The sequence below is a fragment of the Besnoitia besnoiti genome, chromosome XI, assembly GCF_002563875.1.
Source record: "Besnoitia besnoiti strain Bb-Ger1 chromosome XI, whole genome shotgun sequence".
Lineage (NCBI taxonomy): Eukaryota > Apicomplexa > Conoidasida > Eucoccidiorida > Sarcocystidae > Besnoitia > Besnoitia besnoiti.
In genome coordinates this window covers 474240-593721 of record NC_042366.1, presented here as the reverse complement: position 1 = coordinate 593721, position 119482 = coordinate 474240, and the positions used below count along the sequence as shown (strand labels likewise).

The window sequence follows — 119482 nt, the reverse complement described above, 5'->3', positions numbered from 1 at the left end:
AGCCCATGTTTAAATCATGATTGTTCCACTGCGGTATCGCGGTCTCTGCTGTGGTAAAGGCTGTTTAGGGCGAAGTGCTCTTCTTGTCTTCCGTTCGTCTCATGTAGGTGGACTAAACAGGTTGGAGCGGTCTAGCATCCTCCGTCTTCATGTGGCGAGAAACGAGTAATGTGCGTGGCCTTGTTCGCGGTTGCCTCAACTCCTTGTTTAGCTTACTTTCGGCAGTAAGGCGCGCAGCCTGAGCGCGGGCAATCCCGAGCTCCTGTCGTTTCCCGATATAGTTGTTTCCCGCGTGCCTGCGCATGCGCGGCTGTCCACACGCCGTAGATCACTACGGCGTATGCGTGCTTAACGGTTTCCACCCTGCTTGAGGGCGCGAGTTAGAACTTTTTTTTGGGTCTCCGCTCGCCAGGAAGTGCCTCGTGGTGCGCAGACTGGGTGCTGGTGCAACTCCGCTGCGAAGGCGTCCTTCGACGAGCGGTTGCCCTGCCGCTGCTTGAGCGAGTGTATCTGACCCCGCGGTGCCCACCCTGTGGAGGGCTTCTACGCAGTTGCCGGCTGCGATATTCTTTTTGTGCCCGGTGTTGCGCGTGTCCGCCTCTCGTGAGCGCGGTGCTGAGCGATCTGTCGCGTGTATAGTTTTAGCTGTAGACGGCGCTCATGCATACCGGAGTCGTGCTGCAGGCGCGCGAGCTCTGTTCCCCAGCCATTTCAGAGGGAACGCAGACTCTGCCCTGTCAGCACCGCAGGAACTCGAGGTGTTCACCTACCCCTGACTTTTCTCTGCACGCAGCAGATCCTGTCGTGTCCGTCTCGAGGCCGCTCCGCGTGGTTATCTTCCCTTGTCTGATTTGCGCAGCAATATGGAGGGGGCGACTAGAGGGTCTGCCTGGCCGCGGCAGTGGCTGCGGCACCTGAGTAAGTTGCTGCCGCGCAGCGACCTCCCGGGCGCCAATCAGCCCACGCCGTTCAACTTGAACCGCTATGTGCTTCTTGTCTTTTACATTGTGTGCGGGTGCACGACCGGGGCGATCTACTTTGGGTGGCCGGCGATGGCGTCGCTGATCTTCCACAATGAGGGCTTCTCCACGCTGTGCAGCAGGGACCCCGTCACGGGTGAGTTTTCACCGGACTTGAGACAGCAAGGCGAAATCTTCATCTGCGATGCGCAAGACGCAGCGGTGCAGAGACTGTTCACGCTGGCGGGGTCGCTCTGCTGCGTCATGAGTGCGTGCGGAGGGGCGCTCATGGACTTTGTTGGGCCCAAGTGGGCAATGTGCCTGGGGCAGTCCCTGTCGCTCGCGGGTTGGCTGCTGCTCGCCTTTTCGCAGGCCTCGCCCGCGACGTACACTGCCGCCCTGGCGCTCATCGGCTTGGGAACGGACTCGGGGTTTCTGCCTGTGATGTGCGTCACGCGCCTCTTCCCCGGTTCCGCGGGGTTGATCATCACGATTCTCAGTTCGGCGTCGTCGGCGAGCTCTGCGGTCCCCGCAGTGCTCGCACCGTTTGTCGAGACCCAGGGGGCAAGTCTGCGAACGGTTGCGCTGTGCTACGTCGGCGTCGGACCGATTCTCAGCATCCTCGTTGCGCTGTTCCTTGTGCCTACGCACAACTACCTGGTCGACTGCGACGTGCCAGACGCTGCGACGCAGCACGCGAAGCGCGGCGGGCGCGCAGTCGACACTTTCTCGGAAAAAGCTACGCGTCGCCGCGACCTCGAGGCGGGCGGCGCGGATCTGTGTCTGTCGGGCGACACTCGACGGCAGTCGAGCTGCAAGTCGGCAGCGTCGCTGTCCGTCGTGACGAGTTTGGCCATCGGCGACAAGTCTGTCAGCGACGATGCGCGCGCGCTGGGAGGGCCTGCCACCGGAAAGCGCGCCGCTTGTGGAGCAGATACAGGCGCCTACGCAGAGATCCAGTCTGAGGTTGCGACGCCCCCCGCCGGGCCTGAAGGCGCAGAGGGCGACGAACTGGCCTGCGTGGCGACAGACGACTCTGAAACTGCAACAGAAGGCACGTGGTCTGTCGAGGGGGAACTGCGGAGCGAGGTCCCTGCGACCGCGGCACTCAAAGACAAGGTGCGCGAGAAGTTTTCCGATGCAGAGTACGTGGCGGCGATCGGCGCCGAAGAGGAGGCGGAGCTATGCGTCTGCGGCGCGCTGCGAGCGGCGGCGCCGTCGCCAAAACTTCAGGACGACAGGGGTGACACCTCAGGTCTGCGCCCGTTTCTGAAGCAGGTGTTTTCGGAGCGCTATCTGCTTGTAGTGGTGTATTTCATCGGCGTGGCGTGGGGCGGGACGTTCTATACACAGGCCCCGCGGCGCATGTTTCCTGACTCCGTCGTCGATTTCATGGAGATTATCCAGCCGTTGAGCTTCATTCCGTGCGTCATTCTCGGAAAGCTTGCAGACTGCTTCGGCATTGTAAAGATCATGGCTGTTGTGAACACCTGCGGGCTGCTGATGTATTTGACGTCGATGATTCGCGTGCACGATGCATTTGGGTACGTTTCTGTCACGTTCTACGCACTGTACATGTCACTTTTCGCGAGCCAAGCTTTCGTGTACATTGAAGCAACGTTTTCTGCGCAATTCTTTGGTAAACTCATCGGCCTGACAGTCATGTGCGGCGGCCTCCTGTCTTTGCTGACGAACTGCATGTACGAAGGCGTGGTGATTCGCATTGGCAAAGGCGACCCGTTCTTCATGCAGATCGCAATGACTATCCTTATGGCGATTCAGTACATATGGCTTGGCATTCTTTTGTGGCTCCACCAGAAAAATCCGCATCCGTACCGTCAGTTTGTTCGCCGCTCCTCAGTCGACCACACTTCCGAGGGAGAGGCCTCCGTGTGCATGGTGTCATCGAACGACGCCTGTAGGAAGCCCAGCGACAAAAGTTTTGGCAGTACCGTGTTCATGACGTCAACCACGTGAGGCAAAGACTGCCTCTGGCCGTACCCGTAGAAATCGCCACGGCGGACAGCACGCCGATGATGGCGGCGTGGAAATTTGCAGCTTCGCTGGCGGACGACGGGGCTGGCGGTGAAGCCAGGCCTTAGTTTCCCTTGTGAGATCCGGCGTCAGTCAAACTGAAGCCGTCATCTGAAATGCAGACTCGGCTTTGTTTCGTGTGCGTGGGGTTATCAATGTTGCGATGGCAATTGTTCTGAGCTGCATCTCGACACGGTTGTATAGAGAGGGAACAGCGAAGGCGGCCGCCACCAAGTGTGGCAGAGGCGCGTTCGTCTGCAACCTGTGTAAAATAGCTATGTGCAAATGGAGACATTTCCGTGTTTCCGTTTGCAGAGAGATGTCTTTCGCGTTCGGCGTGGCATGGTGTGCTCTAAAAATATTGCATGTCACATTACAGCAAATTCGACATGTTTGTATAGGTACCGAGAACTGACAGTGTGCGGAAGTACCGCTCTGCTTCTTCATAATCCGCGGGGGAGCGTCAACCGGAAACATCATTTTTTGTCGGGGTTCAGCGCGTTCTTGGAGAGAAACATCCTTCCTGGTGTACAGCCAAGTGATGTCTTCCTCGATTCAGGCCCGAACTGTACAGCCCCGCGCGAAGGAATACGATTAGTTGTCTATTGGCCTGTGGTGGAACAGCCGGTGTAAACAAAGTGCAGTGCGTTCAACGCCTGCTGGTTCACGGTGCCCAACGCATTCCCGCAATGCGCACAGAACCGCAATCTCGTCTGCGTGCGCTGGTGCCACTGCAGGGGACACCCGTGTGCGGGTTTGTCTGGTGTAGATGCCTGATTTCCCCAACGCAGACACATCATAGTATCGGTACATGTGTTCTGAACGTAGCTGCCAGCAACCCTCTAAGGGGGTCCACGGGAGAAAACGACCGCCGCATTCCGATCCAGGGTGCACAGGACGCAGCAACGGCAGAATTAGTTCATGTTAGAGATCCTGCCATGACTAGTCCACGCCTGGTACGTCCGCGTGCAAAGCAAGGCACGCATCTTCCGCCACACAGAAGCTCCAGGGGCCAGCGAAAGGCGCAGTGAAGACTGAGCACGGGAGCAGCCGCGAGCAGACGAACAGTTCCGAGTACCCTACCGCTCGGCGGACTTCTTTTGTTGTTGGGGGGGGTGTAGAGCGCATGGCGTAGCTGCGTGGCTGGGTCACTGATGGCACAAGGCCACATGACCAGCTTTCACGGTTCCGGAATACCAGCTACTGACGGCTGTGTGCGTGAACTAGAATCACATAGGACCCACTGTGGTGCTTGTACAGAGGCAACTTGAGCTGGACGATAGTGCTGTGTTGGGTTAGGTGAACGTAGCTGGCTGTGCCACGGTCCGGAGTTAGCCTCGATGGCCAGGTAGGCCAGCGGCGTTCGGATCCACCACTTCAAAGAAGAGGGGACTCCATTCGACACTTTGCTAATCAACACGAGCCAGGCGCAGACCATGCACTCGTGGCAGCGCCCCGCAGAAAAGCAGTACGACGTACCTCCTCAGCTTCCGCACGAATACACCATCTATGCAGACACGAAAAAAAGCCACACATCCTTCGATATAACGGTGTGTACACTTCCGTGTCGACTGGGAGTGGCGTTCCGCGTCTGGCGCCAACGTAGTCCGCTGTAGAGTCGGTGTAGATAACGGTGTGTGCGGGTTGGCAAGAGACCCCAGAGCGACGGACATACGTGTAGATGTAACCCGTGAATGAGCCTCTTACCGCATCTGTGCGACACTCGGTACCTCGAGGCACAGAATCCTGACGTAGAAGCCAATTTAGCCATGTCTCCACGGTTTCGTGATGGTTCATTTGTCGTCGCGGTAGATTCCGTCACCGGCGACGACAAACCGGAGAAGTGTGCCTCTGCAGTTGCAGTAGGGGCGTGGAGTTGCTGCGCCGGAGGTATCTGTGACCTCTGTTGCTGACTCCATGACTTTTGTCGTTTGGGATCAATGAAGCAGGAGTGAGCCGTGTCAGGAACCTGACATACAGCCAGTATACTAACGCCATCTCGAGAAACAGACATACCCTCGGGTCACAACACGCTGGCGGCTGCCGTCGTTCGCGAGCCGCACGCGCGGCCGCCCGTTCGTCCATTGGTAGTACGGCTCGCGGGCAGCGCGCAGCGCAGCGGGTCTGGTTGCCAGCATGCCTCATTATTTGAAGTTGCAATATCGATTTTTCCACGGGACTTGTTTCATTTGCCGAGGAGTGTCCGGCCGGCGTCGCCGAGCATTCCAGCTACTGACCGCGCTCGACGCGCGGGGCTGCATGGTCGCCACGAATTTCGCACGTGCAGCCCTGAGAACCGCCGATGACATTTCGACCAGACCTGTCCAACGGTCCTGCCATCGTTTTAGTTTCAGAAGAGTTCTCTTCTGCTGTGGAAAGAGCAGCAGAGGGTTGCAATTGACTTCTGCTCTCCCGCCGTTACTGTGGAAGGTCGATCTCGTACAGTGCTTGCAGAGCTGCGACTACCCCGTCCAGCCTCGGCCGCCAGCAGCATCCCTTGTCTCAGTCCCTGACGTCGTCTGGGCCCAAGACGCCAAGACCCACGTCGATGTGTGTGTGCCTCAAAAAGAGGGCTTTTCCCAGATGGACTTCGGATAGTGTGTGAGCTGACCCAAGGTGCTGGGTAGCAACGCAGCCTCTCGAACCACACGTGCGCCGGCCCTGTTTTTTCCGCTGTTTGTCTGCGCTGTATTCGAGATAAGACAGTTGGTGCCGACTCTTCCGCTCTCAGCTAGAGGTGCGAACCTTGCTCTCGTCGCCCGACTGGCTAGACTTTCCTCTTCGCCACCCGCTGTTCCTGTCCCAGGAGGAGGCTTCTCGCAGCCCTGCCAATCGTGTGCCGTCCTCGGTCTCGTCGGGGTCTCTCGCCTGCTGAGGCGACACCCACAGCTATATCTGTCTATATCCCGCAGTCCAGCGATTTGGAGCTGGAGCGTCTGTGTCGCCGGCATGGAGAAAGACACCGTACCCGAAGCGACGGGGTCGGCGTCGCCCGTGTTGCATTCGTCGTCGGATCAAGCGGACACCTGCTTTTTGGCTGCCACGCACCCGAGTCGTCGCCTCTTCCGGATAAATGAAAGCGTTTCGTACTTGCCTCCTACCAGAAAGCCTGCCGATGGCGACCAGGCTCAGGAAGAAGAGACAGGCGCAGTCTCGGCAACTGAGCCGACGGCCGTTCCGGACGTGACGTCGGATGGCGACCGACTCGAGAACGCACCTGAGGGGCCCGAGCCGCCCAGGGAGGACGGACTGGCCATTCCGAACTCTGCAGAGGATGGCCTTTTAGAGGGTAAGCGCCGGCAACGCCGCGCCTGGTGGTGCCTTCCTTGCAGCCTGTTTGAGAACGCGAAAAACGGCGCGCTGCGAGCCATCATGACTAGTTTCGAGCGGTACGCGGCCCTGGTGTACGACTATCCGTGGCTCTTCATCTTTCTGTCGCTGCTTGCGACAGCGGGCGTGGCGGTTGGCGTCTTCCTGCGGACGGCGGAATCGGACGTCTACACCTTATACAGTCTGAAAACGTCGCCGAGTCAAGTCGCTAAGGACCATCTCCTTGACGTGATGCCGCCCGACAGGCTGCTTTACATTTTGGTCACCGGAGAAAGCAATCTTTTAACCCCCGAGACCTTGGCTGCGGTTGACAATTTGAAACGGGGTGTCGAGAACCTCACACTACGCCGCGACGCCGTGACCACAGACGAATTCAACCACAAGCTGGTTGGCCACGACAAGTATGCCTTTCCTGAAACGGTCACGTTTCAAGATATCTGCGCGAAAGACGGCTCCGGCGAGTGCCAAGTGCAGAGCATCCTGGACGTGTATCCGTCCCGCGAGAGCTGGGGAGTGATGCCTGTCGTGTCGGTGACGTGGCCTGTCGCCATGAATCCTGTTACCAACAAAGTGTACCGCCTCGACGCGCTCTTAGGACGCATTCAGACCTCCGAGCGACCGCCAGATCCCGCCGCGGGCCTCCCGGCTGCGACAGTCGTCGACGCCGCGGAGGCGCTGCTGATTCGGATGGAACTCAGAGGTGACATGCTGTGGAGGCCGTACACCGCGGCCTTCGAGAAGCTGATTCTTGACCACCTGCTGGCCGTGAACCTCGGTCCGGGCCTCGTGGTGACCCCGAAGGCCGAGCGGTCGTCGTACGATGAACTGAAGCGAGTGTCGACTCTCGATGTGGCGGACTGGCTGCGGCTGTGCGCCGCCGTTCTCGTGGTGTTCATGTACACGTCGATCGTCAATAGCTCTAGGACGTACCGGACCAAGCTCGTGCCCTCGGCTATGGGGGCGCTCGCCAGTCTTTTGGGGTACGTTGGCGGCGCTGGGCTTGTGTATCTCTGCGGCGTGCGGCACACGACTCCGGCGGAGGCCACGCCGTTTCTGGCGATGGGCATCGGCGTCGACGATCTCTTCGTCATCATCAACGCGTATTCCCTCACCTACTTGCACCCGAATCCGAAGGAGCGCGTCGTCGACGCCGTCCGAGACGCAGGCCTGTCCATCACAATCACGACTTTAACCAACGTGATCACGTTCATCATCGGCGCCTTGTCCCCGTATTATAGTATCTCTATGTTCTGCATCATCACCGCGGGCGCGCTGACATGGGGCTACGTCCTCTGTCTCACCTTTTTCCTCGCGGGTCTCAGTCTCGACGCCAGACGCGAGGCGCGGAAAGACCCGCTCGCATACAGCCTTTTCTGGCGCTTTGTCCCGCGGGCTCTGTACCGAACCCGCTGCGAGCCTGAGCCAGTGCCGCCGACGACTGAAGAGTCCGCACCGCAAGACAGGGACGGTATCGAACGCGAAGAAGCCGTTACAGCTGACGCGGCGCCGCCCACGCACGGAGAAGACCTCCTGACAACGTATCAGCTCGCAGCACTGATGGTGCTGTACAAGAAACACGTACGAGGCGCCGAACTTCGAAGCAGACGGAGGCTCGGGGATGGAGAGACTGGTGCGGGCGCTGGAGACGGCGAGCCTGCCGCCGCGAAAGTCAGTAAGCCGCCAGCGGAGAGCTACGAGACAATGGCAACTGAAGACGACCGCGAAGGGCGGAAAGGCGAAGGAGCGGAGGCGGAGGCGCCCAGGAGACTGTCAAGTCACATTCGCGACATGAGCACTCAGGAATCCATGATGCTCATGAAGAACTTTGAACGAGAGCTGCGAAACAATCCTGACAAACTTCTCAAGTTGTACCATCCCGAGCCCCTCGGCAATCCGGGCAGAGGCTCCCGACGATTCTTTAGAGACTACTATGGCAGGCAAGTCGTGGGCGCAGTTTTGCCGCGGATTTGGCGTCATGTGCTCAAGTCTGAAATTGCCACCACCCTTACTGTTCGTGCTCCTGGTGGGGTGTCTGGTGGAGGGCATTTGTGCGGACGTGTAGGGTATTATTCTGTGATGTTTTCATTTTGAGGTGTGCGACCTGAACGTGCGAGAAGATACCTAGCCAGCTTCTGGAAGAAGCGTTTATGGGTGGGGTCCACAACAGTTGAGGGATTGTCCGCATCGGCATTTTCTCTTGCCCCGTTTTTTGTTTAGGTTGCTGGGGAACAACTTCGTCAAGGCCGCGGTTCTTCTGCTCTTTACGGGGCTCACTGCGGCCGCGATCTACGGAGTCACCACGCTAAAATTTGGATTGTCTTTGAGGAACGTGACGCCGCGGTCCTCGTACCTGCGCGATTTCTACGATTTGCACGAGGACATCTTTCCGCGATACGGCGACGAGGTCACGGTTTTTTTTCGCGCAGCAAGACAAGTGGGAAGACCGAGACGTTCAGACGCGTTATCTGGAGATGGTGAAAGAGCTGTCTGAGCAGAAATGGGCTGTTGTCGTGAACGATGGCATGTCGCTTTTTCTGCAAAAGGCCATGCCTCTCCTTGAAAGTGGAGATCGTGAGCAATTTTTGACCGCGTAAGTCGGGTTCTGTGGGAGAGCCCAGCACGACTAGAGTGTTCTTTCGCCGCTGAAAAGCTGCGCTGGTGACGCGGGCCGGTCTCACTTGGTGCGCCTGTCGCTCTGTGCGTCTGCGTGGTCTCCAGGTTGAGAACGTGGCTCGAGCGAGATCCCGTTGGGCAGAATTTTAGGACGCTTTTCAAGTTTTCTCCCGACAACAACTTAATCGTGTGGCAGTTCCGATACTGGATGCCGCACAAGGACAACACCACGACGCTCTACCGCTGGCTGAAGGAGGGAAAAGACATCGTGCGTACCGGAGCCCCGTACTTCCATGGCGAGGTCCACACAGCTTTGGCGGTCATATGGGAGTCAGACCCCAAGATCCTCAGGTTTACCCTGACGAACTTGTCGATTGCCCTCGTGTGCATCTTGGCGGTAAGCTCCGCTTTGGCGAGAAGACGAAGCAGGGAGGCAACCCGAACTCCGAGGCGCGAGGCGCTGCTAGTCGTTAAAGCTACGAGCTTTCAATACCGCCCGCCTGCCTCAGTTCTGCGCCTGGTATGTGTGTGTGTGTGTTTGTGTGTGTGTGCATCAGGTCTCCTTGTTGTTGATTCCGAATCTCTTATCGGCAATCATTGTCGTCGTGATCGTTTCCGTTGTTGACCTGTGGCTCTTCGGCTTCATGGCGCTGATTGACTTGCGCCTGAGCATGATTAGCATGGTTAATCTCCTCATCTCCATCGGTAAGCACGAGAGAGCGTTGGCAGGAGCCCTGCGGTATTGGGAGGCACTTTCTTCGCTTTTTTTGCGTGGCCATGCTGACGGGCATTTCACTCGCAACGCGTGCTTGTGTTGTCTGTGCGCAGGTTACAGCGTGGATTTCACGATTCACGTGGCTCACACCTTCACGCACTGTGTCGGCGTCAGCAGGCGAGATCGGATGGTCGAGACAATGATTGTCATGGGCGCGCCGGTGACGCATGGCATGCTATCCACGTTGTTGGCGGTTGTGGCCCTCGCCGGATCTCCAAAGTACATCCTCGAGGTCTTTTTCAAAATGATGTTCATGGTAAGTCGACGCATGTCGCCCATGATCACTGTGGGAGTTCTCGTCTAGGGTTTAGGGTAGTAGAAACAGATTCTGCGGCATGTTCTAGGCCGGGAGAAATCTGCCCAAACTAGAGGCCATCACTGAAGCGTGTGCAGGCTTGACCCCTTCCCCCTCCCCTGTCTCGCCTCTTTCGATTTTCTGCGTATTTTCTTCTCTATTTAGGTGCCCATTCCGCTTGCGTCTTTTCAGGTCATTATTTTCGCGTACTCGGCAGGCATGATTCTGTTACCGGTCGTCCTCAGTCTGATGGGTCCGCGCCGCAGTCACAAGAAAAACACTTTGAAGGACGGAAAAGCTCCGAGCCGAAGCACCACTCAGCTGATGGATAGAAACATGTCACATGCGCCTGTCGAGGGCTGGGCAGAGGGGGTCTAGCTCAAAATGTTTGACAATGGCCAATAGTTTTATTGTGGCGGCAGCGGGCACACTGGGCGTCTCTGTGTCGTGAGGCCTCGTACCAGTATTCATCTCAGATCGAAAATGTGTTGGGGCATGCAACATAGACTGCGGGAGACAAATATCGCTGACCCAAGTTAGTTTTTTACATGATGGCCAAAATGCGCGTGTTGCGCGCCGTTGTCTTAGCGTCGGCGTTCGACAGAGAGTTTCCGTGTGCGGCCCGCGCCGACAGTGATCCTGAATCGAGGATTCTGATATATTGTTCTTGATTCGCGTGCCATCACAACAAGGCGTAGTGTCTGAATACGCTTCGCTCTCCGCAAAGTGTGAGTTTCCGGACCGGAAAATCCCGCGACACACTTCATGCGTTGCGTCGCCCACGGCGAGAGTGGCGAAGCTTGATGTCCGCTTTTGAACGCCGCAAGGTTTCACAACCGCCGGGTTGCAGACAACGTTCTGTGATAGGAAGTCGCACGTCCGCGAGCCGCTCTGCAACGCAATACAATACAGTGCCACGATATTGAGCCTCGTATCGATCAGGCCACTGAATGGTTGCTGCCGAGGGCTTGCAGCCAGTTGCCCTCGCTTCACTACACCAGGGAAACGCCGACGGCGCACTGAAGTCCACTCTCTGTTTTGGCTCGAAGCAGCACGCTGTGCGCTCACGTCCTGATGAATCTTGCCGCCGGACCACGCTTGAAGCAGACAATACAACATAATACCGTAGAGCAACTTTGGATAATCATCTGCGTTCTTAGTGCGCCGTACGCAAGAGACTAGCACCTGTGACGTGGTAAGACGAATCTAGCATTTGTTGCTTTTCGGAGGGATTCAGAATTTCCCCAAGCAGCGGCAGCGCGCGCATCTGAAGAAACAAGCAGGCTTTCGAAGGTGACCGTCACCGTGGCGGTGAAAAAACTTCAAAAGGAATTTGGTGGCGTTCAGATGCGTTTCAAATAGTCGGATCTACGGATCTGTGGGATCTGTGTATCGCGCAGGTGTCCAGGCAAATATACCCACCCGCCTGTGCTGCAGCGGCCCCCCTTCCCGGTCCGCGCAGTTTTTGGCCCTGGACTCGAATTCGACACGAATAGTTGTGCAAACGAAGAAATGAAAGCGCGCGCGGCACTCCCCCCGGCCAGCGCTCAGTCGGGGCAACCTAACTGGTTTACAACAGGCATGACTGCGCCCTAGTCGCTAGGTCTACTACATTTGGCGACTAGGGAGCTGTTTGCACTCCTGCGTGTCGCCAGAAAACTGTGTCTTCGACTCTCCATCAACAGTGAGAGGCGGTGTACGTCGCGTGCGCTCCAACCTTGCCCCAGTGTTTCTTTTTTTTCCACTCTAAACTGTACAGAAAGGCCCCGTCTCGGTACACCCCGTAGACGCGCCCCCGGTCGCCGTAGGTCTTGAGCCTGCAGAAAAAAGACAAAAAAACGCGCGAGGCACCAGGCATCATACTCCCCCCGCGCGGCAGAACTCAGACTAGTACCGAATGAAATGCGCCAGCGCGCGACTCTAGATGCCTCACGCGGCGCCGAGACAGCACCACAAGACACGCACGCAGAAGACAGGCATGAGATCACCGGTCGTGGGAGGGAAAGCAGCCTCGCCAAACCCCGCCCCTGAGGAGACGGCAGCAGAGACACACGCAGAACAGGAGTCCAGCTTTCAGGGAACCACGCCTGAAAACACTGCAGCCAGGAGGCTACCCCTGCAGACACGGCGCGCCGCACGCGACAACGGCAGTCTCGTCTGCCAGTACAGCGAGCAGAAGCAATTTTCCTCTTTCCTGCAACCCAAGACTCAACGGTGTCATCCTCCTGTCGGCAAAAAAGGGACAGAAAACGCGAGCGGCATCATCGCCCGTTGTCTGATGTACGACGTCAACGAAGCGCTGCGGCAGCAGCTCTCCCTCGGAAGGAGTCAGAGCGCCGAAAGGCAAGCTATTCCGAGTTCTATATGAAGACGCCAACACACACACATGCAAGTGGGCACAGTTCAGGTCTGCCGCATGCAGAACGACTCCTCTTGACTAGGAGAGGTTCACCCGGTCTCTCACCAATCTCGAATTGGGGCCTCGTTGAGGAAGAGTACACCTTCGATTCGGTTGTCGTGGCCTTCTTTGTTGGAGTACGTCATTCGCGGTAGTGCTTGATGTTGCCCTTTTTTCCGCAATGCTGAAGCGAGTGTATAGACATCGACCTCCTTCAAGCCCCGGGCGCGTTGCTCGGCGCCGCGTCGATCCTGGTTTTTTCCGCCTCTTTCTGCATTGCCTCCGCACGGGGAGGCCCCCCGACCGCCTCGCGACGCCCAGGAGCGCGTTCGCTCTCGGTCTCCCCCTGCGCTAAGCTGAAAGTCTTCATCGTCTTGCTCGTCTTCGCTGTCGGCTCCGCCGCATCGGGCGCCCCAAAATGCTGCCCTGCCGGCGCCGCGTCCGCCGAAGTCTTCGTCTTCATCCCACTCCGAGCTCGAAGAGGGAGAGCCGCGACCGCAGCCTCGACAAAAGTCAGACTCAGGCTCGCCGTAGCGTCTGCTGAAGAATGTGTAAGCGGCGGCGTCGTCGCCCTCGCTGTCGCTATCGAAAAAATTTCTGGCTCCTCTGGCGGCGCGGCCGCCGCTGTAGACGTCGAAATGCTGAGCTTCCATTCGTCTGCCCTCCGCCGCTCCTTCTGTCTCCTTCTTTCCTGCTGGGCGCTCTGCCTTGCCCTCGGGTTTGCCTTGCCCTCTGGCGCCTCTGGTTTCAGCGTCAGCTTCGCCGCAGCTCGCCTCCGCCTCACTCCTTTCCGCCTGACTCTGTGCCTCCTCTCCTCCGCTTCTTCGGCGCGGCTTTCCCGCCCCCGGCCCCGTTTGAAAGACACAGCTGTCGCCCTCAAAGGTCTCCGCCGTCTCTTCGTCCAACGTGCGAGAGACAGCGCCGCGTCGAGGAGAGCCCACCCCGGCGTCAGCACATTCAGGGTCATCGAGTGCCTCGGAAGACGGTCGCGGCGTGCGCGACGAAGGCCCCTCGGAAGCTTCAGCGGCGTCTGCCGACAACCCGAACGAAGAGACCATGCGGCTGCACGAAATGTCGCTCTCGCCGTCCGCGCCCACGCGTCCCTCTGCGCGTCTTGCCTCCTCCACGCGCCCGTCGGCGCCTTCTCGCGCTTGCTTGTCTTTCGGCGCAGAGCTCGCACCCGCCTCCGCATGTTCGCTGAACTTCTTGGTTTCAGCCCACGAAGAACGCTCCTCGTTCCCCGCGCTCGGGGGGTCTGAGTGGCGCCGTGCGCAGGCACTCCCCTGCTTTTCTCCTTCTCCATCTTCGGGCTCGTCTCTGTTTTCTTCGTCGGTCTGGTCTTCGCCTCTGCGTCTGCCGCCTCCTCTTGCAGTCTTCGCGCGTCCCACGTCCCCCGCATCGCCGTCTTTCCGCGTGTCTCTCGTCGCCCGCGCGGTCCCCTGGCGCCTTCCTGCGGTTTCCTCCTCGCGCGGCTTTCGGCTCTTGGTGCGCGCGCGGGGCTCGACGTCGTCGTCCTCCTCCACCACGCAGACGTCGACTTCGCGCCACTGCCGCCAGCGTCCCAGCGCGCCTCCTTCTTTGGGCTTCCGCCGCGCGGCGCTGCGGTTCGCGTAGGCGTCGCCGCCGTCTTTAAGCCGGCCGTCTTGCGCGTGGTTCCGCGCGCGGTATTTCGTGTCCTCGAACCACTCTTCCTCGGGATCAAACCGATTTCTGCTCTCGGTGGCGAAGCACTCTTCCTCAAAAACCGACGATGAAGCGCCGCCACGCGCGTGTCGCGGACTGCCGCCTCCTCCGCGCGTCTCACTGGCCTCTCTCGAGCGGCGGCTCGCGGCTCCTTCGCCGCCACCTCTTCCTGCTCGGCGGCTCCCTTGGACCCCTCGCCGCTCGAAATCCCTCGCCGCATCATCCCCGTCGACCTTGCGCCTGCCTCGCTCGCGGCCTTCCGCTGCAGAAAACGATGCCTCTGCCTCGCGCCGCGGATGCGAGCGAAAGGCGCCTCCGCGGCGTTTCCATTCGGGCCTGAGAGAAATGTCAAAGCCAAGAGACAAAAACGGACTCCAGGCCTCCGCCGACGTCGCGGAGAGGCCGCGCCGCGCGTACCCACCCGCAGTCTCTCGAGAGAGACGGCGAACGCGAATCGCCACGTACGCGAACGGGGAAGAAGGGCAGCACACGGAAGAGAAGACTTGCTCACCAGTTTTCCCGCGAGGCACGCGCTTCCGGCCTAAGACATGCACCGTGCGGACGGGACGCCGGCGAAGAGAAAAAGACAGACATCTCCCGCTTGAACCTCACGCGCACGGGAGAGCGTGTGAGAGTGCGGCAGAGTGGACTTACTCGAAATGCGAAAAATCTTCTTCATCGTCGTCGAGCGAACGCCAGAATTTCGGTCCTCCTGGAGGCTGGCGGCCGGTCGCCCAGAAGGCCCCCTGCGCGTGCCGAAAGTTGCGCTGGCCGTAAAGAGCTTCCCTGGAGACACAAACACGCAAAAAGCCTTTTTTGCTTCCTCTCTCTTCACTCAGTCTGCCTCCTCTCCAGGCACGAGCCAAGAGGGAGCACGCAAACGGCGACCGCTTCGTTTGTCCTCGTCAGTCTTTTTCCTTTCGTCTTCAACACGTCATGGCTTTCGCTCTTCTGTTTTTCTTCTGTATGTATCCACGCACGCGCCGCCTTCCAGCGCCTCGCAGGCCTCCCTCACGCTCTATCTGCGCTTTGCTCCACTGTTGGGCTTCAGCTGACTGCAGCTGTGTCGGCGCTTCCTGCATACCACCTCCCCGTCACGGACTTCTCGCGTGTCTCTCGCAAAACACGTGAACGAAAACGCCACTCCCGACCTTCTGAGAAGAACTTCTCCTATCTGCTGCGTCTTGACGCGGCGCTCCACGGACACACGCGCGGCCTCCACTCACGCTTCCCGGGCCTTCACTCGTCTGAGCGCGAGACACGCATCAGGTCTGGCGATCCCAGTCCCCCCCACCCCTGGCACATCTGGCAGCCTATGTGAGCCCTCATTCGCCGGCAATTTCTGGAATTTTCTTTTACCAGAAGGCAGCGTCGTGGGCGAAGGGTTCGCTCTTCGCGAAGCCTCCTCCGGCGGAAAAGGAGCTGGCGTCTGGGCTTCGCTTTTTCCCCAAGAAGGACGAAAAGGTAGAAAATCCGTCTCTGCTGCCCACGTTCGCCTCGTAGAGCGCGTCGTACTCGCGGCGGTTCGCCGTGAGCTGCCTGTACGCCTCTGTGACGGCCTGAAACTTGTCTCGGCACTGTGACGCCGAGCCTGTGAGCCGACAGAGCAAGCAGGAAAAACGGTGAAGAATGGGAGGAACGAAGCGAATCAAGCCAAAAAACAACGCGTAAAGAAAAGGCTGAAAAAAAAGGAACGCGAAGGAGAGGCGAACGAAGACGAGGGAGAAGAGGCACGACCCTCGGGCGAGGGAGAGAGAGAGACGCATTCTTCTGCATGTTGTGAGAGAAAGTCCGGAGAAATCAGATCTGTGCCTGCAAAGCGACTTCCACAAAAGATTCCGCAACGAAACCCGAATCCGCTTCACAGCTGCGTGCGAGGCGAGCTTTGTGTGAGTGAACAGAACACACATGGATAAATTCCATGTTTTTGCCGAAAACGTGGTATCTCAGTGAACACACCACGCGAAAAAGGTATCAAGAGACGTACGCAGGCTGATGCGGATGTGCTTTTTTTAAAGTGAAGCCAGAAGAGGGCAGACACATGGGCACGTTTAAAACGGCTGCGATCGTAACTATTTTCCGGTTGCGACTTCTTCGGGACGGGGGTCGGCATATACACTCGTAGGTAAATCCACCAAAATAGACAACGCACAAGTACATATATGTATATATATATGAGGGCTGCTGGATGTCGTTCCTCTATAGTGGAATAAACGAGTGCGGTCAAGAGCCCTTTGTTCGACAGTGCGGTCGTGACTGTTCCCCTCACCACTGTCGGGGTGGAGCTGTTTGGCGAGTTCTGCGAACTTTTTTTTAATTTCTCCATCTGTGCATGTGGGCGGGAGACCGAGGACTTTGTAGCAGTCCACGAACTTCCGCGCCAGTCCTGCCATCCTCTGAGAAAGGAGGAAAACATTGAGCAGAGGCGAGGAGCCGGGAAGCACGCCTCAACGGCAGGCAACGGGAACCAAAAGCCAGGAGCTGACGAGAGAGGGAGTAAAGAAGAAGAAGAGACGAAAGGGATTTGAGGAGGCGCAAGCGTAGAAGCAAAGAATGCAGGGTGCCTGAGACGACGGAGCATGCAAGGAGCAACCGAAGAAGCAAATGGATCGCGCCGCTGGAGAGAGACAGGACGACAGAGGACAAGGGCCAACCGAGAGGCGAAGGCGCGACAGAAAAGAGAAGGAGAGACAGGGTGGTTTTGCGGTCGTTGTGGTTCTCCTTCCAACTCTTCGATGCGTTTCACTCAAGAAACCTCAGAGAAACGACCGAAAGCTCCTCCATGGTTCCCACCCGCCCGGTGTACGTACACCCGCTCGAGCAGCGCCCGCGGTGTACAGACACCTCTGTCCTGCGCATACAGATCGATCGAAATGTTTTTGAATGAAAATCTATGGCGTGTCTGACTCGAATAAATCCTCCGCGACGACTCTCTTGCTAGCTGCCTGCCCACGAGCACTGGGCGGCGCCTTCCAAGAGTGAAGGGCGACCTCCGTCTGCCCTCCTACGGACCAAGAGGCAAAAGAGAGACGGCAGATGAAGAGTCCGCGAAAAAAGGAAGAATCCGGGACCAAGACGACAGGCGTTCGAGACTGAATACGGGTTTAGTTGGATTCGCGCACCGCCGGAAAAAGTCCGTAAGAAAAGGGCTCTCGCCTCTGTGCAGGGACGGCACGATGGAGAGAAGAGTTAGAGCCGATGTACCGCGACAGGTGAACAGGAAAAGAGTCACGAAAGAACAGCTAAGGAGGGAAATAAACCGGCTGCGATTTCGTCAGTCGTTCTGTCTGGAAAAACGCAGCAACTTGAGCAAAAGTTGCACGCGCGCGACACTCCGGAGTGCTGCTAGTGTCACACGATTGAGAGGCATTGATTAAAATTCGGTCGCGCGACTACGCATACACCTGATACGATCTCACACGGATGAAGCATCGAACCAGCGAAATTGAGCCTCAGATGGCGCTTTTCACCCCTCCTGCTTGTTCCGTCAACGCCAGAAAGTTCTCGCGTGTCTCTCGGTCGCCCTCCGCAGAAACCATCGCCCGCAAGGTCTCGTGTCTCGGGGCCCGCAAGAGAGACGGGTTCGCCGAGGCCAGCGCCCAGCTGCGTGACCCTCCCACTACCTCTCTTTTAAACATGCTTCCCGCCGACCGAAGGGGGCATAATCCAGGTGGGAGTGCAAACAGCACACTTCTCCTACCGGCTGAAGCCTGTTGAAGGCAGCCTCTACATTCCTGGTGCCGCTAGCCACTGAGGCGCGCGCGGCGCCGCGAAGTTTTGACCTTTCGAGTCTCTCTCGACAGGCCAGTCCAACGCTTCGAGCTTCTTGCACCAGCAAATGTGGAGGCAGGCACGCAACACTCTCAGCGAAACCCGTCTTCGACTCACTAGCACGAGATGCTGCAGAACGCGCCGGAGGCGGGACTGCAGCACCGCAACCCTGGCTCTTGTGCGTAGACGGCTGCGCATCGATGCGACCGGTTGCTGCGGTCTCAGAAGGGAATATTGCGCGGACGAGAGCATAATGTATTCGAACGACAGGCTTCAAGTCGCGAAAGAGAGATCTGGATAGAGGAAAAGCCGGTGTTCCCGTCTGTGTCAGTGGAGAGTGTTGCGTACGTCCCGCTCCACAGCCTCGAGAGAGATCGCTCGCGCCGCTATCTATCTCAAGGTCAGTCGTTATTCGAAGGAAAACAGAATAGCCATGAGACTTTTCTCAATCCCGGTCTTTTACACTCAAACGCCGAAAGACATTTTTTGCAGAGAGCGCTCGTTCTGCTTAGATTACGAAGCGGAGCGAGAGCTCGATTACCCACCAAACTGAAAAACCAAGGTTGCGAACTCGAGCCGACGCAGAGAGGCCTGTGTGTCGCACCGAAGAGCGCGCACTGCTCGGGTGTTTCCACGCGTCTTTCGCTGTTGTAGCATCTTCGTAAAATAACGTATCGTCAGCCATGCTTGCGGCTTGTTCCTGAGGGCGGAAGCTGCGCGGCCTCCAGGGGAGGCGGGCATCTGGTGACTCTCGTTCTCGTTTGCTGCGAGGGAAAAAGAGAAAATCCCAGTAAAATGGACGCTTGATTCCTTCAGGTTTAAGTTTCCTCTAGCGGGAAGACGTCGCGTCAAAGGCGGGGTGCGCGGTCTCGAAGCGCGGCGAAGAACGGTTCCAGACAAAACGAGCTAAATCGATTTGAGCTGCTGCACAGCGTAGATGCACACCGCGAGTGCAACTTGTCTCGCCTTCTTCATCCATGAGGGTAGAGCGACTCAACCGCAACTCCAAAAACTGGAGGCTTCCTACGACGCAGAGCGCGCCCTTCGATTCAGTTCAACTCATATACACGTTTTCGACCGGGTGAGTGGGTGTTCGCTACTCTTTTCCCGCGTGACACCGTCGCATCACTGCGATCGCTTTGGCGGCAACCCCGCGTGTCGAATCCGTGAGTCGGTCAGGCAGAAGTTTTTTTTTGTTTCGAGATGGCTCTTTTCGAGTATTCTATCTCTGCCTTTTTCTTTCTGTCTTTGTTTCCGGATGTGACTCGATAGTTTCTTTTCAATTCACGCCGTGAAAAAACGTGGGTGTACCGATATATACGGTCGTGTATCGATCTTCAACGCTGCTCGTGCGTATGCAGCTGAAACTCGGGTATTTTTCGCTGCTTTCGAATCTTTTTTCTCGCACGATGGAGAAGAAGCGCGTTGCCCTGGTTACTGGCGGAAACAAGGGCATCGGCCTGTTTGTCGTGAAGAGGCTCTGCGAGCGTCTTCCGACAGACAAATGGGTTGTGGTCTTGGGAACGCGCCAAGTCGCCAATGGAGAGGTACGCTGCCATCTCAAAAACGGAAATGAAAACTGCGACACCGCGCACATACAGCTTCTTACTGGGGCAGTCTTCCGCCACGGAGTGCCGCCCCCGCGCCGGTCAAGACAGAACTAGTCAAATTCGTCTTTTTCGTGCGGAGGACTGTCCAAGTGCAGAAACCACTTCCGGTGTACGTACACCGCACACATACACGATTCACTGCTCACCTGCACATGCGACCGCCTGAGACTGAAACTCAACAGAGTTGAGTTTCGTGAACAATTATGTAACATGTATCGATGGTTTCATGTGGCGAAGCTCATGCAGGTTCTCGTATTGTTTTCTAAAAGTCGCTGATGTATTTGTGTGCGCCTTTTTTCTGTGCGTATGGTTCAGGAGGGCGTGGCGCAGCTGAAGCGCTACAGTTTGCCGCTGAGCCCTACAGTGCAGCAGCTGGACATCACTGACAAAGCGAGCTGCGAGAAAATGAAAACCTTTCTGCAAGAGAAGTTCGGCGGCCTCGACCTCCTCGTGAACAACGCGGGTAAGTTCGGAATCTCCTCTCAAGTCGCAGACGACAGCAGAGAAACACAACTAGATGCTGAACTACTCTCCAGCGTGAGCTTCGTGAGGTTTGAGAGGGAGCGAATCCCTTTTCAGCGGAAAGGTCTTTTTCCGGAATGCGCCTGCGCACATAGCCTGCAACATGCACGTATATGTATATATATGTATCTGTACGCGTGTGTATGATATGCGTATGTGTGTGCACGTGAAACCACCTGCTCGTCAGGGGTCTTGCATCCGTTTATTTACGGTTTCTTCTCGGCGGCGTCGCCATGACTCGTCTCTGTTCCCTGCGCAGCGTGCCTTCTTTTCGAAAACACCCATTTGTCCTCCCTCTTCTCTCGCGCCGAACGCGTCTCCCCGTCTTCATATAGAGATATAGATAGGTAGATGTAGATAGGTAGATACAGATAGATATATAGATAAAGATACAGGTACTTTATGTAGATGCATGGACTGGTGTATGTGCATGTGTATGCCACTTTCATTTGCGTTTGGTGTGTTATGGCGCGCTCTTTTCATGCACGCGTTTCTTTGCTGTCGCAGGCTTTGCTTTTAAGCGAGACGCGACGGAGTCCAAGTACGAACAGGCGAAGAAGACGATTGGCGTCAACTACTACGGCACGAAGCAGGTGCGGCTCTCCGCGCGCGGAAAGCGCCAAAACGCGGGTTTTTTTGAGTCGAGACGGTTTCGTTTGATGGCCGTTCAGTTCCGTGTCTCTCTGTCTGTCGTCTTGGTGCTTCCGGCAAACTGCGACGTGAGTGGACAGGCGCGCAAGATCTTTTTCGGGAGACTCGCGCAACCGCCCCCCCCCCCCCCCCCCGGCGATCGCAGGCGATTGATTATGTTTCCGATCCTGAGTTGCAATTCCCTTTTTGCGCAGGTGACAGACATTCTGCTTCCGCTGATGCGCGACGGCGGGAGAATCGTCTCAGTCGCTTCGATGTGCGGCAAATGGGGCCTGGACCGCATGACTGAGCAGCACCGGCGGCAAGTTCTTTCTCCCGAGTTGACTTTCGAGGTAATCTGAGAGAAGAAGCACGTCACATACGCTTCTCAGCTTTGAAGCAGATAGTTTAGAGGTTTCGTCTGTTTATGGAAAGCGTTCGTCGCGGAGAGTGGCGGTCACGCGCGCCCTCGAAGCGGAGTGAATCTTCGGTCGTTCATGGCTGTCGGCTACCCCATGCACACGCCTGCCTCGGCGTAGGCATCGATTTTCGCGAATGAATATCAGGAACCTTTCGGGGACATGGTTTCCGCCGTTAAGTCTTCGCTGTTCTCCCCGCGTAATAGCAGGGCTTTCGCTTGAAGCCTCAGAATGCGGCCTCGCGACTCCAAACGTGAAGCACGTCCAGCCGCGCGTGCTGCGGACCTCAACACAGGTGCCTCAGAGCATATACGCCTATACACATTACATTATTGCACGTATACATGTGTGCAAATATAATTAAGTATCTATGTATATATGCGTATAGCTTTATGTGTTTAGATGACGTGCCTGCATGCAGCTGTGCGTGAAAGGCACACCAGATGCCTCTGCGTGTTTCGCCCTTCGCTCTAGATGCGTATCTATTCTGTGTGTCTCCTCGTGTGTGTCTCTTCGCGGTCTATTTCTACAGAAACTCGACAGCATGATGGAGGCGTACATCACCGCCGCGAAGACTGGCAGCCTCTCGAGTCAAGGCTGGCCAGAGAGCACTTACGAAATGTCCAAGGTGCGCACGCGAGAGAGATCAAATATACCTTCACCCGCTCAAATGAATATATATGTATCTACATACGTGTATTTTTGTTTTTATTTGCGTGTGCATGTTGTGTTTCCCCGCGGTCTCCCACTGGCGGATACGCCCTACGAGTCTCGGCTGACGGAGGGCGAGGCTCAGGTGTGTCCGCCTGTTGCCTCCATTCGTGAGGGATGCACCGCCGATGGTAGTATTCGTTTGAATGGTCGGGAGGCTGAGGAGAGGCGAGGCGTGCGACAGGCAAGGCGGCGACGGCGTATCCTCAGCTTGTCCTGATCTTCTGCGTTTTCTGGGTTTTTTCTTCTCTTCCGCTTCAGACTGCAGTGATCGCTGCGACGCATCTGTGGGCGCTAGCTGCAGACAAGAACGAGCTGGGACCGAACGGCGCCAAGGGCATGTTCGTCGCCTGCTGCTGCCCTGGTAACTCTTTTTCGCGTGCGTTTTCTCTCCTTCGATTTCTCGAAAGCTCTGCGAAGCCAAGAGGGGAGGGAGGGGAGGGGGGGGGGGGGGGGGAGTGGCCGTCGCGCGCTGTCTGCGACTCTACACGTTGCCGCCTGCCATTAGAAGAGGCTTGCTGGGAAGGGCGGTGCCTTCGTGTCGCGTGAGGCGGGCGGAGGCCCTTTTTGTTTTACCAGCGATCGTTTTCATTTTCTTCTCGCGCGCCGCTCAGCGCCCAGGACGGCGTGCGCCTCTCTATTCTTTCGCGCTTCCGCTCGTTTCCAAAGATTGGATGGCTGTTTCTGCAATTCTGTCTCTCAGGGTGGTGCAAAACCGATATGGCAGGCTGGGAGCAGCCGCCGCTGAGCGCGGACGACGGCGCTGAACGCGTGGCTGACCTCGCACTCAGAGGCGGGGCGAACGAGCAGGGGCAGTTTTTGATGGAGAAGCGAGTCGTGCCTCTCGGCTTTTCGCAGCGATTCACCAGCCAGCCCATGCCCGTGCAAACCTGGCTCGCCGCGAGCGCCTAAAGAACGAGGAAACTAGAAGCGGGCAACAATGCGCGCGGTGTATGTACAGCGTAACAGTCCCGCAGTTGTGAGTCTGGTCGACTGAGCATTTTTTATCAGTTTTCCAGTCTGTTTTCCTCAGGGGGGGAGGGAGGGGTGGAGGGAAGGGACGTCTTTGTACTTTGCTGATGGAATAAATGGCGCGGCGCGGCAAACCGACACACGAAAAGAGACTTCGTTCCTCTCGTTCCCTGAAGAGCGGAGGCTGCCACCGGCGCGCTCTAGCGCAGCACTCCAATGGTGTGACGCAGGCAACGGAACTTTTTTCGCAGGAAGCGGTTGGCTGAAGCGCCTTTGGGCGCGAGAGGCTTAGCTGGATCTTCAGACAGTTCTCATGAAGAGACCATCGAACGCGCTGATTCATAAATTCGCTGCTTCATAAAATGGTGCTGGGGGTTTGAATTCTAGATGTCCGGACAGGGCCACGTAGGGCACCTACCTCAGAAAAAGCGACATAGCCGGTAGCGGCGGACAGAAGGCAACGGCTCACACAAAAATGAAAAACTCTTTTGCTTATCCTCACACGCACGCGTGCATCTCAGCGGCGCCACCTCCCCACGCACACATGCTCACGCGTACAGCCGTGGCTTTAAGAGGAATCGGATAGCGTGCCAGACACCGAGCGAGACGCATTGAATCCCGTATAAAGAGAGGTCGAGAAACAACAGGTACCTGCAGCATCGTGACGCCTTTCTCTAGATTTTCTCGTTCTTCCTGCTCGAGGCAAATTCACTTTCACGAAACCCTAAACCCTGCGCCGACTGGATTTCCCTCTGAAGGAAAAACACCGGCCCAGACAAATCAATCCTGACTTCTTTGCATTCACGATTCTGAGCCGTGTGGCGGTAGGTATATGTAGAAGCCTGTGCGGAGGCGTGGAGACTCGCGGGTCTCCGCCAGACTCTCCACTCGCGCACATTTCATAGAAAAAGATATGCACATGCACAGATAGAAATTTTCTCTACAGACAAACAGCAGGAAGAGCTCCAGATGGCGCGACAGGACATCCATTCCAGCACGTCGTGTCTCAAGACTCTCACGCAGAGACAGAAAAGACGGACAGATTTCCAACTCGCTCAAGGCACATCCCCCCGTCCGCGGCAGCAGATCTCGCGCGCCATACGCAATCGCCACGGCGCGAGAATAGAACAGCTTGGCGCTCTCCAACCCAAAGTTCAGCCTCTGTCTCCACTCTCTGCGTGCGCTCTCTCTCCCTCTCTCTTTCTTTATCTGAGAACTCGCGCCGCGGCTTTGCAAGCTGCTGCCGGCCTCGTCGCGGATGCCTCTCTCGCGCGCCGGCCGCCTGTCGCCCTGCGCCGCGGCTCCCTCTTCGGCTCTCTGTTTTCTCTTTGAAGAAGAAGCTTTCTACTCGATTTCCTTCAGCTCGCGGAGTTTATGCAGCGCGAGGAAGAGCATCATGCAGCCTGTGCTGGTCATGCGGCCGTGGAGGGCGATCCACACGGCCTCCTCCACGGAGATCCCGTGTACCGGGACGATAATCTCGTCGTCATCAAGCGGGCGCGGATCTGAGACCGGGGTCGCGTCCTTCACAATGTAAGGCAGAAAGCGCTGCGCGGTGTATTTGGCCCCCGGCATGCTGCCGTCCGCCGAAGACATGACTGGAATCAACGTCCCCCCGCGCTGCAGACAGCACACACCAAGCGACATCGCCGGGCTCGCTGCTCGCCTCTGGCGAGGTGGCTGGGAGGGGAGAGGCCGACTAAGAAAAAACCGATAGCAAGGCTCGTCAGCCAGGCGCCAGCGAAAGACAGGACTCGAGCAAAAAGAGGACGGAAGGGCAGGGAACAAGAAGACAGCGAGAAGAAGCAGCCGCGAGACTCAGCTGGCGAGCCAGGTGAGTCTCGCGTGAAGAGAGCCTGAGGCTAGAGAGAACGAAACCTGCTTTAGGGCGTCTTTGCTTCCAAAGATGCAGACGCGACGTGCAGAGTGAAGAGCAGAAACCACCGACAGCTCGACGCAAGAGACAGGGACAAGCGGCTGAGGCGGCGACCGCCAACAGAAAAAAAGGAAAAGGAGGGCGCGGAAAAAAGGCAGGCCACATGGCGCGGGCCCAATCAGACGCGAAAACGGTGGGGGGACGAAATCAACTCGATAAATAAATTGAAAAAAGGATTGTTTTGCTGTTCGCGCCCATCTTAACAGCGAGAGCAAACTGCTATTGAAATGCGCGTATGGGCAGTTGCATGTTTGAGTGATCATCTCTCTGACAACGGAAACCAGGATGCTAGCCGAACGAATCCGAGCCGCGGAAAGGAGAAGCAACCTACCAGCTGTGCTTCTTCTTCTGTCTCGCAGCGAACGCAGTCTTCAACGCTTGTGTGCTTTGCCTCATACAGCCCCGCGACAAGCGTGAACATGCCTTTCTCATTGACCCCGGGACAGTACTCCTGCAGAAAAAAGCAAAAAAAAGAAAAAAAGGATGAAGTACTCTGCAGCTTCAACGCCTCGGCGCCTTAACCGCGCTTCTCTCTCCGTCCCCCTTTGCATGTCGCAGAGAGCTCTTTCGCTTCGCCGTAGGTCAGCGTCCCCAGGAGTACCCTGATAGTGAAACCCGATACTTTTAGCTGTCTTGAGCAGTCCATGAAATGGTAGTGCACCAGAAGCATAAGGAACATGCCCAGCCGGGCGCTGGGGAAGAATTCGTGGCCCTGCGTTCCTTCTAAGCGGCGTATATCCTCCTCTGCATGCCTCGCGCGTCCCTCCACGATCGAGCGAGAAGGCAGTCGGCAATTCCGCAGAAGAGACATTTCCTCTCTGCGCGGAATTATGTCCTTTTCTCTCTCTCTACTCACCTTGAGAAGCGTCACGGTCTTCGTGCGGGAGCACCAGGGCAAAACGATGACTGCGGGCGGCGCGTCCGTCACGTCGAACGAGACGGGCTGCCCATTGGGGAACTGCACGGTGCGTTTAATCACTGAAAAAAGGGGAAAAAATCCCAAAAAAATAGAAAATCTGGGGGAGCAGATTGCGAGAGCGGAGGGCGAGCTGGAGAAGCGCCGAGGCCAAAACAGCGCAGAGAGAGAAAGCACGCCGACAGAGCGAACGAGGACGATCGGCGGCTGCAACAAACTCAAACAGACGGGAGGCGAGGAAACCCCTTCCTCCGACACCCGCGAAAACGCGACAGAAAAACAGATAAAGCATCTCCACTCGTTTAAAAAAAGTCTCTACGAATGTACGAAAGTAGTAGTGTGTGTATATCGAGGTGCGCATGCAGACGTGTGTGGCGGCCCCAGGAGAAAGCCGCGGATGCTCGACGCGAGGCCTTGAACCCGCCGCGCGAAGAAACGACATACAGACGCTGCCGCGCAGAGACTGGGCACAGGAAGAAGGGAGCACAGAGGCAACGCCGGAGGAAGCCAAACAAGCACCGAGACGAAGTCTGTATGATAAGACGCACCGTTGCGCCATCCGCGGTAGACAACTTTTTCAGAGAGAACGGGCAGGGACCCGCCGCCGGAGAGGAGCTCCGCGAGGCGGGCAGGAGCAATTTGAGGCAGCCGCATGAGCAGGGAAATGCGCAGCTGAGGAGGCGAAGTCGCCGAGCGCCTGCGTGGACGCGTGGGGAAAACGAGGCAAAGAGAAGAGAATACGTGCTGGCGCGTACAAGGGGGGGCGAAGACCACAGAGATCCAGACACCCGCAAGAAGGCAGAGCGGCGGCGGAAGTCGCGGGCGGTAGACGTGACGAGGATAATAGCGGATTCAAAATAGGAACAGCGATTCCCGAGAGGGGACGAAGAGAAAGGAAGGCGAGAGAAGAGTCGAAAGGCGCGCTGCGCGCCGGACACACGGCCGTCGTCCAGGGAGTTGGAGAGCGTCGGAATGAGAGAGATCCGGTGGCGCGAGTTGCGCCTACACCAGCCGCACAATGCGGAAAAGACTGGCAATGAAGAGAGATAGAAACAGTTAGCGAGTTAGCGCTCGAAAAGGCGGAGAGAGACGTAGGGGGAAGAGGAGAGTTGAGGAGGGCTTTAGGCGTCTGCGCTGCAGAAGGACTGAGAGGAGGAAACTGCGAAGAGGGCTCAGGCGGACAAGGCCTCTGCAGCTTTGTGAGCTCCGCGCAAGATTGGTCGCCAGCGAGGACGCGACACACCCCATGAATCGTCTCACGCAGAGTGCTCGAAGAGAAGCGCAGCTGCGGTAACGTCCGCCGAACCGCTTTCGTGACGCCACGAAAAGCAACGCAGGCGAAGAAGCAAAGCGCAGCGCAGCGCGCGCCCGCGGCGAAAGCTGCCACAGAGCCACGCGAAAAAAGAACAGAAGCCGCAGGGAGAAGCAGAAAAAAACCTCCACGCCTCAGGAGAGGGCGCGAAAAAGAGTAGGTCTCTTGTTCAAAGGCGCTTTAGTGCAGGAAGGCAGAAACGAGACTCGCATTTGACTGACGCATCTCGAACCAGTCGGGGAGACACGCTGCAACCAACTCACACACGCGTAGTTTGCATGCGAAAACCGTGTCTTGACACTCGGCATTTCCGAACCCCCAAACAAGTTGGAGGGAAGAAACAACCAGGGTTTTCTGAGTGAGCAAATCAATAAAAGTGGACGTGCGCCTCAGGCTCCACTCCCCAGGTGGTAAATAAGCGAACGTGTGCTGGAACATCAGCAAATGTGAATCGGTTGACGTGAGCCTAGTTCAGGTAGCTGCTGCACACCGCGGGAAAAGGCCAATGCTCGGCAAAGGTGAAAGGCCATCATCCCCCATTCTTCTGTTTTGCATCAGAGCCGGGGAATCTGACTTTGAGCCGATTTGTAACCGGGGGAAGAATGAAATGAGGAAGTCCGTTTGTATGCGCCTCCGCTGTTGATCCTACCACGCCAGTTGAATCTCCCGCTCACACGCGGAGACAGCTCAGCGCGGCTTTGCCTCTGGTTCCTCGATGAGTTTTCCTCGGAAAGAAGAAGAACACTCGTCACTTCTACTCGCGGGTGCCCGTCGCTAGATGCATCTTTTGTGTTTCGTGCTTCCGTGTGGTGTATGTACACCGCGTCGCTTAGCAGTGTGGTGCCCGCTTTCTGCAGGTTTGAATTAGCGGCATTCCTCTGGCGTCTTCTCACTCGAAGGGCGTTCGCGCGTCTTTCAGAGAAGATCCTCTGTGAGGTGTGAACGTCTCCCACCGACTCTTGTCTCCTCTTTCGCTCTCTTCGGCGTGGGCGCCGCCTTCCTCGATCAGGGAAATGCGGGCTTGGTGAGATGCGGCTCCGCACACAGCGTCGTTTCCCCTGAGGAACCTGCACGTGGGGAGCACAATGCCGAAGTCTTCGAGTGGTCCGTGGCCGCGGAATCCCTCTTTATATCGGCAGGAAGGTCACGGAGATGGCGCTGCTCATCTTGTTGGCGCAGACGCCAAACAGCAGTGGTGCGAAGGCGTGTCGGTTGGAGACCCCCATGGATCTTCATTAAGTGTACGTACACCCGACGACGCGGGTGAGGGAGCAGAAGCAGCCGGCGGTCCAGATCTCTCTGACGCGGAGGCGCACGCGGAGCGCCAGTGTCCGGCTGGCGCGTCCCTGTCCTCCGCCGAGCGCAACGCAAGAGTTTCAGATATTTCTTTTGATGAAGCAGGCGCTGGGCACCTGCATGGGGGGGAGGGCGCTGAGGCGCCACGGAGGAGAGTCGGAATCGAACGAGAAAGACGAGAAGAAAGGGCATGCAAGCTCGCGTCTTCTTTTCCGTTGCTCACCGCGAAAGACGACAGAGAAAGGAAGCTGGACATGCCTCTGGAGGAGCTTATTGAGGAGGACAGGCAGCTGAGGCTGCAGAGCGAGTTTGAGAGCGAGCGCCGGCGGCAGGGCGGAGACAGTTGGACGGGGGCAGGAGACCCGACGGCGTCTTCGCGAAGAGACATCGGGGCTTTCGCGCAGACGTCGGCCGAAAAAATAAACGCGCTCCTGAGTATGACTCTGGACGATGCCGCTGCGGTGCTTCAGAATGAAGCCCATTCATTTTCGACTTTCTCCTTCGCCTGCAGCAACTTCAAGCGAAGTGCCAGAGTGCGGCCGGCGCACCGCGCCGTTCGTGGGAACGGTCCCAGAAGGCGCGACGACGCGGAAATGGAAGAAGTCTTCGAGCAGGGCGAAGGCGACCAGGAGGGTGAAGACGAAGAAGCAGGGGATGACGATCTCGAAGTCGATCCGTGGCTAAGGGCCTTCCGTAAAACCGTCCTTCTGCCTCTCGCGACCGGCACGCGCGGCTGGAAATATCTCGCAAAAGTCGAGCGAGACGAACCTGTAAGCCAGACCTTGGGTTGTACTCCGATGTATGTGAAAAAAAGTATACATTTAAATACACATATACATGTTCATATATGTCTATATATATATGTTTATATTTATATATCTGATCATGCATGCAAGCGAGTGAATTTGTTTGTCAGTTTCTGCAGCCATATCTGTCTGGAAATGCGTTTACGCGCGTAGAACCAGAAGTAGGGCTGCGCAGAGTGTTGAAAACTTCCGTATCTTTTTCTTAAGCGGTGTGTCTGTGCACATCTCTGTTTGCGTGGGAGTGCTTCAACAGTGCGTCGCTGTGCTTTCGGTTCCTTCTCCTCGGCCGGTGAGTGCCACTTCAATTTGCAGATCTGTCTGCGTCTGCGCGCGTACCTTCTCGTGCTGTCTGTTTTTTTCTCGACATCCACCACATGCCCCTATGTCGCTCTCCTCTCTCTCTCTTTTTCAGCAGGTGTCGTTGGCGCTGATCGCCTACTCGGGCTCCGGGTTGCTCAGCGAAGTCGAAGTGGGGTATTTCTTCGAGCTCTACCGGCCGCTTGCGGTGCTGCAGCTCGTGTCTTCGTCCTTCTTCGTGGTGCTGTTCCCGTCGGCGGCCGCTGCGCAGGCTGCGCTCATACAGGGCAGCGAGAAAGTGACATTTCTGCTCGCAGCCGGCGCGCCGCAGCTGCGCGACCTGCAGGCGAGTGCTCGCGCGGCGTGGGCGGAGGCGCGGCGCCGGCGGGAGATCGCTAGAACGCAGGGAGCTGCAGTGGGCGATCGCCGGAGGGGCCCTGGCTCCAGTCGTGGCAAAGAGGACGGTGAGATAGAAGCAGTCGGCGAGATGGAAGAAGAAGTGGAAGAGGGGGAGATCGCGGAGGTGGGCGCGCGGAATGGGCGCAGCGACGAGTGCGCCGAGGCCGGGGGGGAGGAGAGTGAGGACGGGGGGATGCCTAAGGAGAGCAGCGAAGAACAGGAGAGAGAAGAAGGAGAAATCGACGACGGCGAGTTCGTAAGCGGCAGCGGCCACGCGACGCCGCGCGAAAACGACGCAGACCTGCCTGAGGTCTTCTGGCTTCTCGAAGACGTCGAACAACACATCGGCGCCCACGACGCAGAGATATTCATGAGCCAGGTGGAGTATTGGAGAAGGTGAGACGCCGCGCATGCGATCATGGTTCACCTGTGTGCAACGCAGCACCTGATGCATGTCAACGAAAACATACACATTTATACATACATGCATACATATGCATACATATGAATATAGATATATATATACATGCATATGTATGTATGTATATATGCATACACACATACGTACCTGCATACACACACACATACATACGTGCATACACACACACCCAACATAAATACCTGCATACATACATACATACATACACATGCATACATACAAACATACATACATGCATACATACATACATACATACATAAAGTGGACTCCCAGAGGGGTTTTATCGTGTACGTTTTCTCTGCGTCCTCCCGCTTCGTGGCTGTTTGTCTGATCGCTCTGCGACCCCGTGTCTCGCGGCTGTGCAGGACTTTGCCGGTCGCGTCGCGATCGAGTCCGCCGAGCGCCGGCCGTCTTCTGCTGCGCGTGGCGACTGCGAAGGAAATTACGCGCTGTGCGCGCGCGCTGCAGAGCTCGTCTCCGCCAATGGCGAAGCTGCTCTACGGAGCGGTTGGTCTGCCTGGCAGGGGGCTTTCTCGCGCGCGCGACTCGGATCTGGCCTGCAGAGAGCTGCTGCCGAGCGGCGCAGTCCTCTGTGAGGCAGAGGCGCTGTCCCCCGCCTTCGCCGCGCAGCTCAGAAGAGGCGCTGCGGGCGACGAAGGCAGCGCGAATCCCTCCGGCGACTTGCGGACGGAGGTGGCGCTTGACGAGATCCAGAGGAGACGAGAGCGCGACGAACGGCGCCGCAGACGAGACGAACCGGAGGCGCGGCAGATCGGAAAGCGCAGGCTGCACGCGGGCAGCCTCGAGGACGACGAGCTTGCGCGCGAACAAACGCTGCTGACGGTGAGGTAGATCTAGATGCTTCGCACGCGTGTCTCGCCCTCTGGGCGTGTGCGCAGAGTCGGGACGCGCGCAAGACGATGTGACTGCTCATTAAAGTTTTTTGTGTTTAGTATTCATTTATATATATATATATATATATATTTTGAAATTAAAACTATTAAAAACGTTCCATAAAACTGAAAAATATGGAATCAAATATTCAGCAACAAAAAGCAAAAATCATTCAAGAGACATAATTTAGGACCTATTACATGTAGAGCTAAAGGTGGTGGAGTTACAAACAATTTATATAAAGTTTAGGCGACACATGCGGATGTGCACACTCATGCAAGAATGAAAGGTGGCGCCGCGCAGATGATATCCTTCATGAGGGAGAGCGGTACCGGCTCGAGGGAGGCGTCCGGAGCCCTGCTGTTTTTTCAACGTCAAGCTCGCGCGGTGCTGTGAGTGGAGTGTTCCTGTGTGCGGTTTCGCCCGCAGAGTCTCGGCGGCGATTTCCGCTCGCGATTCGTTCGCGGGCGCACAGGCGCGCTAGACTTCCGCGAGGAGTCCGACGCCGACGGAAGTTCGCTGTGAGTCTGCTCATTCCTCCTCACTTCATCTTCTCCGTGGCGGGAGGATCTCGGCCGCCACCAGGTCTTCGTAAGGAGCAACTTTTCTTGTGTGGGAACTCGATGCAAGGCGCAGCCGAGGCTGCTTGGAAGGTGCGGAATCATAACTCTTCGGGGCGCGATCCATCTACTCTGGAGCTCTGGAGGCCGCTGCGTGTCTGAAGCGTATAGCGTCATTCGTGTGAAACGTATCTCTCCCCGCATCTCGCCCCTCCTCGCGTCGACGTGCTGGCGTGTTGGCTCCGGTCATAAAAATCAAAAGAGCTTCTGCGCTATCTATAGTGCCTGTCGAGTTGCTCAAGGAAGCAGTCGCATTTACAGTTGGGTGATTCGTGTGCTCTGCGTGGGTTCCTGCATGTGTACGATCTCACGTAGCTGCGACTCCTCTGTCGGGTCGCACACGTGAGTCATGTGGGAACCAACAGAGCTTCCCTATTCGGATTTGGTGAGCGTCTCACTTCGGCAGTGTATCGCCGCATCTTTGCAGCCAGTGTTCAATTTTTCGGTTATCTCTGCGGCGTGCTGCGCCGAGGGCTCCCCCAAGAGGTGCTTCGGTGGCTGCTGCGTGGCGGCCAGACCTCTCATCTTCAGGAACTAGCTCCGCTCCGAAGTGAATCTGCAGACATCTCGAGTTTCCACTGCTCATGCGGCCTTTCTTCGAGGCCTCCGCCTCGCAGTCGCCGTGATGTGCCAACCGAGGCCTCGGGGAGGAAACCCTCTGCGGCGGGGCGTGTCTCCCTCCTCCTGCGTTGAGAAGGACCACTGTCGTTTTTGCGTCGTGTTTTTCCTTTTAAACAGACCAGAACCTCGGTGGTGAATGGGCCCTTGAGGCCGCAGCAAGGCCGATTCCATGCCGTTCCCCGTTGTCGACTTCCGTCTGCCACTGCCTACGACGCCTGCCGGTTTCTAAAGGGGCCTTCTACGATAGCGGTGTGCGCTCTACGCTTGTTCACAAACGCCTCTCTCCTCCCTCTCTACTCGTATTGTGTGCCGCCGCTGTCTCGCCATCGATGTTGAAGTATCTATTCGTGAACCGGCTGTCGCACCAGTGTGTATGAGAGAGGCGGTCCTCGAGACGGCGCGAGGATTTGGCTAGTTCGCATGTGGCGCACGCCGTAGTTTTGCGGACATGTGGGGCATGCAGGACGCCGGAAGGCAGCAAAGCGCCAGCGGAAGCTGCTGGAAACGAAGAGACGCGTTCATGGAGTAAAAAGCTATCGGAGGCCGGCGGAAGGTCTCACGGCATGATAAGACGTTTCTCCGACCCGCATGAGGACAGGCCTTCGAAGACTGCCAGTCCGCCGCCCCCACAGCTGCGCCCGGTTTCGAAGCCGAGAGCCTTCAAACGACGCGAAGTCGAGTTCGGTCGGCGTCCGCCTCGCCCCCCGCCCGACAGTCCCCACGCGAGGAGAGGAGGTGGCCGCCGAGGCGCTTCTCCGCCCTCCGCACGCGAGCGGAGGAGAGCAGCCTATCGCATGCACAGCCGTGAACGCAAGGAAGGATCCCCCAGGTACGAAGTCGGCGACAAACACATCTCGGCTAGTGCAACTTCCTTGCTTTCTACCTAGACACCGAGGCGGTGATTGTGTGGAGGCCCGGGGGGCGCTGCGGGTTGCGCTGTCGCTTCGCTGGACGGAATGTGCCTGTGGGCAAGTGACTACGACTAGACTTGCCTCTGTGTAGTATTGTATAGCTCCACCGCTCATAAAGATGGGTGTGTGTACGAATCTGCTTGGGAAGGCGTGCGTGGTGTCGCTTGCTCAGGAGACTAAGTAAAAGCCCCGATGAAGGTGGGAGACGGCGCGCACGTCGCGGCGCCGTGTCGCTTAAACGAAACGCCTTCCGGGGTTCCTCGCAGGACAACGGCCCCATGTGGTCACACAGGCACGTGGACGACGAGGCCAGAGAACCCGCAGAAAAGAGACGAGAAGACAGAAATAGACGGCGTTCCTCCGACGCACTTCGCGGCGAGGAGGACGGTGGCAAAAGACGGAAAGGTCGAGGCTTCGCTTACGGCGTGATTCCCTTCTCCATGGTCGCGGAGAGAGAGTATTATCCTCCAGCGCTAAGCGGGGAACAATGAGACGCTCAGAGAAGCAACACTCGGAAGCTTCTGTGCTCAGTGCGGGACATCGAAATGCTTATCAGTCAGGGGGCTCTTTGACATGTGAGATTCCCGGACGGAAAAAAAGTTGTACCACCTAGGGTATCGTTAGCCTTCCTTGTCGTCTTGACTCCTATTCTGGCTCGGATGAGCTGCTTATTCCAGAATGGTGGATCTGCTCGTCTGCCGCACGGAAGTATGGATGTCTGCAACATGCATGTATGCACACTTACACGATGTCGCTACGCGCCGCACGAAGGCATCAGGACAGAATATGCCGTAGCATGCGCCAGATGGACGCATCAGCAATCCGTACCCGCCGCAACGCTTTTTGCTGACAAAAAACGATAGTCTGCCGAAAAGGATGTCACCAAGTTTCGGGTGGGTAGCCCTTCGGTGGCTCTGTGGGACTGCCACTTGCGCATCTCATTCACACCGGTTCCTCCGCTGACCGACGGACAATGAGCGTTGTTAGTGAAACCCTGGATTGCAAGATCCAGAAACGTGAGCACAGTGCTTGCAGAAGTGCACATCACTCGGCACAAGGCACCCGACGGGAGGGACGAAGACGCCAAAAAGCCGGAACATCAACTTAACGGCAAGTCTGGTTCGTGCACTGCTAGGATCGACGCCACCCCCCCCACCTGCAAATGTGGGAGAGGGCACGCGTAAGGGCTACACCGCACATACTTCGCGGCTGGTACGTGACATTTTCACCGTTTTGCGTCCCCCCCCACAGTATGGTAAAAGTTCCGAGCGTTTATTGGCTCGCGAGGCACGGTGCGGCAAAAGACAAGGCATCGCAACCCTTAACCCCGGGAGCATCAGGGACGCTCCCGCTGCAGCGCGATTTTAGAGCGATCTGCCACTGAAGACATGCCGACGGCACACCGGACTGGCAGCACCATGGTGCCGTTGCTTCTCTGGGAGAGTCTCGTGTAGAGTAGCCCATGCACTTGCGAAGAAGTGAAGAGTGCCGAGGCCTCAGCGGTGGGGGGGGCGGGGTGTGGAGCAGTATGCTTGTAGGGCACCGTAACTGACAGGCGCTACCCTATCTAGCGTTCCGAATTGGCATGTCGGCGTTCTCCAGTGAGGCTGTGTTTACCATCACCGTGGAAGGCGACCACAGCAAGAACGCTTTTTGCCCTTCGAATGGAAGCTAGGCACCGGTAGTCATACTCAACTCGCCGATCAATGTGCTCAGTTGGGGAGCACATGGCTATGGTGTAAGCGGTCGTGATGTGGTCTCAAGTGGGAGACGGCGCATACACTAGAGTGGGAGACGGATCATATACTAGCGTGTGAGACAATCATGGCGTGCAGCCTCCAGGATGCAGGGGATGGGGCGCAGTTACGCTCGTCGCTTTGGCCATTGGTTGCGATTGATAGCATGTGGATGGTACACGGCATTGATTGTGCTTGGGAGATATTCTCGCTGGCAGACTCAACTCTATTGAATGTGAGACGTCGCCGCTCTGTCCGTTCATGTATAACCCGTGGTGCACCCGTGTCCCTCAACGACGTTGGAACCGCCTTTTGTGAAGCGGCGCATCTTCGCATCAGAGGCAATAGTTGACGATACTCTAGAAACCAGTAAACACAGTGACGGAAGAAGCAAAACGGCCACACGCCACGTACAGAAGGCCCAACTCTAGCAGTCCATTGCTTCTCCGTCCACTGCTTCCCAGTCAGATGCCAACAGGTTTTGCCAGGCAGCAGAAGACTCCTGCGAAAGGGCGGTATCAGCCCTATTGCGCCAGGAAGCACCTATTCTATGAGGATGTGTCAGCAGAACGAGCGGCCTGGACATCGTGCCATTGCTGTGTGGGCGTTTGCCAGCTCCCATACCGGTACGTAACGCGAAAATGAAGTAGCAGCCGTGGGGTTGAATTGGTCTGTCTTTCACGCTGCAATTTCATCTGTGGGGAGATGCGGATACCGAGGAAATTGCAGCCGTTGTCTGCGGACGTTGTATATTTCACAAGTGCGGTAGCCGCCTGCTTCTATTGCTTCGGTGCTAGGGGAACTGAACGAGCGGAAGCAGTCTCTGCCATCCCGCGTCAAAGGCATGCGCGGGCGCATATGCATGTGCCCGGTAACGTAAAGGCTCAGTCCAACTCGCTTCTGGTCTACAACAGCGCGGAGTTCAAGACGAGCAGCCCATTGGTATTGTTCGGGAAACTGAATCATTTCGAATGCGAAAGAGCCCATTCTCCGGCGAAGTGCTGTTGACGACCCCTTGTGTGCGTGGCGACTCAAGTCAACACACGGTCATGCGGGTTCACGTGTCTCTTCTCTGTTTGCTCCGCCAGATGTTTTTTGCCGTTTTTGTATTGTTTCGCAGTTGTCTGCTTTTCTGTCTCAGAGATTGTCGTTGTGGGTGCGACACCGTCTACCGGCCGCTGCCCTTCTGCATTCCGCGAGTCTCCGGTGTGCCAACCCCGCATGCTTGAATGTGCACCGGGTTTTCTCCTGTCTCGAACCGAAAGGGTTTACCGGTCGTGGGCATTCCCCAGGAGTGAGTCAACAGCAGCACATTGTCAGAGTACCCGGCAATCGACTCAGTTGATTGCGCTGTACTGGTCTTGCCACTGCGTGTTTGTTCCCAGCACCCTCCGTGGTAGCGGTTTGAGTGTGTAGTTTCGCGCCGTAAAACACTGTTCCAATTCCTCTCAGATACTTTTAGTTGGCAAGCCTGTTCTTTTTGTGTGTTGTTCCCGACTCGGGTTGGCACTGCAAGCGCACGAGTTTATGGCTAGAAAGGGAAAGGATTGCCTCTTTGTGTGTGTCTGCTTGGTGAAAGGTCCCCCGATATTTCAAGTTTCCAAGCGCACCCGCCGCACACACAGCTGCTGTGCTGTTTACGGTTTCCCTCTGGTGTAGTGTTTCCCTCTGGTTCGTTATCTCGCCCTCTCCCCGTCGGTCTTCCACAGCTGAGACGGTTCACTGTTGCAGCGGTATCTCTGTCACCCCCCTCTTCGGCGCGTCGTCACCTTCGAGGAAAGAATGGAGTCCCCTGTCGTCGTTGGCGGGCCGCGGGCGGGGACGTTGCGCTACGGCAGCCAACTGCCTGCGTGTGCCACCGGGGGCAGGGGGTCGGACGGCGTTTCGTCGGTCGTGGTGTGCCCGCAAGGGGCCCTTCGGAGTGCTTCTCCAGTGTGTTCGTATGGCGCGGTTGTTTCTGCGTCCCCAGGTCGCCAAGTGGTTAGACGGCGCGTGGCTGCGACGATTTCTGCGCACGCGCAAGTCGATAGCTCGTCCAGAGTCGCCTATCGCTCGCCGGATCGGTATGCGGTCTCCGCAGGTGTCAACGGCCTACTACACCACGGGCAGGTTCTTTCCACCGCCTGGAGCCCGTCCGGAGAGGCTGCCGTTAGCGTGCCCGTCATTCCTCTCCGTGTGGCTTCTGTGCATGCGCATGAGACCAGGAAGGCGCAGGCGGTGCCGGGTTCCGGGGAACTGGCTTCCCCAGGCGGCGGGGGGTTCCTTCCTTCCTTGAAAGCTTTCTTCGGATTCGGATCTAAGGCGACAGAGGCCGCTTCGCTCGCGGAGAGCCAGGCGCCCGCAGAGGTGTCCAGCGGAATGGCCTCGCAAGTCCTGCGCGTGGGGGGCACTTACCAGATCATCGCCGCGCCGAGAACAACCCACCAGTTTGTGGTCGTTCGTCGCGCTTCTCAGAAACCCGCGCAACACGCCAATGTCCTGCCTGCGAGCCAGCGTCCGCTGCTCATATCCGGTCAGACAGGCAGAAGCGTCGAGAGAGAGGGACTCCCTGCATCTGCGCACAGGGCGGCGACCCCCGAGGCGCCGCGCTGGGTGGACGCCAGCGGACGGGTCTGGATGGGTGCGAACCCCCGACGTGAGACTCCGCGACAGCCCGTTCGAGTGCACGGAACCCCCGCCAAGAATGCGCAGATCTTCCACCGGAGGGTCGCGAGCTCTTCCCGCGGAAACGCAACTGCTTTTGTGCCTGTTGCGGCGCTCCCTTCGCTGGTGCCTTCGGGGGGCGTGTCCACGCCTGGAACTCCTCGGGATGGGGCTCGGGCAAGAGGCGTTGTCTCGGGCGTCAGGAGCCCTACGGCGAGCCCGTCGCCAGCCCCCTCCCTTCACGTCCAGCGCGCGAAGAAGGACGGTGTCGCCGCGGTCAGGAGACAGGCGACGAGCGCCGGAGTGGGGCCGCAACACGGGGCGGGCTACCACGCGCCGCGGCAAAACGCGCGGGCCGACGCAGCGCCCAGCGCAGGGACAACTGCCAAGGCTTCGAAGGCGGAGGGGCTCCCCGAGTCAGCGGAGGAGACAGGCAGCCGTCCGCCCAGCGGCGCCGAGGACAAAGTGCTGATGGAGTTTGGGCAGGCTCACCCTGACGGTGTGTTGAAGGGATGCAAAAAGATCGTGGAGACCACCGACGAGGGACAGGCTGTCGAGGAGCGACTCGTGCAGAAACTCATGATCCACGACAACCCAGATGTGTTTGTGATGCCCAACCTCGTCTCGCCCAACGCGTGCGAGAGGCTCATCGCCTACTGCGAGGGCCGCTGGGAACCCAGCAAAACGAGTCGGGGCAAGGCGGACGCGGTGCCGGTAAGCCTCTCGCACGACCGTGTGTGACCCCGTCGTTTGTTCTGGGCTGGCTGCACATCTGTGTTCGCGCGCTTCGCTGGAGCGCCCCGTGCGCCCGCCTCTCGCACCCGCACATCATTCAGGAGGTGCTTTGTTGCAGCCCAGCGATGCGCTGCAATGCATTCTGACTGCCGGCAGCTCAAATTTGGTGGAACGGGGACTGCCAGGATTTGTGTGTCACTCGCTGGAGAACCGCGCCATGCAAAATGTGTTGCAGTCTTGTGCATGCGCATCCAACGGCGTGTATCCGCGGCTGCGCGGCTCCGCTGCAGATGTAGCTGGGCGGCAGGTGACCAGGCACCCGCTGGCCACCGGTGCGGCAGGCATGCGCCGAGACGCAGCGGAGTTCCATCTTTGGCTGCGGGTCTTGTGCGGCATGCAGGACGCCTACTCAACAAGCACGAGCTTGACGCGGACGAGCATGTCCGTGCGGCTTCGCCCCGCGGAGACACCCGAGGTGCAGCGTCTCGAAAGCATCGTGGCAGCCTTCGCGGAGATGCCGGTCAGCCACCTCGAGCCGCTTGTCGTCGTCAAGTACGAGGAGGGCGAGTTCTTCAGCGAGCACCACGACGGCCAATTCCGACCAGTGACGATGTTGCTATATCTCAATGGTACGCTGAGGCGCTTTGCTGGCGGGGGGTGTCTATGGCGACAAGGGTTGGAGGGAGGGGGCGGAGTGTCGTCTGCCAACTTTCGCGGGGAGGCCTCGGAGTCGCAACGTGTGTCGCGCGGCCAGTTCTGTCTGGAGTTTTGTCTGCTAGGTTTGCGCGCTGATGCCGGGTGTTGTTCAGTGGCTGTGCCCGGCGGCTGCTTGCTGCGCGGTTGGGCTGCGCTGCGCTTGTCCTCGCTTTCTGGATGAAGGCGTTTTGTCTCTTTGCGCGGTGTGTGGTGGAGCAGACGTCGCTGAGGGAGGCGAGACGGAGTTTTCCAACATGGGCCTGAAGATCACCCCGACGCAGGGGTGCGGCCTGATGTGGCGGAATGTCTGCGGGCCGAACAACCAGATCGACCCGCGCGTCCTCCACGCAGCCCTGCCCCCGCTGAAGGGCCAGAAGTACGTGGTGAATTGCTTCTTCAACCAACGCCCCTTGAGAAACAGCATGCTGCCGAACCGAGCCGCGGCCGCAGGGGTCGGCGGCGCCCCGCTGGCGAACCGGTATGCGACGGCGACGGCGGCGACGCAGAGTCAGCCCACGTCGCCTCGCGCAGTGGGAGGGGCGGCGGCGTACAGGCCAACGCCTCCGCAGTTGCCCTCCTCGGTGGGCGGGTCTCGTACGCACGACGCTGTTGCGGAGCGAGGCGTCGCCGCCAGTCGTCCGCGAGCGGCCTCTCCTGGGCTGCCCTCCAGCGCCGCCAGGGCCAGCTTCCCAGTCTCCGCCATCTCGCAGGCAGCTGGCCTGCCGAGTGGCGGATGCCAGGGCGTATTCCTTCAGGGACGGGGCGCGCTGCCAGCGCCTGGGGCCGCAGTCCAGAGGGCGCCGGGCCGGGCGGCGACGTCGGTGCCCTTCCAGGGCTACGCGGGCCGACAGGGGGGAGCCATGGGGCAGACGGCCGCGCCGGCGCCCTTTGGGGCGGCGCCGGTGGCCGCTGCTGCCGCGCACACGCCTTTCCTGAACATGGCGGGGCTCTCCTTGCCTGCCGCGGGATTCGCGCAGACGGGCGGGAATCCAGGGGCGAACTTTTTCTCGAGTGCGCCGGCCTTCATGATGGTTTTCGGCCCCGACGGGGTCCCGCAACTCAAGCCCCTGACCCAGGATCAGGTAGATGATGGCGTGGGCAAGCACTTGATCATGGAGGCGATGCGAAATATGGCGCCTCCCGGTCAGCCGCGGGGACAGAGAAGAAGCACTTAATCCTCTGTGCGCAGCGGGACGCCGCGAACCCTCTGCAGCTGACGGTGTCTCGCCGAGACAACGAACGCTTTTCTGCAAGGCGCACGGTACGTTTTGATGGCGAGCCTTCACGAGTGTAGTGTTGCGTGTTTAGGGGAAAGGTGTGGAATAGGAAGGACTCTCAGCGGCAGGCTGCTGGGTGGTGTCTTGAGAGGAGCACGTGGGAACGCGTGCGCAGAAAATGGACAATGAGGGGAGTCCAGCGCTAGCGACGTTGGAATACAGAGTCGGCGTTGTTTTGTCAGAAAAGGCTGAAACTAGGATTTTGTGGGCGGTCCTCGTTTTCTCGCCTTCTTTGTGAGACAGCTGAGGTTTGATCTGCAGTGTTACTGTGTCCTTGTGGACGTGGCGCCATTCGCAAAAACGCCTTGTGTCACGATCTAGAAACAGGTGCTGCCCTTACGTCAGGCGCCAGTATGGCGACCCCGCGATCAGCCACACGATGGGGTTGTGTTAGGTGGCGAGCACTCCGTCCAGTTACAGAGGTTTTACGGTGTTTTTTTTTTTTTACAAACAGCGACTCACTGAGGCTTCAGCGGAGCGCTCACTGCGACGCATCCGGTCAGTCTAGCGATGACGCAGAATGCCACGAAAAAAGTAGACAGCACACGCCTGAAGGCAGTTTGAGCCGCCCGCGCTTCGGCGCTTTCACATCAAGCGTGGAGGGGGACGTCAGAACAAAGTAGCAGGGTACGCTAACTGGTGTTTCCTAGCTCCCTAGCGGCGGTTTTGCACAAGCTGGGGCTCGAATGAAACAACTCTATTTTCCGAGGACACAGCGCAGCTACACGGGAAATTCAATTAGCAGCACGAGTAGACGAACACCGAAAATGTCATGGTGTGAGGACCACAGCTCACACGCGCATGAACTAGAGTTCATATCACGCAGACACCTTGCACACTGGAAAACTGAGTCTCATTAGGGGCACGATGTTTGACGGCTCGAAGTGGCTTAGTGCAACCTCAGTTGTCACAGAAGAAGAAGCAGAAAGCGGCGTCCTAGTAAAGCTGGGGATGAACGAATCGTGGATAAGAAGTAGCAGGAACCGCGAGCATCCATCGGCCTCGCTTTGGCACCCACTGCTGTTCATTCCTCCCTGTGCTTCCTCCTTGGTAGCGATAACACGTATCAGCACAGCAGCAACTGCGGCGAAACAAGCAGCAACACCACAAGCCCTCCCGGCAGATGTTGGAAGGGTGCGTGACGTGACGACCAATACGAGAGCGATTGCGAGCACTGGGCGAATAACCAGAGTTAATTTAATATTGCTTTGGTCATTATCCAGGAAGCATATAAGTTTCCCGCCTGCTCGTGGGGAAGCTTGCAGGACACTTGCGTCAGAATTCACTCGGAGCACGCGCCGAAGACCGTCAGCCGTCACTCGCAGGCTACACGCTACAACGGAATCTGCATGCCGCCCCCGTACACGGGGATAAGCGCTAGAAAACTGGAGTGCCTTCCGCGTTCAATCTTTGAGTACGAGTCTGAACGCGGACTACGCTGTGAGAGGTCCTCTGACCCTTCACGGTGCCTAGTGTGAGACGCTGAAGTGTGACTTACTGAATTAACCAGGCGAGTGCTGCCGTACAAGGGCGATACAAAACAAAGACACCTGTACCCAAACGGTGTTGTCCCCCTAAAACACTAACTCGGGCCTGAGTCCAGACGCGGCATCTCATTGCTTTTGGAAAAAGAGGATGTCTCTATCGGCAGGATCCGCGTGCCCGTTTAGCCCTGGATTGGTACCAGGGTGAAAGAATGCAGGGGCATTCCTTGAATTTGCTGGTGCGCTCTTACTCTTTCCGCGACGTGCTCAAAGCCGCTGAGGTAGGGATCGTTGCGTCCTGGATCGCATACAATTCTGGATGGTCTTGTATGTGAGTCCACATCGGAGGAAGCCGAGTCTGAGCTGGATCTCGCAAGGGATATGCTGCAGCTGCAGTTCGCATAGCACTTTGCCTGCCGGTCTGGGAGGTTTTATACCAGATCGTTCGCTCTCCACGGCTAGAGCGATTCTCGCGGTGGCGACTGCGAGGAGCTTCAGAGCCGCCAAATGTCTTGCCTTCAACGCAGCGAGCATGGCAAGTAGCAGAGCGCAGTCGATCGAAGCGACAAGCCATTTCAGGGTCACTCACAGTAGACGGCCTTTCAGCCCGGGGGCTGGTCAAGATCACATTCGCCGGAATCTCGATTTTTTCATTGGCCAGGCAATGAGAGCATTCCCACAGTGCGCGACCGCACCCGCGTTTTTGAGCACTGTTAGGATGCGTGCGCGAGCCTCGTCTAACGAAGCTGCATCGCGGAGGCCTCCTGCAGGCGTTGATTCGCGGCGACCCAGTGGGACAGGTGGAGGCTGGCAAACGATCAGCAGGGTTGCCAAAGTATCCTTCTCCCGGGAAGCGGCATAACGGCGCAGCCGGCTCGATATCATCCAGGAGAGGCTCCACTGCTGCGTACGGTAACACCGAGAGCGGCGTGTGATTATCCGCGGCCCAGCAATAACTTGGACTGTTACTCGTTTGCGCCCTATCTGTATCTGTCTGTGTGCCCTTGTGGCGCGCCAAATCGGGCTGCGGCACATCCACACAGTGATTCCAAACTGATGCTGTGCCCGTCCTGTAGCCAGCTTCATTTGCCCGCAAACATATCATGAAAACTCCCGCTCCACGGAAAGCTTCCGCAGTGTCCCCCGGATGCCCCCGACAGCTTCGGACGAAGAGAAAACTCGAACGTATGCCGATATACGCGCAGTTACTTCGAGGAGTAGTTCCCGGGGCGGCATGGATATGCTTATATCTAGTCTATACTATGCAGTGGCTCCCTGTGGTGCCGTGGATTCCCGCCCAACGCATAGTCTCTCCTCGTCTTGGAGTGCATCTCGACACTTTTCGCCGTACCGGCGTCATTGTCGATGACTCCTTCAATCGAATGCCGCTCCAGTGGACAGGGGTGTAGAGCTGATACCCCCCTCCAACTCTCTGAACGAGGACATCGTTGGACTTTCTTCCGCACGAGCTCCGACTTCGAAGATATGGTCTTTTGTTTGTCACAGTCGCTCTGCTTCGCGCTAGTATGCTGTCCGATCCTCTGTCTGCCGAGCATGCCATGAATGAAGACAGAACAGGCACACTGGAGTTGAGTATAGAGGCTGCTCAGGGGTGCGCAAAACCAGGGGAATGGAGTTTGTGCGAGTGCTGAGATGTGCGACTAAAAGGGATCCTCGGCCAGAGTCGGAATGATGCCAGACACGATGGTTTCTTACCTCGGATCATTGGACCAACGCGGTGTTGTCCCCCAGGCTGTGGAGCACAAGACTCCACAGAACTGTCGGGCATTGAGGTCTGCGCTTTTGCCGTAAGCACCACGAAAGTGTCACTTGAACCTTCAGTGTCTTGTCCCTGTCTGAGACTGCCAACTGCGTCTCTGTCGGCCATCTCGCGGAACTCCGTCGTGACTTCTGAGCAGCAACCTACACACACACGCATAAAAGCCGAGGAATGAGAATCCAGCAGTTGCTGTATTGAATGTGACGGTTGCTGCGAACACTTGGAGCGGCCCACCGGTATTAGCGCTGCCCTCACCTCGGTAGTTGCCGCCTACAGGGTAATGAGGTTGGCCACCTGACTGCCGTTCAGTGGAGCCATCGCGGCACAAGCAGCCAAGAAAGCAGGGGCCTGGTCTTCGCTGCATTCCACCTGATGGCGTCGCCTGAGTAGACAGACCATTCGGAGTGCAAAATACAGTTCAGTTGTTATCTGATTCGTCGACCGGTTCGCCCCCTGCCACTGACAGGCTTCGTATTGTGCGCGTACACCAGTCCTTCGTGGCGCGATACCTGAGACGCGCATCTCACCCAGGGACTCTAAAGAACCTTTTACTCTCTGGTATATTCCTTGCCAGGACTATCGGTTGAGGGAAGCAGAGCGTCTGAGTGAGGCGGTGTGAAGCAAGTTGGTTGATAGGGTAACGTGGTCGTCGGCGGACTGCCTGCAGGGTACCTGGCACAGAGGTTGTTCTTTCATGCTCTCTTGTACAAAGAGATCGCAGTTGGATCCGCACCGGAATGTGGCAGCTGAGATCCCTCCCGCCACGTGCTCGCCGGTGAACCAATGTTCGTCGCACTTCTCTTTCGGTGAGCCCGACGATGAAGTGAGCTTTCCCGTCTGGTCGCTGCCATTATATGCCGAAGGGTTCCAGGCATATCCACGATACCGCTCGTGAGTCTCCGTTGTCCAGTTCGAGGGATACCCGCATGGTTCAAGGCACCTATCACAAATACCCACACATGCCACAACTGCGAAAAGTACGTAAGGAAAAGGAACGGTTAACCGCTATTTAAACACAACAGTTACTGTAGCTGTAGATGAATGCTAAATCTAGAGTATCTCTCCTAAGACACTGCATAACATATGAATTCAGTGCTATCAATGCCTTAGCGGTCTAATTTGGTCTCGTAGGCTGGTAAGTCTGCGCCGGTTGGAGGCGGCGAGGCCCCGATGCGGGGCCAATGACTCGTCAGTCATTGTCCCGGTTGGGGAGGTGACGCTCTTCCGCAAGGTCTTTACTGCATCAAGCACCATTGAAATGAGCTACTCACCACTGTATGGCATCTCTCATGTCGCTGCCTTTGGAAATCTGCTTGCCGGCAGAAGGGTTTGCTGCCAGCTGCGTGCAACTACGCCTCCTGGTTGGATACCTGTTGCGATCCATTGGTTCCCGTTCTGCGGAGCCTCAGAAATGCGGCCTCTCTTATCTAGAGTATACCCTGCCCTCTGGAAAGCCGATGACTGACCAGCTACGTCACAAAATAAAGGCCTTCCGCCACCCCTTTGTAGTAAGCGGCAACTTACTACAGCTTGCCGTTACGGAGGGAGCAGCCTCAGGGCGGATCTCCAGCTGGGCTAGTGGACTTGGAGGATCGATTCCGGGGCTGCTGATGAAACCAGCACATACACAGCCTCCAGATGATTTCAACAATCGAGTTCTATCTGGGATAGCGGCGTTACCCCACGGGACTGCATGCAATGACACCTTGGTCGTCGACCCAGTAAAAGCAGCTGTGCAAGGTGAAGTCATATGTGTCTCAATTAAATGAGGACAACACCTCAATCTGCCACTTGCACGCAGGGGAGAGATCAGGCGCTCGGGGTGCAGCTCGAGGAAGCCAACACCGTAGCCGTGACCAGGAAACGTGGTAGAGGGACTAAATCGGGCTCGGTCGAGCGCAACTTGACGCCCGATGCAGGACGGGGCTGACCGCGGGTGGAAGCGGCGGGCCACCAGCGAATTCCCCCCAAATCCGCTTCTCGAGCGATGCTCTGCGGGCGTATTTGTGAGGTAGCTTAGTAAGCTACGACGCCTGCACGACCGAACGCGAGCCCTTCCCTCACACGGCCCACCACCGCTTTGGCGGAGCGGAATCTCAGTTAGTGTGCACGAGCAGCACAACTCTTCCAAATATCTGGACCTTTAGATGTGCCACTTACGAAGCGATTCAGTCATAACCGTTACGGACGAGAGGATTTGCAACTTTTCAACGATCGAGAGTGAGCAAACCCCCTGATGCGCGCCACCACACCAGTGTGCTTAGGCCTTGTGACAGCACGGCTGTTTTTTCTCCCCCCTCGTGCTCGCCGCTCGGCAGAGTTTCTCGAAAAGACTTCACCTCATACCTCTCCTCCATCACACTGCGAACGAGGGTGGGACTGGTGCTCCGCATAACAAGCTCCTAACCGGCATCCGACTTGCGAGAGGCACAATCTATATTGCTGATTTTTGAAGGCTATTTGTGTTTCAATGGGAGCTATGCAGCAGAACGGTGGGATCGGGACCTACTCTGTAGCATCTGACTGTATTGTAGAACATAGTGGCAGTAGGAGAAGAGGTGTACGTACGGCACCCCACCACTTCGCATGTGAAGAGACACAGCTCCGCGACGACGACGAAGCCGGAAGCGGTTTTGCGTGCAAGCAAGCAACACCACGTCACCTATTATAAAACGAATTTCGCCAGTGCTGTGGAACTAGACCGCCCTGACGATGGCAAAGTCTAAGCAGACAGCAGAGGAGCGCATGCGTAAATTTCACGAGCTTGTCATCGACTCACAGTCCTTCTTCGGGTCTAAGGAACTTGAGAAACTCGCAGAAAAGGCAGGCTATAGATCGATACAGGCAAAAGGTACCCTCCCATAGGCGTATGCGTTCGTGCTTGGTCCTGAGTGTCGGCTGCAGATGCGATGAAAATGCTACTCGATGAAAATCTCATCCACACAGACAAAATCGGATCTTCATCTGTTTTTTGGTGAGGATCTACAATTATCGCCCTCGTGCCATGCACCCCATTATGCCGACTAAGGGCTCTGAAGAGCGAAGCGACAGCTCAAAGACTGTCGGCTCTGGAAAAGTTGAGGTGATCCTCGTGAACACACATGGCTGAGTCTAGTGACCAACATCCTCGACCAGGGCGCACAAATCAGAGCTCGAGTGCGCCTTGAACGCATTAAAACGCGAACTCTCTGAACGCAAGTGTGTTTCACCCGTAGGCCCGCACTGCTTTCCTCTGCATGCCTTAGCAGCACTCAAACCTCACCAGGAGGAAGTTCAAAGAGCTGAAGAGATGTCCCGACAGTTATCTGAGCTCAGAAAGCAGGTGGCTGAGGCCGCTTCCAACGATCCAATTAGAATCAATACCATGATCAAAGAAAACCAATACGCTCGGGATGCCGTGATCCGGTGGACCGATAATATCTGCTGTATTAGTAAGCAGTTTTTTTTTGCTATGGTCGTGAATGGTTGTGGCAGATTCTACGCCTCAACAGGACAGTTTATGAAGCAGCGCTTCGGTGTTTCAGAAGAGGAAGTGAACAGAAGATGCGGCATGTCAGTTCTTTTCTGTCACTGTGTTACGAGCTTCACGGACTGTCAACCACGTTGCTGCAGACCACCGGGCATCGACGACTTGCAGAAGCTCGGACTTTAACGGCAAACAAACGGTGCTTTTTTGCGTGCTTTAATAGTATTCATAAAAACAATTACTATGGCAGCCGTACGTCGATGATGGGAGACTCCGTGAAATTGTCTCTTTGCAGCATGGCGTCATGTGTCTTTGTGTTCGTCTAACTCCGCGGAATGGGTTTTTGTGTTCGAAATGCTGACGGCTAGTACTCAGTAAAGCCGGTGAAAATGAGGAGGAGACCGGGGAGTCGCTGTCTGCGTGGATCCGTTCTTCCGCGCTTTGTGCTTCATTTGTTCACTGAGGGGTGGCTTCTCGCGTGCCCGCAAGCGCTACACCGCAGTTGTGCCGCTCACACTGCAGTAAGGCTACGACGCTGTCCGTTATGCTCAGCGACAGGCAAGGAGCACTGAATGAGTGCTTAAACGTCATACAATTCACGCGCCGGCCTTCACCTGAACCGTGCGACTCGCAGTTGCGCTGGCGCCACATTCACGCATATACCAGGCTTTGCTCAGCACTACTTCATGCCGCCTGACCCGACCGGAACAGGTGGTGCGCCTGCGTAGCTGCTTTAAGGCGGATAAAGGGCGTACCCCATGGAACAATTGACTGAACTTGTCAATCAGACCGATGTTTCTGTCGTCACCCAGATGGCAGATGCTTTACAAAGTGAAGACTACTCGAACAAGCCGACGCGCTGACCCGAGGAAATGCCCACGGGGCGCTGCGCTCCCACCACTTGAAAGCTATACAGACACACCAGTGCTTCAGGCCACAACTACCCCAAAACGCTGCTCCATGCTGACTCCTTGTTAGCAGCAAGCGGTCAGTTCGCAGATACGTAGCGCCCTCGATTTCTCGTTATGCTGTAGAGACAGCGATTTTCCTCTGCAGAACAGCCGACCGCGGCAGACACTCGACGAGTACGCGTGCTCAGTCCACTTTGATGGAGCCGTAGATCTTCCGCAAGAAGAAGAAAGACGCGATAAAGCCGATGGCACCTACACACACAACACAGATGCGCATGCAGATCGATTATCATCGACGCAGATGCTGGTTTGGTGCGGATCTCTGGAGCTGACTGTCGACCGCGTCTCGTCTATTCCGGAGCACCTACCCGTGAGAATGAAGCAGGCGTACGCCATAATGAATGAGTAGCCGAAATAGATGAGTGCGCCAGTAGCATGAGTGAGCTTGAGTCGAGAGTGATAATAATAGACCGCGTAAAGCAGAACGTAGAACCCGCTCGATGCGCTACAGAAGAACGACCTCCACCACCAGAGATAATCTTCGCTGCGGACCAAAAAACAGAGAATCCATGGACACGAAAAGGTAACCTCGACGACTGGCTTGTTTCGTGACGCACGCGCTTGCGCTTGCGGAAGATCTCGCCCTGTCCAGCCTCTCAAGCAACCCCCCCACTCACCACACAAGCTGGAAGTATACAAAGGTTATGGAGATTTCGGCGCAGGTAACGCAGAGGATGACAAGCACCAGAAACAGGAAGCCTGCAGCAAAGCACACACAAGCAAACGAAGCACAGTATGCGTAACTGCGCTGTGTGTTGCAAAAGGAGCTTCAGGGACGCGGGAGAGTGGATCTCGCATTCGGTTGCTTACCGAAGAGATAGTAGAAACGATGCTGCCAGATTGAGGAAAAGAGGAAGAACAATTCCGTGAACATGGCGCTGCAGGAAAACACAGACCACGTGCAGAAACGACTGAAAAGATATCGAAACCGACCCAAAGTCGTTTCCAACCGAAATCCCTCATCAGTAAACAGCGGCGCGCCCGCATCCACTACAGCCGGACAGCAAGACTCACCCGAAAGGCAGCGCTCCACCCACAATGCAGCAAAGAGCTGGCTGCATAAACCAAGGCTGTTGAGGAATCTGTCGAGGAATCTTGTTGATGCGGACGGGCAGGGAGATGGGTTGTTGCTTGAAGCCAAAGTACGCTCCCTGTCAGACGCAGCGCACAGCATAAGTGCGAAGCGACGGCCCCTTGTGACGCACAAACTCCTCTAAGCTCAGCACGAGCTTTTCACCGATGACTACGCGCGCAGCGAACGTATTCGAGGCCGAGGAGGTGCCCCTCAGCAAGCCAACGGACATGTTTCAGGCGCCTAGTGGAACGAGGTCGCTACTCCAGTTTCCAGCGGAGCAGCCAGGACAGGGCGCTCCGTTTTCCTCGTGTCGCGTCGAAGTCTTCTGTCTGAGCCTGTCCCGCCGGCGTGTCACACGCGCGGCGAGGTGACGAAACGGAAAACTCACCAGGAAGACAAGCGGCGTGCTGATGCCGAACCAGAGCAAGAGCAGGAAGACAAGGGCCGAGAAACTCACGGCAGCGCTTGAGCGTTGCATCCACAGAACGAGGTTCAGCAAGAAGAAGACGGCGAAGACAACCCCAGGGAAGACGAGGGCTGTGCGAATGGTTGTCATTTTCCAGTTCGTGGACTGAAAACAAGTGCGACACGGTGCACACAAAAAGCACTCCTCTCCCAGCTGGTCCACTCGATACTCGAAAACGAGAAACGGCGGAGAGGGAATCAGAAGACAGAAACAAGAAATAGGCGAATTACGCCCAACGGCTGAACCCGTGGCTTCCTCACAGATGGAAACAAGGAGCGCCCGACTTGCGCGCACCTCGATAATAAACGACGATTTCGTGGAAAAAGCGAAAGATGCAGTGTCCCAAACAAAGTCCCTGAGACCGACAGACACACTGCACGAAGCATGGAGACCAGCACGTGTGTCTGCTAGCTTGCTTTCCCCGATGAAAACTGGCGCACCCTCGAAGACCTGTGACGCAGAGAAGCGAGCCTATGGGGCGTACCTTGAACATTTTGTACAGGCGCGCGGAAGTGTATCCCGCCGCTGCGCCCATGAAGGTCCACAGGAGAAGCATTGTCTGAAGGCAGGAGGGTACTCACAACACACCTCACGACCGTGAATCGTTTCAAAAATGCGTTCTGCTTCCCTCTTCCCACGGCGCCACGGAGAAGGCCAGAGCGAAGCGCAAAAACTTGCTGCTGCCAGCGCTCACCTGCAGAAGGCTGCCTCGGTAGGAGGGCGAGAAGACACCCAAGCCCGCGAAGATGACCGTGACGAAGGCCATGCCGACAAGCTGGATAGAAAACCCAGGAAAACACTCGACATTTGGTGCAGGCGCGGATGTGTGCTGAGCATGTGCGCAGTTTGAAAGACATACCAAGAAAAAAAATCGTCTTTGGAAGCGCCTTGTCCTTCACTGACTACGCGTGCAGCTGAACTGTCTCACATGGGCGCGCATACAGGAGAACAGAAGGGCGAGCAAGCCAGCGAACAAACACAACCTCTCTCCATCCCGCTGAGTCAAGAAAACTCTGCAGCAGCACCGCTCACATGCGTCCCGAAAAGCGAAACTCGCACACCAACGCGGGAAAAAGGTCTCTGGCCTCCTCTGCTGTGCTCAACTTTCTAAGAAGACCAAGACCACGAGCGTTGAATTCACTAAGGCGGCGCGATAAGTTGCGTGGGCATTTCCGGAGTCTTATATGGTTCAATGTCTCCGGAACCGGCTTAAAATTGGTATACATTCTCTCTCGGGGAAGCGTCTCTTCGATCCGCCCCCCTGCGGCCGTCTCTCACCTGGACGCCGGAGCCCGCGAGCGCAGCGAGCACCGTCGAGTGGGCGGGTTTCCGGAAGACGTCGCCGTGGAGGAGTTTCCAGCCTGTTTCTTCGGCCTCTTCTTCATCGACGAGGAGTTCATTGTATTTCGCGATGTCTCGATAGAGGACGCGAAGCAGGATCATGGCGACGATGCCCGTGAGAAGAAGGACGACGACGAGGCTGTTGACGATCGAAAACCAGTGGATAATCGGGTTGTCGCGCGCGTTCTTCAGGTACGCATCCCACCGGTGAGTCCAAGGCGTGTTGCTGTGCTGCCAGATAACGTCATAAGTGAAGGCGATCGAGTCGCCCTTGCCCAGAACGAACCCCTCCTCAGAGAGCGCATTGGGCACGACGCTCGCATCCGCCGTCCCGCTCGGCTCGCCCTCCTCAGCCTTCGCAGGCGACTCCGGCGCGCACAGGACGCGGCCGTCAGCAGTCGTCACGTGCTTGATGCTGTAGGGCACGATTTCGAAGCCGACAATGCAGTGAATCTGCAGAGAAAGAAAAAGAGAGAAGACGCGCCCTGGACGTGGAAAAGCAACTGGCGAAGGCGGGCGCAACCCGCAGCAGGCGTGACACATGGACGCCCGCACGCTGTGTCGGTACGGGGGGAGCGGCACGCAGTTCAATCCACCACAAGTGCATGCACGGTAACAACTACGGAGACAGATGGAGGCGGAGACCTGGGCTCGCTGTCGCCGTTCTCGCAGCGGCCTCCGACGGCTTGGTGGAACGGAGAGCGAGAGAGTCGGCTACCCACAAGGCAACGAAATACTGGGGGACAGCGCCAAACACTCTTATTTCGCAAGAACTGCAACCTCTACTCGTCCACACGCCTATACGATGCCTCTGTCTATCGGTACCAGCACCTATATGCACGATCTATAAAAGCATATAGCATATACATGTCCATATATATGTATGTATGCGCAGGTGTCTGGGCGGGAGGTGGAAGGCGAGATTCGTGTGAGGAAGAAGCGGGCTTGCCTCTTGTCCGTCGCTTCCCTTGTTTGAGTGATAGTAGAGAAGCATGCGGAAGTGGTTGTGGACGTAGATGTCGTCTCCCTTGCGGAAGCCGACGGGCGTCCCGAAGGTGAAGGCGCTGCTGCCGTCGGCACGGTAGTGCCTCAGGAGGGCGTACAGCTGGTCGACGATTCTGAAAAAACACATGCGAGGCCCGGAAGACGCATGCGCAGCAAACAGAAGATCGAAACCGAGAAAGACGCCACGAAGGGAGGTCTTCATGAAAAAGAGTGCGCGTTTCCATAGAGTCTGCGTCGTGCGCAGTGGATCTTCGCGGCCTCGCCTGGGCGCCGCCTGCGACTCTCGAAGCGGCGACGACACTCATCCGCGAATGTTTCTGCGTCTGCGGGAGCACGACCACGCATGCAGGAACAAAGCAAGATTTGGGAGAAGCTCTCGGTTTCTTAGGGGGGGTAGGGTCTGGAGGCTTACAGCTGGTACTGGTAGTTGTCTTTGATGAGGCGCTCGAGGAAGGATCGCTGCGACTCTCCGAGAACGCGGTCTTTGCACAAAAGCTTGCAGGACGCGTTCTGAAGGAAATTCAACTGCGTAAAAAGGACGCACCACGAGACAAGCAGAAACGTACGCGCATAAGCATTGCGCGCATCTCAGTTCACATATATATATGTCTGTCTGCATCTCAATGTATACGGCTATGCACACCTGAATGCATGCTTGTGTCTGTCGTCGGATTTAAGATGATTCGGGGGAGAAAATCGCGCAGCGAGCTTCCCCGCAGGTCACCCAAATATAGAGGCGCGAGAGTAGGGAGTGCAGCGGACTTGCCAAATACTCGCGTCTGGCAAGCGGTTCAGCGATCGGCGTGTCGAGTCGCAGACAAGCAGAGACAGACAGGGAGACTGTTACGGATGGATAGACTGAGTGCGGAGAATCGCGCGGGAAGAACGCCAGCAAACAACGCGCAGAAGCACGGAACTGAGCTGCAACTCGCAAAGGCAGGCGGAGAATCCGAGAGGCAATATCTGACTCACCTCGTAGGGGGTGTTTTTCACTCGATCTGCGAGCAAGATTTGCCCAAGATTGTGCTCTTCGACTTCGATTTTTTCAGGCCTGTCCGCAACGCAGAAAGAGACAGACTCGTGAGAGGGAAACACACGCAACAAAAGATCTCTGAACGCGGACGCAGCAAAAAGAGGCACAGCAAAAGAAGCACCGCAAGATGCGAGGCAAAACAGGCACGCCTTGAGAGGGAAATGGACGCGAGACCGCCGTCGCACACACCCGTCGCACGCCTGCAGAGAAGCGGAGTATGCACATGCGCCAGGTTTCTCCCAGCTATATGTGCAGAGGCCCGCGCAGCGACCTCCGTGCAGTAAAGCGTGTGGGAAATGCCTCAGATTTTGTGACGCTCCGACGCACCGGCAGAAGGGTGAGTTCGCTTGATAAGGATCCACGGGCAGCACACCCTGCACGGACTGGAAGGACGCGATCTGAACATCGACCTTCTGGCCGCTTGTGTAGTCCTGAAAACCAACACATACAGCCATATCTCCCACTAAAAACGACACGCAACGAACGAAGCGAAGCGGCCACGCGCGCAGACTGCAGGCCTAACACCCTACGTAAAGACATTCCTACTCATTTTCACGCCTTCATAGATATACATATCTGTAACACATGTAGATATAGAATATATATTGGTCGTGTTCATATAGAGAGTCATTCGGCTGCAGGTACACATGTATATGGATGTCTAAGCAGCGGAGGACGGTGATCGACCAGGCAGATGGATGCGTTCAATGGATACGCCGACGCGGTAAGGTGCGGGCATTGCCGCGGGCGGCGTTCAGCGTGCGACGTACCGTTGGGGCGATTCCAGGTACGTAGGCGTTTGCGGCGAGACGCGCGGAGGCGAGATGCAAGAGAAAGGCAGCAAAGAAAAATTTCAAACCTGGGAAAGAAGAAAGGCGCGAGGCGAGGGCCTCGACGCCGCCGGAAGGCCTGCGTGCCATGGCGTCGAGCCCTTTCAGCAGACGCCAGAAGAGAGGCGGCAGCGCAGGCGGAAAAAAAGTGATTCGGAGATGAAAAGGCCGGAAAGAAAGAAGAGAGAAGGACGGCAGCAGGACGGAAGGCGCTAGGAAGGAGAAGACAACAGCATGAGGCTGAGAAAGCTTTGGGAAGACAAGCGAGCAAAGAGAGGAGCTGGAGTGGTGCAGCGAGGCGAGGAAACAACGAACGAGAAAAAAAGAAAAACGCCACAGGGAGGCAGGAAAGAGTGAAAAAGGAGAGGACAGACAAAGCGGAAACACGTGAAGAAAATTTTCCGTTTGGTGTACACAAGTACGGCGCACGGAGGGAGAAGACAAACAACGCAAGAGAGGCGAGAGAGAACGGGAACGAGGTCCCTGAGTACGACCTCCTCTCGCCGCAGCAGGTGAGAAGAAGCTTGGAGTCTTTTGCTGCGCAGGTAGGAGGAAAAACTAGCGAGAGAGAGAACGGAAGACAAAAACAAGCCACGAGCGAAGGCGAAAAACGCGAGAGGTCACGTCAAGCAACGAGGCCCATGTGGAGGCCGCAAGTCTGCGTGGAACGGCGCGACTAAAACCAAGCCGTGAATCAGATTGTAACCGCTCTGAACGGGAGAAAGGAAGAGATTTAACAGCCGAAATGTTGAACAAGAAAAACTCTGCACAGAGAGCCCGGCGGACCGCCACGCGTGTTGTCACCGCGCATGTAAAAAGTGATGCAGCGTCCTCAGTGAGAAAATCGCAAGGCGCTTGACCGACCGTCCAATCAAAAACCGCCTCCACAGTGCCAAACCCTCCTCTTGTTGTGTTTTCCTGTGGTGTGTCTTCTTTCCACTTCGCTCTGTTTCAACACACAACTGCCTCGTCCCTTCCGGGGCGGCGCTGCACATCAGGCAGACATCGAGGCCGAACGGGAGGACCCCGATGACGCCGACGAGGCGTTTTTCTTGTTGTATAACGCCGCGGGAGACTGAAGAGCGCCACTGGCGTTCGCGGAACTCGCAAAAAAGCCTCGAAATGCCTGGAAAGGCCGGCGTGAAAATCTTCACGGGTGTCTACTCAGCTCTACGTAAAGCTACAAGCTTTTTCACCGCACTCTGGGGCTGAAGAGAGACCGGCACGCTAACAAGGAAGACATGTGCAGCCGTCAGCCGGCGTATTTTGCGAGGGAGAAATGAAATTATTTTCCGTGAATGTGAACGGCCGAGGCCTGCGTCCAGGCGAGAGGACGCAAGGGCCGAAGTCAGGGAGGGCGGTGTATCGAGTCTACAGACTTCAGGGAAAACAGGAGTGTCGGCTGCGTGTTTCCAGCTTCCACCTCCTCTGTATCGGCGAGGGAAGGCGCTTTGTGTTGAGCCGACATCTGCAAAGCCATACGTTTCCTTAATATGCTTTTCTAGTCAGCTGTCAACACGCCAGTCTCTCGAAGACCTCTAGAAATCGGTCTCTGAGCAGAGGACTCTTTCAGCTTTCCACTAACAGCGCAAACGCGCCTCAGGCAGACTGTAATTGCCACAGTGCAGTCGAAAGCTTTCTATAGATATGTATGAGCATGTATCTCTCTTGCATGCCTATCTAGGCGTGTGTCCGGTCATCTGCTTGGGATTTATACGGGTTTCTTCGTCATTTTCATGGGATACGCCATCTGACTGCAGTTCTGAGCTTCGAAGCTGCACACGGACAAAGCCCGCGGAGTCTCTGCGCGCTGAATGATTCTCGGATTACACTAATTTTCTGAGCCTGAGACTACAGCAACTACCTTTCGTGGGAGTATATACTCTCCAGAAAAAACTAGTTTCTACGCATGTAAGCATCCCGGTTTGAGGAACTAATCCAGACTCTAACGGTACTACTAGGCGCTGTTCATGGATGCACACGAAAAGCAAATGCTGCCCCCGTGTGGCTCTGGGAGAGTAAAAAATCTCTCTCTCGCTTCAAACGAGAAAGTGTAACGAGTCTGCGGCCGCGGCGATCGGCAGTTTCTTCGTAGTCGTATGTTCACTGGGAACGACCCGCGAGAGCGCGCGTTTGTCATGTTGGAAAAAAAGGAACGGCTGTTCAGAAAAGCAGAAGAAACGCAGACCCTCTCCCGTTTTTCCACTCACCTTTGCCCCCGCCACAGACTCGCACCCGCCATCCAGAAAGGCGGGCACTTCGCCCTCAGCACACGCAACACTCGAAAAGCGAAAAAGACAGAACGAAAACGAGAGAGAGCGTCGCGCCTGCGCGCTGCCGCGCCGCGCTGGGCTGAGAGTCAGCGCGTGGAGAACGGCACCGAGGAAGTATAGTGGACTCCGTGAAGAGAAGTAAAACGCGGCGCGGAGAGACTCATAGCGGTCGACCCGGCCTTTACATGCATTCAGACATCGCAAAGAAATGTGCGAGCCTCCGAAACGGCTTCGCACGCACACACTCAAACGGAAGAGCATCGCAAAGGGCGCCCGCCAGTCGCTCGCGGACGCCCTCCACATGCAACACGCAAGAAAAGGTCACTAAAGAAGACGGTTTCTGTGCGATTGCCGTAGCCGGCCGTCGCACTCTCAAAGACAGAAGGTAGGTGTCTGATCGGGTTTTAGTCGCCGAGACTTGCACTCTCGCCAGGAGCTCCGCAGCGAGACACGCCCTTCCCGACATACTCTCTGGTGCGCAGAGAAGTCGGACTTATCCCCTTTCTTCGCGATGTCACCTCAGAACGGGGCGAAGGGCTGACCAAGGCCGCTGGCAGGTGGCATGGAGCCCGGCGCCGCGACAGGCTGCGGGAACGCCGCGGGCTGCGCGGAGTACGAGGGTGGCATCAGCGCGAGGCCCCCCATGCCAGGCAGCAGACCGCCTGTCGCCGAGGACATGTTGTAGTCGGGCACGTAGTCGTTTGGCGCGCTCTTTTGCTTTTCCTCCTCTTTCTCGCGCGTCTCTTCCTTCTTGTCCAGCGCATCCACGCGAGAGGTCACTTCGCGGACGACCTGAAAAAAAAAAACGGCGCGTGAAACCGACGAAGCCGATCGTCGCGAGTCCACAGACAGGCCGTCGGCCTACCGCAGTTGACGGTTCCACGCTCCAAACCTATACATCTACGCGCCCGTGTGGCAAGAATACATCTCGAGTACAAAACGTATACACCTATATATATATATATATATATGTATATATGTATATGTAAGAATGTATGTAGAAGAGCAGCAGTGTAGAGGATGCGTGTGTTGGATGGCCACGCAACGTCTGAGTTTTTCCCAACACTATTTACCTGGATAAGGAACGGCATGCAGTAGTCCATGCATTTGTGTTTCCACGCAAGTTCGAGGGCGACGTCAGGCTTCACCAACGGGTAGCAGGCATACAAGCATGCCGCAAAGCCCGCAGGGTCATCCAACTCGGAGAGGAAAAACCTGGAAAAAAAGCGAGTACAGTCCAGGAGATGATAAACAGCTTTTCCACTTGGCGTGCAAATAATTAATCATATATATATCTATATGGATGGAGAGAGACATGGATATATAAAAGAGGCAAAGACATAGAGGGGTACATACAGAGAAACATATACATACATATATGGAAGTGCATACACGCGAAAACATGCATGCATCGACGCAGACAGATAGAAATATGTCTGTACACAGATTAGGAGAGATGAAATCTTGTTTGGCGCTTACCTCAGCAGGTCGCCGACGAGCTGCGAGTTTCCAGAGTCCCTGGCTGCGTCGATGGCGTCTTGGTACTGCCTGTCGCGTTTCGACAGTTCGATCGCCTGCTTGAATTTCTTGTTCCTCTTGAAGAGCAGCGCGGCGAGTCTGAAGGCGCAGACAAAAGCGGAGAGCCGACGACGGTGACGACGCAAGCCTCGCAAAGAGGCAACTCAAACGCCAAGCCCCGCGTCGGGAGTGGAGAAGAGAAGTCGAGGGACACGCAGCGCACGCCGACAAACAGGAGAAAAGAAAACGCTAGAACACATCCTGAACGTGAAGGAAGGCTCCTTTTTCGGCAGGTGCCCAACTTGCTCTCTCGGGGTCGTTTCTGTTCGGATTTTTGGCCTGCCGCCCCCTGCTCACCTTCTCATCTCGAGGCGGGCGTGCGCCTCCAGCGTCTGCGCGAGGGCGAGCTGGTCAAAGCTGTCGTATTCGAGGATGCTTTCGCGCAGCGCCTCGACGTCTTCGCTCTCCACGAGGAGTTCGTTGATCGCCTCGTTGACTGCTGAGATGTTTAGGTGCTGAACGTCGTGGAGATACTTCTCGATGACGGCGATGTGACCCGCTTTCCGCACGTGCTGCACCACGCGCGAGTGATCAAGCTTCTTCTCCAGAGACTTGAGCAGCAGGCACAGCTGCAGCGGATGATACTCCAGGTAGAAGCTAATCGCCCGGTAAAACAAGTCGCTGTTCGAGACCTTCTGCGTGATCTGAGGAGACGCGCAGGGAGAAACGAAAAAACAGTTGAAAAACTTCCAGTTTAAGCATGTGCGTCGCCTTACCCACGCTAAAAAAGTACAGAAGTATAGAATACATGTAGACTGATAACGACACGCCAGTGTGTCGCGCGGTCGCAGAGGCTTGGACACGCAACAGTCGTACCATAATACCACCACACATACAGATATATCCACATACATGCAAATACACATATATATATTTATATATATTGACTCTAACGCTTCACAAATTGATCGGCTGGCGCATCCCCCGCTTTGAGGGCTCAACACCTACATAAAAAGTCTGCAAGAGACGCCTCTGTTTCTGGCGTCTGCGTCTACCCGACGCCCAACTTCCTACGCGTGCACCAAACATAATATTTAAGAGGTATATATACTGGTATATCTGTAGTTGAGTCCTGGACGGTGCGGCCTCGAGCTGTCTAATGGTGAGGCATTTCGCCGCTTGCGACACAGCGCCCCTCGCGCGTGCGAGAAAGCGTGGGTTTCACCTTTTTGAGCGCCGTTCTCACCTGAACAAAAAGCTCGTGAGTCCACGCGGCGGGATGCATGATGAGGCAGTTCGCGGCTTGCTCAAATTCGTCGTAGTTCATGTGCAGATAGACCGCCTCCTTCCAGAGGTTTTGGCGCTCGCATGCGCGGATCAAACGCGGAATGTTCACTTTGCTGCTGTGCTGGCGGATGTAGTCCATCAGCTTGCCGCTCTCGTAGGTGGCGTAGAGAACACCCAACTCCGTATATAAGCCGACATGTGTGCGCTCGCCTTGCAGGCCTTGTTCCTGAGAAGACGCGCGCAGACTCGAACCCACGAGTAATCCAAGCCTCACTGCATCCACGGGCACAAGTAGACACACTTATGCACTAAACATATATATACATAATGTGAATAGTTATCATTATAAAAGGAACTACACCCGCATATATATATATATATTTGTATATAGGTGTGTACGGACGCGGCGGATGCCGCAGGAGCCGGCGCCCGGGAGGTGAGCAAGGTCGGCGCTTACCAGCAGCTCAATGAGTTGGTTAAATAAGCCGAGCTGCTCGTAGCGCTCAATGAGGCTGTCGAGGTGATCCGGGTGGACGATGAGGTTCAGCGCCGCGGTGTGCGCGAACTTGATCTCGCCCTTATTCAGCGCCGCGAACGCGACTTCCTTCCACGTCTTCGGGTTCTTCGACTTGCGCGCGGTCTCCACTGCAGCGGAAAAGTCCTCCAGACGCACGAAGCAACTCGCCAGCTTCGAGTAGTTCGGGAGCGACGCGTACAAGAGCTTCGCGGCCTGCAGAAGAAACCAAAAAACGCAAAATCGCTCGCGCGAGACACGTCATTTTCAATTGCGAAATGCGCCGCAAAAAGCCTTTCAAAAAACCGACGACTGCGTGCGATTCCCTATCGCCCGGCACTACAGTTGAAAAAAAAATTAATGAAAAAATGAGAATAAAATCGATAATCAATGTGCACATGCTTGTGTTTGTACGCGGCCAAGTGGGGACCCAGCCACTCATCCGACGCGACGGTCAGCTGTCCCAGCCAACGCTAGGCGCGGTAAGCGATAAGCATCTACCAGAATATATAGATATATTTCCCCAAATACATGAATCCTCCAAATAGAGACCAATATGTGTGCGTCTATCCACTTGAGGGAGTGCGGCATTTCTGGGCACAGTTCGTACTTTGTAGTGTTCCTCATCGAAGAGGCGGTCGCCGATCGCTTGCGCGTTTGCGGTGTTTGTGCCTGAGAGAAAGGCGTCCATTTCCTCGAGTCGATCGGTTTTCGCGTACGCGTAGAGGAGCTCGGAGTCGACGACTTGGTCTTTCACAGAGATTTTCTTGCGGGCCATGAGGAGGTAGTCGACGAGGGCGTCGTACGCCTCGGCGCCCGCCGCGGCCTCGACGACTTCGCGATGCATGTCGCCGTCGCCAGCCTTCAGGAAGCTCTCAATTGCGTCGCGGACTTTGCCGTTCTTCAGCTGCGCGCGCCCGAGCTTCTTCCAGACATCGGCCTCGTTGCAGCGCTGCGCGAACTCCACGGCGCGCTCGAGATCGGCTTCGCCGCCCTCCTCCGCAGACTTGAGCAGCGTGTCCGCCGCCTCGCCAAACAAACCAAACTTCTTGTAAATCGTGAACGCCTCCTCACGCAGTCCGTAGTCCAACGCCACCTGCAGGCACGCAGTGCGAAACACACGCACGCGCGGTCACAAAGAGGCACACGCAGACATGCACGCATGCGACGAGACAGAGTGAGACAGAAAGGCTTTTGTTTTCAAGAGCGAGGAGACGCAAAAGAGCAGACGGAGAACGATGAGAGAGGGATTGACGCGCGAAGGAAAATGTAGTTTAACGCACGTAGAGCGTCAGCGAACAAATAGACATGACGGGTGTGAAAATCAATATCTATATATACATATAAACACTGATTTTCACAGCGTTACACGCGAGTTCATAGTTTTAGAAAAATGGGTCCAGGAATCTGCGGGTCGTGTTGCGCGTCTTTCAATCTCATCTTTGCAGTCGCTGGCGCTTGTTTTTTTTCGCCTACCTGCGCAATGGCGGCTCCGTCGTAGTTCTGCAGGCGGTTGATGTAGTCCATGATGCGGCTGCTGTCGGCTTTGATGGCTGTGAGGATGAGCAGATTTTGCAGGTTTTTGTTGCTGCTGAAGTCGCTGTTGTGGAGGACGATCTTTTCAAGCAGCTCGATCAACTCGTGCGGCAGCTGCGCGTTGATGAACGCGTTCACTGCTGCAGAGACTTCGTCCGCCGAAGAGGACTCGGGCAGAGCCGAGGAGACAACCTGATCGATCGCCTGCCGGCGGTGCGGGTTTTCTTCGCGCAGGACGTACGCCCAGAGCTCCGGCGCCTGGCGCTCCACGAGGTACCTGCACAACCGCCACACAGAACGAAGTCAAAAATGAAGAAAAAAACGAAAAGTAAAAAGGAAACCAAGAGCTGGCGGTGCGGAAGCCGGCGCATAGGCGAGTCGCTGAAGAGAGAGAGGAACCCCCTGTCGCTGCGACACTCTCCTCTCTGTGTTTCATTCCAAAGTTCGAGTCTGATTTGAACCGCAAAGGCCTCGCTTCTCGTCACGACCATGGGTGCCTGCTTCCTCCAGCCTGCGCGCTTCTACTTCTCCGCCCCGCCCTCCTGCCGCAAGCAGACGCGATCTTTTTTCCGCTCTTCTGCTAAGCGTACCGAGCCTGGAGTCTGAAGAGGCCGTTTTTGTTCGTGAGTTCAACGAGCTGTTCGTCGCAGGCACCCCACGCGCGCTTGTACGCGGTGAACGCGAGGTGCGGGTCGCGCTCCTCGCAGTACTTCCCGACGACCTGCGAGTCGTAGTAGGCATTCGTCTTCAGGAAGTTCTCTGCGTCTCTGCAAAGAAACACGCGACAGAGACGATTCCACATGCGCCTTCCGCCGACTCCGTAAACGAACACACCTAACTCGCCTGCAGGACGCAAAATATTCGAAAAGACGGCGACAAGTCGACTGCCAATCAAAGTGGCCTTCCGCCACGACATGCGAGTCACAGAGCCCCCCCCCCCCCCCTCCCTCCTCCCAGTAAGTGCAGAATCTTCTCTCCCTATATAATTATATAGATACGTTGCTCTCTGCTGCTGCTTTGCCTCTCTCTCTCTTTCGCTCTGTTGGCCAGTACTTGTTTGTGTCGATGTAGATCTTTGCGAGGGCGTTGTGGACGGCAGGCTCCTGATTGCCTTCGGCGACACGGGCCTCCAGCCACTGGAGCAGGAGTCGGAGGCGGTTTCTGCGCTCAAACTCCTCAACGAGCTGCTGCGCCGCGCAGCCGCCGCGGACCGACTGCAGCAGAGTTTTGATGAAGTCTTCCGCCGCGTCGAGGTCAATCAGCGTACCAATCACCGCCGGTGCGTTCGCCGTGTTCACGCGTGAGACGTAGACCTCGATGTACTTCAGCAGCGAATTCTTGAACAAATACTCCGCCAACTCAGGCACGTACCCGTGCAAGTCGCACACGTAAATCAGCGGACGCGGATCTGCCAGCTTCGCTTGCTAAAGAAAACAAACACGCACCCCACGAGAATGCACATGAATATATATACCCACATATGTATGCATTCACATGCATGCACATACACACATACTTCATGCATACATCGCATACATACAAACAGGTGCATACATACACATATCTACATACATATGCATACAAAAGTGTACATACATGCATACGCATATATACATCACATACATGTAGTAGGGATGTGATGTCGGGAGCAGGTGCCTGTGCGGAGCAGTTTGTTTTCAGTCGGCATTGGCGATTCTGTCTGTCTGCGCTTCGCGAACACCTGGGCTCAGCGTGCCTGCCACATGCAGCACCGGCCCCACATGCTCACGCCTCTCTCTATCAACCCCAGTCTGCACGGACGCATGCGCGCATGAGATGTCTGGTGAGTTGTGTCGGTTTGACACATGCGGCGTGAGAAGGCTGTTTTTTGACGCACCTTGAGGAATTCCTTGACTTTTTGAGGTTCGTAGCACTTGCTTTCCCTGCAGACGCGTTCGACTTCCTGGGTGTGGTTGAGTTTCGCCGCGGCTTCGATGTACTTGAAGTGGACTTCGGGGTCGGTTGAGAAGGCGAGGATGGAGCCGAGAAAGTAGAAGATGCCTTCGTAGCTGCTGAATTTTTCAAACATCTCGATCAGCTTGCCGGTTCCAATCTGCGCGTGGAACTTGATCGCGACGGCCACGACAGCTTGCAGGTTTTGGGAGGACGAGCGCAGCATGTCGGTGAGGATTTCCAGCGAGGCCTCGGGCGCCATGTTGCCGAAGAACTGCTGGGTGAACTCCTGGCTGATCTTTCCCGCCGACTGCAGCATGACGCGCTTGATGTCCGCGATGTCGGTGTACAACTCGAGGGCCCGCTGGCAGAGCCCAGCCTTCTCGCAGAGAGCCGCGATCTTGGGGCGATCAAAGTGCGTGAGCATGTCCATTTGGAAGATCGTCTCGGCGACCTGCGGCGAGTGCATCAGGCTGACTTCCAGCAGTCGCGTCTGCAGCACGCCTTGCTCGGGTTTGTTGTCCTTCAGGTACTCCAGAAGCAGCGACGTGAGTTCCTGGTAGCGGTGCTGCTGCAGGAGCACTTCAACCACTTGATTGACGTCCAGCAGCGGCGGCTCGCAGGCGAGGAGTTGCTGAGCGAACTTAACGGCGTTCTCGGGGTTCACGTTGACTAAGTTCCGCAACAGAAACGAGTAGTCGGCCTGGAAGTGCGTCTCCTTCGCGAACGCGATGATCTCCTCGAACTTCCCCAACTCGGTCAGCGCCTGCAGCGCCTTCGCGCCCGCCTTCGCCGCCTTGTAGACCCGCACGGCTAGCTGCAGATCCAGCCCACGGACCGCGTCACCCAGCTCCTCGGTGCACTCCAACTTGCCCTCGTTGAGCCACTTCTCGACGAAGTCCTTTCGGCCCTGAACCGCCACTGGCCGCACGAGCTCCACGCTCTCGACCGCGTTCAGCGTGCCGTAGTCCAGCAGCGTCGAAAAGTAAATCAAGATCGCCGAAGTCTGCCCCGGCTGCGCAGGAACCGCCTTGAACTGCTGAATCACCTGCGCGGTGCGCAGCATCCCGCTCTTGAGCGTCGCCGCGATACGCGCCGCCGCCTTGTAGTTGCCAGACGCAAAGTGTTGGTTAAACGCCTAAAAAGAAAAAAAAAGAGCCCCTCGAAAGGGTGAGTGTGAGTCCTGTGCACAGCTTCGCCGCCTCGCCGTCGGTTTCCAGATACCTATTTTCTCCCCGATTCCCGCTTCAGCCGCACATGAACGCGTCGCGCTTGGCTCTCCGTCTACTCTTGGAGCCCGACGCTCTCAAAACGCTCCACAAGCCAAAGCTCACGTCCCGCTACTATTCGAAGTTTTATTTCTTTCATCGCTGAGTTTAAATTGAAGATTAGCATACATTCACGGGTCCCTCCCGCATACGCATATGCATGCAGAGATATATGCAGAAATGCCGGTACAGTTGGACCCGTTCGCTCTCCGACCCTCTCTCCTCCACAGATACACAAATCCCTCGAAAAACGTATGTGGACAAGGCTATATATACATCGGTATATGTGCAGGAATCGATCCAAGTCTCCGCAGTCCTCCTCGCCAGAAGAGGGCGGACTCTTGCGCTTACTTGCATCAGCGTCTCTTCAGAGCCCGGGAGGCCGTAGCGCTTGGCGAGGCTGAGGGCGATTTGCTGTCGGTTGGGCACGTTCACAAGTGCCTGCGTCATGTAGGGAATGAGCGTCTGGATATTGATGTTGCAGAGGCAGACGAGTCCGCGCTTGTTGACGGTGAGGATGCCGCCGGTCTGCGGCGAGTCCGTGGCCAGAAAGACTGCGTCCTGGAGAATCCGATGTCTAAAGAACTCAAAACGACACGAGAGAGGCGCAGCGCGAATCGAGACGTCGTGTCAAGAAAGAGAAAAGAGGGCGACGAGAAAAGGCTGGGAAGTCACCCGCTGGAAACGCGTAGAGGCAAAGCCCGTCACACTGCATAGAGACAGAAAGCGAGAGGGAGAGGAGACGGTCTCACCGCGAGAGCCAAACACTAGAATCTAGGCAGCCGCGCCTCCACTGGTGCCGCTCTCTGCACAAAAGATGTGTGCATGCACACGGCCGTCAACGGGCTCACATTGGCAGGACAGACTTGATTCTCCGTCGATCTCGAAATCTGCCAAACGCTTCTCACACGCGCTGCGTGTGTTGAGCACCAAAAAAAACCGAAAGAACCCAACTACACGCTCAAGAGAGCGAGACTGCTACCTACCGGAAGATCTCCGTGCCCGTGAGCGCGTCGAGCACCATCAAGTAGCCGCCCTTCGTGACGACGTACACCACACCGAACTGCTGGCTGACGTGGATCGACAGCGGAAAGTCCGTCGGGGCGTCGGCCGGCATCTGAAGGTCTAGTGCGACTGGAAAGAGGAAAAAGGCACACACATGAATGCATGCACATGACGCCAAATCACCCTACCGCGCGTCTTTCTTCTGCACCTCAGCCTCCACTTCGCCCAACGTCCCCCAGCAGAATGCCCTGCCTTCGCGTGGGCAGCTTCCACCTTTCTTCTCTTTTGCATTCTCTGCTACTCAGTGCAGCGTCTGCGTGTCTCCCCTCTCTACATCCCACCAGGTCGCCGGCGTTTTCACCGCTGCGTCAGAAGAGACTCCTCGAATTTGGGTCTCGCCGAGTCCTCTGTTTGGCGCCTACGTCTCAGCGGAGTCTGCCCTCCCTCTCGAGAGGAGTAGATGTCTCGGATGTGCAGTTTGAACTCGTTCGAGCCGCGCTTCTTCTCCGTGAAGCAAATCACCGGCTGAGGCCCGACAGACTCGTCAATGACGATATTGTTGAAGCACGCCGCGTGACCCTCCAGCTGCTGCTGCTTCTTGAGCTCCATCGAGTACAACTGCATGCTCCCATCGATCGTCTTGCCGCCATCCTGCGCGAGCGACACACGCATGGGCACTCAAAGAAGAACCCCTGCAGCGTGACCTCTTCGCCGCGCGGCCTCGCATTCGCAGCCCCATCCCCGTCCCCGTAGCTCTAGAACCGCAGGCGAAGTGCCTCAGAATGTGTGCCGCGAGCAGTAGGCGGTGTGACCCCTGCAGAGAGCTTTCTGCGCAGACGCGAATTCGAGCGGCCTCTGGAGGTCGACGAGTTCTGCGCGGGCCTCCGTCTGTCTCCTCTCCACCCGTTTCTCTTTTTGTCTTTCTCTTTCTCTCCGCTCCCTCGTCTCGAAAATTCCCCCCCCCCCCGCCTCCAGGCTGGGCGCAGGCTCGCACACCGGCGCCCTTCCCCTGTCTCTGTCTCTTTTCTTCTGGCGCGCATGGGAGGTTGTTGCGTCCGTACCTGTGTCGAGATGCCCGTGAGAATGCACCACTTGAGGTCTTTGTCGACGGCGTAGGAGATGATTTGCACGGCCTCGGCGAGTCTGCCTTCGCGGTTGCAGACTTTGACGGGCTCGGCGGTGCTCTCTTGTCCGTTTTCGCCGACAGTCCAGTGGTATACTGCGCGGTCGGTGACGAGGGCGAGGAGCTTCGGCGCCACCCAGCGCCAGTAGACGACGGGCTCGTTCATCTGCGCGGTGCCCAGGCGCGCCTTGGTGTCGAGACCCAGGACTTGGATCAGATGACCTGCGGCGTTCTCCGTCTTGGCGCGCAGTGCGATTATCTTCTCGGTCGGATGCATCAACGCCGCCTCCGCCTGCGTCGGCTTCTTCGTGAACGTGAAGGCCGGAGACGCGGTCGACGCCGCGGACGCGCGCCCCTCCTGAACCGCGCGGATGGCCAGCGAAAAGATGAACAACTCGTTCGTCTTGGTATCTTTCACGACCAAGTTCGAGTCGCCGTCAATCGCCACGTTGCCGAAGCGGAACGAGCCTGAGCTGATGCCCTGGTCCGCCAGCTGAACGCACAGAAGAGACATACGTGCCCGCGCTGTCGAGAAGGCCCACACGCGGAAGAGCGCGCGGAAGAAACGCGCCGCCAAGGGCATGCGCGGAGCAACGCAACAGCGAAAGACAAGACGAAGAGGCGGGAAAAAAACAGGGTACCATCGCGAAACAGCGCGGCGAGAAGCCTCCTGTACAACCAGGAAACGGAGAGGCCCGTGCACACAGCGAGCGAGAAACGGGGACCCTAGAAAAGATCCTTCAATCCGGGAGAGGGCGAAAAGAAGAGGAATGAGAAGGCAGCGCAACCCAGGAGGAATCGACGCTCCGGGGCTCCCGGCTGGAGAGTGCCTAACCCGAGAAGCCAAATCGAAATGAGGCAAGGAGAAATGAAACTGGAGAACGGAGGGGAGAGGCGCACAGGCCCAAGGAAGGAAAGCAGAGGGAGGGTGGCGGCATGCCACGGCTGTGAAGCAAGTGTGGAAGAAAGTGGACGGAAACAAGGACGATCGGAGCGTTAAAAGAAGCGCAGGCGCTAGAAGAACGCACAAAAAACAGAGAGAAGACGCGACAAGGTGAGGGAAGCGCGACGAGAGAGAGGCCGAAGAGCGGAGGGCGCACGACAGGCGACCGAGCGGGAAAACGAAGCAATCAGAAAGAGATCCGGAGTTGTTCAAGCCACAGGGAAGCACGGAACGAGGGGAAAGCCGTCAAGGACAGCAGTTGACCGTGTTGCAGACTTACGTTGACAACGGAGTGGAGCTGAATCGGGAATTGCTGCGCCATTTTGTCGCGGAGTGGAGTAAAACAACGGTGTCTCTGTAAGTTAAGATTGCGTGACGAGGAGAAGCGCTCTTCCCCTGAGGACCGTGCTTGAAGCCAAGAAAGGAACAGAGCACCGCTGTGGACGATGCTTTTTTTGAGGGAAGACGGGGCGGGAGAAACGGTGACGCTGGCAACCAGCTTGTAAAGCAGCGAAGAGACGAAGCTGGCTCTCGTACGACCGCGGAAACAACCGAGTTCGTGGCCAGACAAAAAACATATAGAATGTCCCGGAGTTGAATAGCTGAGATTTTAGCCACGGTGCCTCCGAGTAAGACGCCTAAAAAATGGGTGAATTTGCAGGCTGGGAACTGAGTCTCGCAGACAAGACAGCAGCTGACAAGAAAGATCTTGATGGCGGCGGAAAACCACCGCTCTGCTGAGGGAGAGGTGGTAAAAACAGCAAAGAACGAAGGAACCGCGAGGTTGTGATGTTTAGTTTCCCTTTCGGCACTGGGCGCAGCGGAGACGAACTGCAACAAGACAGAGGAGGAGTCGGGGGCAAGTTGAACGGACCAGCGAGGGACGGAGGGCAGCGCGCAGTTCCAAACGTCGAGGTTCCAAAGGAGGCACAGAGAAGAAAAATGAAGAACAACCACTTCAGGAGTACGTGTAGGCGGAAGCGCGTCAAAGAATGGCCAGTTGACGGGGAAATGTGAGGGAGGCAAGAGCGCGGAAACGAGACGGTATCTGGACTTGGCATGGAAAGAAAGGCAGAATGCCGGAACGAGGCGGAAGAAAGGACGCTCTCTGAATCTCTGTCGTTCGGTAAAAACCGCCGAAACAGGTGAAACGTGCGTAGTACCGTCCGTTTTTCTGTCACAGACTTGGATACATGTGTACGTGTGTTTGCCGGCATAGACGTCGCTCGCATACGAAGGGAGGGCGGCAGATAGCCACGAGCCTGATTCTTGGAGGAGAACAAAGTCGGGACCAAACAAATCGAAAGAAAAGGAAGGAGGGAAAAGCGTAGACGCTACACCTCGAGGAACGCAAGCGAGCTTCTTGGGGGAAGAGACAAAGCGCTGATCGCGCACGGGCGCGTGCCTGCCGCTGCTCAGAGACTCCAGCGCTTACGTCGCAACAAGGTTTGTGTAAATGCGTGCTGAAAGCGAAGGCCTCCACAGTGTGAATGTAGTCGTCCGCCCGCCAGCGCGCGCGAGACCTGCCGTATACGCATACTTCTTCTTCAGCCCTTCGTTAGTAGCTGCTTGGGTGCGAAAAAGCAGAACGACGCATTTCGGTCCCACTAGAAACGTGGTGGAGGCAAAGAGGTGATAATGTTTATGCAGGCGTGTTTTAGCCACGTTGTCTTGGCTGAAAAGACATGAAGGCACCCCGCCGCCCCCAGCCTCGCGCTGTCGACACGTGTCTATACGGCGAAAACACGCAAAGAGGAATTTCCAAAAGCACTTTTTTGTCTCCTTTTGTGCGGATTATCCGCGTGAGCGGGCAAAGAACCGACGTCGGACCAACTTGGATATCTTTGGTGCGCGTTCTCGCCCAGAATTCATTGCGTCCGTGGGGGCCTTCGTATACTGCCAGGGCAACGCTTGCACAAAGCGATAGAAATAGGCATTCTTCACAGAAACGAGGAGAGCGTGTCACCGACCGACAGAGACTTGCTGGCTGCATCACAACGTTTCCTTGAGTCACACGATGTCGGGCATCTGGAGAAACGCACAGCTTCCGCAGACGTGTGATGAACGCGTGCGGGTGCTGTTTTATATTGCGTCTGCGGATGTGTGTGGCCCAAGAAGACTCGACGCTGGAGTAGGATCGCCGGAAGATCGTCATTAGAGCCACTGAATACAAGAAGCCGAGATGTCTGCGGTTGGGGAAGAATGCCCACGTGTAGCTGCTTGTAAAGCTTCGCACGGCAAGCTATCTATTGTCTAGATATAAAACGCAGGCGCATCGTTTGCCACACTGCATTACTGTTTTCCCACGTGTTCTTCTGTAGCTGAGTTTGTCAGGGCTATTCAGGTCTACTGGTGTTAGCCCAGTCTTCTTGGGTCACTGCTTTTGGTTTTCGTATGCCTCCAAGTGGAGGGCCGAAAAAACCGGGAACTAAAGGATCTCTCTGCCCTCAGACAACATACTAAACTCCATCTTTAGGGAGGCAAAAGAGTAGGCTGAGAGAAGCCAACGTGTTAGATGACAGCCGCGGACTACACAGGTCACAGGACGGGAATCAATTCGCAAGTCCACGTCTGTCACCGTGGGATCAAAAATAATCCTGGCCTGCTAAGGCGCCACATCAAATTGAGCGAGCACCCCTGCACTGCTCTTTACATCGCAGTCGGTCAACTTGCGGTGGACGTCTGCGGCAGCGGGCTGCTGCTGTTTGTTTTCTAGGTTACAAACCTCTCGTGTCGATCGAGCATCTGCGGTTGTGACCCACACCCCCTCGGGCAATCATTTCGATGATGTCCCGATGTGCTGAGGCACCGCCTCTGTGTGACGCAGCAGGCGGGTCATAACATGACGGGGGAACAGCGCTATTTGTACCTCAGAGGAATTCATGCGTGCAGCTCCACCCTGGTGTAGTCTCCCATCGTACAAACTCTTTAGAGATTCGCATAATCCTGTTCGTTCAGTTTGTGAATAGAACGCATGTGCAGCCAGAGGTGACATGACCGTGAAGTGAGGTGAGCTTGTAAGAATATCCAAGCGCTGGAGGGGCAGTAAGAGGGCGGAGCGCATTGCCTCAGGTCCATTGTGCGGTAGCGAGTCACGGCTTACATATAGTTTGGCGTGTGTGGTTCATTCGGGTGCACACCTTGACCGCCTGAAGACGGACCTTCCTCGTATGAGGCAGTAGCTACTTTGCACCTACCTCGTTAACTCTTAGGGTTTCTAAACTCGTGCCCCGGCGACTGGTGAACTGATGGACTGCCACCGCAAGTTTTTCAGCCAGTACAGGGAATATGCTGTTCACGGATACAGTATTCGGGATACCGACCGACACGGCCACTGTCTACTGCGTGGCATGCCGCGACCCCTGCGAAATGCAGCCACTCGATTCGTATTCGGCTTAAGGGCCTACCTACACTTGTCGCGTCCGCACGGAAAAAAGAGGCTCCACCTGCTTTGCCGTTGTGCGTGTGTGCAAAAAAGGTCTCTTGCTTGCTTGAGTCGAGTGACGGGCACAAGGGTGATCAATGTTTTTTCTCCATTATCTCGCTGGTTGGTCTACAATGCAACTGTCGGTGTGCAATAAGCGGTGCACTAGTTGCGCTAATCACCCTGAAAACGTATTATGATGTGGGCCTGGGGCCCGAGGGGTGGGGGGGTGACGGGGGGCGTTAGTAGTTCTAGCCTTTCGGAAGTATGTCAAAGAACAGATTACGGCTGCCTGTTGTGGTCCTTCGTGCAAGCAATAAAGGGTTCAAGTGAACGACTACGGTCTTGTCCCGTGGCGTCCACGAGCGCACCGGTCCATATGTTTAATACAAGGCATGCGGATGGGACATTTTTACAGACATTGCATGCACGAAAAGCCACGCATGGCGGGGACCTGTGACACTGTTTTGCCACCCCGGTGAGGCTCTCATATAGTCCCCCTTTTGCCACGCCGTCGCAGCTCGTAGTTGCTGGATTTTACAGTTCACGTACTCACTACAATTCGACAACGAACAGTCTTTTTGGGTACTGCGTAGAGAATGGATAGCAAGTAGCATGTGTATGCGTTTCAGGCAAGCAACCCAACCCACTCTTTCACATATGCAAAGTTATCGCTCGGGGTCCGCTGTTCGTATCAGAACGAAAATCTCGGATCAACTGTGGATGGTGCTGCTTCGTCCAGTTCCAGGTAGCGAACGTGGCTGCTGGAGCATAGTGAATGCTGTTTTTATTGAAACGTGTAAAGTAGCTTATTGTTGACGCTGGCTGATGAACAAACTAGAGATGGAGAATCCACCCCCTGCAGAGGTCAATGAGGAATCCGTTCTTGAAGATAATTTCGAAGACGTGCGCTTTGTCCTCGACAGCACAAACCGCGTTCGCGCACTACCAGCCGAGCATCTGGAAGACGCGCACTTTCTCAACCGGGAAGCGTCAAACTTCACAACAAGTAAGAGCTCTCAGCGCGTCCACGGAAACGGAGTTTCGCAGTGTTTTTCCTTTGACAATGGATGGCAGGAGTGGCTCAAACGAATGGCACCGCACAGTCCCACATTGGAGGATCTGCAGCAGTGCCAAGAGCAGGGATGCTCTTCGCTTTTCTGTATTCCATACAAGAGGTCACAACCGCTGTGAGGAACGTTTTATATACAGTCCCGGAACCGCATCGCCACGAATTTGAAGGGACGAATTGAAATTTGCGTGCGACGACCGTCCGCAGACGCTCAGAAATTCGGGGAAACTGTCGACTCCCTCATCAGCGTATTGGCGGTACAAGTCAAGAAGGCTCAACAGGAACAGCAGAAGGTAGCGGTACTGTGCATGAAACGGTGAATAGCAGTTGGCATATGCGTACACGACGTGCAGAAGAATAACTGCATTGCAGCAGTCTACAAATTATGCATCATCAACCTGGATTGTGTACGTCACCCGTTGAGCACGGTAGTTGAAAATGCTGCAGTTACGTGGCACTGCGTTAACCACGGCACAGGCAGGAACCACAACTTCCCATGTGGAAGCGGCGTACCCATGTCTGAAGGCAACAAAGGGTGCCGCGACTAAAAATACATAAGTATCTGAACGGCGCCTGTATCTTGCTTAGACGAATTCCACAGGTAGAGCTCGAACCGACAAAGGTGCGGGTATATGATGTACGGACACAAGTAGACAATTCAGATAACGGATGATAAATTCGGTCTGTCCGTGCAGCTCCTCGCAGTCAATGTCGAGCTTGAGGCAGAGAAGGGAAGGAGGGAAGCCCACCTTCGGCGTATTAAGGGAGAACTAAACGAACTGCGGGCGGAGCTATGGCGGTGAGGGACCGCCCGAGGAGTAGTAGAGACGCGCAATTAATTAACACTTTTTGTTCAGAGCATGCCTGGTATCGTGGACATGGAAGTATGCTTGATAAAATGACGAGCTATATATGCATGAATGTTTGCTTGCGTAGAAAAAACTGTACGTGCTCCAGATCGTGCTTGCATGATGCTGGGTTGCTGCAGCGTGGCATCACACTCAGTTTCTGCTTGTGCGTTGCGCTTAATTGCTCCCCCCCAGTTGTACTAGTCCAGTAGAACCTGCGCTCTATACCATAGAAAGTCATCCGATAGACTTCATCATGCAGTCATCAGCGCATGGCCTTATCGGGTAAAAACACCCCTAGGGCACGTGTTCGCTTGTTTCCTGCGTCGGTAGACTCAGAGTTTACCGGGAATCTCTCGAGAAGGCTGAGGCAGAGCAGCAGGCTCTGTTCGAGCGTATGACCAGCTCTCTGTGATGGGGAGAAGCAGCGAGGCAGGACTTTCGAGGTTGTCTCGTGTGACAACTCTCAGGCGCGCGGTATCCTTTCGTGAACCTCTAGCATTTGACCTACCGCTCGTCGCCACCAACTACACGGGTCAGGTCGAGTCGTGTCTTCATTCACTACTGTAGAAGAAAGAAATTGTTCTCGCATTCGCAGTGCTTTGGCCTAAAAGGCCTACGGGGATCAGGTGGAGGTGCGCGGCTATGGACTGGCTGCTTTGTTCTGGTAGCATCGTACTCCGAGAACTTGAGCCAGATGTCGCATTCGCTTACTCCATAATACCGGTGCCAGTGTTTGCTGAGTTTAGGTCATATTGTAATACGCCATTTGCAGGGATTTTCTATGATGAATATCTGTACGTGGAACATACGGGTCCTTCGACGTCTAAATTCTTTGTCGCTGAGCTCCCTGTCCCACCGGATTGCCAATCTGTGAGATACCAGTCGAACCGAAGTCCCACAAAACGCGTTTCTCTGTAGCTCCCACAAACCACGCTTCTGCTGATTTTTAGTTTATCGCAGTGCAAGCGGTCACGGCCGAACACAACACGTAGAGCACCTACAACACATTAGCGTCTGCTTCGGCACAGCTGTTGGTCGGGTGGGTGAATGAGTTATCATTTCTCTCTGTACGGACGGCTGGGGCAACCCCTTCCAGTTCCCGGGGCTGTTCAACCCCTCTTGCCGGCTTTTTCACCAGAATGTCATCGCTCGATTTAGCGCCTTGTGCCATTTCTTTGTCGCCCAGCACTCCGCTAAGCCGCGCTGCAGGATTCACAGTGAACGTATCCATGAAACTTGCTAAAAAGGTTCCACTGTGATTTCTTTGCGAGCTTATTCCATACACAAATACTTGTTCGTGTGGCAGTCCTGAGCCAGGGGTTGGAGTTGCGAATTGCACATTGACTGCAGACAAGCGCAGACTGTTCTGTCTCTGAGCGCTACCAGCGCACACGAGACACCCGACGGTTTGCATTGATGGGAGGATGATGCTCCGCGAGACGGCGACTTCATCTTGGCTAGAGAAGACCTTGCCTCCCGGTTACCTCCCTCCGGGCGCGCCGTTCCCGCTGTGGCTAGGTTCCTCGTACGCGGATGTCCTGTGTACCAGGTCGCCATACCCTTAAAAGGTATGCATGACGTTATCAAGACGACCGCAGAAAGGTTTGGATCTCTTCGGCAGATCGCCGTCTGCTTACATGCTTTCCGCCAGCTTGCTGGAGATCGAACATTCTCTGCGCCTTTTGTGTCACGTCACCGTCCACACGTTCTGCTTCTCGCAGACTTGCACCCTCGCGACAACCAACCTGCTTCAGGCATGCACGCTGCGGTGAGTCGGTCAGCCCGCCGCTTCGTTTTGCGTCACTCGAGTCTACGTTTCGTGTGTGCAACTGTTTCTTGTTCACTCTCCACGCGACTTCTCTTTTTTTTGTGACGTCTGAATGTGCATTAGCCGGCTGTGACAAGCTTCTTGCAACGCTGTCAACTTGGAACCTCCGCTCGAGCCAAAAGAGCCTGTTGCCTCGTGCCGTCGTTCGTGAGCTCTGCGTTTTTCCTGTTTACGCGCCGGCTTTTTTTTTGGACCTTTCTTCAGTCCTCGTCTTCTCGCTAGTAATAAACGTGCTTCTCTGCATGCCTATGCGTGCGTCGTTCGCGCGAGTCTACCCTGTATGCGGGTGTGCGGATCTCGCCAGCGAGCCAAAAAGCCGCCCGCCTCTGTTGCCGAATGCGACTGTATTCCTTCAGTCACGACGTCCACAGGCAGGATCGTAGGCTGTTTCGTGAGCCTCAGTACTTCAAGATTCCTACATTCCCTTCGCTTTCTGTAGGAGCGATGGACTACGTGGAGTCTGGGCTAGTCGTTTCCCGTTTCTTGCCTTGTAGGTTCCGTTCTTACGGTGTCTTCCATGCACACTCTCACCTCTTGCCACGCCTGCCTTCTGCTTAACAGGCGATTCACGCAAAATTTAGTTTTCGATCGGTTTTCTTCTTTGTGCGCTGCGGAAAACTCGGTGGATCTCGGGTAAAAGCCCTTTCTGTACCGCGAGCGCGCTCGCTCCAGACTCGTGTTTGGCGGCGGCTCCCGTGGCGAATCTCTAGGGCCCAGCATTTTCTCCCCGCCCAGTTTCCCTTTGCATGCCTCGTGAAATCTGTCCTGTTCGGCAGCCCGTTCCCCATCCATCTTCTGTATACAAGCCCCGCGCGGGATGGTTTTGTCGTTTTCACTAAAGATTCCCCAGGCGCACCCACCTGAAATTGTTTCGTCCGCGCAGCAGACAGCAAGCGGAGGCGTTGGAGGGATTGTGTAGAGGCATCGGTCTGCGGCGTCGGGAACGCAGTCGATACAGTCAGCTTTCCGGTATTTCCTCCTGCCTCTGTGTTTGGTCATCACGTGTGGCGCGGGCGCGCGCTTTCGCGCCATTTACGGCCGCGAAGTTTTCCTCCCCCCGCTGCGAACTCACCAACCGCCGTTTATTCGCGGGCGATACTCCGCCCTTTTTTCTGTATAGAACTCGTCCTCCGCGTCTTTCCAATGCTGCTCTAGAGAGGTTTCTGGAGCTTTCCGCTCTTGTGCCGTCGTCTGATACCGAAGCCTCCGCACCTCCTCTTGTTTTCGCCGAGGACCAGGTCTTCTGCGCCGAAGAAGGCATCGGAGACTCAGTATCTTGCCCACTCGGTTTCCTGCGGAAGACGCGCTCGTCGAGGGAGGGTCATTTGGACCTGCCAACGGAGAGCGTGCACGCGCGGAGCTGCCAGTTTGCATGTGGATTCGAAGTCCATTTGGTTCCCTTTTGTGTGCGTCTGTCTGTCCGCGTTCAAAACACACGCGAGGCAGTGTCGCCTGGGTTCTGTCTGCTTCTCGTCTGACTGATTGCCTTTGCGCGTCCTGCGTGCTGGGTTCGTGCAGCCCTCCCCGAAAAGCAGCCGCGCGAGTTTCTCGAGTGGATTCTGCGCATCTCCCTCGGGATGCGAGGCGCCCGGCCTCGCTTCGCTGTCTGCTTTCAAATGGAAACAGCATCTGCGCAGGCGTCGCAGATTCGTGCTGCCTCCTCATTCTTCTCTTCCAAGGCTTGACCCTGTCTTTGTGTGCGTGTAAGGCGACTCTTGAGTTAGCCTCATCCGTCCTCTGGACCGGCGTCGTCCGCACGGTATCGTTTTTCTCTTCTTCCTCTTCCGCACCCCGCCGCCCGCGGAGCGGGAGGTGCGGAGTTCCAGGAGTTTCGCTTTTAGCAAACCATTTCTCCAAGTCGAAAAAAATGGAGGCTGCGCAGACCGTCACCGTCCAGCTGGAGTGCGTCTGCTCGCGGACGCATCCGGGGCAGGCCGTCTGGGTGCTTGGAAACGTTCCTTCGTTCGGAACGTGGAAACTCAACGAGGCGCTGCGGCTTGAAACCAGCCCTGACTCCTTCCCCACCTGGCGGCTGAGCAAGAATGGCGTCCGCATTCCCCGCGAACAAGACGTCGAGTTCAAGTTCGTCATCATGAGCGAAAACAGAGACTATGTCGTCTGGGAACAGATCTGTAAGTCCAAAGCTCGAGCCACGAACGCAGAGACGACACAGACGGAGGCGCTGTAACTCACTCTAACAGCTCTCGTTTCCACTCGCGGAGCACTCCGCAGTCGTCTCTACGCATAAATCAGCCGGAATCACGAACAAATACGTATTGTACCAGCGCACTCCTGCATCCTGCAACGATATCTTCGCATATAGGCTCCATGGATATTTACACGCAGCTGGATGCGCAGCGCGTTTGCAGCGATGCCGGTAACGAAAAAGGGAACGACAGCAGAGGCAGCACACGCAGGGAGGCGGTGGCTGAGCGAAAGTCGCGGCGCAGATCGTTTGCATACTACGAAGCGCTTGACTCCGCTGCGCTCACATAGGTATATGTATGTAGAGCGGTATTTTGCTGTTGCGTCTACGCGCGTGATTACGGTGGCGCGTTCCTTGAAGCTGCAGCGCGGGTGGCGGCCGCCTGCGTTAGAATCTGGAGACGCCAAGTATGTGCACCGACCAACTGGCAAGAAGCGCGTTAGTGAGAGAGCTCGTGAGCGCTGTTTTGTCGATGGGTGTCTCGATCTCTGTTTTCTCTGTTTCGTTTCCGCCTCGAAGCAAGTAAGACATTCTGGGGGCTCTCGGGTTCTCGCTTTTCCGCATGCCAGTCGAGGGACCGGTCCTCGCGTCGACGTCTCTATGCGGCGTGTGGAGGCGCTTGTTTCACGCGTTACTTTTCCCTCGTTTTCTGTGTGTTTGACTTCTGTGAGGCGCCGAGGGACTCACGAGCTCCGCCTGCGTCGTGGATTCTCATGAGACGCGTGCGATCTGTGTGCTCGCGATACTGAGTCGCGGCATGTAACGGCGCTTGCCTCTTCTTCGAAATACGCCGCTTTCTGTGGGGGCGCATGCAAGCGGCCGACCCCGGTTGTGACTCGCAGAGAGAGAGATAGCGATGCCGAAAAGAGACAGTTAAAGAGAGAAGAGACGCCTGGCGGCGTCCGCTGGAAACAAGCCAGAAAGACCCTTGATCCCTCACCTTTTGTCTCCCGTCCTTCTGTTGGCCGTCTTCCCATGGGCGTATCCTTATCTATATCTATATGTTTCTCTAGATCTACATCTGTATATCTCTCTACGTGAATGTATGTATGTGTGACGCCCTGCCGCTGGAATTGAGACACGCTTCGTGTTTCGCTGTGCGGTAGGAGGAAGCGAACGCCGCCGCGTTCACTCCTGCGCGCATCTACGCCGGCACATTGCGCAATATATGGAAATCGAAGAATTTGCCTAGAGACGACGATCTCTGACAACGTTCCTTGACCAGAGGGAGATTCTCACGCAACGCACTGCATCAAACAGTCGTTTTTGCGTGACGTTCGTTTCTGCGACGTGCTGCCTGCGGACTCTCAGACAATCGCAAGATCTGCACAGGCTCGCCGATCGTTTACCGATGTACATTCGGTAAGTTCCTTTTTTCGAGACGCATGCAGTCAACCCCCGGCCCCCGCATGTGACCCTTCCACTCGCGCGTTTCTCTCGGCACTGCGGAACAACACGCTCTCCACTCCCGTTCTTACCTTGAGATCGACCGACATGCGGAGAAATCCAGACACACTCGCGTACCTGTCGCTGCCTTTTTCTCCGCCTCTGCATGCGAAGGGAGACAGAATACGGGGCTGCGCCGAAGAGGGCATCCATGCACATCGACGTAGAGATACGAGTGCGTGCGTGTGTATCTCCCTCACGGGTGTTGCGCTTCAACAACGCGTGAGGAGGAGACGCGCAGCCGCCTGTTTCTGGTGGAGCGCGAGGAGAAAGGCGACGCCTGCTGGCTGCCGCTGGGGTCCTCTGAACACCAGTTGACAAGGAGTTTCTTTTTGCTGCGTTTTCAGACGATTGGCAAAGCGAAACGATCCCTTGGGAGTAAGTCTTCGGCGTGCCAACAGAAAGAAAAGCCTTTCAGATTTCGCGTTCCGTTCCTTCTTTTGAGGCACACAGCTCGCGTGTCCGAGCCCGCCTGTGGAGGCGCAGAAGAAAACGACAGTAGCGTGGGACGAATAAAGCGGAGAGCTGCAGAAATACAACTGCCTGTTTTCTGTGGATTTTTCGGGTTTGCAGGCCTCCCTCGAAGAACTTGAAAGTCGACTTGAAGTTGTCTCCTGGCGCAGACACGCAGACGCAGCAGCCAACGTGGATGGTGAGGCGCGCGACGCACGCAATCGCTTCTGCTTCGTTGCACTTCCATTTTCTTGCCTCTGGCTTCTCTACACGCTCTTTAAGCGACTTCGGTCCTTCCTTTACGTTCGCACCCTTTTTTTTCGCGATTTTTTCGTGTCGGTTTCCGGTCGCCGCTGCCGGTGCGGCTTCATGGAGTCACTCTCTTTTCGAGGGACGAGACGCACGTTCGCTGCTAAATCTTGTGCGATTCTCTGCTTTAAGCGGCTTTGACCGATGCGCTTCGCCGTCCTTTCTTCTGCGTGGCTTCCCATTTCAGGGCCGGTCGCCAGACACCGCAGCCTCGCCGCTGCAGCGGCTGTCGTCGGGTGTGGATGTGCTTTCGTTGGGCTCCTCTCCGGCGATTTCGCTCTCCACGTCATCGCTGGGCGGCGGCTCGTCTTCGCCGTACTCGGTCGCGAGTCGCCTGCTGGACGCGGGGGAAGCAGGCTGCGACGACGCCGCCGAGAAGCGCGCAGGAAAATCTGGAAAGGTCGAGGGCGGAGGCGAGCTGCCGTCGCCGTCTCTCGCGCGAGTTGTCGCGGGCGAGCGAAGTGCCCGCAGCTGGCGTGAGAAAATCGAAGTCGTGAAGGACGTCATCACCGCGGCACTCAAGGATGGAAGACTCAAAAACGAACAGGAGACAGGTGAGGAAAATACCGGGAGTCTCGCTGACATCCAGGCAACATCGTCCGCGCGAAGCAGAATACCGAAGGGGCCGTTCCGCGGGTTGCAACGCTCGACTGTCAACACGAGTTTCGCCGGGCGGGAGCGTCCACAAGAGCGAAACACCGAGAGACACCAAACGGACGCGTCGCCGGGGCGCTGGGGGGCGAGCAACCCTATAAACACCGACTTGACGCAGAAGCAAACTTGGAAAGGCGGATCTAACTCTTGCTTGGATGTCTTGTTTACCTTATATCTGCTTGCTATAGCCCCTGCTTTCCACGGTTGTGTGCTACCGAAGAAAGCAGTGACTGCACAGAGCGGCCTCTGCGTATGCAGACATTGAGAAAATATTGTCAGTTGTGTTGTCGGATTTTCGGCCTTCAGTCAATCTCATCGACTCCCTGGCGTACTGCAGCATCTACCTGCGCTTCGTTTCGCAAGGCGACATCGTAAGTCATCCCCTCTTTGATGCTTTCTGCAGGCAGTGGACTTCTCTCGTTTGCCCGCTCCGTCTCCGCGCGGGCCTTCCCCGTCGCGTCCGCTGGGGTGCCAGTCGGCGCTTCGTCTTTTTTCCTTCCAGAAGGCGTCGGTCGAAGCGCTTGGTGTCTCGAGTGTTTGCTCCCTTTCTTTTGGCTGTTCACGCGGCGTCTGTTCACTTTTGCTCTTTCTTTTTTCTCTTTTTTTCTTCAGCCGTGCGCGGAGGACGGTCGCCACTTCCGGCCGAATCATCACGCGAATCTCTCCAAGGACCTCTGTCTCCTCCTGGAGCAAGTGATGCTGGAAGTGAACTTCAAAGACGACGTGATGGTAGGAAGACAGCGGCAGGAAATCTGCCCCTCGCGTGTTTGCCTCTCTCGGGCGCTTGACTCTTCTCACCGAGGCAGAGGCAGTCGCGGCAACACACTGAGACTCGACACCCTTGCATAGACGTTTGTACGATTAAAAAAAAAAACGAAACAGGAACCAGACGTCGCCGCTCTTCCGTTGTGCGCTGCGCTCGCTGGCCTGGGTTCCGCAGCTTTCGCAGCGTTGTTCAGCTCTTTTTTGTCTTTTTTCCTTTCTTTTTTGCTCGCTGCCGTCCGTCCTTTCTGGGGTTGTGGGTGGATCAGGCTTCGTATGGGTGTGCTGCGGGCCTTTTTTTTTCATTTAGTCCGACGCAATTCGTCTCCTGGCGCGTTCGATTGCCCCGTCGCTGCCTTCCTTCGGCGCGGCGTTCACTGCCGCACAGCCGCTCACGCGGATTCGCGACATTGCACATCGAAACGACATTCCCCCCGAGTTGAAAAATGTAAGATCATCCGCAACGGGTGCGTGCATATATATATATATATATGTATGTATGCATGTATGCATGTATGTATGTATGTATGTATGGCTGTCTGTATATGTATATATATGTGTGTATGTATATGTATGCATGTATGTATGTTTGTATACGTATGTATGTATGTCTGTCTGTATATGTATATATGTGTGTATGTATATGTATGCATGTATGTATGTTTGTATACGTATGTATGTATACGTATGCGTGCATGCATATATATGTATGCAGACATGGTTGCATATATGTTTATGTATGTATATGTGGGTTGTCGCGGTCTGCTCGCGGTTTCTGGGCTGCAGGCTGCGCGAGTCGCGCCTCACGTCTCTTTTTTTTCGTGCGGCGCTCCTTCTCTCCGTCTCCGCCTCGTGGGGAGTTTCCTCTCCTGCAGAGCTTTCTCGTGGGTTTGCTCCCTCGTTTCGCGTCGCGTCGTTCACTCGTGTGGAGATTTCCTTGTTTTTCAGGAAATCAAACACACGATTCAGAACAAACTGCACCGGTGCGCCGGTCCGGAAGACCTCGTCACGACTGCGAAGCTTCTCAACCGCATTCACGGCAACCGCGGCGCCTATCCGTCAGAGTTCGTCGCGGAGTTCGAGCGCTTTTACGACGTGAGAACCCAACGAAGATATCGCAAGAAACAGAGATTCGTGGCCTCACAACAGAGACCTCAAAGCGCACCCACGCATGCATATGTGTTATCAACATCATGTGGGTATCTGTCCGCATGCGTGTTTTTATCTTTGTCGGCGTACTCCGCATTCACATGCGGTGCGTCTTGCCTCGTACCGGCGTACAGAGACACGCATAATTACATTCTCCAGATCCTTTACTTCTCTACGTATGTGCATATCTATGTAAAAAACCCATGTGTAGGTGCGACTCCATCTTTAGCGTTATTCATCCACACGCGCATGCCTGGCGGCTATGTCCATATCTCATATATAAGCAAGCGTCTGCGGACACTTACACAAATGTCTAAGTTTGGTCATATATATGTATATATACGTTTTTATGAATGCCCCCTTTCTCGCACGTCTCTAGGGGCTGCGTTATCTCTGTCAACCGCCGGCGCTTTTTACTTTTTCCCTCAGGAGCTGCGGCGCTTCTTCAATGCGACGGACTTGGAGACGCGACTTCGCGAACTTCGCCATCAGGAAGATCCCCGCGCGGCTGAACTTATCGAGTGAGGCTCATTAGAATTCGTCGCATCCAGGGCTGCCTTCTGCGGGAAGTCATTGTGCGCTCTCCGCGGTCTCGACTCTACAAGCGATTTCGAGCGCCGCCCGGGATTTCGTTTTTCTGTCTATGTTGAAGCTTGTCATCGAATTGTGTCGCCTGCAGCGCTGCGTAGTCCTGCGGAGGCGCGCGCTGTGTTTTCCCTAGAAGAGTTTTTCTGCCTCTGTCGCACTCTATTTGCGTCTCTGTGTGATTTGCGGCTTGGAGAAGACATCTCTGCACTCCACATCGCATGGCTTCCGCGTGCCTCTCCGCTGGCTCGGATCGAGACCACATTCCAAATGCGGAGTATCCAGCCACATACAATATATATATATATAGGTATGTATCCGAGGCCGCCAGACGTGTGGTTGTCTCCTTTTCACTCCGTACGACGGGCGCTGTGCTTTGTCTTTGTTTTCGTTTTGTCGCTGGATAGACGGTTCTTGGAGTCGAAGGCGCGCAGTGACGACCCGAATGCGGGGTTGACAAAGTTGCTAGTCACGCTGTCGGTATGCGTCGAGCTGCGATCCTCGTTCGCCTGCCAGCTGCGCGACAGCGGCCCGGTTTTCCACCACCAAGAAGTTCACCAAGTCCAAGAAATGTGAGTTGGGTTTTCCTCAGAGTTTCTAGCATTTCTGCTGCGACTCCGCGCTTCTAGCACAATGCTAGAAGCCACTCGAACGTGCATGTTCACACACATATATCCATCTTTTTTTCTGTATTTACCTATATCTATATCTATAGATCTATAGCTGTATCTATCTATATCTGTATCTGTATATCACCGTCTATCTATCTATATGTATCTTTATCTATCTGTCTCTATCTCTATCTCTATATCTCTGTCTCTGTCTCTATCTCTATCTCTCTATATATCTATATCTATATATCTATATCTACATCTACATCTATATCTATCTATCTGTCTATCTCTATTTCTATATCACTCTCTGTTTACGTATATATATATGGCTGGATGAAGGTGGCGATATAGCGTTTTTTTTCCGGCCTCAAATCTCTTTCGTTCGTCATTTTATCTTCCGCAGCACGGTCACTCTTCGCTCGTCTCGGCACCATCGTGACCGATTTTTCGCATGCAGAACGCAGCGGCTCGGCTCATGAGCAGGCTTGCGTCATCTCCTGTATCTAAATAGCCTGCGCATGTATTCTATACGCTTTTCACTGTTCCTCCGCCATCTCCCGCAGGCGCCTCGCGGAGATCTTTCTTGACGACGTGGCCTTCGTGCTGCTTAGTCGCAGCGAGCAGCTCTTTGGGCAGGTTCTGGACAGCCGTTGGCCTGAGGCGATCGAGGTGAGAAAAAAGCTGCGAACGGGTCTCTCTGGAAATCTTTGACTGCGTGCGAGCGGAAAGCAGGGGTGTGCCGGTGCCAATCTCCAAGTGACTTATATAAATATATACGCATATGTATGTACAGGTTTATGCCTGCGCATATTTGTGTATGTATATATATGTATTTATATACCTATATATATGTATATGTGACTGTGTATATGTTTATATATCAGTATATATGCGTGTATATATTTCAGCGACTTCGGTTTTTTCGCGAAAAGGATTTTTGACTCTCTTGATGCATGCTCATCCTTAAAAACAGGGATATTCGTCGTGCTCGTACGTGGTGCTGACGGAGTTTGCATGCGGGTGCAGGGGGGCATTCGAGCGGCGGCCGCGGTCGTTCATACAATTACCTGAAGAGATCTTTCGCTCTACGCATTTCAGTCTCTTTTTCCCCCACTCTTCGGCTTAGCAGTGGAGCGGTTGGCGAGGATTTTTTCTTCTCAGGCATTGTCCCTCGGAATTCAAAACGTGCGCATCAGCGGCGTGAAGCGGGACGAGTGCCGCGCGTTGGCCAGCGTAAGCTTGTATTTTCTTCTTTTTTCATCCATTTTCGGAGTTTTTTTCTGGGGCGAGACGGACTGTCCTCTGCCGAAGGCGGGTCCTCTTCGTGCGCCTGCTGAGGCGTTTCTTGGAAGATCTCGATTGTAGTCGCTGTCTTCTGTCCGCTGTGCCTCGTCACGCTCTGTGCCGCGTGGCTCTGCTTGTTGACGTATTCATACGCGTGCACCGCCGCGTTCGCCCGGCTGTTTTCCTGCGCTCGCGACTACTTCACCGGTGTGCGTTTCGCACTCGGAATAATAAACACATACTTCCACTCATCTGTATATAAAAATATATATATGCATACATGTATGCATCTTTGTATATCTGTATCTGTATTTGCTTTTTTGTGTGGTTTTCGCCGGTGCATCAGCGTGTTGCTTCAAGCGTCTTTGCTCTCTCTGCATCTCGCCTTATTCTTGTCCTGTAGATATACACCTTTTCGTCTACGTATCGCTTCCCGTGTGCTCCCTTAAAACCCATTTAGAGGCGTGTTTCTGTGTGGGGTGGGCGTTTAGGAGCTTTCTGCGTTGGCGCATCAGCCGTTTCACTCCGAGGACGACTGGCTAGTGCTCAAGGCGTCTCTGGAGCGCTGCCGGCGCCTCTGCGAGGATTTTACCGACCTTCAGATTGCCCTCTTCGCGAACCGCTCGCTCGCCCTCGGGCAGCAGCTCAACCTTCCGCAACACGCCGTCAGGGTGTACTCAGAGGCCGTAATCCGATGCAGCGTTGTTTTTCAGGTAAAACAAAGTTTCTCTGGTCTCGCGGCTTCCTCATCCGCGCTCGTTCATCGCGTGTTTTCGCGGTTAGCAGAGTGGCAGCCTGATCTTCAAGTCTCCTAGCTCTCAGTTGGCACACCTGTCCACCTCTGTGCATCTATCAACGCCCTCACGCACCCAAACATGCCCGCATTTACGCGTGTGGCGGCGCACCACGCCCGTCGCACTGCATCTGCGTTCTTCACAAGGGGCGATGGCGAGGGGCCCTGCCGATCCACCCCCGCGCGGAAATACACACATATATATACATACGTGTATATCTATGTATACGCGTAGAGCGGCGTCGCGCGTTGCGTGCGTCTCTCCTCTGCGACGGTTGTACGTTTTCCATCCCAGTCGTCTCGCTCCTCGCGTGCTTTGTCTGTGCGACTCGCGCGTAAGCGCCCTCGCTGCCCGCCATGCGCGTGTTTTTCGTTTCTTGCCTGTTTTCTCTTCTCTGCGTTTCGCAGATTTCGAAGCTGTGCCGCACGCTGCTGCGGCGGCTGCACTCGCTGCTGAGTCTCCAGCCCTACGACGCGCTGGTGACGGGCGAGGCGGCTGGATCGGTGCTGCTTTTCGACACACTCGAGGCGGGCGTGACTCACTGCCTGCGCCTGAACGCGGGCGCGGAGGCGGAAACGCCTCGCGACGCCGCAAGCCGCCCTAACGGCCGCCCTGCGCTGAACGGCGAGCGTGCCGGGGCGCCGCTCATCCTCGCGGCGCGGGCTGCCAGCGGTGACGAGGAGATCGCGGGGCTTGACGGCCCCCACGCGCGCGTCGTGGCGCTCGTCATCGGGCACGACCTCCCCATCCTCAGCCACCTAGGTGACGCATGCGCCAGTCACGCAGCGCGTGAGAGGCGCTCGCGAGGGGCGCCCCGCCGACGCACTCAAACGCCCGAAATCTGCTTATATGTATATTTATATGTATATATATAGGTACATGTGTGGATGCATAGACGTATGCATGTATCTGAGGATGTATGTGCGGTTGTGCGGTAAGTGGGTGCTTTCATTTCTTTCTCTGCCTAGGCAATTGGGTATCCGAACTTTGTTTGTTTTCTGCCGCCGCCCTTCTCTGCGCCGCCGCTGCGAGCAACGTCACGCAGAGACAGTTTCATAAATTTCGACTGTGTGGATGGTTTTTAGGCGTTCGCGCGCGCCAGAAGGGCGTGCCATTCGTCGCCTGCCAAGAGGCCTCGGCATTCGTCCCCTTTGCCGCAGCGGAGGGAAAAGTTCTCTCGCTGACGGCCGACGCACGGACGGTGCAATTCGAAGTCCTCGAGGGCACCAAGGCTGCGGAGGCGCTCAGTGCGCAGAAGAGACGCGAAGAAAGAGGCGGCGACGCTGGCAAAACGGCAGAAAAGAATGCGCAGACGTAAGAATTCACCGCGTCCTCTGCACCTGTAGATTCAAAATTATGTCTGTATATAGTTATATTTTTGTATATTTTTATATATGTAGCAAACGCTCTGGTGTGCGTGTTGGGCATATCGCGAGTGAAGAGGCTGACGGCCTGTTCAGGCGCGCAGATTCAGTCCTTCGTATGTACGTAGCGCAAGCGGATGAGCCGGTGAACTCGCAAGGTGGAAAGACTTTGTGGAGTGCAACGCGGCACCGGGTGCGTTTCGCCTGGCTTCCCAGCGCGTGTGTTTCGGTGCCTCCCTCTTTCGCGCTCTCTCCGGGCGTGTGCAGGCGTTGTAGGCGCCCTTCGCCTCGGCGTTTCCGCCGTTTCCTCGCATCTTTGCTGTGTTTTTTCCGCGGTGTCGGTCGCTGCGCGGTTTCGGTCCTCTCGGGCTCTGCAGGCCTCTCCAGCTGCTTGCGACGTCGTGCTACCCGTTCTCGAGCTCGATTCCCGCGGAGCTCCTCGCCGCTGCGGCGCCGCCGCGACCGCTCGGAGTCCACGACATCCGCCTCGAGACTTGCGGCTCGAAGGCAGCCACGTGCGCGCGTCTTCGGCTTCTGGTCGAGGAGGCAGAAAACCAAAACGAATTCTCGCCAAACAGCTTCTTGCCTGCGCCAGCCCCCGTCTTCGGCGCCGCCAGGTAAGCGGCAAACACGCATTCGGTCGCTGCTGCGGAGCGTCAACCCCATATCCATGTGCATCGGCCTGTGCGTGTGGGTATCGCTGGGCGTGTGGCTCCCCTCTAAGCATCTGTTTTTATGCTTTGAATCTTGATTCAGCGGAGTGTAAAACCGCGTTTTGGAGCGGCCGTTTCTTCCTGTACGTTTCTATGCAGGTGCAACGCGTATATATATGTATATCTCCACAGACATGTGTATATATATGTATATATATATATATATGTAGAGAAGTGAGTGTATATATGCATGCCAGACCGTCTCGTGAGCACCCTCGTAGATGGTGCAGCGCAGCAGCTGTCTATGGAATTTTTTTTTAGATTTCGAATTTTTTTCAGCTGCTTGGCCTTCCCGTACGGCACCGTCGAGTGGATTCTTCAAGCGCAGGGCAAGACCGAGCAGTTCGGCGCTCTCATCGAGAAACTCGAGACGGCAGCGCCGGTGAGGACGAAGCAGGGTAAAGCGAAAACAGACGATAGAGTCCATTGGCGAAGTCTGGGGAGCGCCAGCTGGTTTTTTTCTCCGCATGTTTGATCTTTCTTTGGATGGTTTTCTGAGTTTTTTTCGATTTTTCAACGCGCATCGTGCAGGGCCCGGAGCTGGACGACGCGACAGCGAAGATGCAGGATCTCGTCATGCATGTGGCGCTTCCGGAAGACCTCATCCTGCCAGTCGTCGAGTGCTTCGGCGCTCGCTCGCGCCTCGTCGTGCGCTCCTCCGCGAACGTAGAAGACCTCAAAGGTACAATAGGCGAAAGGAATCAGACAGGATTCAAAGCCAGCTGCAGTCCGCCGTCACTCGACGAATCCATGTATATTTCTAGATCTCACTCCATCTCCCTCGGTGCATCCATCCAAATAATAGGGTAAACAAAGCGCTAGTCACATACGAAGCCCAAACACAGATACAGCCGGTCCCCGCGGTCTTACTCCTCGTGCGAAAAAAACATGTATACATACATGCATATCTATGTGTAATTATACGTATGTATATACATACATAAACGTATCCGTATATATATATATATATATATGAATAAATATGTATATATATACATATATTTATATATATGCATAAATATCTGTATATCTGAAACGCGCCGCTCTGGAAGCGTTTGGGCTGCGTCCGTAGGAGCGGTTGTGGCTCCGCGAGTAGCAAAGGCCACCCGCGAGCGTGTTTGTTTTGTAGGAATGTCTGCGGCGGGCTTGTACGAGTCTGTCGCGAACGTGTCTGTCGGGGACCTCAACGCCTTTCAGTCGGCGGTGGCGACGGTCTGGGCGTCGCTCTACTCGCGTCGCGCGACTCTGGCGCGGCGCGCGGCCGGCATTCCTCAGGTTCGCTTTTTTTGCTTTTTCACGCGTGAAATGTAGGCGTGAAGATTGAGGCGGGCGCTTCAAGCTCAGAGAGAAACGCTGGCATCCAAAAAAAAAGAGAAAAGTGGACACAGTGTCACTCAGACGCTGGCCTGCGCATCGCACAGTCGAGGGTGTGGAAGCTCGTATTCGTTTTCACCCACGAAAAGGCAGTTCGCGCTTCCCCGTCGGCTGTCACATATGGGATTAACTCTCGATGCGTCTGCAGACATGCGATTATCCACACAGATACACGGACTCACATATACCTGCACGTACGCATGTGCATGGATATATATCGTATACACATATGCATGTACATGGATCTATATCATTATACACATATGCGTGTACATGTACACATATATGTATATATGTATATGTATATTTGTGTTTGCCTGCCTTTAATTGTGCCTATGAGATTGCGTGCGAGTGCGTTGTGGCTGCGCGTGTGCTTGGTGTGCAGCATCAAGCGTGCATGGCAGTGCTTATTCAGGACTTGGTGACTCCCGAGCTGAGTTTCATTCTCCACACAGTAAATCCGCTGGACACTCGAGAGGGCAACCGACTGTACGCAGAGATCGCGCCAGGCTTAGGCGAGACGCTCGCCGGCGCAAGCACGCGAGGCTCGCCCTACCGAATGACCGTCGATAAAAGAACAGGTTCGTGCGCCAGGGAACGAGAGGCGACACGCAATCTATATATCCATATATATATATATGCATATATATTCACTTTTTTGTGCAGGATGTGTGTATGGGCACGTCGTGTGGCGATGGGTCTGCAGGGAAACGGGTCGGGGTCGACTTGAGGACACGCGATCGCATTGGAGCGTGTTTCTTGAGCACTGTTTTCTGCATTTTCTTCGGTTCCCTTGTCTTTTCAGGCGAACTCCACATGCTGGCTTTCTGTAACTACAGCACATCTCTCGTCCCGGTCATGCCGAGGACCAGGAGTTTCACGACGCGTAAGTTTTAGCCAACTTGCCTTTTCCTCGTTCCTGCCGCGGCAAGCGTCGAGACCGCTCTCAGATCGCGCTGTGACCCCACGCGATTCTGCAGCCCTCTCTCACCATATATATATATATATAAACATCTTTATAGACATATCTATGGATGTCCGTGTATACGTATGTGTACAGATACACTGTGCCTGCAGCATGTCGTGTGTTTCGGCTGGTGAGGCGTGCGACTCGCGCTGAGGCTCTGCGTGAATACTTTCTTTCAAAATATCTGACAGCGACGCCGCGTCCACGCTTCCCCTGTCCTCTTGTCTGCGCAGGCATACCTACACACATGCATACGTGTATATTTATTTGCTTACTGACTTGAGTGGAAGCCGTTATGGAGGCGAGGGGTGGAGTCTGCAGGTTGGGTCAACTCCCGTGAAGCGTTCTACACTCGCGCGCACGCTTTTTCCCGACGCTGAGAGGCGCCCTGCAGTTCTCGTGTCTGCGCCTGTCCGCGTGGAGTCTGTAGGGCCTCGCGCGCCGGCAGTCGCGGGAGCCCCCCCCCCCCACCTCTCCACCCCCAGCCACATTTTCTACTCTCTTTTTTCCTCCAGTGCGCGACGGGCAAGTCCTGCAGCAGGCAGCGCCGAGCGTCACGCCTTCGGCACTGGTGAAGGCGAAAGTCGTGGACTACACGATGGAGCCGATGACCCAGGACCTCGGGTACAGAGTTCATGTTGCGCATCGGCTGGCCGCCGTCGCCGCGACGCTCGAGGCGAAGCTCGACGGCCCGCAGGTACAGAGGCGACGGCCGACGCGTTTGCAGCCGCCCGACCAGCCCCTTCCGCTCCGATAATCTGTATAGTCCTGTATCTATCTTCTGTTACAGTATGCAGGGGGTGTATAGCCGCACTCGCGAGCGAGCTGCTGTTTCGTAGGGCCGCGCGGTGGCGCTATCGCGGCGAGCTGAGGGAGCCGGCGCGCAGTAGACAGACAGAAAAACGTGCGTGCGCCTGCTTCGTCGCACGGTGGCGGCCGATGTCTGCGACGCCTGTGTTTAGCGATGGATGCGCAGAGCGAGGATACTATACAGGCATGAGAAACGGGCAAAGCAAAGACATACGAGTCTGCAGAAACCGACACATCTCTGTGCACCAGGAGACGCAAATGATGTGTTTTCGAGTGCGCGCCGTGCAGCGGCAGTGGCGGTGCACCGGACCCCCTTCGGCTTACCTGCGTGTGTTTTTTTCTCGCGCTTGCAGGACGTCGAGGGCGTCATTGCGGGCGACGCGATCTGGATCGTCCAGTCGCGACCGCAGAGTTTTGCAGAGTGAAAGAACGAAGAGACGGCAGAAACTCACGAGCCGACGGGCGACCCTATTCGTATGCTTGCGAGTTCTGCTGCTCTCTGGGCCTAGCGCGCGGCCGCAGCAGACACGACGCCTGTCGTAGGCATGTTCGTAAGAGTGTGTTTCTACACACTCATGTCTCTGTTTGTGTATGTCTTTGTGCGCATGCGGACATGCATGCACGCGTGAGTCTTGGGGAACTGGGACAGGAGGTTTCCGCGTATACGTACGTGTGTGCGTCGTCCTCGCCTGTCTCTGTATGCATATTGACGTTTGTGTATGTAGCTAGAAGGCATCTCGCTAAAACGAGCGGAAGCGTGTTCTACATCGGTCCAGAACCGTGCCAGATCGCTTTTACACTTTTGTCTTTCAACGGCCGCGACCAGAGGCGCGCATAGACAGCCTCGAGCACCCTCAAGAGCCGTAGAGCGTCCCCTGCCACCACGCGACTTTGAAACAACACTCTTGATTTAGCCTTCGCCTCCAACTACGGCAGATGTTTGGTCCAGTGGCGCCTTTCAGACGAATCTGTGAATGGAGAACGACGTGCGCGCCATCAGTGTATAGTGCTGCCGACACGGAGCTACCGCCTGCGCGCACAGCATGTACGGAGACACAGATCATAGGCCACGTATCGGGCGTATCACATTCTGCGCAGCTGTCGTTTGTCGAGCTGCGATAAAAAACGGTAGGACTCGAGTCGACCAACGGCAAAAGGGAGATGCATCCTGCCCGGCCTGGGGACGCACACTCGCAGCGACGCGACGTCCTCTGCCTCTAGGATCAGTTCCTAGCTATCTCCGCACAAATACATATATATATGCATATACATATATATGTATACATGTATATAGGATTCCCTTTCCACCGGCGCCTCCGCTTGACGAGGATGTGGAGCTCAGCAGTTTCCCATGGCCTGACTTGAAGTGCGTCGACGCGCAAAGCTGAACGCAGGTTAATCATGTCCGCACCAGAGGCATTTCCTAAACCCCTAAGCGTCTGCAAACGAACTTGCTCTAAAGCGAGTATCGGCAGGGTAACGTTCCGAGTTGGACCTCCTCATATATCCACTCGAATCGTGCTTCTATCTTCCGTTCTATTTTCGCTACACACATTTCTGCATTCACACAAAATGCACGCAGACGGCGCACTTCTCTGACGAGGCGGTGTGTCTGCGCTCGCCCGCCTGGTTACCCGTGACCGGTATTTCCTGCGTCTTTCATCGTGCAGAGAAAGCACGCTGCTTGCACGGGCGCACTTCACTCTCTACAAAAGTCGTTTTTGATTGCTTCAGCGATCTACACTGCGCCGCTGTTTGGAGAAAACTCACGAAACCGCGAGCGGCCTCGCGCGGGGACGCGGGATCGGCGGCAGCGCCTTCCGGGAAAGACAAGCGCGTGTGACACAACACGGACGCGAAAGCTGGCATTCAAGAAGCCACCACGCGTGAGTGTGAGATCCGGGTATTCCGTATAGACTAACATCAAGAACGCGACAACCAAAGTGAATGCCATGATTTTTGTACAGCTTTTTCTGCGATCGAACGCCTCAGCCTTGGAGGCGTTAAATATCATGCGCAGCTTCGTGCGTGGAAATCAGCAGAGCGTTGTCCACGGGCGCCCAGTGCATGTGTGCGGCAGGGACTCGACGACTCGGTCTATCCCCCGGTACTTCAGATACAGCTTTTCTCGCAAGCGCCGCCGAGTCTACAAATCGGGAAGCGAGATGCAGAATCGGGTTGTACCGGCGCAGACCTGCCCGGGCGACGTGTACGCTTCTCCCCCGCCCACTGTTTCGCGGACAGGCGCCTGGCTCAGCCATCCCGTTGTTTCTGGTTTACCGTGTGCCCTAGTCGGTCCAGGGGCTCACCCGGCCTGTCCCAGGAATACTTTTTGGTGAACCGCTGAATCCGTTCCCACATGGGGGCCGTAGTAGTAGTCTGTTGGATGGAGGCGAGACGCACGCCTCTCGACTCCACAAGACGTCTCTTTGGTTTCGTTTTTCGAAACAAAATTGCAAGGTCAGGTTCTGGAGACGCTTCGAGTCTTCGTCCGGCGAACTGCGCAAGCGTGTTCCCACAACACTCCAAGACAGAGAGACACACGCCGCCCGCCCCCCTGCGTGACCGCAGAGCCGGGGACAGCAACAAGAAAAGAAGGCAGGGCTCTCTCTGGTGTACGCCAGCCTCGACTCCTCGACGGGGGTTGACACCTCCCGTTTTCGGCGGCGAGACGCCACCCAAAGCGGAGACCGCAACATGCAGACCACGAAATAACTCTTTATATATACCTACACAGGAGGACTTTGTGCACGCAAATCACATCAAAATATATAAATATGTTTGATCGCATACTGCGGTACCCTACGACACTCTTCCCGACTGGACATGCAACGCTTTCGCTGCGTAGATGTTCTGCTTCGAAAAGCGAGACTCTTCGCGAGCTGCCGTGTGTCGGCAGCGTGGGCGCCACGCTCTGCGCATGTTTCGCAGAGGTCTCTGCGGGCGCGCCGCCAGCTTTTTCGAGTTTCAGCGCAGCATGTCGGTAGGCAGACACTCCACGGTCACCTCGACGAGGCTCTTCACGAAGTCGTCCATCATCTTCCTCGAGTACGCCGCCGTCGCCGTCAAGCGGATGCGCGGGCGCGCCAGCGGGCAGGCTGGATAGGCTGCGGCGGCAACCATCCAGCCGCGCTTCAGCAGCGCCTGCGAGACGCGAAACACGCGGTCGCCGTCGTTCGGAAAGACAACCGGCAACACGGTGGTGCACTCGACGCCCTCGACTTCGTACTTGCGCTCCGCCGGGTAGTCCTTCGGCCAGTGGCCGTTGCCGGTGACCAGCGCGCGGCGGAGGTACTTGGCGTTCTCTTGCGCCTTCGCGATGCGCCAGCTCTGTTCGCCCTGCATCAGCTCAAAAGCCATCATCGCCCCGCCGGCCGAGTAGGCGGTGAGCGGCGCGGAGAAGACGCTGCCCGGCGCGTGGAAGTCAAGGAAGTCCACCAACTCTTTGTCGCCGGTGATGTAGCCGCCAATGCCGCCGATCGACTTGCTGAACGTGCCGACAATCACATCCGCCGCGCCGGGCATGTTGAAATGCTCCTCCAGCCCGCGGCCGGTCTTGCCCAGCACCCCCAGGCCGTGCGCCTCGTCGAGAATGATGCGGCAGTCGTACTGGTCTGCCAAGCGCCGCACCGTCGGCAAGTCCGCGATGTCGCCGTCCATCGAGTAGACCGACTCAATAATGATCCAGCAGTTGCGGTGTTTCTTGCGGTGCTTCGCCAGGATCTGTTGCAGATGGTGCCAGTTGTTGTGGCGGAAAAACATCTCCTTCGCGCCGCACAACTTCATCCCCGAGCGCAGACTCGCGTGCGCGCGGCTGTCGCCCACGACCAGGTCGTTCTCTTTCGCAACCGCGCAAATCGAACTCATCGTCGCCAAAAACCCCGTGGCGCACAACAGCGAGTCTTCGCGACCAAAGAATCGACCCACAATCTTCTCCAAATCACGCAAAATGCGCGCGTTGCCGCCAAGCATGCGTGCGCCGTGGTTGCCAGTCGACCACGTCCGACCCGCAGCCAACGCTGCTTCTTGAACCTGAACACCGCCACAATACAAATAGAAACACAATGTTCATATTCATACGGATCGATGTGCAGATGCACATGGTTGCGTGGAGAGATGGGGGAGAGGGAGAAGGAGGCCTCGCGCCCTCTCAACAGTTGCGGCGGAATCCGGCTGAGCCGCCAGGCGACTACGCGCCTGTGCACTGCCCGTCAAAAAGAGTTCTACCCGCTGAATCTCCATGCAGGCCTGTGCAGATGTGTGTGTGCATGCGTGTGCACGTCTGGGGATCCGCTGCACAGTGCGTGGAGAGCGAGGCGATTCGCAGCCTTACCAGCGGCTCTCTGACGAAGTCGAGGTAGCTGTAGGAGCTCATGGGGTACGCGCGGACGCCCTCGCAGACGACTTGCGTGTCCTTGACGTTTGTGACTTCGTAGGCAAAGGGCCATAGGTCCTTGGACTTCATGTAGCGTTTCGCGTCGTTGTAGGACTGCATCTCGGTCTCGCCAGGTTTGATTTCGAGTTTGAGTTGCACCTTCTGCATCTGGTAGAAGAACTGGCGCTTGCTGCCGGCGGTGTACTTAATCTTGAGCGCCGTCCAGAGAAAGGAGGCGCGGTCCAGTGCCGCATGCAGCCACTTGGAGAGCAACTCGAGCGCGGTTCCTTCCTGCAGCGCGGCGAGGAAGTCCTGCAGCGCCTGCCGGCCGCCCGCCCGGCGCTTCGCAGCCTTCGCCAGCGCGCTCTCGACATCTTTGTATGCGAGCTGCGACGAGGCGCGCGTGATGGGTAGCAACTGCGTGGCGATCCAACTCCACCGCAGCGAGCCCGCGCTGACTTCGTCGCTGAAGAACGCTAAAACGATTCCAAGCACCGACGCCGACAGAAACGCGCACTGAAAGAAGTCCAAATTCGACGCCCATTCGACGCCCGCGCCGAGAAACGGCGGCGGGCTCGCCCCGCGCGAAAAGTAAGCTGCGCCAGACGCCATTCTGCAACCCTAAACCTTCGCTTCACCAAGAAAACGCGCGACACACCGCAGAAACGAACGACGCGCACTGGCGACTACGCAAAGACAAACCTCCCCACAGTCCGATGCGAGAAAACGCCCGAAACCCCGAACGGCTGGCCGCGCCGGAACGAAGCTGGACTCCCAGTCACGCAGAGCGGGGCGACACGCTGCAGGGACGCCCCGCTGTCTTGTCAAGCTGGAGGACGAGGCCAAATGACAAAACCGAAAACGGGGTTCCGCGCGCCTCGAAAACACCCGACAGAGGGGAGAGGACGGCAAGAGAACTTCGAGGCGTGTCAAGGCAGACTCTCCACCAGCAGGGCGGGCGGTGTGCCTCCTGAGTCGTTGAAGAGAGCGCGGCGACTTGCGCTTGCCTCGGTCTTTCTCTGAAAGCGTGCGGAGGGCGCGGAGAAGATGCTTGAAAGTAAGTATCTCCCTTCTTGCTAGCAAGCACGCGAACAGTCGCGACTGCGCCCCCGAGAAGACAGCCGACGCGACAGCCAAGGAGGACGCAAAGGGGCAGGGAACGCAGAGTTCGCGCGACTCTGTTCGCGCTGCAGATTTGGAAAAACGTGTGGGACGCTGTGAAGCGCAGCGCGGCGGCGGTAAGCGTGGGGTTTCGGAGACGTCTGGAAAAAAAGAAGCGCATGGGGTATGCACAGCGCGTGCTCGTCGGGTCGACGAACGTGGGCTCCCTTGAGCCCGTGGCAAGTCTGCTTGGGCTGACCGGACAGCTGCCGCCCTCAGAGGCACACAAAGGCAGAAAAAGACGAGAGGTTTGGAGTCCACACGCTGGAAGGGAGGCCAGACACCTCGCAAAACCACTTCAGTCCGTGGCCGCCGCCCGCGGACTGCGAGGGAAGACCGCCCCCCGAGAAACAAGAAATGCCTATATCCGTTCGGAACACATCCACACCAGCCAGAGAGAGTTCGAGTCAGAAACGGGATAGAGGGCAAGCGAGAGATCAAACTCGACCAGAGCAAACGTGTGCAACCTTTCTGCCGAGCTCTTTTTTTCTTCTCTCGACTCAAACCCTTCTGTCCTCCTCCCACTCACAATCGTCTGCCTCCGCCGGCCGCGTCCTCCAGAGAGATGATCGCTCGCGCTCGCGTTGTCGTCCCTCCTGCTCAGCATGACTTCTGGCTCCGTGTGTCTCTGTGCGTCTTTTCCTGGAAAGCAAGCGCCGCGTGGCCCAGAAGAAAGTCGCGGCACAGAGCGCCAGCGCAGACAGCGCAAGCAGATACGTTTTCGTGAGGGACGTTGAATGAACGCGGGCTACCCGAAAGAAGCACATCGGCGGTTGAAAGGCGTAGAAATGAGCAATAACGGCACGCGGCGACGTCCATTCACGCAAAGTTAAACGGCAACAAGCCTAGACAGAGTTCGCAGACGCGCGCGGGGGGCGGCTGCCAAGCGCGCGTCGAAAATTTTACGGGGAAACGCACAGGGATGCCCGAGATGCCCGCCCCACGTGGAAAATAAAACGATTTCCCTGCATTGAGCAATGAGCTCTCGGCTCACGTCGCGAGAAACGCACGGAAAAGCGAGCTCCGGCAACGGTTGACTCTGCCCTCTTCGGGCGGTATCTCCCGCGACAGGTAGATGTCGCTGCGCTAGCTAATCTTTTCAAACATTTTCACGGGTCAAGTCGCGCGGAAGTATGCTCTAACCTACGCCACAGTCAGACATGAGCACCCCTGGAAGCGTCCGCGGTGAGCTCTTTTCCACAGAGGAAGGCAAGTCCTCGTGCGCGCGGTGTGCTGAAGAGATGCAGGTCTGAAACGGCAGTTTTTCTAGGCAGGGAGCGTCCGCGAGCCGCTAAGATTACCCTGCGCTGTGCACAAGCTCCCGCAGAGAGCGTGGAGGAAGGCATTACTTCCCGACATTCGCAAGAGACTGGGTGACGCAGGCTGCGAGGCGACCGGCTGTCCAAGTGGTTAACAGAAAGTGTGCACGACGCAAAAGCCCCCTTGCAAATGTAACCTTTGTCGATTTCTTTGCTCTGCAAAGAGAAACAGGCATTGCTCGCAACGGCGAGCAACGCAGTGCACACACAGAGCGCGGCGGGAAGGGAAGTCGGTCTTCTGCAGAGAAATACAGTGCACGCGTGGAGCGTGTCTTCACTCCCATGGCTTCCTTTGATCCTTTCTTTCTTCGCTATCTTCTTTCGTCCGTCGAGCACGAATCCTACAGATCAATAGCGGACGTATACTGGCATCCCAGTTGCCGTTCCGTAGACTTCTAGAGGATGGCTGCTCAGGGACGCACGGGTACTTCCTCCCGATCGAAAATTAGAGTCTGACCCGTCCCAACGCCAAAAATTAGCTTTCTACAGAGTCAAACACAAAACTCTTTATCCCGTATGTTAGATTCAGCGTTGATTGACCTGCGACCATCGCGACGTGCAGCGGGAACTGAATCGGCAGCGTCCTGTCGCGCATCAAACGCAACTCGTGGGGAATCTTACGCACCACGGGGTTTCATGTCGGTCGTCCGAGTACTTTCCACCATGTCTTCTTGCAAACTCCAGACACTCATGTGTGCCGCTCTCCCATGCGGGTGCATACAGCGTCTCTACCCTTAACAACCCCTCTTCCACGAAGGAGGACACACACACGCGAGTCACGGAAATTCGCGCACTGCGGCGACTCACTAGGAACTCTGGAAAGAGTAGAACTCTGTCTCCAAACAGCTGAACGCGCGTGAACGATACTGCTTCTCACTTTTTCGTCGTCGCCGCTTGTATGACGGCTGCAGCGCACTCGGCGAGCGCTCCCACTCTACCGCCACGAAACACGACAAAAATCTCTCTGGACAGAACGAAATCACACTGACAGTTTGACTAGCCAGAAGTCAACACATACTGACTGCCGATCGTGCCACACGACTTTCAGCCGTTGGCGATTCAGGAGTCGAAATTCTGCCGCCAAAGGCAGCCGGCAGCGTTGTGCGGCTGGTTTGCTTCATAGGCTTTGCACTCTGTCATGTATTCCACGCTCGAGCGCCATGCCAGCCCACACGGGTTGATGCAGCGACGTGCGAGGCCGTGATTCCCGCTTAGAAAGCGACGGCTTTCCCCCGAGTAAGACGCAAACCTGACATGCCACCGGAGCTGCTGTGTCTGAATCGGTGTACTGCGCGCCTACCGCCGTACTGCCACCCCTACGCGCAGCCTCACAGGGACGACCACGATTTGCAAAATCACAGAAAAACCCCGAGCTCAACTCCTCACGCGTGTCCCTTCCTCCAGGTGCACGCGTGCAACGAGAGTCACTTTCCGTCCGACCCGTCAAAGGGCTGCTTTTGTGGTCCCAATGCACCTCCATTTCTTTACTGAGCGAGCGACTCTCGAGTTGTGCACATAGACACTGACTTGCCGTTTACAGCGGCGTTTCACTTTGGGGATGCAACAGACTGTCACCACCACCCAGCGTTCGGTTTTGTAGAATTGGCACGAAGCACTGCCACGCACTAACTCGTCGGAAAAACATATGCTTCAACGTTATTTGCCCCAGTGCCGGTCTTTGCGCACATACACAGCTCTGAAGTGTGCGCATCTACAAAAAAACTATTGATATATTTAAATAGGGGCGGCAGGCTCTTGAGATTTGCGGGCGTGCTGCGATGCCGACGAACGTGTAGGGATAAAACTAACGCCTCTCCCGAGCTGCACGCGCATGCCCCCCATGCCCGTGACATTTCTCGGCAAATGTCAAAACTCTTTTTTTGAAATTTGACAGAAAGCGAAACGTGCCACCGTGCAGTTGAAAGCCGCAACTGCCGTTGTTAGCTCTAGGCAGACCCGGTTCTCTCTCCACAACGGAGGAACAGTTTCCATGACAATTTCAGCTTGGGGTACACGAGCTCATTTGCAGTCCATATGACAGATTGACTATTTTCACAGGAGTGAGTGCCTGTGCATGCGCTCTCACGTACAGGCGTCTCTGTACTGTCGTACCAAAGGGAAAGCCTCTGAATGCTCTGCCTTCACGTTGCTCCTTCCGAAGCTCCCACACGTATAGGCTGGATTTGACTTCACCTCTGTTATAGTCTCTGGTGCACGCACAGTTGCCGCACACCGTACCCCACCTGCTGCCACAGAAAAACGCCCTCCGCTCAGCAGAAACCGGCGCGATCGCCGCAAAAAGAGAACTCGTCCGAGAGCGGCGAGCACAGCGAACCTCAGCCAGAAGAGATATGGAGGAACTCCCCCACCACAAAAATGGCCGCAGAGGTCCATAGATACGCAAACGAACTTGTGCCCTGTGTTGCTCAAAATGAACCTATATCCGTGTCGCTCGTGCATCAGCAAGTGGACATATAGGTGATGCGCACAAGGAAGCGATGCATACCCCTCGCCTTCTCGTTGATCTTCCGTGATCGTGGGTCCTTCGCTTGGCTGCCTCGCGCATTTTTTATCGCTGCATGGGCGCGGCCAGACGCTCAGTCCCACGCAGGCTGTAGCCACAGCCGCTTGGCGTCGCTAACCGAGACCTGCGGACGAAAAACGTTTCACAAACGCGCGCGTTTATACCCAAAGAAAACCCACCGCAAGCATCTCTCCACATAAGAGAGACAAACTAGCAGGTTGAGCATGTGATACACACACATGCATGCATAAGTTAACGCCTGTAGACGCACAGAGAGGCACACGCACGGTCGCCCTACATTCTGCTACACATAACTCGACGTATATATCGTATGAAAGAGAAGCAAGCATGAGGCCACGTCTCTTTATCATGGAGAGGAAACACATTAGAAAACGACTTACCAGAACATCCATAGAGTCCGTGCAGGAGTTCCCTTGGAACGCATCTTGCGTGCAGCGCGGAGATGATCCTTGGTCGAGCTCGGCGACCTCTTCGCTCTCGGTGCGTAATGCACAGACCACCAGATCAACTGTCGGAACGAGAAAATTCAGCGATATAAAATAATCAGTTCAGCACCCACACCGGTGAAACCACGCACCGACAGCATCCTCTGAACGCCGCCGGACTACGTGAAACTACATACCATGCACACCTGCCCACTTTATATATACATACACACATATACATATAGTTCATATATATATGTAGACGCGGCGGGGCTCCCCCCACAGAGTCGAGGTACCAGTTGCAGCGTATCGGGACAGTGTATTCTGCAATGCTCGTTGTTTGGCATGGCGTCCTCTCCACACTGTAACCATGAAGTTTGATGGTATGTCGGGAGAGACCTCGCACCTGTTTCAGAGTCGAATCCTTATAATTTCGGATTCAAAGACGTCACTCAGATCTGAACATTGTTTCAATAATTATTTATTATCAGATTCCACTTACCAGGAAAGGGACCGCTCGTCGCAGCGTCCATAACCAGAGGAAATGTGACACGCGCGCGTGCTATCTGCGTTGTCGTCTTCTCCACCTGCTGAATTCGAAACATTTTTACTCGTCTCGCGGGTGGCGCGGCGACTCCTGCAGAAAGAGACAACGCGTCGCCGGACGCTGCCGCCTCCGGCGCGTAGGTACACCTCGTCCCCAAAAGATGGTGCGCCCTCGCCGCGCCGGATGCTGGCGCTCCTGCGTGTTCTTTGTGAAGAATAAACTGGGAGTGACACGGAAAGCACGGAGAAAACGAAGCTAACTCGCCCCCCGGGGCGAAGAACGGAAGTACAGAGGACATTGCAGTGACCAGAGGAAGTCCTTGAGACAGATCTGTGGCTGAAGCTGAGCCAAACAAAGTCGAGGCCTCTCGAGAATTAGAACACTCCAGGTCGGAAGTTGGACACCGGAAGAAACAGGAGCAGGGAGAGCTGAGGGACTGAAAAGTTGACAAATTGGATCTTTGGTAAGAGAAATCCGAAGGCGATTTCGATGTCGAAGCCGGTGCTTCGGAGGGAACAGCGGCGACGCCAGACAAACTGCCAACCAAAGTGGCACTAGATGCGCAAGCTCCCTCCCTTTTCGCCTTTTTCAAAGGTGACTCGGCAGTGCCATCCTCGCGCCTCTCCACGTCCCTACATCGACAGCGCCACAATTTTACGCCGCCGACGCAGCGCCATGGAGGTGTATGTACACCCGAGCGGATTCCTTCAAGTGTCCCTACACCACCCTCAGGAAGAGAGACAAGCGCCCTTTTCCCCTGTTCTGACCGCGGTTCAAAGAAGGAGAAGGGAGCGGAAAACGACGTGACATTTCGCGTTGTTCCTGCCATCGCGGCACGAACGAGAGAGGAGGACGGAGGCAGGGACGCGCCGAGGCGTCCGTGGCCCAGACTGGAAAACCATTTCCGCTTTCCCCTGCCTCCAGCGTCCTCCACGCCCCCTGTGCTGCCATCACGCGTCTGCGAACATGCAGGAGGAAATAGCGGCGATAAGGAGGAAGCGTGACACTGAGAGGGCGAAGCGGCAACCTGGGCGGCAGCGCTGTCTCCTTGCTTGGCGAGCGCTGGGCGTCGAGCCTCTGTGGCGACCTCGAAAGGTGTGGGACCTCGTACGCAGAGAAAGAGTGTTGGATTTGGTCGAGACGCCTTTCCGCTTCCATTCGTTCGGATATGTCCCTGAGTTTGCGCGTTCTCAGCGCCCACGCCTCCATGCCCAGTCCAACTACTTAGTGCGCGACAGAGTGTCTCCGTCCCAGGGCCCGCTGTCTCCGCCTCCGTCCCGCCGGCGTCAGGGCCCCTCGCGCCGGTCGCAAGAGCCACGTTCGCCACCTGTGCGTTCAACTTCGAGCTCTGGTTTGGCGGCGCCACCGAAGCGTCCGCAGTGGGCGCGCTCCTCTCGGCTTCTTGCTTGCATCCGTTCATCTGCGGCCCTTCTTCGCCCCAATCGAAGAAGACGTCGATCGTCGCCTCGAGCCAGACGGCAGCCCCCCGGCTGCAGGGGAATCTGAGGGGCCGCGGCACGAGGTCCGCCAGCGCCTCGGCGAGCAGCTGGCGAGGCATGTCGCCCGCGACGGCTGACTTGGCGAGCTCAAGCTTCCCAGACGCCCCGACAGACGGCGAGAACGCACAACTCAGTTTCGCGGCAGTCCAACCCTCGCCCCAACTGCGCTGCTCCGGGGCGTCCAGCGGCAGCAGCGCCGCGAGGCCCGTCGACGCGACCACGCTCTGGTGGATGTACGCCTCCAGAGTGGCTTCCCAGTGGGGGCACGCCAGAGAGACAGAGAAGGGGAACGACAAAGGAGAGGCTGACAAAGGCGACGCAGGCGCCGTCGCCCCAGCGTCCTCGCGGTCGTCAGGCCGCCGCCACTGCGCGAGAGACGCCGGTCTCTCCGCCGTCGGCTTTCGTCCGCATTGCAGCGCATTCCGTCGACCGCTCGAAGGGAGAAGAAACTCGCGGCGAAACGACGCGGCCGAAAGGATCGCGAAGAGACGCGTGTGCGGAAGAAGCTCTTGCGGACTGACGACAAGCGACGGCGACGCAAGGAGCGCAGTCGCCGCTAGGGCCTGCAGCCGACTGCAGACAAGCACATTCCGCCAGACGACGAACGAGCGCGGAAGACAAGCAGACACAGCCGACGACCCCCCCAGAGCCGCAGCTGCTTCGCGTCTTCGCGCGGTGACGTAAATCTGCGCAAGAAAGGCCGACGACAGAGGCCCACAGCCGGAGGGAGGCGCGGAGAGCGACGGCGGCGCACAGCAGGGGACTGGGCCTCTGTGGCGGCGAAGCTGCAAAGTGGACACCCTGTTTCCAGCGCTCGGCGTCCGCAGGCGACTCTGTTTATGCCTCTTGCGGCGGAACCGAGTCATCGCCGCAGATAAAAGGCTGCACTCGTGGAGCAGACCTTCGCGACTGAGCAACTGAACGAGAGTCGACCAGGCAGGCGGGCGAACCTCCAACGTGGCGTCCAGTGCCCCGCGCCGTTCGCCGTTCGCCTCCGGCGGAAGCAGCGCGAGCCACGAGGATGACGCCTCTTCGTCTTCCCAGAGGCCGGGCTCGACCTGCTCGCCTTCTGCATCAGAGAAAAGCTCAGCCGCGCGCCGTGGCTTCTTCCTAGCCCTTTCAGCGCCGCCGCGCTCGCCGGGGGGGAGCAGCGACAGGGAGACGGCGGAGGGAACGAAAAACCGCTTCCCCTGCGCGGCCCCTCCCCCCCGCGCGAGCCCGTTCGGCGGCGCCAGAGACGCCGACCGGATCGCGAGTACGGCTCGAGCGACCGCGGCGTGCGTCCTGCGGGCCTGTCTCCGCGCCGAGGCGCCGGCTGAGACTTCTCCTTCGGAGTCTCGCCTCGCCGGCGCGGCGGCCTCTTCACCGCCCGGCGCCCGAAGAGACGACGCGGAAGACGCCGAAGAGAAGGACGACGAGGCTTCTTTTCTGTCGGGCGTCTTGAGCTGCGAGGCCGCCGGCGCCGCCGGTGCGGCCAGAGGCTTCTTCGCCTTCAGAGCCTCCAGCGAGAAAAGCGAGGACAGCGGGAGCTTGAGAGACGAGGAGGTCGGCAAGACGTTGGCGGACTCTCGCTTGGCGTGCGCTTTGAGCAGACTCTGCGCCTGCGCCTCTGAAGTTCCGACCGCGTCCCCATCACCCGCCTCGCCTTCCGCATGCATTTCGTGGTCGAATGCAGCTGCAAGGGGCGCTCTGCGCCGCCGGCGGTCGCGCTCCAGTGCAGCGAGCACAAGGGCGTCTGAAAGCGACGGCGAAGGGAGGAGAGGCAGAAGCAGAGACGAGGCGGAACCTGCATCACACGCACTTTTGCGCGCTTCCGCCTTTCGCGGCTTACTGTCTCTCCTCGCCAAAAAGCCTCGGGGCTTGCTGGCCGCGTCTCCCTTTCCTCGCTTCGTCTGTCGCTGAGCCCGCTCGCGCCTCCGCCGGACGCAGAATCGAAACAGACTCTCTTCTTCCGTCTCGAAGGACGCGGGGGCAGGCAAAGGCTCCGCACATGGAGCGCCCTGCGCAACACGAAGCTGCCGCAGAGACAGAAAAGGCCAACTCGACGCGAGCGCGCGAAGAGGCCGGATGCTGCGCAGCGCCTGGCGACAGACGCCGGCGCGACACGGAACTTCCGAGTGCAGCGTTCGCCAAACTTGGCCGTTCAAAAGTATGAAGGAAGAGGCACAAGGAGGCGACGAGGCAGGCGCCTGGGGGCCTGAGGGCGGCTCTCCGTCGTCGCTGACTTCGCCCCAGCAGGCGCGGCGGGCCAGAAAGGAGAACTGCGAAGGGCGGTCGGAGGCCTGTGCCCGTTGCCTCTCGCGGAAGAAGCGCGAAAAGACACATCTGCGCTTCGCAGGCCGCGGGAAGATCTTCTCCAGTCCTCGCGGGAGAGAAGGCTGAAGCGCGCTCGACGCCTGCCGCGCCGCAAGCGCAGTGCAGCCGGCCGTCTCTCTGTCTCCTCGCGTTTCGCTTCTCCCGCCTCCTTCGACTCCTCGGGCTTCTTCGGCAGCGTCTCCTCCCTCCTCACTCTCCACAGACATATCGGAGTCGCGCCTTTGCAGCGTCGGCGGCGGTTCACCGGCGAAGGGAGAGGCGGATCTGAGCCGCTTTCGCGTGCTGCCTCCGCCCTCTTCTTCCAGGAGACTGAGGAGGCAGTCAGCCGCCGCCACCTGGCGCTCGATGGAGTCCGTGGGCAGTACGCGCTGGAGCGCCAGCGAGAACTGCAGAGCCGTTTCCGGCAGACTAAGTTGTACGTCGAGAGGGAGGACTTGCGCGAGGTGAATGTCGTCCTCTTCTCTCTTCCTCCTGAGAAGCAGACCAGGAGACAGTGTGTAGCTTGCGCCGTCGTGCCTCTCGCGATCCTGACTCTGTGTCTGATCTTGTTCGCCCCGGCCGGCGACCTCGTCTCTCCCGTCGCCCCTCTTCTTTGCGTGGCCTGCTTCATCCGTCGGCTTGGATTGGCGCTGGCAGCTGCCAGACGCGTGTCGTCGCGCTTGGGCAGCCGCCCGCGGCATGGGCAGCGCGGCTTCGTGGTTCACGTTGCCAGCGACAGCAAGGCTCAGCTGCGAGGCGCCAGGGCCTCGCCGCATGAGCGGCAGAAGACGAAGCTCGCTCTCTTTGCGGGCCCAGTTCGTCGCGAGTGCCAGTTGCGTGCGTTTTCTCCGCTTCGCTGGTGTGAGGATCCGGAAGATCTGCAGCATCTCTGCCTCCTTCTTCCTCGCCTCTTCGGCAGAAACCGCTCCACGCTGCACCTGGGATCCTGACCGGCTTTCGTCCTCCGCCTCTTCTCCCGCGCCGTCGGATGCGCCTGCGGCGAACTGGGTCCAAAGATCGTGGTACGCCGCAAACACGACTTCCGCGAAGCACGCGCCGACTTCCTGTTCGTCTTCTCGGCTGTACGGACACCTGAGGAGGCCCTGAACCTCGACTTTGAGTGCGCGCGCATTCAGCGTTTTGCACAGCGGCAGCGTCTGGAGAAACAGCAGACGCGTCGACTTCCGCTTGGCGTGGAGCAGGGGGAAGATCGCCCGGCGAAACGCGCCGTCGCGGAGTGGAAGCAAGAGCGACAGCGGCGGCAGCACCGCCGCGGCCGAGGCTTGGACGGCCTGAACGGGGTCGGAGAGGCAGTCCCAGATGAGGAGTTGCACAACCTGCGGAAAGGAGTTGCTTCCCTGCTGCGTCTTCTGCGCGCTCTCTCTCTGCGTGTCTTCCTCGCGGGTGCAGCGCTCCAACAGGCACCGCAGCAACCCAAACGCCGCCTGCCGCACTTGGAAGTCGCTGTCGTCCAGCGCCAGCAGGAGCCAGGCCACAGGAAGCGGCGACTTGGAAACCTCGCTCTGCAACTCCCTTCCCACCACTGTGTGATGTGCCCCGTGCGCCTGCTCGCCCGCCGCCGCGAGCGCCCGCGCAACGCTTGCCAGCGACGCCAGCGGAGAAGCGCCTTCGGCAGACGGCGCAGACGCGAAGGAGCCACGTGAAGCGAGCTGCTGCGCAGGGGACGCGGGCGGCAGAAGATTCGCGCCGCGCGCGGCGCTCAGCGCAGTCTCCGTAGAGGCCGTCAGGTCTGCATTGAGGAGGCCGCGGATCCGAGCGAGTGGATTCGGCGTGACGGGGGGAAACGACGGCCGCTGCAGAGATGCGAGCGCCATGTCCTGCGGCACGCATGGGACCAAGAGTCTGAACGCCGAGAGAGCCGCCATACGACCCTCCGTGGAGCCGTCGCCTGAAAACATCCGAACGACACGCGACAATGCAGAGCCGAGGAGAGAAATCAGGCAGCGAAAAAACCGCAGTTGGAGGCGAAAGTGGCAACCTGCTCCTTGAGCTTCATACTTAAACCTCCCTGACGCCACAGAGTGTCTGGTTCACGGACACACGCTGGAGGACACGCGGGACGTGCGTGGAAGGTTCGTAGAGGAGAGAGCCCGGTCGGCCGACAGCGGCGCGCCCGCTGTGCGTCTCGCACAGCCGCCCCCCCACCCAATCATCTCACCTGTCATGTGACAGAGAAGCGTGAGGCAGCAGCGAACCACAGTTGAAACGCCTTCACAGGCCTCGATCTCTGCCTCAGTCCACAGCGTCGCACTGCCCGCTTCTGTCTCCGCTGCCGCGGCGTGCTTTCCTCCTCGTCCGCGCCCTGGTGGGGCGTCTCTGCCCTCGCGTTCCTGCCGCGGCAGAGCGCTCTTCTTCCTCTGTTTGGTTCGAGCCGCAAGCTCCTCTTTCGCGCGACTCGCGGCGGCCAGGACGCCTGCGAAGTGGCTCCACGAGTCGCCCTCAGCGCGCGCCCGTCGTCGGGGCTTGCACGGCGGCGCGCTGCGCAGGCGAAGCGCCACCTCGAGCGTCGCAGCACCTGCGAAGGCCGCGCTGGTCGCCGCGAGCTGCGTCAGAGCAGCCAGACACCGGATCGCCGCGCAGCGAATGGCGACCTCGGCCGAAGTCAGCAGATCGCCCGCCAGGAGGTGCAGAAGGGAGACGCGCACGCTCATGAAGAGACAGTCCAAACCCTGGGGGGGCAACCCCCCGGCTACGGAGGACACGAGAAGCGCCGATAAGGCCTCGACGTCAGTCGGGGCGCGAAAAGGCGCGCCGAGACCCGACAAGGCCGCTAACTGCTCAACCTCGCCAAACCACCTCACGAGGGTTGCGTTGGAGTGGAGAAGGAGAGCGTTCAAAGCCTCGAGACTCTGCAGCTGGAAAGCCACTCGCGCATCGAGGAGCCCCGGCATGAGCTGCTGCATGAGTGCGACGTGCGCCATCAGTCGTGGCACCACCGGCCGCGGCGGCAAGGCCTCCGTGCCGTCGCCTCTCTGCGCCACCTCGCCGCCGAACCCGCCCTCGCCGTCCCGCCGTCCTGCCGCGCCGTCCTGCAGCAGCCCCTCGGGGTCACCGCCTTCTCTGGAGCCCACGAGGCCCCCGCGACCGCCGTCGCTGTGAACCAGCGAAGCGGAAGAAGACGCGAAACCATGCGCGGCCTCCCGTGCGCCAGGCAGAGCGGCAGCGCCGAAGGGTGCGTAGACCGGGGGAGGCGCGGCACCGACCGCGCTCGGATCGAGCCCTGCGGCGTGCGTCGGCGTCGCCACGCCCGCCGGTAGGAAATAGACGAAAGCGCCCCGAGGAACCTGCGCCTGACAGAGTCCAAGGTGCCCGCCAGGCGCCGCCGCGTGGGCGACGCTGGGATGCCAGTTCAGCGCGCGCGCCGCGTGCCTCGCAGGGGAGCTAGTCACGCTGGAAGGGAAACCAGGAATCGGCGCGAAGACAGCCGTAGAGAGGCCCGACGCCGCCGAGGCGGGCGTGGAGGGCGGAGCGGCCAGAACGAACCCACGAGGGAGGCCGCCGGCGGCCTTCTGAGAAGCCTGCAGAGCGTCGTGGGGGTGGGAGTCGCCGACGGCCTGGGCGGGTCGCGGCAGAATCAGCGGCACAGACAACTGCGACGCTGCCTGCCGCAGCTCACGAATATCGACCCACTGGCGCCGGCGAAGCCCCAAGAGGTCTGCGGAGGGGCGTGACAGCTTCTTCTGCGGCCGCGCGCCGCGGTCCGCTGCTGGCAAAGAAAGCACCTTGATTCTCGAGGAGGTCACTGCGCCACGCGTGCGACTCCCCGCCGCACCCGTTGGCGGAAATGAGCTGTCCTCCCCATGCGTTGCCTCTGGGGGGCCAGAACTGCCTCGCGAGCTTCTGTCTTCCGCGCGACCGCCCGGTGCGGCCGCATGAGGGACGCTGAGGACCTGCGGAAACCCTCGAGCTGGAGTGTCTAGCGACGACACTGCGTCGCGGGAAGGAGCGGACAAGGCGCCTGCCACCAAAACGGACGCGCCAGGCGCGTCCTTTGCCGCCTTGTCGGAGCGCCCTGCGTCGCGCTGCTGCATGGCGCCACCTCGGTTTTGTCCGCCGCCACGCAGAGCTCCACGCCCGCTTCACGCGCGGATCGCGCCTCTTGGAAGAGACTTGCAGTTCCTTCCTCGTTATCTCAGGTCATGCTCGAGCTCCGTGACCGCGCCAAGTCATCTGCACACCCTCTGGAACTCCTGATGCCCCGAATCTGCCAGGTCACCATCGAGGCCATGCACACGGTACCAGTGTGCGAGAAGCCAGGAAAAGCCTTTCCGTCTCGCCGGCCAAAAGCACCGACGACAAACAAGATCACGAGTTTTTGGCGTCGGATTTACTTCAAACTGTCACCACCTTGAGCCTGAAAACGCGTTCGTGGAGACAGCGGCCGGAAACGAGCTCGCTCCGCAGGGATTTCGGAACCCAAAGCCGCCTGTTTGTCGCCGTGGTTTCCCAATGGCAAGCGCACGCGTTGACACCACTGACTTCGCTGCGCTTTGCGGACTTGCGGTCAAATAACTCTTTTTCGGGCGGGATTTAGACAGATAATTCTGTTTCAGCTGGGATTTACAACATCGTAGAGCCGCCCATGCCAAGGTCGGAAAATCTCAACTACGTGAGTTCCTACGGGCATTCCTGCGGCATACGCGACCCAGCATTGCGAATTCGCCGTATTCGTAGCGCTTTCAGAAGCGTAAGGCCTTCAGACGCATGCTTGTAAAGGAAACGCGTCAAAGAGCGGAAAAGTTGAGGCGACAGTCGACACAGTAGGGAAGCATCTAACGCATGCACGACATGTTTGCATGCGCGTCCTCGGACGTCAGTATAAGCTGCCGACCATTGTGTTGAAAGAGAAATATGTGAGCCAAATATTCGGTCAAGAGCCATTCGACACTGGTTTTCGGTACGCGCACTAGCTATCTGTCAGTCTGGATTTGTTCTGGAAAGCAATAACGTCGCTGATTTCTGGCAAGGGTTTAGGCGGAATTGTACTGCGTGGACGATCCGGGTCGACAGGACACGTGAACACCTGCGGTCTGCATTCAGTCCGCATGGCGGCGTTAGAGCGACGGAATGACGTGCCAGCAAAAATAGTATGATAGTCCAGGTCGGGCACAGCCATACAGACGCGTGAACGCGCTACAACGATAGTTAGTTACGGCGCAATAAGCCCTCGAGAAACGTCAGGGTCATGCGGCAGTTCGTGCTGGTGGAAAACACATCTCCGAGCACGTACGCCTTCAAAACAGCTAAAAGCGCCCCAGAAATCAGGAAGCGTTCGTACTTTTCTTAACTGCTCCATCATCCGTCACATTTGACGAAGGCAGCCAACGGCGGTCTGTAGCACCAGAACGATTCCGGCTGCCCGCACTTGTTGCACGTTACACTGCGGCTGCGTGATATCATTCTTCACGACGTGGCTTGCTAGTAGTTGCGACCGAGATCCTTCTTTTTATCTCTGATCATTTAGACCATTTTTTCTATCCAGCACTTCGTGTGAGTCGCTGTCCTCCCCAATACCTCCTTCCCGAGACAAGTGTCAGATCAAAAGAGCTACGCTGGTTCTCGAGTCTTGAGATAATGCAGCTTGCAGCCGCTCTCTCATACCACCTTTCGGTAGATACTCATGTGCGGAGTAGCGCCTGACAGCTGTCAAAGCTGCTACAGGCACTTCCTGCTTTCACCCGTGCAGATGAGCATAGAATGTTGTATAATGCTAATGAAAGTCAGCAAGTTAGTATGCATGCACACGATCTCCTGTCATCTCTTTGAATGCAGTGGGAGCCCCTGTCTTGCAGACGCTGGCATTGCCTTCGTGTTTACATTGGCTTCGCACCCGTATCGCTTGCCTGCTCTGCTTCTTACGTCAGTCGCATGGCCATGCGCAAAGCGCCAGCTCTCGCAACGCTGGGAGTCGCAGCGGAAATCAAATGCCACCGAACCGCTTCTATCGGCACTCTGCCGCCGAGGAAATAACCTTAAGCCCCCCTACAGTACTGCCTGTTTGTACCACTGCGCTGTGGCGGTACCTCACACGGGTGTGTGCGTGAGGTACCTGTTAGCTGCGGCAGTGCGACGTTGTTCGTGTAGCGCACTAGGTAGCATAGCACGAAGCATGCGAATAGCAAAACATGCTTCCCCCACCTATCCAGAACTTGTGTGCCTCTTTCCAAAAAGCGGGACTATTCGTGGCCCCGGGAGTCTGTGTGACAAGTGTCTCCTGCGCCCAGAAATGGGCAGAGGCCGCAGCCTCACCACAACCTCAGAGAAATGCGGGGCGCATGCCGGGCTTGAGGCGACAGAAAATACGTCGTTTGGAAAGAGGAATAGGACCTGTGTGGGTCACCCGTTTCCCCGTCTGTAGTCGCTCTCCTGACCCGGGGCGGTTTGCTGCGGTTTCCATCCCAGACTCAATTGTTGCTGAAAATAAATCACCTTTCCAGCAACCCCGTGGCAAAGTGTTGAGAACTAACGCGCCATGGGCAGAGTAGCCCGAACCGCGTGCGTAATCACATATCAAACACATGTATCCCCCTGCACACTATGGGAGAACGAAGGAAGCTGCATCTCCGCGACAGGCTCATTATAAGGTAAATTCGTGGTGCTCACTTTACGCAATCGACGCGCCCCCCCCCTCTGATTCTGACGCGTGCCGGGCCGGGAGGGAAACAGAAAGATTCACCGTATGCTTCGTAGACCAGACATGACCTAAGGGCCCATACCTTGAAATTCATGAAAGCACGAGGATGTCTCTCGTACCATTGCTTTTTATGTTCTTGTAGGCTATTCGCATTTGCCACCCCTCTACGATAACTGTATTGCCACATGCAAGATTGTAATATGCTGTACAGCTGCATGCAGGAGATAGACATGCGTCTTAGTGCATTTCCCCATTCTCCAATGTCGATCCAGACAACATGGCATCTATCGGCCGCCTGATCTCATGGGAGTTGATGTACGCCCCTGTCAAATCGAGGCCCCCTTGGATTTCTGTTTCTGAACCGAGTGCAGACCCTCATGCGGAATGGTGTCCATCCCGAAGAACGTGAAACCCAGAATGACCCAGCAGCAGGCGTGCTCCGTCAGATATCTGCAGCCACACACTGTCTATGACCTGACTGCGGCGCAGAATTTCTGAGTATTAAGAGCGCTATGTTGCTCGCCCTGACCAGACAGAACACGCCTTTTTGAGATTGACTCCAACTCTGTTGACTACAGTCATTCACGGTCAGTTACCCCAGTTGCTTTTACCGTGGGAGATCGGTGCCCGCTTCCAGAAAGCACGGTACGACGGACTGGCCCCCAAGGCAAGCATGCCGTGCATGCACGTTTGCAGTGCTTACCAAGAGGCCTGTGCAAACGGTTACAAGCCTGATGAGACCTGCCCCGTAAATATGGAAGTACCAACGCATGCTGTGGAAGGCGTCACGTTGATGGACAGCTGCTGTCTGCCAGCTTCTGACGGCGACGGTGCGATTCCAGAAAAAAGCCTTAGTGTTGGCGACGGAAGCACACGATCTCCGTCCCGGCTCAGAACCTTAGACTGGATGTGGTCAGACGGGCACGACGAAGCTGATACTGACTTCTCAACAGCTGAGACGGCCTATCTTCAATCCACTGTGATGTCTTCCCTTGTTCCAGTACGTCACCGGCACAATTACAAACGACGGCACAAGCTAGAGCACAGTTGAAACACGAAGATTCAGGCAGATGGCAGGTTCGTTGCCGGCAGCCATCTAGACACACACCTTATTTTTATTGCAGCCACTGCCTGTGCCCTCTTTGTGTCTTTGGTGCTGTCAACTGCCTTGGTCCTTGATTCCGCTGTCTTGTCCTGTCGAACTGTATACATGTGAACTACCGCCGAGAACCACTCACCTTGAATGGCGAAACGCGCCACTCCAGAACGGGGGTACCTAACTGTATTCGATATGCTGATGGGCAACACGAGATCCATATTGACACGACGCTTGTGGCTGATGTCCCATCAAGCGGTTTACTAATCGCTTTGATACGTTCCACTGGACTACCTATTGTAGCACAGTTTGCTAGTCTACTGTCTACATCTCACGGATACGATTGGTCAAAACACGAAGTACGCACGAGCATACACATGGTGATCTGATAGTTGCCTGGACGATGTGGCGATCACAACTGTGCTGAGCCCTCGTAGTTTGCCTGGACTTGTCCACAATATTGGTAGTTTAGGGTTAGGTACAAGTTCCGGGCGGACGACACATGACCGTCACGTAAGAATTTTCCGATAGCGCGAAGCGGTTCCATGTGCTGGGCACTCTCTCTCCTCTCTCCTTGCCTTTCTCAGGCTCTAGAACAGGTGGGAATAGCTGCTGATGTAGACGATTTCCGCTGCGATGAAAACTTGACCGACAGAGACTCAACGGTGTCCATACGACAGCGCCATGGAATCTAGCATCGTCAGTACTTTCTTCAAAGGTAGCAATCTCTGTCTTAGGACACAATATCAGGCCTTTTGCCCGTGGGTTTCCGCGGTGAAGTTCCACTCCAAGGACACAGGTTTCCGGAGCAGACCACACGCGCCAGAAGCTGGCACTTCAACAAGGAAGCAGCATGCAAAGCTATTTTGTGTTTCTGTGGCTGGTCAGCTCCTCATCGACGCTTACAAACTTCAGACTCTCGCTCGCGCTGCTGAAATGCAACGCGTACTAGACGAACAAGTCGCTGCTGCCACTGGCGAACCTATAAAGAAACTGAGCTATCCACCCAGTACCTGGACTTCAGCCCCCTCAGAACCAGAAGTCAGTCCACAGGCAAGCCCGTTACGGAAGAGTTGTATTTAGCTGCGCCCCATTCACGGTCTTGGAAACTGAAGTACCTAGGCTCGTGTGTCGATAGCATGCACATGTGACTGCACGGCTTACCACAAAACATGCATAAAGCTCCTGCACGCTGCCGAGTAGTCACTCTGACAGGCTGCGCCGACGCCCGACACTTTCTCCGGATTTTCAGGCAACTAAGCGCGGCCTCCAGCCCATACCGTTTAACCCCCTCGAGAGACTTGCCTCTTATCTAAAGGCGAGCGCCAGGGCCTCTGCTGCCCAGGAGTACGAGAGTGAGGAACCAGGGCCATGCTACGACCTCTGACACGGCATCACAAGTCGAGTGCCAGGTGCCGAGCCATGTTTGCGAGCGTGGAGAGGTACCGCGGCCAACGTCGCCATTTTGATCGGCGTGGAAACTGAAAGGTAGTTTGAAACGGTGACAGAAGCACGTGCAGAAGCCCGCAAGTAAACTCTTCATAACGAGGGAGCTCTCGTGGAGAGCAACGCAAGAATTACTTCCCCGAGCTCTTTCCAAGACTCGAATCACTCTTCTGCGAATGCTAAGCCGCACGCGGCGTACACCACGTACCTCATTGTATCAGTGGAGCGGCTCCGTGCAAGATGCTGTGCATTCCCAGACGAAGCAATCCGGGTCATACTGGAGTGAGTGCCTATGTAGAAAAAAAGTGTGTGGCAATGTCGGGGTGACTCATGTGCATGGATGCGCGGAAAGCCGCTACGCGCCGACAGTACGTTCAGCGGCTTCGTAGCATAACAAAATTAGAAGCGTAGTCATTGCTCCTCACTGGTACCTGTACGGCGTATAGACGCATTGTGCCAGTATGATGGGATTTCGTCTCACTACGTAATTTGCTGAACGGTGTCGTTTTCGGTACCATATGGAGAAGGCGTACACTTTATCGATGCTTCAGTACGAGCTTTGCGAGACGCGGAATTCAGTGAAGCCTCCGTTCGCGCCGCAAACAGAGGGCACCCCGAACAAAAGGTCGACAAACACGACTTCAGAGTCCACAAACTAACCGTCGCCCAGCTTTTCACACCCTCGCGCAAGCGACGCAGGGACGCACGAAGTCCGGATTCCAGAGTTCTGGATTTTTAGAGCGTCTATTTGGCACGCGCACTGCCGGTTGGCCGCTGAAGTCACGTCTCACGCCTACCTCAGAAATCTCGGATGCACAATCCGAGGCAGGTCGACCCGCCAATGAGGCACTGGAAAATCCACAGAAGTATTCTACACACGATGCTTTCCAAATCGCGGCTTCATGTTCACAGTGAAGCAAAGCTCTCTGACCAACTACAAACACATGCGAGAGATGTGATTCGGCAGTGGCATTCGAGCTACACTAGTAGAAGCCGCGGCCGGGTGCTGCTCTGAGACACTGTGGAAGCTCGAAAGCACATCGGTCGGACTGCATGCGCGGGCTTTCGTTCTACCGTCACTTTTCTTGAGATGCATTCTGCACAAGCGGAGTTCTAAAACGCAACTGCTTCACGAAAAGGACGAGCCGTCCATCGGAGCTTGCAGACTCTTTCTGGGGGTTATCTGTGTCAATTTACTGCACGGGGACTTCCTGTACAGGCTGTCGCTGCATGCAGTGTTGCAGCCGAACAAAAGGTCCTCACCAGCAAACAATTCCCGACGATCCATTCGTACACCATCGTTTCATTGTCCTATTCGGTGACCAAGTCTGCAAAGACGACATTCACGTTTTCGTCGCTGCCCTACTTCTATTTACGTGCTTTGAATCGGGGCCTCCCCGGCGATCTGCTTCGGGTGTCCGCAAGGCCTTTCGTCTAGCTGTCGCCGACAAGCGTCCCTTTTTCGCGTTATGTCCTGGAGGAGTTCAATCTCTTAGCAGCTCTGCTCGTTTCCCGTCGGCTTCTCTTGCTGCGTCTGCGCTTGTCTCCGCATACGTCTGTCGCTCTTCACCCTACTAATATCTCCGGATTTCGTTTCTGACGGCGCCGGAGCCCGACGACCAGGACTGGCCTGCGGCTGAGGGCAGACGCCCTACGCTCAAGCTCACTGCGCCAACTGAGAAGCACGACGTTATTCGTCGACAAAATGGAGACGACACCTGCGGAGGACGCGGAAGCGACTCAGGCTGTCCTGTGCGCACCGAACGCGGCGCCTTTTCTTGAGTCGCCGCGTTCTGTTCCTGCAGACTCGCGGACAAGTGCGCCCGCAGCAGCCGCCATCTCGTCGTCAAAGAGAAGATCTATCAGCCCCGACGACTACACTGCTGCTTCTTCACCTGGCTCTCTGTCTTCATCTCCTTGCACTTCTTCCTGCTCTTCTTCCTCATATCCCTCGCCTTCCCCGCCGGCCGCTGCTTCCTCTCCACCCTCTCCTTCATCTGCTCGCACTTCTTCGAACACCGGCTCCGTCGCGGTCGCTCTGCCGCACCCGCCACAGCTCCCTTTGCTGAAAGCTGCTGCGGTTCGCCGGCATCTCTTGAAGGCGAGGAAGGCGAAGCTGCGGCACGCTCACCTCGCGAAAAAAATTGCGAGACGCTTCCCCGACATCAACAAAGTCTGGGGCGACCTGAGCATCGACCTGGACGACGACGGCACCAGATGCGATATCTGCGGAAACTACGACTCTCTTCCGGTGCGGCGCAGACTGGCTCAGCGGGCTCGTATCTAATTCCTCCTCGCGGCACCCGGCGCCATTTTTATTCTTTGAAAAGTATCGTGGCCTTTTGCTCTCCACATCCGATTCGCCTGTGAAGGCGGCCGCCTCTCGGGTCGTGATTCCGAGGGAGTCTGCTCTCCTTCATGTAGTTTCTTTTCTTTGGTTTCTGCAGTCCCCTCGACAGAGAACTGGGTTTTTTGTTTGTATCCGCTGCCGCGTGGCTGTCGTTTCTCTCATCTCCTATTCCACTGCTCTCCTTCCTCGCGTGCTTGCTAGGCAGAGGCGCGACGGGAGCCCCCTCCCCGCCCTCTGATGAAAACGAATTCTGTGAAGCTTGTGGCTGCTTCTGCACAGGAGAAAGGAAACAACGGCCTACCCTTGACCGCTCGCCTTCAGCTTTTTCGATCTCTCCATGTGTTTTTCTGTCAGGGGCACGATGAAATTCTTTTCTGCGACGGCTGCGACGTCGCCGTTCACCAGACCTGCTACTGCGTCGCCTCCGTCCCCGACGCTGACTGGTACTGCCAGTACTGCGAAAACAAAAACCGAGCGAAGGAAAACGTCAACAAGCTCCGCCGACTCGCGGGAAAGACCGCGGCAAAGACTTCAGACAAACTCAAAGTCGAACGTGAGAAGAAACGGGAAAAAACGCGTGCAGGCACCGGACCTGCGTAGTCTCGGGTCCCGCAGAGGGAGAATAACAGCAGCAAGCGTTTCGTAATCAACTCTCATCCATAAGGACATGCGCAGTCACACATGCACCTATCCACATCTGCACCGTTACTACGCGTGTAATATATATATATATATGTATGCATTTATTCATATATATGTATTCGTATGTATGTATGTGTGCATGTATGTCTATATGTATGTATGTTTGTGTAGGTAAGTAGGTATCTATCTCTCTATGTATACGAGGGCCATATTCGTAGATGGTTCAAAGCTTAAGAGAGTTTCCCTAACGCGCTGGGGATGTGCTTATTGTTCTTTTCAGGGGCGCTCCGAGCGGAGATCGACCGTCTCGAAAAAGAGAAGCAGCCGATCTGCGTGCTACCGAAGCGGTGCCCGCTGTGTCCACGGAGTTTCGGCGCTCACGTCCGCTGCGGGGAAGGTGAGATCAGAGGATTTGAAAAAACGAGCGCGGGTCTGCTAGCGAAGCTGCTCCTTATCCTCCTTCCAGTAGACCTTCCACTCGCCAGTGTTGTTTTGTTCTCTCTGGTCTTTGCGTAGACGCTTTGCATGTTTTTCTCGGCTCGCCGCTGCGTGCTTGCCCCTCTTGCGAGGCAGCGATCTTCAGAAACAGTTCCGCGCGAATGGGCATAAACAGCGCTGACCACTACCTTCTTACATAGTTTTGGCCGTAGAGAGTTCTTTGTTCTCTTTCGACTTTTTCCTGTTTCAGGCTCCCAGGCGTGGATTCACGTTCACTGCGCGGTCTGGCTGCCAGAGGCTTGGATCACGCGGGTGGACGACTCGGGCGGGCTGCTGGACATGCCCGCCTGGCGCTTTGAGAAAACCTGCGACATCTGCGGCGTCGACGAAGGCGCCGTGATCAACTGCTTCGTGGAGAACTGCCCTGCCGTCTTTCATCCGATCTGTGCAGCCTTTGCGGGCTACGGCCTCAACCTCACAGGTAGCAGGCGCTGGACTTGGGGGGGAGGGGCGAGGGAGAGGGGGGGTGGAACGGGAAGGGAAGAAAGAAGAGTGCATGGTTTGGGCAAACTGGATCGTGGTGCTTCCCCCGGCCGGGGCAGACGCCAAAGCGGCTACGCGTCAATTTGCATTAAGAATGCCTGCATCTGTCCGTAACTGTATGCAGCGTGTTGGCGTGAATGATGTGACTGTGGGTCTTAAACACTAGGCGTGCAGGATTCGCCGTTGCGCGTCTGCACCTATATTTGACTGCGAGTGTTGCTTCTTCATGCGTTTGCAGGGCAGATTGACTTCCAGAGGAAGAACGACTCGAGCTACCACGCATTCTGTCTCAGACACCGCGGCTACACGTACCGAGAATCCGTGGACGCCGACGAGCCGATTGAGTACCTTTTTCGGCACCCCGATGCATCGCACCCCTTTTTTCGCGCGGCGAATCTCGTGCGCCGCAACCGAGACATCATCTTCGTGAGTCGATCGGGCAGGGCCTGACAGGAACAGACACAGACGCACGCAGGGAGATGCAGCTTTTGCCTGCGTATCTGGCCGAGAACGCCGTAGACTTTTAACCCACAATACTCAGCTTTTCGGAAAGTGGAAACTCAATTTTATAAGTGTTATCCAAAGAAACGAGTTTGGTTTCCCAAAAAATTGACAACGGGAACACACGATAACGCGACAGGGTGAAGAAAAGCAGCTTTGGTTCCTCATTCGTGACGTTCTCTCCCCGCCGGTTCCTTCTGTCTCGTGGTGTTTTGCCTCGTCTTCTCTTCTGCTCTGCATCTGCCCCCTGTATGCGCAGGGCTCTCTGGGTTGTGCGTCCGGTGTCCTAGCGCGTCCATTTTCACGTCTCAGTTCTGTTTGCCGTCTGCTTCGCAGTTCGCCAAGCAATGCCACCAGGAGAACTCGACGTGGGGCCTGCGAATGGGCGCGTATCTCATAAAGGTGAGAAACAGAAAAGACTCTGCGCGGTAGGCGTGAAGAAAGAACCTCGAACAGAAAATCAGGAACTGAAGCTTGAGCGGGAGCGAGCGGCGGGGGGGGGGGGGGGGGGGGGGGGGGGGGCTACGGGGGAGACGGGTAATGTTGAAGAGGGAGGAGACAGTCCGGAGAAATCAATGACGGGAGATCTCGTGTGCGTTTCCCTTTTTTGGCGGAGGCGGGCGGTCTCGTCATACGACGGAAGTTCCTTTCTTCGTTTAGAGGCAAGCAGACGCACTCCTTTGAAAACGATCTTTTGTGTATGACGACGAGTGAGCGAAGTGCGCTGCGCTGACGTCGTTCCCGACCGGATTAGGACAACAACCTCAGCGTTCCGTATGCCAGACGTTTTCCCTGTTGGTAACGTAAGAGGAAACGGGGGTACAGTCGCGGCTTCTCTGTCTCTTGGCTTTCGTTGCTTGCAGGAGCTAAATGAAAACCTTGTAGCCCTCCGGGCCTTGTGGCAGCGCATCTCAGCCTTGTGCACGCCTGCGGCTCCGCTATGCTCCTCCGCGGGGATGTCTGCGGAGACGACTAAAAACGCCCCGTCCTCCGTAACAGAAGGCGCTGCTGCAGATGGCAAGCATGCAGAGGATGGCGGTGTATGTACACCACGGGGCGCCGCTGCGTCGTCTGCTTCCGGGCATACGCCAACGTCACCGCCCGCGAAAAATGGGGAGGAAGAAGCGACAACGCCTCTAAAAGAGAACTGAGTAGGAGAGTTTGATTGCTCTCTTCCTCTACCGCACGCGAACAGCTATGCGGAGCGCGCAAGTCTCAGAATTTTTAATCTAATTTCGCCCCTCGCTCCCAGCTCGCGTTCAAGACTGCAGAAGCTGAGGTGTTGGCGAAGCCGTCCGGAGCGCCGACAAGTCTTCCTTTTGAAGACCATAAAATAAGTATATGCAAATGTCTACCTGTGCCTCTGGATCGACATTGTGAAACACAGTTTTCTGTGCAGCACACACGTATATAAAGATAGTGTGTCTCCCGTAGGATGTGAGCCGACACTGGAGCGGAGGGAGCGCTCTAGAAACGTCCTGTATACTCGGCTCCATGTGATCTGTGCGTGAGCGTGCGTGGTTTTCGGATTTACGGGCCTTCTTGCATGCGTGACTGCCAAACGCTTGTCCCTTCCGGCGGAACGCGATAAGCGTCGACCACCGTAGGAAAGCGCTCGGCCGTTCCTCATGAGCTAGCCCGCGCTAAACCGACAGGTGCTAATGAGCTTCGAACAATCTCGCACGATGCCGTCTAGCGGACGGCAAGGCCCGCGGTGCACTGCTCTCGACACACATGTTCACCGCGCTTGTCAGCGCGGTGGCCTGTGCTCTAGTGTATGTATGTATGTATGTATGTATGTATGTATGTATATATATATATATATATATATATATATATATATATATATATATATATATATATATATATACGCGGAGCCA

General features: G+C 56.5%; 14 protein-coding genes across 14 annotated transcripts; 8 read left to right on the top strand and 6 right to left on the bottom strand.

Moving 5' to 3' along the window:
- Positions 1 to 863: 863 nt before the first annotated feature.
- Positions 864 to 2936, top strand: BESB_019650 (putative amino acid transporter; the record flags this gene model as incomplete). Its single annotated transcript, XM_029360674.1, has 1 exon — positions 864 to 2936. One exon carries the CDS (start codon positions 864 to 866, stop codon positions 2934 to 2936), a length of 2073 nt encoding a protein of 690 aa, XP_029216033.1.
- Positions 2937 to 5942: 3006 nt separating this feature from the next.
- On the top strand, positions 5943 to 10384 carry BESB_019640 (patched family protein; the record flags this gene model as incomplete). Its single annotated transcript, XM_029360673.1, has 7 exons — positions 5943 to 8386; positions 8541 to 8757; positions 8819 to 8913; positions 9042 to 9333; positions 9494 to 9641; positions 9765 to 9967; positions 10199 to 10384. The coding sequence occupies 7 exons, from the start codon at positions 5943 to 5945 to the stop codon at positions 10382 to 10384; spliced, it is 3585 nt and encodes a 1194-aa protein (XP_029216032.1).
- Positions 10385 to 11684: 1300 nt separating this feature from the next.
- On the bottom strand, positions 11685 to 16480 carry BESB_019630 (DnaJ domain-containing protein; the record flags this gene model as incomplete). Its single annotated transcript, XM_029360672.1, has 5 exons — positions 11685 to 11823; positions 12471 to 14423; positions 14742 to 14873; positions 15447 to 15678; positions 16357 to 16480. 5 exons carry the CDS (start codon positions 16478 to 16480, stop codon positions 11685 to 11687), a joined length of 2580 nt encoding a protein of 859 aa, XP_029216031.1.
- Positions 16481 to 19267: 2787 nt separating this feature from the next.
- BESB_019620 (putative carbonyl reductase 1) lies at positions 19268 to 22662 on the top strand (the record flags this gene model as incomplete). Its single annotated transcript, XM_029360671.1, has 7 exons — positions 19268 to 19405; positions 19784 to 19931; positions 20498 to 20583; positions 20836 to 20973; positions 21572 to 21667; positions 22012 to 22114; positions 22454 to 22662. The coding sequence occupies 7 exons, from the start codon at positions 19268 to 19270 to the stop codon at positions 22660 to 22662; spliced, it is 918 nt and encodes a 305-aa protein (XP_029216030.1).
- Positions 22663 to 24066: 1404 nt separating this feature from the next.
- On the bottom strand, positions 24067 to 26228 carry BESB_019610 (hydrolase, NUDIX family protein; the record flags this gene model as incomplete). The annotated part of the gene is made up of 4 exons (XM_029360670.1): positions 24067 to 24342; positions 24990 to 25109; positions 25515 to 25636; positions 26123 to 26228. The coding sequence occupies 4 exons, from the start codon at positions 26226 to 26228 to the stop codon at positions 24067 to 24069; spliced, it is 624 nt and encodes a 207-aa protein (XP_029216029.1).
- A 1743-nt stretch (positions 26229 to 27971) lies between these two features.
- BESB_019600 (uncharacterized protein) lies at positions 27972 to 33660 on the top strand (the record flags this gene model as incomplete). The annotated part of the gene is made up of 6 exons (XM_029360669.1): positions 27972 to 28952; positions 29401 to 30080; positions 30489 to 30966; positions 31447 to 31538; positions 32722 to 33087; positions 33342 to 33660. 6 exons carry the CDS (start codon positions 27972 to 27974, stop codon positions 33658 to 33660), a joined length of 2916 nt encoding a protein of 971 aa, XP_029216028.1.
- A 3027-nt stretch (positions 33661 to 36687) lies between these two features.
- BESB_019590 (oxidoreductase, 2OG-Fe(II) oxygenase family protein) lies at positions 36688 to 40154 on the top strand (the record flags this gene model as incomplete). Its single annotated transcript, XM_029360668.1, has 3 exons — positions 36688 to 38262; positions 38684 to 38912; positions 39199 to 40154. The coding sequence occupies 3 exons, from the start codon at positions 36688 to 36690 to the stop codon at positions 40152 to 40154; spliced, it is 2760 nt and encodes a 919-aa protein (XP_029216027.1).
- Positions 40155 to 46232: 6078 nt separating this feature from the next.
- On the top strand, positions 46233 to 47172 carry BESB_019580 (Mnd1 family protein; the record flags this gene model as incomplete). Its single annotated transcript, XM_029360667.1, has 7 exons — positions 46233 to 46269; positions 46425 to 46494; positions 46549 to 46602; positions 46656 to 46731; positions 46786 to 46951; positions 47012 to 47072; positions 47133 to 47172. The coding sequence occupies 7 exons, from the start codon at positions 46233 to 46235 to the stop codon at positions 47170 to 47172; spliced, it is 504 nt and encodes a 167-aa protein (XP_029216026.1).
- A 909-nt stretch (positions 47173 to 48081) lies between these two features.
- Positions 48082 to 53797, bottom strand: BESB_019570 (EMP/nonaspanin domain family protein; the record flags this gene model as incomplete). The annotated part of the gene is made up of 14 exons (XM_029360666.1): positions 48082 to 48149; positions 48266 to 48441; positions 48575 to 48656; positions 48768 to 48835; positions 48972 to 49108; positions 49421 to 49603; positions 49983 to 50057; positions 50193 to 50273; positions 50777 to 51292; positions 51789 to 51957; positions 52257 to 52369; positions 52817 to 52895; positions 53205 to 53308; positions 53648 to 53797. The coding sequence occupies 14 exons, from the start codon at positions 53795 to 53797 to the stop codon at positions 48082 to 48084; spliced, it is 2001 nt and encodes a 666-aa protein (XP_029216025.1).
- A 2702-nt stretch (positions 53798 to 56499) lies between these two features.
- Positions 56500 to 67428, bottom strand: BESB_019560 (putative clathrin heavy chain; the record flags this gene model as incomplete). Its single annotated transcript, XM_029360665.1, has 16 exons — positions 56500 to 56772; positions 57054 to 57195; positions 57460 to 57597; positions 57856 to 58202; positions 58745 to 59011; positions 59243 to 59515; positions 59910 to 60395; positions 60776 to 61112; positions 61426 to 61602; positions 61889 to 62259; positions 62712 to 63905; positions 64387 to 64612; positions 65022 to 65169; positions 65463 to 65691; positions 66102 to 66656; positions 67387 to 67428. 16 exons carry the CDS (start codon positions 67426 to 67428, stop codon positions 56500 to 56502), a joined length of 5205 nt encoding a protein of 1734 aa, XP_029216024.1.
- An 8720-nt stretch (positions 67429 to 76148) lies between these two features.
- On the top strand, positions 76149 to 90190 carry BESB_019550 (pyruvate phosphate dikinase, pep/pyruvate binding domain-containing protein; the record flags this gene model as incomplete). Its single annotated transcript, XM_029360664.1, has 24 exons — positions 76149 to 76413; positions 77799 to 77849; positions 78281 to 78311; positions 78507 to 78585; positions 78883 to 79249; positions 79656 to 79720; positions 79962 to 80078; positions 80422 to 80559; positions 81060 to 81206; positions 81690 to 81781; positions 82253 to 82417; positions 83023 to 83128; positions 83621 to 83692; positions 84235 to 84456; positions 84945 to 85299; positions 85623 to 85845; positions 86279 to 86518; positions 86894 to 86996; positions 87146 to 87296; positions 87744 to 87889; positions 88374 to 88569; positions 88794 to 88874; positions 89471 to 89652; positions 90119 to 90190. 24 exons carry the CDS (start codon positions 76149 to 76151, stop codon positions 90188 to 90190), a joined length of 3666 nt encoding a protein of 1221 aa, XP_029216023.1.
- A 2542-nt stretch (positions 90191 to 92732) lies between these two features.
- On the bottom strand, positions 92733 to 94752 carry BESB_019540 (putative glycine C-acetyltransferase; the record flags this gene model as incomplete). Its single annotated transcript, XM_029360663.1, has 2 exons — positions 92733 to 93797; positions 94099 to 94752. The coding sequence occupies 2 exons, from the start codon at positions 94750 to 94752 to the stop codon at positions 92733 to 92735; spliced, it is 1719 nt and encodes a 572-aa protein (XP_029216022.1).
- A 4465-nt stretch (positions 94753 to 99217) lies between these two features.
- Positions 99218 to 107983, bottom strand: BESB_019530 (uncharacterized protein; the record flags this gene model as incomplete). The annotated part of the gene is made up of 4 exons (XM_029360662.1): positions 99218 to 99268; positions 99546 to 99673; positions 100093 to 105840; positions 106111 to 107983. 4 exons carry the CDS (start codon positions 107981 to 107983, stop codon positions 99218 to 99220), a joined length of 7800 nt encoding a protein of 2599 aa, XP_029216021.1.
- Positions 107984 to 114833: 6850 nt separating this feature from the next.
- BESB_019520 (PHD-finger domain-containing protein) lies at positions 114834 to 118753 on the top strand (the record flags this gene model as incomplete). Its single annotated transcript, XM_029360661.1, has 7 exons — positions 114834 to 115379; positions 115833 to 116031; positions 116401 to 116517; positions 116809 to 117039; positions 117340 to 117527; positions 117939 to 118004; positions 118466 to 118753. The coding sequence occupies 7 exons, from the start codon at positions 114834 to 114836 to the stop codon at positions 118751 to 118753; spliced, it is 1635 nt and encodes a 544-aa protein (XP_029216020.1).
- Between the last annotated feature and the right edge of the window lie 729 nt (positions 118754 to 119482).